Source organism: Ovis canadensis, chromosome 25 (genome assembly GCF_042477335.2).
Source record: "Ovis canadensis isolate MfBH-ARS-UI-01 breed Bighorn chromosome 25, ARS-UI_OviCan_v2, whole genome shotgun sequence".
NCBI lineage: Eukaryota > Metazoa > Chordata > Mammalia > Artiodactyla > Bovidae > Ovis > Ovis canadensis.
In genome coordinates, this window is record NC_091269.1 from 18,872,997 (window position 1) to 19,005,245 (window position 132,249).

Consider the following 132,249-nt stretch of genomic DNA (forward strand, 5'->3'; position numbering starts at 1 on the left):
TACAGCTCTGAGCGAGCTCAGGAGTCTACTTAAGAAAATTGAGCAACTCAGTGGGACAAAAACCTGAGAATAATCATACAGAGATGGGTGGGAAAAGAGCTTCATTGTGTCTGCAATCTCCCATCCCCTAGGCAGGCTCTGCTCAGCACCAAGAGAAACCTCCCAGACTAGGGAGAGTTGCCCGCCCCAGGAAAGGGCATGGGCGTGACCAGCTTCCCCAGCCTTTTGGGGCATCAAACAAAGGACCTGTTGAGTTTATCCCACTCAGAGACCGGCAAAGCTGAGACACAGAACAAGTGTCAGCCCTGCAGCTGTTAAAACCATGGGTCCTAGTGCCCTGGTCCACAGTCCCCTGCAGCTTTCAACAGTTACCACCCCATGGGAATTCCGATCCCCAACCATACGCTGCCTGCTCCCCGCCCTCCCCTGGCCCCACTGGAGCCCAGTATCTGGACTGGCAACCTACCCGGACCTCTGAAGCTCCGCAGGTGCAAGACGCCAGCCTAGGCCCCTGAGGCTGGCCCATACTGCCAGGTGTAAACTTGTGGTCAGCCCCTTCCAGCTGTGTGCCTGCACACGCCCAGGCTGATCCCCATCGCCAGCTTCCACTGCTGTGTACATGCCTGTGGGAAGACACTGCGGCTCTGGGAAAACACACCACCTGTCTGATGGGCCCACACCTGGCCCAGACCCTTGGTACCTGCTCCGTTCCCCACCACTCTGTGTGTGTCTACAACCAGCCCCTGCCATCACACATGCACCTGCAGTGGGCCTCCCCAGCCAGATGTGTGCGTGCCTCAAGCTCCAGGTCTCGATGCTTCCTGCCCTGATCAGCAGGCCTCCCCAGCCAGATGTGTGCGTGCCTCAAGCTCCAGGTCATCGTTGCGTCCTGCCCTGATCAGCAGGCCTCCCCAGCCAGATGTGTGCGTGCCTCAAGCTCCAGGTCTCGATGCTTCCTGCCCTGATCAGCAGGCCTCCCCAGCCAGATGTGTGCGTGCCTCAAGCTCCAGGTCTCGATGCTTCCTGCCCTGAATAGCTGGCCTCCCCAGCCAGATGTGTGCGTGCCTCAAGCTCCAGGTCTTCGTTGCTTCCTGCCCTGAATAGCTGGCCTCCCCAGCCAGATGTGTGCATGCCTCAAGCTCCAGGTCATTGTTGCTTCCGGGCCTGATCCCTAGATGCTGAACCTGGAGGTGCCACTGGGGAACCCACCAGCCCTTGCAGACACTGCAGACCCCCGACAGTGCTTGTCAGGAACTACACAGTGGATGCTGTGACCCTCAGTGACCTGAGTCAATGACAGTACCCCTCCCACCCAGACACGCACCTGCATGTGCCACCCTGTGCCACTGGGCCTGGGCCACGGCGTGTTCCAGCACATCCCCAACTGAAGGTGAAAGTCCTATACCAAAGGCAGCTCATGAAGTTCGGATGAGGTAGCTGCATACACACCTATATGCAAGACTTCAGGGATCACGGAATCGGGGACTCCTGAGACCACCAAAGGAACATGGTAAACTTCCAGCAACCCTCCCTAAAGAAGTGGAGATACATGAGTTGCCCAACAAAGAATTCAAAACAATTGTTCTAAAAATGCTCAGAGAGCTGCAGGAGAACATAGATAAAACAATTAACAAAATCATGAAAGCAAGAACGAAATGAGAAGTTTAATAGAAAAACATAAAGACGAACCAAATTTTGGAGCTGAAGAGCACAATGACTGAACTGAAGAAGTTAATACAGAGCTTCAACAACAGACCAGATCAAGCAGAAGAAAGAATCAGTGAGCTTGAAAACAGAGCATTTGAAATTATCCAGAGAAGGGGGTGGGGGAAGAATGAAGAGAAATGAAAAGCTTACAGGACTTCTGAGACACCATTAAGAAACAGTCTGCACATCAGTGGAGCCCCAGGAGAAGAGGGGGAGGAAGGGCAGGAAGCTTGTTTAAATAAATGATGACTGAGAACTTCCCAAACCTGGCTAGGCATTTGGACATCCAAGTTTCAGTCCAAAACACTCTTCTCCAAGACACATTTTTAACAAAACTGTCTAAAACCATAACTCCCAGAGCAGCCTCTTCATTTGTGACTGTTGGCTTCAGTGCAGTTATCCAGTTGTTTTACATTTTAGGTGAAGAGCCTTACTGTTGCAGGTTTTGTTGTTTGGATCAGTATTTCTTGGAAACGCTATCTGTACACTCTTAGTTGGCCTATTGTTACATGACAGTACAGCCTGTGGGCAAGCAGTTGTCCAGGATGCTGTGTTGTCTGTCTGCACTGACCAGTACATGAGGTTGTGAGGAGCAGCTGAGGATGTGATTGTCGATAAATGTCTGCTTTCAGGCCTAGACCTGCTCAGCTATCCAAGCCTTGCAGGATGGGTCATAATAAATGGTTGGGGTGAAACGTGTGAAATCGCTCAATTCTGTAAACACACACTCTGTTACAGTTGACAAGTCCTTGTGTTGAAGCAGAAGCTGTGGCTATAGAAACTAACTGCTGCCTTTTCAAAGCAGTAGTAGAGGAGTGGCAGATAACAGTTTCCCTACTCTGATTTTAAGATGAAATGATTTCACCTGAAGCTTTTAAATTTGTTTTTCTATTTAGGTGGTTTATGCCTGTTTTTAGCTGATTTTTCAAATGTTCATCCTACCTGAACGGTGAGAACTCTATTTTTGCACTTGGTGAAATTCAGTACCCAAGCGCTGCTTTGGTTGTTCACTGTATCTCTGATCAAGGTACAGGATTTCGTGCCCACTTTTCTTCCTTAAAACACACACACACACACACACACACACAGTTTATCAAGAAATTATGGAGAATTTTTAGTTTAACACTCATTTTTAATATTGTCATTTGAAATGTCTGTAACTGAGACCTAAAGGGGCATAGCATTTTTTTACAATTTAAAAGTGTTCTCAGATGTAACATCTGATTGAACCTTCAAAACAGCCCTTTGCAGTGGCACAGAACAGAAGTAGGCCCACTTCACAGCCCAGGTGCCTGAGATGTGGAGGCAGGGGCCACCACCCCCAGGAAGTGGACGGCAGGTCCAGGGGAAGCCCTGTGCTTCCACCATGCAGCACCATCAGACAGAACACTGGGTTTTCTGTTGACTGGAATCTTTTTTTTTCCCCTTCAAAATTGATGGCAATTTCAAACACACACGTTTATTGGAATTTCAAGAACTGTAAAGCATTCTTTTTTATATAATTAATTTTATTTGTTTTAATTGGAGGATAATTACAATATTGTGATGGTTTTTGCCATACATCAGCATGATACATCAGGTATACATGTGTCGCCCCCCATCCTGAACCCCTCTCACACATCCCTCCCCACCCTAACTGGTACAAGTATTTTCCATGTTTAAAATACCTTTAGTGCTAAACCGTTCGAGGTGGGAAACAAGTTGACTTCATCACTGTGAAGCCGTACTTTAAAAAAGAGAAAATTGCAAGTTTGATAACTTGTTTTATTGTCCTTGCCTTCAACACATTGAAAATATTATCAATTGAAAATGCATGACTGAAAATGCATGCCAGCTGGTTTTCAGAATGCTTGTCACAGTATTCTTGTGTTTTGTGGTGAAAGCTGTATCCGAGTTGCTGTGGGTCAGATGTTACTCTGTAAAGGTGAGACCCTGCCTGGGGGCCTGTGCTCTGGCCGTGGCCCTCCTGGCCTGGGGGGTGCCTCTGCCTCACACCCATTCCCACTACGTGTACTGTGTGTGGTTACCGTGGCAACACTCGTGCCATCTGCCAATAAAGTCCTGACCCCGGCTGGCCCTCATCTGTGCTGCTTCTCTTCTCTGCTTATCTAACTTGGTCCTTGAGCAAGAATAGAAGAAAAGTGTCTTTACGCACTTATTTTTACTTGATTTGTAACTATCTAATTATTCTACTCTGGCCTTCCTTTTCTAATTTCCGAGAGTAATGTTGGCTTTAAACACTGGTGGGTGGCTTCAGACTTTTACTCAATTCAGTTACATTTTGGGATCCATGTATCGGCCTCAACTTTAGGCCAAGTCTGCTGTCTGTCCTCAGGGATGTCCCAGTGGATGGTGTCTCACTCATTGTCAGAGCTGTTCTCATGGGGTGACCTCACACCAGCAGAGTGCTTCACTGGGTGTGGGTACAAGTCTAGCTCATAGAAAAGCATCATTGAAGGCACAGCCAGCAGTGTTGGGAGGGAACCATCCTCGAGGGACCAGGTGCAGTGCCCAGCACGGGGCCCCAGCAAGGTGGGCTGTTGAAGGGGGCTCTTGGCAGGAAGCAGGTATTTGGTCCCGACCCCTAAGGTTCCTCTCAAGGGGCAGAAGCATAGAGACAGAAGAATCTCCCTCTGCCCCCATTCTTGTGAAATCCTCAAAGATCTCAGGCCCCAGTCAACACCTAGGTTGTAAAACCAGTAAAGGATGGATTAACAGCGATGATAGTTGTCACAAGTACTTGTGTGCTTAGTTGCTCAATTGTGTCTGACTCTTGACAACCCCACAGACTGTACCCCACCAGGCTCCTCTGTCCATGGGGTTCTCCAGGCAAGAACATGAGTGGGTTGCCATTCTCTCTCCAGGGAATCTTCCTGACCCTGGGATTGAACCTGGGACCGCTGCACTGCAGGTGGATTCTGTACCATCTGAGCCACCAGGAATGCCTAGTTGTCACAAATAGTCACTGTTAACTAGTTCGATCCATCTCTCACAGTCAATATGGCCAATGTTTTGGCTTTAAATCGAAGCCACATTCACAGCAAGATCCTAGGCCACGGGCATAGTATCCCCTGCCCACAGGCCACCGGGCTCCCTGCACCAGTGCGGACGTGGGCAGAGGGCATCTGCTGGACCTTCCTGATGCTGAAGACACCCCTCACTTCCCTTTCTTCACTGTACCCCCTACAGGCAGCTCCTGATGGTGGGAGAGGAGTAGCACGTGAATGTGCCCCCTTCTGCTTGGGAGGCTGCACTGCCATCAGCTCCCTGGGCCAGGGCATCTGCCTGCGTGTGGATGTGGGGAAAGCCTGGGAGTGGCGTGGCCAAAGATGTGCTCACCTTTAAGGCCCATAAAGCTGAACTGCCCTCCAGACAGCTTATGCCAATTTACCCTCCCACTAACAGTGCGGGAGTGCTGTGCTGTGCTTAGTCGCTGTCGTGTCCAGCTCCTTGTGACCCCGTGGACTGCAGCCCACCAGACTCCTCTGTCCATGGGGATTCTGCAGGCAAGAATGCTCGAGTACGTTGCCATGTCCTCTGGGGGATCTTCCAACCTAGGGATCAAACCCAGATCTCCTGCATTGCAGACAAATTCTTTACCTTCTGAACCACCAGGGAAGCCCAGGAATACTGAAGTGGGTAGCCTATCCCTTCTCCAGGGTATCTTCCTGACCCAGGAATTGAACCAGGGTAGGCAGATTCTTTACCAGCAGAGTTACCAGGGAAGCCCAACAGTGCAGGAGACCCAAACTTAAATCCATGCTGTTTACCCAAAAAAGACACAGTTTTGTTTTGTTTTTTTCAATTAAGGTTTACATTTTGTCTTTATTAAATTTTAACCTTTGGCGGTCATGAAGAAGGTATTGTTTAACCTATAAACAGCAGTCACAGGCTAGGAATACTGCTGTCATGAAGTGGACACCGCAGCTGTTCCTGGGAAGTCAGTCCTGCTGTCGAGGAAGGTGGAGCAGAGTTTGTGTGTCCAGAAGGGAGCGCTTGAAAAACCAGCAGCCTCGCTTACCTAAGCAAGCCCTGGGTCTTCTGAAAAACATGATAAGCTGCTATTGTTAGTGTAATCAAGTTAAAATTTTATTCCTAGGAAAGGTCAGTGTGCTGCTGCTGCTGCTAAGTCACTTCAGTCGTGTCTGACTCTGTGCGACCCCATAGACGGCAGCCCACCAGGCTCCCCCGTCCCTGGGATTCTCCAGGCAAGAACACTGGAGTGGGGTGCCATTGAAGGTTAGTCTGTTTGGTGTAAATTCAGGACTTACACCTCACTGTCCAGCAATCTCCATGTTTGAATATGGTAAAGAATCTGCCTGCCAGTGCAGGAAAGGCGGGTTTGGTCCCTGGACCAGGGAGGTCCCCTGGAGAAGGAAATGGCAACCCCCTCCAGTATTCTTGCCTGGGAAATCCCATGGGCAGAGGAACCTGGTGGGCTACAGTCCCTGATGTTGCAAAAGAGCCGGACACAACTTAGAGACTATACAACAACAACAGATGTTCAAGGTATGCTCCCAACCAGTTCAGGCCCAGGAGAGGAGGCTGTGGTCCTTGGCCCTACAGGCCCCCAGCTGTGGATATGGGGGCCAGCCTGGCTTAACCATCACAAGCTTAGTTTTCACGGGGATACATATTTTCAAAGAGTGGGTATCTAGTTTTTGCTTTTTTCTGTTTTCTATAGGAATTTTTTTTGTTTGTTTGTTTTAATGCTAATGCATTCTTATGTGTCAAAAGTCAAAGCAGTGTGGAAAGTCACCCTGGGGCCTGCTTGCCTCCCCCTGGCTCGCTCCCTTCCCCTAACCTCATAGTAACCACTGGCTAGTGTGTGTATCCCTCCAGAGTTCCTTGACATGGATACAGATGTTATTACTGCTTCCTATCTTAAACAAAAAGCAACATGTTATACACATTGTCTTTTTCCATACACATTGTATCTTGGAGTGAGCTTTCTCCTTACTGAAGGCTGCAGAATGTTCCACTGTGTGGATATGCCATGTTTTCTGTAACCAGCTCCTTACTGATAAACAACTGGGTTGTTTCCAATTCTCTGGTTCTCATGAGGTACTTCCAAAATATATGATTAGTGACAGCATCATCAATTTCTATCTTCATTGACATTCATTAGAAAAGTAACATCATTCCTCCTAGTTCAGCCTCTTATGCAGCAGCAAGAAAAATTTACAAAATCAGATGGAAGGGGGAAAAGAAATCTAGCAAGAAATATGAAAGATTTTTTTCAATGAAAACTTTATTAAATAAATAAATAAAGACCCAACTTAAAAGGAGACATATTCTATTTGGGAATACAAAGACTCACTACTATTATAAAGATGTCAATCGCCTCAAAATTAATAAATTCAATACAGCTTAATGAAATTGCCAAGTGGAATGTTAAAATAGAAACTGACACGTTCATTCAGAAGTTCATATAGGAAAGAAAATAACCAAAGAAAGTAAAGAACAAGGTAGAGGTGGGGAGACTTGCCATCAGTTCAGTTCAGTCACTCAGTTGGGTCCAACTCTTTGCAACCCCATGAACTGCAGCACGCCAGGCCTCCTGTCCATCACCAACTCCCGGAGTCTACCCAAACCCATGTCCATTGAGTCGGTGATGCCATCCAACCATCTCAGCCTTTGTCGTCCCCTTCTCCTCCTGCCCTCAATCTTTCCCAGCATCAGGGTCTTTTCAACTGAGTCAGCTCTTCGCATCAGGTGGCCAAAGTATTGCAGTTGCAGCTTCAACATCAGTCCTTCCAGTGAACACCCAGGACTGATCTCCTTTAGGATGGACTGGTTGGATCTCCTTGCAGTCCAAGGGACTCTCAAGAGTCTTCTGCAACACCACAGTTGAAAAGCATCAATTCTTCTGCACTCAGCTTTCTTTACAGTCCAACTCTCACATCCATACATGACCACTGGAAAAACCATAACCTTGACTAGATGGACTTTTGTTGGCAAAGTAATATCTCTGCTTTTTAATTTGATATCTAGGTTGGTCATAACTTTCCTTCCAAGGAGTAAGCATCTTTTAATTTCATGGCTGCAATCACCATCTGCAGTGACTTTGGAGCCCAGAAAAATAAAGTCAGCCACTGTTTCCTCATCTATTCCCCATGAAGTGATGGGACCGGATGCCATGATCTTCGTCTTCTGAATGTTGAGCTTTAAGCCAACTTTTTCACGCTCCTCTTTCACTTTCATCAAGAGGCTCTTTAGTTCTTCTTCACTTTCTGCCATAAGGGTGGTGTCATCTGCATATCTGAGGTTATTGATATTTCTTCTGGCAGTCTTGATTCCAGCTTGTGTTTCTTCCAGCCCAGTGTTTCTCATAATGTACTCTGTATATAAGTTAAATAAGCAGGGTGACAACATACAGCCTTGACGTACTCCTTTTCCTATTTGGAACCAGTGTGTTGTTTCATGTCTAGTTCTAACTGTTGCTTCCTGACCTGCATACAGGTTTCTCAAGAGGCAGGTCGGGTAGTCTGGTATTCCCATCTCTTTCAGAATTTTCTAGTTTATTGTGGTCCACACAGTCAAAGGCTTTGGCATAGTCAATAAAGCAGAAATAGATGTTTTTCTGGAACTCTCTTGCTTTTTCATGATCCAGCAGATGTTGGCAATTTGATCTCTGGTTCCTCTGCCTTTTCTTTCTTTTTTTTTTCTTTTCTTTTCTTTTTTTTTTTCCTCTGCCTTTTCTAAAACCAGCTTGAACATCTGGAAGTTCACAGTTCATGTATTACTGAAGCCTGGCTTGGAGAAATTTAAGAATCTTGGGTAAGAGAAACCCAAGTAAGATGGTAGGCACTGAGAGAGAGCATCAGAGGGCAGACAGACTGAAACCACAATCACAGACAACTAGCCAATCTGATCACACGGACCACAGCCTTAACAATGAAACTAAGCCATGCTGTGTAGGGCCACCCAAGACGGACAGGTGATGGTGGAGAGGTCTGACACAATGTGGTCCACTGGAGAAGGGAATGGCAAACCACTTCAGTATTCTTGCCTTGAGAACCCCGTGAACAGTATAAAAAGGCAAAAAGATAGGACACTGAAAGATGAACTCCCCAGGTCGGTAGGTGCCCAATATGCTACTGGAGATCAGTGGAGAAATAACTCCAGGAAGAATGAAGGGATGGACCCAAAGCAAAACAACACCCAGTTGTGGATGGGACTGGTGATAGAAGCAAGGTTCAATGCTATAAGGAGCAGTACTGCATAGGAACCTGGAATGTTGGGTCCATGAATCAAGGTAAACTGGAAGTGGTCAAACAGGAGATGACAAGAGTAAACATCGACATTCTAGGAATCAGCGAACTAAGATGGACTGGAATGGGTGAATTTAACTCAGATGACCATTATATCTACTACTGTGGGCAGGAATCCCTTAGAAGAAATGGAGTAGCCATCACTGTCAACAAAGGAGTCTGAAATGCAGTACTTGGATGCAATCTCAAAAACAACAGAATGTTCTCTGTTTGTTTCCAAGGCAAACCATTCAATATCACAGTAATCCAAGTCTATACCCCAACCAGTAATGCTGAAGAAGCTGAAGTTGAACGCTTCTATGAAGACCTACAAGACCCTCTAGAACTAACACCAAAAAAAAGGTGTCCTTTTCATTATAGGAGACTGCAATGCAAAAGTAGGAAGTCAAGAAACACCTGGAGTAACAGGCAAATTTGGCCTTGGAATGCAGAATGAAGCAGGGCAAAGGCTAATAGAGATCTGCCAAGAGAAGGCACTGGTCAGAGCAAACACCCTCTTCCAACAACACAAGAGAAGACTCTACACATGGACATCACTAGATGGTTGACACTGAAATCAGACTGATTATATTCTTTGCAGCCAAAAATGGGGAAGCTCTATACAGTCAGCAAAAACAAGACTGGGAGCTGACTGTGGCTCAGATCATGAACTCCTTATTGCCAAATTCAGACTCAAATTGAAGAGACTGGAGAAAAACCACTAGACCATTCAGGTCTGACCTAAATCAAATCCCTTATGACTATACAGTGGAAGTTACAAATAGACTTAAGGGACTAGATCTGATAGGCAGAGTGCCTGATGAACTATGGACAGAGATTCGTGACAGTGTACAGGAGACAGGAATCAAGACCATCCCCAAGAAAAAGACTTGCCATACCAAATACTAAAATGCACTATAAAATTAAAACCTTTGAGTTCAGGTTTAGATCCATAGAGGAGCGGCATCTAGACCCTTTCCCTTGTATCTGTTGCAGTTTATGAAAATGTATGATGTGACATTTTAAATCAGTAAGGGCTTTTTCACTGTACGGTGTTAAGTCCTTTTTCTACCCATTTAATTCAATTTTTTCTAAAAAAAGGATCTCAAATTCATATTCACCAAAAATTAATTTAGTTGGATTAAAGGTCTAAAAGCAAAAGGTGAGTTGTCTTTTTTTTTTTTTTAAGGCACTGGAAGAACATACAGAATTTTTATTATGACCAAAGTGTGAATCTTTCTGTAGGTGACACTACATACCTCATCTGTAAAGAAAGTGTTTGAGGTTTGAGATTAGTATTTCCTATACAACAAACAGAAGCAGAGGAGATTAAGAAGAGGTGGCAAGAATACATAGAAGAACTGTATTTTAAAAATCTTAATGACCTGGATAACCACAATGGTGTGGTCACTTACCTAGAGTCAGCCATCTTGGAGTCTGAAATAAAGTGGGCCTTAGAAAGCATCACTAGGAACAAAGCTAGTGTAGATAGAATTCCAGCTGAGCTGTTTCAAATCCCAAAAGATGCTGCTGCTAAAGTGCTGCACTCATTATGCCAGCAAATCTGGAAAACACAGCAGTGGCCACAGGACTGGAAAAGGTCAGTTTTCATTCCAATCCCAAAGAAGGACAATGCCAAAGAATGCTCAAACTACCACACAGTTGTACTCATTTCACATACTAGCAAGGTAATGCTCAAAATCCTTCAAGCTAGGCTTCGACAACATGTATGTGAACCAAGAACTTCCAGATGTACAAGCTGAATTGAGAAAAGGCAGAGGAGCCAAAGATCAAATTGCCAACATCTGTTGGGTCACAGAAAAGGCAAGGGAATTCTAGAAAAACATCTACTTCTGTCTCATTGATGACGCTAAAGCCTTTGACTGCGTGGATCACAAGAAACTGGAAAATTCTTAAAGAGATGGAAATACTAGACCACCTGACCTGCCTCCTGAGAAACCTATATGCAGGTCAAGAAGTAACAGAACCGGACATGGAACAACAGACTGGTCCAAAATTGGGAAAGGAGTATGTTGAGGCTGTATATTGTCACCCTGCTTATTTAACTTACGTGCAGATTGCATCATGTGAAATGCTGGGCTGGATGAATCACAAGCTGGAATCAAGATTGCTAGAAGAAATATCAACAACCTCAGATATGCAGGTGATACCACCCTAATGGCAGAAAGCGAAGAGGAACTAAAGAGCTTCTTAAGGAAGGCAAAAGAGGAGAGTGAAAAAACCGGCTTAAAACTCAACATTCAAAAAACTAAGATCATGGTATCTGATCCTATCATTTCATGGCAAAAAGATGGGGAAAAAATGGAAACAGTGACATTTTTTTTCCTTGGGCTCCAAAATCACTGTGACTGCAGCCATGAAATTAAAAGATGCTTGCTCCTTGGAAGAGTAGCTATGACAAAGCTAAGCAGTCAGTTCACTTTGCTGACAAAGGTCTGAATAGTCAAATCTATGGTTTTTCCAATAATCATGTACTTACATGAGAGTTGGACCATAAAGAAGGCCAAGCCCCAAAGAACTGATGCTTTTGAATTGTGGTGCTGGAGAAGATTCTTGAGAGTCCTTTGGACAGCAAAGAGATCAAACCAGTCAATCATAAAGGAAATCAACCCTGAATATTCATTGGAAGTACTGATGCTATAGCTGCAATACTCTGGCTACCTGATGCAAAGAGCCAACTCATTGGAAAAGACCCTGATGCTGGGAAAGATTGAGGGCAAGAGGAAAGAGGAGCAACAGTTTTGGTTGCTCCAAAGATGGTTGGATGGTATCACCGACTCAATAGACATGAGTTTGGGCAAACTCAGGGAGATAGTGAAGAACAGGGAAGCCTAGTGTGCTGCAGTCCACGAGGTCAGAAAGAGCAGGATACCACTTAGTGACTGAAAAACAACAGTACAACAAAAGAAAGCATAAAGTTAGCACTGGGCTATGACGAAGTATCTGCGATGTGTTTACCAGAAGAGTGGTATCAGACTTACAGAGATCCTAGCTAGTTAAGCAGATAGAAACCCACTGAAAAATTAAAAGGCAGTGTGCTTTTCCCATTTGTCCCAAATAATTTTAAGCTTGGTAAAGCACATAAATATGCCATTCATCAAAATAATAGATGATTGATCAGCATGAAAAAGAAGCTAACCCTGGCTAATAGTGAAATTCAGATTCAGATAACCATATTTTATTCCTAATATTGCTAATGTATGGCTTGTTCTTTTTTGTCAAGCTTGCTAGAGGCTTATCAATTTTATTGATCTTTCAAAAAAACAGCTTTTGGCTTATTTTTGTCCTCAATTTCATTGATTTCTGCTCTTTTCTTTTTCCTTCATTCTTGAAGATGTGGTCTTGCTTTGCTTATTCTTTTCTAGTCTAAGATGGAAGCTTAGATTATTGCTGAGACTTTTCTTAACATAAGCTGTCAATGCTAATCAGTTCCTTCTAAGCACTGCTTTAACTGTGCCCAACATTTTTAAAAACTTCAAAATTACAACATTTCATTTTTCTCCGTTTAAAATATCTTCTGATTTCTCTTGAGACCATCTTTTTGGTGGATTATTTATGAGCAGGTTATTTAATTTCCAACTGATTTGAGATTTTCCCTTCTTTACGGATTTCTAGTTTAATTCCATCATAGTCAGAAACATGAGTTGTATGATTTTTAATGTAAGATTATTTTAATAACCAGGATATGGACTTGCCTTGATGATTGTTCCATGTGCAGTGAAAATTTTTTGTTCTTTTTTTCGGTAGTGTTCTGTAAATGTCAGTGAGTTGGTTAATGGTGTTGTCTAGCCCTTCTAATGTCTCTATTAATTTTTTGTCTACTAGTTCTATTCCTGATGGGAGTATTGAAGTCTTTAACTATAATTGTAAATTTGTCTAGTTCTCAGAGTCAGATGTGTTCCTTCATAATATTTTGCCTCAGGACAATTTGCTTTGTAGTTTTAAAAATTTTTAATAGAGTAATAATTTTTATTTTATTGTATAATCCATATTAAAGACAGTGATTTAAATGGCTCCTGTGATGTATGCAGTATTAGATATATCAAAGGCCCTGAGTCCCGGCTATAAAAACCTTAGAACTTGATGACTGGCATGTATTTTAACTATTTATTTTTCCCCTTTTACTAGAAGACCCGTTTATGAGACTGCACTAACAGGACAGAGGAGGATCGGTGACATCCGTCCGCCCGAGCCACTGTGTTCCCTGTCATCACGCTGCTTTCCCCATGCGTGCAGAGAAGGCCAGTTCATCTCGCATTCTGCCACTTTGTAGAGATGCTCTCTGCCATGCTTCCCACAAGAGTCTGCCAGACTTTAGGAACAGCCACACTCTCACTGTTGGCACAGATGCTCATCTCTTTGGAAGCTCTGTAGTTAGGGTCTGAGTGGAAGCCCGCTGCTGTGTCTCCTCCACTATGGAACTCTTCCGCCTCTGACCAACTCTGACCCCAGGTGAGAAGAGGCTTCCCACATATCAAGCAGTTTTTCAGCCTCAGCCGAGTGTCCTTCAGTTCAGCTCAATTCTGACTACATACTTGGAGAGAGTGGCAGGCCCCACGAGTTAAGGGCTCAGCCCCATGGGCCTGCCCCTGTCCCAGCTTCAGATGCCAATCACCGGTCCAGGCTGTCAGCTGTGCTTCTGAGCAACCACCCCAGACCCCTCCTTGGGTTCAGCTAATTTGCTAGAGCAGCTCACAGAAGTCAGAAAAACAAATTACTTACCTGATCACTGCCTTATTGTAGAGGATATAATTCAAGAACACCCAGATGGAAGACACGTAGGGGGCATGGGAGGGGAAAGGGTGCAGTTTCCCTGGTCTGTGGACACCATTCTCACATCTCCACCTGCTCACTGACCAGAAAACTCCATGAACCCTGGATTTGTGGGGTTTACAGAGGTTTCATCATATAGGGTGAGAGATTAAGTCATTGGCCATTGGTGACTGACTCAATCTCCAGCCCCTCTCTCCTCCCTGGAGGTCAGAGGTCGGGGGTAGGACTCAAAGTCCCAACCCTTTCTTCCCAATCGGTTTCCCTGGCAACCAGACAGTATTCTTAGGGCTGGCCAAAAGTCACTTCAAAACTGTGTGTTGAAAAGGGGGCTTATTACGACTGACAAGGCACTCCTTTCACTTTCTGGCTCTGGAGCTGTTTCTGGGGCCGAGACGAGTGACCACATTCTAGAGCTGCTGTTCTCCTTCCCCCACGCTCCCAGCTTCCCTTGGTATCACTTCTCTCCTGTCTGAGTACATCCTTTGGCTGTTTCTTTAAGGCAGGTCTCTGGCCATCAATTCTCTTAGTTTTCCTGCATCTGAGAATGTCTTTATTTCACCCTCATTCCTGAGGGATATTTCACTGCATATAGAATTCTAAGTTGGCAATTCTTTTCTTTCAGCACTTTAAGAAATGTGCCACTTACTTCTGGCCTCCATAGTTTCTGATTAAAAAAAATGCACGTGCAGATGAACTGTCCCCCTGTAGGTCACCTCTCACTTTTCCCTGGCTGCATTCAAGATGTCTGTTAGCTTCCAAAAGTTAAGGATGTGTCTGGGCTTGGATTTCTTGGGTTTATTCTGTTTCAGCTTCACTCAGCTCACCTGGAAGGATTTTAGCCATCATTTCTGCAGATGATTTTAAAGCACTACACTCTTCTTCTTCTCTTTCTCTGATTCCTATAACACAACCTGGAAACTTTTCTCCAGCCCTTTTCTGTTCTTCAGATTGGATGATCTGTGTTGATCTATTATCTTTATTTTGTCATCTTCAACCTGCTATTCCATCTATCCAGCAAGATTTTTTTAAATTTCAGTTGGAGTATTTTTCAGTTCTAATATTGTCAGTTTTCCTATTATCTATTTCTCTACTGTTAATTTCTGGCTTAATACTTATTTCAAGTATTCATTTGAACTTTTCAATAATAGCTTCCTTCAGGTCTATGATGGCAGCTACTGATGACAGCCATTTCCATGGTTTCATATGCTGAGTAATCTGGAGTGCCTCTCAGGTATTTTGAATATTACATGGTGAAACACAACCAAGTCCTGTGGAGAATGCTGGCATTTTTGCTTTATCGAGTAATCAATCTGTTTAGGCTCATGCCCCAAGTCCTGGCCTGCTGGTTCCAATGCCAGTTCAGCCTTCAAAGCTTTTGCAGTGCTCTTTGGACCTGCCTCACATGTACAGAATTTTGTGGTCAGCCTGAGACCTGAGGAGGGGTCTGCCAGGCAGCCCACTCTCAAAGGTGCTTGGCTGACTAATTGGGATCAGGGGGACAGTATGAACAAGGAGAGCAGGTGAGGGAAGGCTGGGGAGTTACAGAATGTGTATAGCATTATTCCATATTTGTGCAAAAAAACGAAACAGTGTATATGTACCTCCAAGTGCCTGGAGAAAAGGCCTGGTCTCCTCTAAGAAGGGATGCAGAATGTTGGTGAGGGGTGGTACTAGAAGGAACTCTCACTTTCGACTCCACACTTCACTTTGAGTTAGGGCTTCTCTAGTGGCTCAGTGGTAAAGAATCTGCCCACCAGTGTAACAGACTCGGGTTTGATCCCTCGGTCAGGAAGGTCCCTAGAGAAGGAAATGGAAACCCACGCCAGTATTCTTGCTTGGGAAATCACATGGACAGAGGAACCTGGTGGGCTACAGTGCATGGGTTCACAAAGAGTTGAATGCAACTAAACAGCAAATCTCTTTAAGTTTCTTTTGCCCATGCCCTATCCCTAATTTTCAAAGCAATAAGGTATGAGGGAAAGACTGGGGAAAATGTGGAGTTTAATTCAAAGTATATACACAGAAAGTATCTTTTCCTGGATGTAATATACCTTACTGAATATTTATCTAATGAAAAATACATTTAGGAGTCAATATAATCACTGAATTCTCTTCAACCATTAATGTACTAATCAGAATTACTGCCCACAAAACAGAAGCTTAGCCTGTAGTATTAATGAACTTTATTCACATTTTTCCAAGTAACTACAATATTAAATACAAGCTAAAAGCAACACACAGTTCTTAGGAAACACAGCCCCGAATGCCCACCGCCTGAGCCCTGTGACTGTAGGTGCCTGGCCTTAGTGCCTTCAGAATGGCAAAGTGAGTGCAGTGCTCAAAATAAACAGACAACAACAAGACAGGGGGACAGCTCTGAAACCAGTTCTGGTGATTATAAAGAAATCCAAAAAGAAGCCTCCAGTGTCTTCACTCAGGTGTCCTGACTTTCAAAATGGAGAGAATAAAGGAGCAGCTTTCTCCTCTCACACCAGCAGGCTGGGAGGAAACCTGGGCCTCAACCCTGGACATGGCTCCTCTCACAATTTGGTACTAAGCAAACACTTGGAGTGGACAGCTCCCTATTCAGCCTATTGTACAAAATCCATTTCAAATATTATACATGGTTACACTTTTAGGATCACTTTTTAAATCCTATTTAACTGATCACAAGACTATGGTAAGGACCCATGAGTCAGGCATTGGTAATTTGATCCCAAACCAACTACAGAATCAGACTGTATAAATATTAGCACCATTTTTTATCTAGTCCAGTAAAATGTAAAACTGCCCACTAAGCTATTTTTCACTGAAGTAGTCAACAAGACAGTTGTTTTCACTTTTAACATATGCTTGGCCCCTCTTCCTCCTTGCCAGTAATACATTTGAATACTTTGATGAGCAAGTACTAACATTTCTGCTGGTAAAGTTTATGTCCAGCACAGCCTCAGCACTCAAAAGCCACCTTTCTGTTGTGCACTTTAGCTGCGTCATGCAAACTCAGCCCGCTAAAATGCACAACAGAAAGGTGGCTTTTGAGTGCTGAGGCTGTGCTGGACATAAACTTTACCAGCAGAAATGTTAGTACTTGCTCATCAAAGTGTTCAAAGCTTTCAAATTACTAGTAATCTATGTCTGATGAATCAATGACAAGGCTTTTCATAAGAAGCACCACAAATGTGTGCTTACTACATTACAAGCAATTCAGATAAACTATACCCTCTTTTACTTTTAGTAGACTTTAAAAGAAATGTATATAGGTACTTGGGAATTTTCTGGCAGTGGGGGAGAACAAGCATTTTGACACCTCATAAATGGAGCAGTCTTTTAGGTTTTAAAAGGAAGAAAAAGGACAGATTCCTATTCTCATTCACCTCAGTCCAGAAGTATTCAGGTGTTACTTAATATTTTATTATTGCTTTTAGTAAACACAGAAAACATGTTACAACAAATTGTTTTAATTAAGAACTTAAAAACTAAAATTTTAAAAGGAGACTCTTATGCAGCAGTTATTTCAATCTATATTTTAAATATCACTGGATTCTCAGTTTCAAACTTTTCAAAGTGAAAGGCAATTTTAAATTACCTCACTGTTTCATAAGCTGTCTTAAGGAATAAGAACATGATCACAATGACATTAGTGAGAAGGAAAAAAGTAGGACATCAAGTTGTTACAACTTAAAAAATTTTGTAGGTTCAAAAGATCATCTTTACCCCTAAAGAGAAAGAAGAAAATGAAACCCTAACCAACTAATGGCTTGGACACAGGAAGGGGACTCCCAGTTACTTCCTATTGACTCATTCATTGTTCATGCACATTAAAAACACTTTAAAAAATCTTGTTCATTGGTCCTCTACTTAAAAGGGGGGAAATACTAGCCAATATCACCCTCCAGGTTCGTCCAGATCTGCATGTGGAGTTTGCAGTAGTAATTAAGCATATTAAATACAAGTCTGTGTTTTAAAGGACAGAGTCTGGCTTGCTCAGGGCCTTGAGGGGTCGGGTTTCTAAGGCAGTCCATCAGTGTAGACCTGAGCTACTCCCACAGCCTCTTCCTCAGACTGTAGGCTACAACGGGAACAGAACACTGGAGCTGGTGGTTGAAACCATACATGCAGGACGTGTTCTAAAGGAACAGTTTCCACTGCCACATTACCGCAGAAATTTCACCTTCAGGCTCCTGCAGCATTTAAGGGGTATAATAACAGCAAGATTCACCAGAATCCCTAGCAAGGGCATTCTGGACAACACATAGACCTTTCTTTTACTAAACATACATTGTAGTGACTAGGAGAGCTCTCTATATATTCACCTCAAAATAATGCAAATATTTTAAGTTTTTTTTAAAAGCTCATGATTCTTCAATAAGAATTTGCAAAGCTTAATATGATTGTGTAAGATGATACTGTGTGAAGATTTTACATGGAATGAAACATTTTTGTAGAAATCAACCATAATACTTCAAAGACCCAGAGTAAAAATATCAAGGAAATGCTCAAATGCACATCAAACACCAAATTTTCATTCACACATCTCTACATGGTAAGCTGGCAAAGAACTTTTCTCTCTCTTATCAGGAATTTAGCATTCATCCTTACTGTAGATTCCTGTCTCTACTAAATGGAAAAAATGCTTCTCAAAACCACTTTCTACCCCAAAAGCAAATGTGCTGGAGAGAAGGAAACACTTCATTGAAACGCTCACATCTATGCCCACACACACAGCAGCATGCCCTCACATTAGCTTCTACACAAAATCTACCAGCTAGGAACCTATGATGAATGTATTTCAACCAAAAGTCTGAACAATGTACATCATCAAGGCTTTGTTATTGGTACGTCCCATGGAGGAGAAAAGCAGGGGTGGTCCACATCTCTAATCGGTAGCTCAAAATCTGTCCCCCATCCCCAGTAAGCAAGACAATCTCAATTTACTAAGTGAAATTTCAGATTTTAAATTGTAAGTATCATTGCTAAACTCTTCTAGAAGAGGCAAAGTCCACAGTGGGTGACTGCCAAAAGGCCAGGCTGCAACAAGTGACTGGTACCCCATTAAGTGTCCTTGAAAAATCTTAATTAAAAAGTGAGTCTTTGACTCAAAAGAAACTTCAGTACTACTTCTAAACACTTCATTTACTGGAATGCACTTGAACTAAACTATTAATATGTGCCTAGATGACAATTTAAAGAGAAAAGATGACCCTCACCCAGCCCAGATAGTTCTTAAATATCACAGGCCACATGAAGTGGTACTCGAACTGAAACGCAGAAAACATTTAATTGTTTAGGAACTACCAATGTTCTACAATGCTTTCACTATACATGGAATCAAAGGTAGTGTTGAAACTCACTTTTATCTTGATGTTCAAAGCAAACTACACATAAGGAAAAGGAATCTTCTGTGGCAAGCTGGCGTGACCTTACCAGCTGTAGAATCTGAGAAGCTGTTCAGAACAGGAGAAAAACAGGCTTCACCTAAACTGAGCACAGATACTGAAGTTAAGCATCTGTCAGCCATTTAAAGGCATTTGGTGTCAGTATCTTAAAAGATTGAGATGCTTTAAAACAAAACCCTTATAAGAATATCAAAGATTTAGGGAATTCTCCTCATAAGTAACCAAGTTTCTATGGCTTCAGCTGCCACCCTACTGCTGAGGTAGGTGACCAGGATTCATCGAAAGAGACAATCTTTTGGAAATTCCCCAAGAAAAATCTTGCATAATCAGTTGGTTTCTTAAACCCGTGTCCAATTTCTTTTGATAGTTTTTGTCTTGTTCTTTTCTTTCATTTACACTTTTAAAAAGAGGTTGTCCAAGCAGCTGTTCCTTCCCTCAAGCTCTGGCAGAGTAGCATCTCATATACTCTGTCATCCAAGGGTTCTCCGAGGAGGCAGGCTTGACCCGCCTATTTTTCTCCACATCAGCAGAGTGAGCCCGCTGCCTCTGAGCTGCCAGCCTCCTCTTCTCCAGCTGCCTTCTGCTCTTGGCTCGCAATGCTGATTCATGGATCTAAGGGGAGTCAGAATGAATGAACAGTCACTCAAGTGGCTTTGGCACTAATTTTCCAGAATATTCACAATGAAGCTTCCTCCAGGTCACCTGCAGCAGGGCAGAGGCAAGTCAGTCTCGCCATATTCAGGACTTCTGTGAATAAAAGTTTCTCCAGAAGAGCCATTCCCCTGAGTTCTGTCTTACCCATTGTCAGCAATACAGAAACTAGGCAACAGAAAATGTCCACCAGACTAAATTTCAGTTTAAATGGTAAGCAACTAATCTACATGTGCCTTGAGAAACTGGCTCTGGAAAAGGATTGGAACTCCTTTGCATTAAGCAAGAATAAGGATTCCATTGAAGGAATTTATATATTTTATAGCAAAATACTAGCAAATTTCAAGATTTTACCACCTAAGATGTTTAATGAACCCCATTCAACTTAACTCCACAGGACTGCCAGAGGACAACTCTGTTATCTCAAATATCGCTCCGAACAACACTATCTGCTAGAGTTCAGAAGTCTGTTTGGTAAACTTGGACTGCGGTATTTAATGAGAATTCAAACAGCCTGCACCTCTGCTTCTCTTCACCCCCTCTTTGCTTTGGGCGGGTGGATGCTGTTAGCACTAACACAATCATTGCTGTATGACCCCACACATGAGGCGCCCTCTTCTGCCTTGTTCTCAGGTCTTTGCCTGGGGACATGCCAGGCCTGAGTCCAAGGAGAACTAAACCTTGGGGGAGGGATGAGCAGGGGACATGCACTCTAATTTAATCCAAAGAGAAAACAGGAGTCTAGATAGTTATGGAGAAACACAGGAGATGTGATCTGATAGACAGACAGCAACAAGGGGCTGAGGCGTGAGATGCCAGTTATCACGTCCAACAGAGCAGGAGCTTCTCAGGAGGCCAGAGGCAAATCCAGACCGGCAGCTGCCAGCCCTGGCTGTGCCCCTCGGCCATACCTCCTGGGCCCCAGGAACTTGAGAGCCCCATGTCCTGCCCCTTCTCCACCTGGCTCGGTGTCAGTAAAACCTTCCAGCTACCAGTTCAGTTCAGTTCAGTTACTCAGTCGTGTCTGACTCTTTGCGATCCCATGAATTGCGGCACGCCAGGCCTCCCTGTCCATCACCAACTCCCGGAGTTCACCCAAACTCACATCCATCGAGTCCGTGATGCCATCCAGCCATCTCATCCTCTGTCGTCCCTTTCTCCTCCTGCCCCCAATCCCTCCCAGAATCAAGGTCTTTTCCAATGAGTCAACTCTTCGCATGAGGTGGCCAAAGTACTGGAGTTTCAGCTTCAGCATCAGTCCTTCTAATGAACACCCAGGACTTGTCTCCTTTAGAATGGACTGGTTGGATCTCCTTGCAGTCCAAGGGACTCTCAAGAGTCTTCTCCAACACCATAGTTCAAAAGCATCAATTCTTCAGTGTCAGCTTTCTTCACAGTCCAACTCTCACATCCAGACATGACCACTGGGAAAACCATAGCCTTGACTAGACGGACCTTTGTTGGCAAAATAATGTCTCTGCTTTTCAATATGCTGTCTAGGTTGGTCATAACTTTCCTTCCAAGGAGTAAGCTTCTTTTAATTTCATGGCTGCAGTCACCATCTGCAGTGATTTTGGAGCCCCCCAAAATAAAGTCTGACACTGTTTCCCCATCTATTTCCCATGAAGTGATGGGACCGGATGCCATGATCTTCATTTTCTGAATGTTGAGCATTAAGCCAACTTTTTCACTCTCCTCTTTTACTTTCATCAAGAGGCTCTTTAGCTTCTCTTCACTTTCTGCCATAAGGGTGCTGTCATCTGCATACCTGGCTTGGTGTCAGTAAAACCTTCCAGCTACCAGCTAACTCCCAGCAAAACCCCAATCTCTAGGCAGCTAACATCCTGCATCCTGTTTGTGATCAGATGCCCAGTCCTGGGCTTTCCTTGGCCCATCTGAGACCTACCATGTCCTGAAACATCACAGCAACCACAGGTATGATAGCCAGTGACGGCCAGGCCAACCCCACCCTCCAGGGGAAAGCAGAAAAGCCCGTTCACTGGCACCTACCTCGTGCATGGGGGCAGAAGCACAGACGTTGTGAGTCTTCTGGCTTCCTGTATCCGTCTGTTTCTCTCCCCACCCGTAGAGGGCAAACGGGTGCCTGTGTTCTTTTATTCTCGCGGATGACCTCTGGGGACTCTTGGTTCTCCTGCCTCCTCGGGCAGCTAAGGCACCTGGTGGTGGCTGAGGGTCGGTGCTGCTGGCTGCTTTCTCAGGGCCTCTCACCCGGATCTGCCGTTCAGGCTTCTCTTCTACGTCTTTCACTGGCAGCGCTTTTTGAAAAAGGGGATAAGACAGGATGAATGCTTTAAATTCAGGTGTACATATAATTACACACAGTTTAAATATCTGGGATGGAAAATTCACAATGCCTAATTAAGTCAGTAACTGTTTTACTTACAGCTCGATTCTACACGTTTCACTTAAAATGGACAGACAGAAACAAGTTAGTCTGTCCCATTGTAAAATCAACAGTAAATACCAAGATTGAACCAAGCCTATTCAAAAGTAACAACCATCATTCACATTCTGAGATTATGAGTCTCAATTGAATACTAAAAGCTAAAAAGCTAGAAAACACCAGGGCCTAATAGCTTTCCCCATGATAAATCCAGTCATTTTACCATCTTGCTTCAGGGACAGACCTGGATTTGTGACAATCATTCACCAGCTGCAAAAGGTTAGTTTTTAAGTTACTCAACTAGAGCTTCAGGATTGTACTGCTTTGTCATGCTCCAAAACTATGGAAAATGCTCCTTTCAGCTCTCCCCAGCTCCTTATAAGAGCTGGCTGGTGACCTTAACACGAAAAGCCCTCCATCACAATAAGGAGTGTTTTCCATAGCTCCTCACCTCCATGTACAACTGGGTGCACCCAGGGGGAGGAGCCGGGAAGAGGGCTTTTATTCATGACAACATGAACCAGGGCCCCTGGCCTACACAGTCCTAAATCTGGCAGCAAGGCTGGTAAAACTCTGGTGGGGAATGGACTGCACATCTGAGGTGTACTCAGATATTCAGGACACACTCCAGAACATAGCTATTTCCCCTGATTACTCTTTATGACTATCCAATCATTATTTTTATAACCATTTGTATACTCCTATATGATCTGATTATCTTATGTGATCTTATACAGGTTGTATTCCTTGTGTAAAGCCCTAGTGAACCTATGTTTTATCTCTGTTCTTTGGAAGGAATGATGCTGAGGCTGAAACTTTGGCCACCTCATGCGAAGAGTTGACTCACTGGAAGACTCTGGTGCTGGGAGGGATTGGGGGCAGGAGGAGAAGGGGACGACAGAGGATGAGATGGCTGGATGGCATCACTGACTCAATGGACATGAGTCTGAGTGAACTCTGGGAGTTGGTGATGGACAGGGAGGCCTGGCGTGCTGCGATTCATGGGGTCGCAAGGAGTCAGACACGACTGAGCGACTGCACTGAACTGAAAGAGCTCCTTGTACATCCAGGGCACCACTTTACAGACCCCCCTTGCTCAAACCTGTAGAAAACCCCTTGCTCCCGAGGCTCCAGAATCTGGCTCTAGGTGGTGATTTTACAGGTTCCTATTCCCAAACCCCATCATTTTTAGGACATACTCATGTCCCTCACTCATAGTGAACACTTCCCTGATGACATCCATGTAATCCAGACACAGTGCACATGTGTGAACCCTGACACATCACCTGCATTTCTGTCTTCAGCAATGACCTTTATCTACCAAATCATTTCCTTTATTATTAAGCATTTTAAGGAGTAGACAGCACACGTCCAGCCCTGGGGTTCAGCCCTTCGCACGGCTCTGCACCATATCTATAAACCCAGCACTCAGGCTGTCTGGGGACACGTGAGATGCCAGTCTTCCACTGAATCCTGAGAACCCAAGTCCCCTCATCACTCACTCTTCTGAGTAATGTGTCCACACCTCATCCTCTTCCCTCCCCTGGATCTAGGTAGAAGGGAAAGAGCCCATCAGGACCTAGACAACGGGAAGTAGAAGGGGGTCCATGCCTGGCGCAGTTACGACACTGAGAGAGGGGGAAACAACTCATCTTCAGGGATTCATTTCCTTCTCTTCCTCTCCAGCCCCCATATGCCTAACTCAGACCTTCCAGGGAGCATGTCCACAGAAGATGATAATGATTTGGTTCACGGGACAAGCTGAAGCCAACCAAGGAGAGATTAGGAAAGAGAATTCCAGCAAGTGGGGAACTGGCTTCTACAAAGACATGAAGAGAAGAAAGAATAATTAAAAATGACAGGTACATAGAGAGTCTATGGATGAAGGCATGAGTGGGTAGCAGTGGGGAAATAGAGACCATCTATGCCAAACACAGGAGTTTTATTTTTTCCTAACAATGAAGAAGAATCACTGAAGGATTTTAGGCTGAAAAATGCTATGGTCCTATCTGCATTTCAGGAATGAGGCATCTAGCAACAAACTTGCACCCAAAGAGGTGGGGGCAGAAAAGATGGAGAGTCCAGGGTAGGGGGCAATGCTGGCAGGGGCCAAACAGGGAGAAAAGGAGAGAGTGCCCACCATACCTGGCTGGTGCTCAGACTCACCTGGGCACCTGTGAACTGGGAGGTGGTACCCTGGCCTCTCCAGAGAGCCACAAAGGGCTAGATGGGCAGCTGAGTGGGTGACAGACACAAAGCAAATGCTGGGAGGCAAAGAGGAATCTTGGGCCCCTACAGGGGTTGGGAGTGGATGGTCACACTATCCTCCAGCAGAAAGCCATCAAAGATGGGGAAAGGGTACTTGACGACTCAGGTATGAGACACCCCTGGGACCACCAAGCAGGCCACAGCAGGACCCTTAATCAGGGGCCCTAAAGAGAATGTGGAATTGGAGAGAGTCATAAGCAGGTGGGTGGGGGCTGAGCCTCAGATGCAGAGCAGATCCCCTAGAAGGAACAGAGTCAGCGGAAGGGGAGCAGAGGTTGGCCCCCTGGACACCAGCACCTACTGAGCCGGTAGAAGGGATGAGGAGAGCCAGAGAGGGAGCCAGGGAAAAGAACAGCTAGCAAAGTCTAGAAGCTTCCAGGAGAGAAGGTGGGGAAGGATGTTCAGAAAAGGACAGAGCAATCAACAGAGCCAAATTCTACAGAGAGGGCGGGAGAATGAGGACAAAACAAGACTGGGCATTCTAGGGCTTAAGAGTCACAAACTGCTATGTAAACACGAATAGCTACAAGGGCACACTGCACAGCACAGGGAATACAGCCAGCACTTTGTCTAACTCTGGATGGAAATTGTGGATCACTATGTTGTCCACCAGGGCTTCCCTGACAGCTCAGTTGGTAAAGCATCCGCCTGCAGTGCAAGAGACCCCGGTCCAATACCTGGGTTGGGAAGATCCACTGGAGAAGGGATAAGCTATCCACTCCAGTATACCTGGGCTTCCCTGGTGGCTCAGCTGGTAAAGCATCCGCCTGCAGTGCAAGAGACCCCGGTCCAATACCTGGGTTGGGAAGATCCACTGGAGAAGGGATAAGCTATCCACTCCAGTATACCTGGGCTTCCCTGGTGGCTCAGCTGGTAAAGAATCCACCTGCAATGCAGGAGATCTGGGTTTGATCCCTGGGTTGGGAAGATCCCCTGAAGAAGGGAAGGCTACCCACTCCAGTACTCTAGCCTGGAAAATTCCATGGGGTTGCAAAGAATTGGACATGCCTGAGCAACTTTGACTTTCATGCTGTATACCTGAAACATATAAATCAAATATACCTCAATAAAAAAACTGGATGGTTAAGTGCTATGTTAGGTGTGCTGCACCACAATTAAATAAAGTGAAGGAACATGAGATAAAATATTTATACAAGTTTTGTAAAAGACAGACTTGGGTCTGGACAGTCAGGCTGTCTCACATGACCGAGAGGAGCACAGGCGATAGGGAGAGCCAGGTCACAGCAGGCTGCAGATCAGGGGGACCCCAGTGATCTCCTCACCATGGATCACTGAACGTTCTGACATTAAAAACACCAGTGTCCACCAGTATCCAACACAAGAAACTAAAATCCTCTCTAGGGAGCCTGGGTCTCAGATTATTCCTACAGATAATTTTCTGAACACCAACAGTGAGTGTCCTGGGGATGATGACCAGTCACTCAGGAGACAAGACAGTAAGGAAGTCCAGCAGGAGCGAGAGACTTGTGGAAATGGGGTTATCACTGACAGATCATAAAACTAACATGTATTTAAAGAAGGAACACAAGCTCAAAAATACCTGTAGCAGGAAAAAAAGATGGAAAACACAGAAGAGAGAGAACTTATTACTATAAAATTAATACTTATAAAGCTCTTGAAACAGTGCCTGGTACAAGATAAGTGTATATATGTTTCAAAATCCTATTCAAAGTTTTAAATAAAGCCATTTCCAGGCAAATAAAAACAGTGTCATCACCAGTTATTGTGGAAGATTCTAATAGCACCTTTCTCAGTAACTGACAAAAATCAACTCAGCCTTGATTTAGGACTATGCTGTTCACTACAAAAGCCATGAAGCAGAGGTGACTTAAATTTAAGTTTATATTAATTAAAATTAGCTAGAAACAAATTTTCACTTCCTCAGTTATACCAGAGTTCAAGTGCTCAAACATGTGGCTCATGGTTAGCATGTTTCACGGTCCAGACAGAGAAACTGCCCATCATTACAAAGTTTGACTTGAACAGATTGATTTTTTTAAACTATTTGAACAAAATTAACACATTTGACCCAATGGGTACATACAGAATACTGCACTGAAAACCGCAGAATACACAATCTTATCAAGCACATGCGAACATTTACAAGAATTTACCCAGCCAAAGCTATAAAGAAAATCTTAATATAGTCACAAAACTGGAATCATACAGTATGTATTCTCTGACTCCTGTGCAATTAAGCTAGATCGTGCTCATGCTCAGCCACTTGAGTCATGTCCAACTCTTTGCAACCCTATGGACTATAAAGTCTGCCAGGCTCCTCTGTCCATGGGATTCTCCAGGCAAGAAGACAGGAGTGGGTTGCCATGCCCTCCTCCAGGGGATCTTCCCAACCCAGGAATCAAATTCCCATCTCCTGCTCACAGATGGATTCTTTACCGCTGAGCCGCCAGGGAAGCCCTAATTAAGCTAGATACAACAGCAAAAGTATCTTGTACAATCTCCAGCTAGAGGAGAATTCCCCGGCGGTCCAGTAGTCAGAACCCCATGCTTTCACCACTGAGGCTCAGAGTTCAGTCCCTGGTTAGAGAACTAAGATCCTGTGGGTCTCGTGGCATGGTCAGGAGATAAATAAAATCTCCAGTTATAAAATTAACATTTCTGTTTTTTTCTTAAATTGAACTACAATATGGTATTAGTTTTAGGTTACAGCAAAGTGATTCAGTTATATAGATATATTCTTTCAGGTCACTTTCTACTATAGGTTATTATCAGATATTCAATATAGTTCCTTGTGCTATACAGTAAATCCTTGTTGCTTATCTGTTTTATACATAGTAGTTTTTATCTGTTAATCTCATACTCCTAATATATCCCTTTGCTTAAAAACATTTCTAAATAATGCATGGGTCAAAAATAAATCATATGATTTCACAAAAATGTAAATGTTCTCCATGTCATTGAGCTATATACTTAAAAATTGTTAAAATGATTATTTGTGTTGTGTGTTTACCACAATTTTTAAAAATAAAAAAGTAATGGTGATAGCATAATCCCATTCTTATTAGAAATATTTCTAAATTTCTTTATTAAGTATGATGCAGCTAAAGCAGTAATCAGAAGTAAATCTAGAGCCTTAAATCAATATATCAAAAAGAAAAAAAGGCAAGGGAAGAAAAAAATAACCAATAATAAGCATCCATCTTAAAATGTTATAAAAAGGGCTTCCCCGGTGGCTCAGTGGTAAAGACTCCGCCTGGCAATGCAGGAGACATGGATTCAATCCCAGTCCAGGAACATCCCACACGCGGCGGAGGAACTAAGCCCATGCACCCCAACTGCTGAGCCTGTGCTCTCGAGTCTGGGAGCCCCGGCTGCAGAGCCCGCATGGGACAGCAGCCAAAGCCTTTGAGCCCTAGAGCTTGTGCCCCACAAAGAGAGAAGCCACTGCAACGAGGAGCCTGCCCACGGCAATGAAGAACAGCCCCACTGCCGCAGCTAGAGAAAAGCCCATGCAGCAAGCAAGAACCCACAGCCAAAAATAAAAATAAATTCAAAATAAAAAAGGATGTTAAAAAATTATAAAACTAAGCACTAAAAAATGAAACTAAGGGGAAAAATCGTGAACTAATAAACACATAATTAACAAAACCGACATGGAACAAAAATGAACAGAATTCACAAACCCCTAGCAAGACTAATACAGAAAGAGGGTAAAAAATAAAAATAAGTAAAAACAGAGCAAAGGAGGTCATCAGGTTAAATGTGCACTGGTGACACAAGATTATAGTCCCTTCCTCTCCAAAGCCACTAAAGGGAAGGAACAAAGGCCAAAGAGGGAAGGGACGACAAGCAAGCAGCCAGCGACACCAGACAAATTTTGGAAGGTGCAAGGTGATGAAGATGTAGAAATGACTCACGGGACTCAGCAGAATGATGCAAACTCCCTGCTGGAGAAGGGCCCACAGGACGCCGTGGAGCCATGCCGTAACTGGCGTTGAGGCACCAGACTTCCCAGAAGGCTAGGCCCAGTCAGTGCCCCAGGCCATGTGCTCCATGACAGCTTAACAAGGATGTGCCCCGGCTGGGAACCAGGGTCCATGCTGCCTGCCCTTGAACCTGGGCAGATTTCTGTGAGCAGAGAATGGGGTGAAAGAGATGCCACATGGCTCCTGGAAATAAGTCATGATGGGCAATACAGCAGCTGCCCAGCTCTCTCTCAGGAATGCTCACTGTTGGAGGCCGGCCTGCCAGTGATGAGAAGGGCCAGGCACATGAAGAAGTCACCTGCAAGTGTCCTAGCAGACAGCTGCAGTCAGCACACAGCAGAGATAGGGCACACCCTGTGCCTTGGCCAAATTCTAATTTACAGAAACCATGAGCTCACAGCTGAGAACGGGAACCTGAAGTACTAGTTTCCAGGTTAAGCCTGTTGTGCAGCAATGATACTCCCTCAACAGTCCTTGCTGTGGTCCTCAAGGCCCGTGGCTGCCGCCCACCCCACCCCATAGCCCAGGTCCCTAAAGGAGGAGGACCAGCAGGCAGAAGGCACAGGAGAAGTGAGGGGGGCAGGATGAAAACAGGATGGCATGGTAAAGAATGGGGTTCCTCCTCCTTTCCCCCAGCTCTGTTCCCGGGATGCTGACAGCCAGGCTCGGGCCCTCCCAGGCAGGAGGAAGGAGGAGCAGTGTCTGGTAAGCTGACACAGGAACAGGCGGGTGCTGATGTGGGCAGCCCCCAGAAAAGCAGCCGAGTCCCCCTACAATTTACAGTCACAAGCTCCTCCATGCACACAGCTCTCAAAAAGCCCTTCAAGCTTCCCTCTTAAATAAGCAGATAGGCTAAAAGCAAGCATTCGAGTACATCCTTTAATAAGAAAAAGACCAAAGTATAGAGAAAAAAACTAGGCTTGGACTATAAGAGAGCTCTCAAAGGATATTTATGGCTTGGCGAGGGTGGGTGGGTCGGTGGGGAGTGGAGGGGGAATTAGAGAAAGGGATGCTATTTTTTGTCAATTTTTAATAGAACATTTGGGACAAAAAAGCAATCTCTTTGAAATTAAAAACCAGAATGGTAGAATTTAAAATTTCAACAAAATTTAGAAGATAAAATTGAAGCATTCTCAAAACAAAACCAAAGTTCTAATTTTTCAAAAATAAATAAATAAAAATACTAGAGGTTTGCTCCAGGAGGTATACAAACCAGCTAAAAATAACTATCAAGAAAAAAATGAATAGAAATTTTAAAAAAAGTTTTTAAAATGTCTTTTGGCCTCTCTGAATGGCATGTGGGATCTTAATTCCCCGACCAGGGATCAAACTCATACTCCTTGCAATGGCAGCATTGAGTCATAACCACTGGACCACAAAGGAAGTCCTCAGAACAGAAATTATTTTAAACAGTGCCTGAAAATAGATGTTTCTAGATTTAAAAGGCTCACCAAGGGATTCCCCTGGCAGTCCAGTGGTTAACTCTGTGCTCCCAAGGCAGGGAGTATGGGCTCAATCCCTGGTCAGGAAACTATCCCACACTCCATGCCATGAGGTGTGGCCTAAAATAAGCTTCTTAAAAACCTAAATAAAAAGTCCCACCAAGTTATCAGCCCAATGAATGAAAAATGACACATAGTATTTTAGAATACCTAGGATAAAGGGACTGTCCTAAAACTTCAAAAGAGAAAAAGGTCACATACACAAAAGAAGTGTCAGATGACATGGTACTTCTCAACAATAAGACCAAAACCTAGGATTCAATATAATACCTTCAAATACTGAAATATCTAACCTAGGACGTCTCTGTCTTGCCCAAATGGCAATCCAGCCTTGGATAAAGGCATTTTTAGACTTCAAGGTGACAAAACCTTTACTTCCCTTTCAACATTTCCCAGGATTTACAGAAGATATGCTCCACCAAAAGGAAGGGAGATTGGAGGCTTCTAGAACAGGGATCAGATAAAGGAGGAAAGCAAAAAGAACACTTGGCAAACATGAAGAGAAGTTCCAGCATGACAGCAGTGTCAGACCTGGACAGCATAAAGTCTACATTAAAACAAGAGCGTCAAGGGCTCCCCAAAATTACTTCCCCAAGGAGGATAACGCAACAAGTAGAGCACCTAGCGTGCCTGGCATATAACAAGTTCTACAGTCCCCCAGACTATTTCTGGCTACGTTATAAGAGAAAAAAAGAAAAGCAAATATACAAGTAAAGCAACAATTACCTCTAGGGAAAACATAAATAACGAAGAAAATATAATCAAAATGTACTGTATGGATTATCTGCAAATAACACAGAGCCATGATCATCCAAATATAGAATAGTACTTAAATGAAATAGTCATATAGTTAATACTGTGGAACAAAAGAGGTGCTTGCGTATGTCTAGGTGGGAAAAAGGGAGGGTTTGAGGAATAGCCAAGCTAAGATCTTAAACTAAATCATCTCCCATTATGGGAAGTCAATATACAATTTTCAAAATAAAAAAGCCAGCATTAGTCTGAATGAGACAATCATTGGCCACAGCGCTGAAAAGAAAGGTAAAGAGTTACTCCAGGGAGCAAGGGGCATGGGTGGTGAATGGGCCAAGATTACTTTTTCATTTTAAGCATATTTTAAAAAATTATGCATATGCATAAGTGGTTTAAAACTAAAATTTAACTTAGAAATGTGAAGAAAATGAATTGGAGACATTCTGGACACTCTTGAAAGCGTGTTGGCTACAGAGAGAAGGCATTTCACAGTGAACAAGCATTCCCACACCTACACCCCACACACAGGCAACTTCCCAAAAGCTTTTTAGTACCATCTCTTAAATAAGAACAAGAAGCCAAGAATCATTAGACATTTGAGGAAAGCTGCTAACTTGAAATACAGGATTACAAATTAAATTAAAACACACACACATCCAGATAAAGGGAGGGGAAACCTGTGCCAAAGAAACATGCAAAAACTAAAAATTCCTAGTCCTCAGCAGGACAAGTGAGGATACTATACGTACAAATCAAGAACAGAATACTATTTTTTAAAGAGGATTAAAAGAAGGAGAGAAGGAAGGAAAACCCAGAAAACAATTCATCAGTTCTTAAGACAGATGGATTGGAAGCCAAAGTAGAAAATTAGAGGATATATTTGTAAGTCTAGCATCCAACTAAGGAGTTCAGAAAGAAAAGAGAAAAAAATAATAGTAATAAGAAAACAAGAAAACTTCCCAGGATTACAAGACAGGAGTTTGATTGCAAGGATTCGTGAAGCACATTAGAGGAAAACAGGCCTAGACAGAGGATAATTTTCAGAACACAGAGGACAAAGAGAAGACCCTAGAAACTTCCAGAGGAGGGAGTATGTTATCCACGAGGGATTTAGAGTGAGAACGACACGGGAGTATAGCAGCAACTGCAGAAGTCCCAGTACCAGACAGCACTGCCTCCAGATTTCTTAGAGACAAATACTTCCAACCTAGAATTTCATGCCTATTCACAAACTTACTGAATTGTGAGGGTAGAATCTTTTGACATGCAAGATCTCAGAAAATTAAGCCTCTCACACACCCTTTCTCAGGAAGGTACTAGAAGATAATCTCTGCCAGGAGAGGATAAACCAGGCAGGAAGATGATGTGAGAGGCACACAACAGAGGGTCCTACCAAGAGGGAAGGCAGGGAGTCCCTGGGGTGGCGGCCGAGAGCCCTCCCGAGACGAGACAAGGCAGCAGGCTGCCAGAGCAGCATGCAGGCCCGGTGGAAGTGGGTCAGAGGCCCCGGGAGGGATGTCTTACGATGGGGAGGGTGGCAGTGAACCTGATGTGTTGGTGGTATTGCAGCAGAAGAAAAGGGAATCACAGCAAACAATGCAGGGTAGCTCTAAGCAACCTCTTCAACAGGCCCTAACTGAATCTAACTAATTCTATGATGACTATACCAGAAGGGTGAGGACGGACCAGATGTATGGGTTAGGAGACCACTAAAAAGAATTAAGGGCTTCCCAGATAGCTCAGGGAGAAGGTATTGGCACCCCACTCCAGTACTCTTGCCTGGAAAATCCCATGCATAGAGCAGCCTGGTAGGCTGCAGTCCATGGGGTCGCAAAGAGTCGGACACGACTGAGCGACTTCACCTTCACTTTTCACTTTCACGCACTGGAGAAGGAAATGGCAACCTACTCCAGTGTTCTTGTCTGGAGAATCCCAGGGAGGGTGGAGCCTGGTGGGCTGCCGTCTATGGGGTTGCACAGAGTCAGACACAACTGAAGCGACTTAGCAGCAGCAGCAGGTAGCTCAGTGGTAAAGAATTCACCTGCCAATGCAGGAGACATGGGTTTGATCCCTGGGTCAGGAAGATCCCTTGGAGGAGGAAATGGTAACCCACCCCAGTATTCCTGCCTGGGAAATCCCATGGACTGAGAAGCTTGGCAGGTTGCAGTCCATGGGGTTGCAAACAGTCGGACATGACTGAGCAGTTGAGCGCACATACACAAAAAGCATTAAAGCCAATAATAGACGGTACTAAAAACTCAACAACAACAATCAACAAATCTTAATAAAAGCCATGTTACTTGGAAAAACAGAATTACACACCAAGGAAAAACCAGAGGACTGGGAAGTGGTCACCTAAGGAATAGGTAATTGGTGTGGGGGAGGAGGGCTGCTGTATCTCTGTACTAAGCCATATATAACCATATGATTCTATGTGTACATATGGCTTCAGTAAAGACAAGAACTAAAGGTCTATGTTTCATAGAAACTCAAAAGAGTGCTCATCATTCTGTCCACTTAAAAACAAGGACTTTCAATCCTGCCAGACATAGGGATGAACAAAAGTTGTGATAGGCATGAGCAAAGCAAAAGATCCTGGGATGGAGAGTCCTGAAAGCAGAAACATTTTTTCTTCCCAGCTTCCTAAACCAGAAATAATAAGAAATAACTACCTCAGCCAGCCCCTGGGAGGATCCGGTGTCTCTAAGGGAACAAAAATAATCATGAACTCTTACAAACACAAGCCCCATACTCCATACTACAATGCTATCTAAAAACTGCATTTATATACACCTGGAAATAACTGACAGCTCTTTCATAAGCAATGAAGGGGACGAACCAAGGAGAGAGAAAAGCTCATTCAGTCTGATAAAGTGCATCTCATAACTGAGCTAGTAACTCAGTGCCCCATACTCTCCCCATCTTCTGTTATTCAAACTTCTAGCAAAGGTCAGGAATGAGTGGGAATTCACAAGTAACATGTGAGGACGGAGGGGCAGCCCTGCCACATGATGAGCCGAGAACAGCTGGAAACAGTATAACAAGACTCAACTTCCTCTCCTCCTCAGCATCTCACAGACAAGCTAGGATGAGAGTCAAGAGACAAATCTGATCAGAGTACCACTTACAAGGCAATAAACAAAAATAGTCACCAATCATTGATTCTGAGCTTCTGCTTCTTCATCTATAAAATGGAGGTAAACGAGGTAAAAACAACGGTCCTCCCTCTTAGAATTGTTCTGAGTGTTGACTAAGAAAATATAGACTCTAAGATCGGAGACTGGATGCATGACAAGCTCTCAGGCCATTTTAGTTATTTGGCTCACTGGGATCTCTTTAAAACTGAGTGACGTCGGGTGGTGCCTGGCCCAGGTCAGAGTAGAATAGAACCCCACGGGGTTCCTCCAGGCTGTATCTGGGGCATTCATTCAATTGGGCCCTGAGCACCAGCGGCCACTCGGCCCGCCCCGCTCTCCGGGAGCCCGCCTCTGCGACCCTCCGGCAGGAGAGAAGGCGCAGGGCCCCGCCGGGAGCAGCAGATGCACCACCCCAAAGAGCCATTTTCCAGCTGCCGCTCCCCAAGCTCACAGCAGCAGCTGGAGGAGAGGAGGCGAGCAGCCGAGAGGACCCGGCATTTAGAAGGATTATCTCCCAGCAGCCGGCACTTATGCAACAGTCTGTGGAAACACATACAAAATATTCCCAAGGGAAAGCGCGGCCAGGTCAGGGAGTTAACACAGAAAACAACAGCCCCAGTCACAGGACAATGCGCTTAGCTCACAGAGGTTAGTTCCTAACCTCTGGCCGTCTAATGAAAGCTGGGCTCCTCTCATAAAACAAATGAGCGTTTAGAAATAAACAGATGGGAGTTTATTGGTCCAGAGGCCATCAAGGCTACCTGGTGAAAACCTGGACTTCGCCAGCGGCACGTCTACGGCGTTCACAGCTGGCTCAACCCAGAGACACACTTTACGGAAATACAGGGTGGGACGGCGGGTGCGGGGCCGCCGCCTTCCTTATTTTGTCAAGGGTGGCGTATTCTCCGCCTACCAAAAATAGATTAAATAAAATTAAGAAAGAGCTCGCCCTGAGCTCTCACTGCGAAAAACGGCTGCGCGGTTCAGGAGACGCAAGAGCAAATCCAGTCCCGCGAGCTGGCCCCTCGCAGCCCCCTCCCCGGCCCGGTACCTGGCAGCGCCGCGTCCTCTGCGTCCCCGGCGTCCCTGGTCTCCGCGTCCCCCGCGGCCTCCACGCCCCGCTCCTCCGGCCCTGCGCGCGCCTCGGGCTCCGCGGGCGGCGGCGGCGAGCCCGGGGCGCACTGGGGCGCGGGGGCCCCGGTGCCCGACGACGCCGAAGACGCCGAGTCGTCCGAGGCGCCGGCCTGGCCCCAGTCGTCCCAGAGCCAGGGCGCGTGCGCCTGCTCCAGCAGCCGGCGACCCAGGCGGTAGTGGCGCAGCGCGCGGTAGCACGGCCCGAACTCGTCCCAGCGCGGCTCCTGGTAGCGCTTCATGTACTCGCTCTTCACGCCGCTCCCCGGGGACATGGTGCCGCGCGTCGGCCCCGGGAGCCCGGCTTTCCGCGCCGCGCGGTCGCCTACAGAGCCCAAGACACGACACAGAGGCACGCCCCACCCCTCCGCCGGCCCAGCCCGCCGCGACGTTTAAACCCGGGGCCCCGCCCGGCCGCGGCGGGCTGGGGCGGCGCGTGGGGAGCGGGGGCGGGGCGTGGGAAGGTGGGGGCGGGGCGAGGGGCGAGGGGCGGGGCGTGGGGAGCGGGGGCGGGCGCGGGGAGGTGGGGGCGGGGCGTGGGGGTGGGGGCGGGGCGTGGGGCGAGGGGCGGGGGCAGGGCGCGGCCCGCCTGGGGAGGGGGCGGAGACCGGGAGGGCGGCCCGGGGGCGAGGGAGGGCCGAGCGGCCCGCGCTGCAGGGCGCGGGGGTCGCCCGGGAGGGCGGCTCGCGAGCGCAGAAGCCAGAGCCCGCGGGAGCCCGCGGATGGGAGGTGGAAGAGGGAGGCGTGGGCGCGGGGAGCGGCGCGGCCTCGGGGTCTTGGGCGCGGGGAGCGGGGCGGCCTCGGGGTCTCCGGAGCGGGACGTGTGGGCAAGCGGGGCAGCCCCGATTACCTCCTTCTTGTACCTCCAGCCCCGCGGCTCCGGCGGGTCCTCGGCGCGAGTGGCGCAGCAGCCCGGATCCGCCCGCTCTCCCAGCGCTTTCCTGCCGAGCAAGATGTCGCTCCTGCAGCAACCGGTAGGGGAAGGCGCCGCCTCAGCCCCGGGAGCAGTCGTCTCCCGCGCGCGCTCCCGGTCCCCGGCCCCCACCCCTCTCGGTGGGGGCGGCGACTTCGGCGCCTGGCGTGTGATGCGGGCGACTCGGCTGGCCCAGGACCCTAGCCAGGTCCCCGCCCGCCCGAGGCGCCCACGAGCCTGGTTGTGGGAGGCGCTGCCCCGGGCCCCCGCCGCATCAGGAGGCGTCAGGGAACGGAGCCGCCCACCCAGCGACGTTGTGTGTTCTCTTCCCGCCGCTTGCAAGGGTCGCGCTTCCCAGAAACAACCCCACGTGCGCGCGTTGGCTCTTGCTTCCTTTCCTCTGTTCACAACACCTGTTACTCTGGCTTTAACTCCTTTCAGTGCTTTGGTGTAACTCCTTTCTTGTCTACACCCCCGAACATTTTTTGAGTAAGTGAGTGAGTGAAGTCGCTCAGTCGAGTCCGACTCTTTGCGGCCCCATGGACTGTAGCCTATCAGGCTCCTCCGTCCATGGGATTTTCCAGGCAAGAGTGCTGGAGTGGATTGCCATTTCCTTCGCCAGGGAATCTTCCCGACCCAGGAATCGAACCCGGGTGTCCCGCATTGCAGGCAAACGCTTTACCGTCTGAGCCACCGGGGAACATTTTTTTTTGAAGCTGTTGATGAAAACTGCCAACCCACCCTCCCAGAGACCCAGGTTCACAGAAAACCTTGGCGGACTTGGTTGCTTTATGCTAAGTATACAATGTTGCGCTGATTGTTACAGTTTCCAGAGCGGTCCCGAGCAGATTCTTCCCCTTTATGAAAAGGAGCCTGGATACATTAGTAACTCAGATTTGAAAGAAAAGAAGTTCAGTTCAGTCGCTCAGTCGCGTCCGACTGTTTGCGACCCCATGAATCACAGGCCTGCCTGTCCATCACCAACTCCCGGAGTTCACTCAGACTCATGTCCATCGAGTCGGTGATGCCATCCAGCCACCTCATCCTCAGTTGTCCCCTTCTCCTCCTGCCCCCAATCCTTCCTAGCATCAGGGTCTTCTCCAGTGAGTCAACTCTTCGCATGAGATGGCCAAAGTGTTAGAGTTTCAGCTTCAGCATCAGTCCTTCCAATGAACACCCAGGACTGATCTCCTATAGGATGGACTGGTTGGATCTCCTTGCAGTCCAAGGGACTCTCAAGAGTCTAATTCTTCGGCACTCAGTTTTCTTCGCAGTCCAGCTCTCGCATCCATACATGACTACTGGAAAAACCATAGCCTTGACTAGACGGACCTTTGTTGGCAAAGTAATATCTCTGCTTTTCAATATGCTATCTAGGTCGGTCATAGCTTTCCTTCCAAGGAGTAAGCGTCTTTTAATTTCATGGTTCACCATCTGCAATGATTTTGGAGCCCCAGAAAATAAAGTCTGACACTGTTTCCACTGTTTCCCCATCTATCTGCCGTGAAGTGATGGGACCAGACTCCATGATCTTAGTTTTCTGAATGTTGAGATTTAAGCCAACTTTTTCACTCTCCTCTTTCACTTTCATCAAGAGGCTTTTTAGTTCCTCTTCACTTTCTGCCATAAGGGTGGTGTCATCTGCATATCTGAGGTTATTGATATTTCTCCCAGCAATCTTGATTCCAGCTTGTGCTTCTTCCAGTCCAGCGTTTCTCATGATGTACTCTGTATATAAGTTAAATAAGCAGGGTGACAATATACAGCCTTGACATACTCCTTTTCCTATTTGGAACCAGTCTGTTGTTCCATGTCCATTTCTAACTGTTGCTTCCTGATCTGCATACAGATTTCTCAAGAGGCAGGTTAGGTGGTCTGGTATTCCCACCTCTTTCAGAATTTTCCACAGTTTATTGTGATACACACAGTCGAAAGCTTTGGCATAGTCAATAAAGCAGAAATAGATGTTTTTCTGGAACTCTCTTGCTTTTTTCATGATCCAGCAGATATTGGCAATTTGATCTCTGGTTCCTCTGCCTTTTCGAAAACTAGCTTGAACATCTGGAAGTTCACAGTTAACGTATTGCTGAAGCCTGGCTTGGAGAATTTTGACATGACTTTACTAGCATGTGAGATGAGTACAACTGTGCGGTAGTTTGAGCATTCTTTGGTATTGCCTTTCTTTGGGATTGGAATGAAAACTGACCTTTTCCAGTCCTGTGGCCACTGCTGAGTTCCAAATTTGCTGGCATATTGAGTGCAGCACTTTCACAGCATCATCTTTCAGGATTTGAAATAGCTCTACTGGAATTCCATCACCTCCACAAGCTTTGTTCGTAGTGATGCTTTCTAAGGCCCACTTGATTTCACATTCCAGGATGTCTGGCTCTAGGTGAGTGATCACACCATCATGATTATCTGGGTGGTGAAGCTCTTTTTTGTACAGTTCTTCTGTGTCTTCTTGCCACCTCTTCTTAATATCTTCTGCTTCTGTTAGGTCCATACCATTTCTGTCCTTTATTGAGCCCATCTTTGCATGAAATCTTCCCTTGGTATCTCTAATTTTCTTGAAGAGATCTCTAGTCTTTCCCATTCTGTTGTTTTCCTCGATTTCTTTGCATTGATCGCTGGGAAGGCTTTCTTATCTCTCCTCGCAAAGAAGTTGGGGGAAGTCAAAACATTAGCAGTTAAAAAGCAGGCCTAGGTTCTGGCTTCCATACTGGATTTCCACCAACTTGCGTCTGTTTTCCCTCCTGCCTCCATGTCCTGTGCCACCCTGCATCATAACCAAAAGATCCATAGGTAGATGCTGCCCAAGCAGGATGAGTCAACCTGTTCTGAGAACTTGAAGGTAGTTGTCCAGAAGTCATTAACACTAATTGTTAATGGCAGTTTTCTGGAAAAACGCTTGTGACCTCCGCTGTTGACACCCGCATGGTGGCCCTGATTTCTCCCCTCAACTTTACCTTATATAGGTTGAAATATCCCAGGAACCTGCTAATGCATTTCTCTTTAAACTGGTTTCCCGTGGCTGCAAACAAAAGAACCTTAATAAATATATTAGTAATGTGGGGGGAATGACGATGTGCAGTTACATAAAAAATTCAGAACACAATCTGTTTTGGTTAGCTTTGGTTGCATAATTAAGTACCGTAAAACTTGTGGTTTAAAACAAAGATGTATTACTTCTCACAGTTCTATGGGTTAGCTAGGCCATTCCGAAGCTGGTTTCACTCTGCTGGTTTAGACTCAAACAGTTGCATTCAGCGGGAGGGAGAACTGGTCTGGAAGGTTCAACATGGCTTTACTCACATGCCTGACACTGGAGCCGGCTGTGGGCTGGGCTGTCTTGATATCCTCCCTGTATTCTTGTCCCCCAGGAGGTTAGCCTAGCTTCTTCACCGGGCCCTTTCTTCTAAGAAGTTAATAGCGGAAGTTGGAAGGCCTCTGAAGGTCTTATACATCTCTCTGCTGCAAGCTAATGCTCAAATAAGTCCCAAGGCTAGCCCACATTCAGAGAGCAAGAAACGCTACCTCTCCCTGAGAGGAGTAGAGGCAAACTTACACTGCAGAGGGGTGTGCATACTGGATGGAGGAATTTGTGGCGGTATTTTACAGTCACACAACCACACACACACAGTATATGAGATATGACACCATTTTCTGTATAACCAAAGAATAGGGTTAGGAATGATTTTTTTGTTTTACGTTTCTCTATTGTGCAGATAGGTGCATGCCATTCATTCTATTTTTTAATGTATTATTATTCAGGGCTTACCACTTGGAAGTGACAAAAACCTGATTCAACTAGCTTAAACAAAAAAGGGTATTGATTGGCTCTTGCAAACCTAGACCCAGGAATCCAGTGAATATCATTGGGACTCTGCTTCTCTCTCTTGGTCTCTGAGCTTTCCTCTGGGGGCTAGCCTTTTCTCCCACTACAATGGACTTCCTCTTCACAGCTGGAGAAAGTGCAGCTTATACTCCAAGCTTATGTTGTCTTAGCTGAGGACCACCAGCAACAGACAACTTCTTAGTATTCCAGTTATAGGGAAAGATTCTGGCTGTCATCAGGGGTAGGAGGTGACATGATTGGCCAGGAATGGGTCATGTTTCCAACCCTGTGAATGGGGATAGGGTGGGAGGCTGAAATTGACAGCCCCAGGAGACCCACGGGGAACAAGGAAGGACTGGCTCCCCAGAGGAAGGAGCAGTAGGCAGACAAAACAACATATGTTCATCCATATATTCGTCTTTGTGTTTAAAAAAAAAAAAAAAAAAGCAGGATGAGAAAGATCTAATTTGACAGCATGTGTGGGGAGAACCTTCTGGGTTCTAGTTGACCTAGGTGCAACTGTTAAGACGTTGAATACAATCATAAGCAGTAGCCACAAAATTGTATTTCTTTATCAGGGCAGTAAACCTTTCCTGCAGAGAATCCTCTGTTCCTAGAGCACTGAAGGACTGCCTGTGTAGAAGACAGTGTTGTTTTGTTTTATAAATAGAACAGGACCAACAAGCAGAGAATATAAGCTACAACTGTGGCAAATACGGACCTGCAACTGGTTTCTGAAGCAAGAGGGAGACTTTAGGGCTGGCCTGTGGAGCTCCCAGAACAAACAGTAGAAAAGAGACACCAAAGGGATATCAGAGACTGGACAGCAGGGTCCCCATAAGGGTCCCCATAAGGCAGCCCTGGGTGGATCCCTCTACAAGAGAGAGCGGGCGCTGATAGAAAGGAAGGTCAATGCTAGACTCCTGAAAGATCACAGAAAGATAATCGAGATTTGCTACCCGAATGCACAGGTTCCATGTCTGAAAACCTGCTAGTGACTTCATCTGGCGGCCTCACAGAGTGGCAAGCCCCGCAGGCTGGCCTCCTTCAGGGAAGCTGGGCTGGACTTCCTGGCTCCCTGCTTCCAGAGTCCTGCATCCTGAGGCCCCAGGCACTGCCACTCCCTCCCCTCAGAGTGCCATCCCGTCTGTCAATGTCTGTGTCCTTCTGAGCTAAGAGAGACCATCTTCCAAGAGCGCCCCCGATTCACCCTTCCTTCTCCCAGGTGTTCTTTCCAGGAATGCGCCTCCTGCCTTTCCTGACCCCTCCCACCTGGTGCTCCATACCCTCCTCCAGGGGATCTTCCCAATCTAGGGACAGAACCCATCTCTTATGTCTCCTGCATCAGCAGGCAGATTCTTTACCGTAAGTGCCACTTGGGAGACCCGTGGACACTACAGATGCTGGATATTCTCCATAGCAGCCTTTGCAGCTAGAATGGAGGCCTGTGACCTGAAAGGGAAAGTCTCTCAGTCGTGTCCGACTCTTTGTGGCCTCATGGACTGTACAGCCATGGGATTCTCCAGGCCAGACTACTGTAGTGGGTAGCCTTTCCCTTCTTCAGGGGCTCTTCCCAACCCAGGGAGCGAACCCAGGTCTCCTGCACTGCAGGTGGGTTCTTTACCAGCTGAGCCACAGGGGAAGCCCAAGAATACTGGAGAGGTAGCCTATCCCTTCTCCAGCAGATCTTCTTAACCCAGGAATTGAACCCAGGTCTCATGCGTTGCAGGTGGATTCTTTACCAACTGAGCTGTAAACTCTGCTAATCAGATATTCCTGCCCCCAGGCTTGTAATCAGGGTCTGATGGTGCTGAGAAGGAAGGACCAAGAAGGTTTCTCTTTGGCTGAAATGCCAGTTTCAGAGCCAAGTTCCTGGAGCAGCAGTGGCCCCAGCACTTGGAGAAATGCCTTTGTCCAGAGCCAATGGGGTCAGGGATGCAAGCTCCATTGGTCTCCACTGGTGTTCTTCCTCTCAGAGCCCCAAACCTGTTCCAGAGATTCTGGAAGCCACCCAAGCAGTGTTTAAATATTGATATATGTCTTTTCTCCTAAAATTAGCAGTGTTGATTTCTCTGAGCGAGCACCCTGATGCACTGGACTGTCCTAATTCCTTCCTCCTTGCTGACTGGTATCTGGTTTCTTTGGCAGCTTCCTATTCCTCCTCCTCTGTTTGTTTTCTTAAATGTATCTACTGATTTATTTATAGGTGTGCTGAGCTTTGTTGCGGCGCTGGCTTCTCTCTAGCTGCAGAGAGTGGGGCTTCTCTCTAGTTGTGGCACGCAGGCTTCTCATTGTGGTGGCCTCTGTTGTTGCAGAGCATGGGCTCTAGGGCACACAAGCTTCAGCAGATGTGACTCCCCAGCTCCTGAGCACAGGCTCAATAGTTGTGGTACGTGGGTATGGCACGTGGGATCTTCCCAGACCAGGGATCAAACTTGCGTCTCGCATTTGGCAGGCAGATTCTTTACCATTGAGCCACCAGAGAAGCCCTCCTCTTCCTCCTCTTTTTTAAATTAAGTATTCCTCATTCTTTCTCCACCTCTCCCCACCTACCATCTCTGCACAAGGGACCGCTTGTGCAGAGCAGTGATCACTATGTATACTGTGGCATCAATACCTCTGTGACCCCCAGCCCCCGAGCCAGACCACTGTGCAGCTCACTGGACATTCCCCCTTGGTGCACAGCTTGCCAGAAGCTCATATTCAGTGTTCATATTTCCCATCTTACTCTCCCCACCAATCCCTTTGTCTCTGTTCCCCATTTCATTAATGGCATTTCCATTCTCCCAGTCATAGAGTCAAAATGTCAGGGTCATTCTAGAGCCTGGGTGCCCACATGCTAGGCTAGGGTGATCTTGTCCATCAGACAGTGTCTCTTGAGTTCATCCCGCCTTATCACATTGGTCAGGGATGGGAAGTGCAACTCACAAGCATCAAGCACCCTTCATGGCCTCGCAGAGAACAAGGACCCGATCTAAACGAAGGGTCTGCTGCAACAGTGGGCCCGGCTGTGTTACTGCGCCCTCAGCCCCACCCCGTGATGACTGCCGAGGGAAGCCACTCCTATGGCCTGGGATGCGATGGGGCCGTCAGAGCCACAAGCTGGTCCCGGCTGCTAAATGTGGGCAGAGAAAAATCACATTTTTAAAAAATCATCAAATTCAGCTCAGTACTGTTTAACTGCCCTTTTTCTCTTCTTGTCTACAATGCAGGTAGTCAGGGACTACAATATAGAAAAATATATATGAACAGTTCCTTTTTTGTGGATAAGATCTGGGTGAAACATTTGTTTCACTGGATCAGTCCTGGTGGTCATAACCTTATGTCTGAACGTCGTACCAGCAACAGAAAAAGTCAAGAATATGCATTGAAAACAACAAAACATTTAGCTTGAGTTCCTGCCAAGAAGCCTGGGGAAATACCCCCAAGTTGATAGCCGGGAGCCTGTTCTTGAGAAGAGGATTCCCAAACCGCAAACCTCAACCTGTGTGCAAAACCGGCTGTCTATGCAGCAGTGAGGTTGCCCAGACTCCTCCTTATCTCTGGGGCTTCTGGAGTTGTTCACTTCCCGAGAAGAGGAAAAGAGAGGTTCTGTGCCAGGACCCACTGACTGCAGACCCTGACCTGGGCCACCAGTTGAGCTGTGGCCTGATAGGCTACTCAGCCCTGGGACGGCTCTCAGGTGAAGACGCATCTCAGTCTGATCAGGCCACTATAACAAAGCATCACACACTGGGCAGCCTATCAACAACAGACCTTTATTTCTGACAGCCCTGGTCAAGCTGCCAGAATGGACAAGTTCTGGGGAGAATCTAGTTCGTCCCTCACAGACTGTGTCCTCATATGGTGAGAAAAGGGGTGAGGGAGCTCTCCAGTATCTCTTATAATAGCAGAATCCCATTCATGGGGGCTCCACCCTCAGGATTGAATGGTCCTCCAAAGACCTTACTCACTTCTTAGAATCATCACCTTGGGGGGGAGAGGTAGGTTTCAACATATGAACTAGTGGGACAAGGACATTCCACCCATAGCAACCCTCCTCCTCTACTGTTCCCCCTACCCCTTGCTGCCTCTTATCTTTTAGGGCCTTTCTGGAACAGTCCCCCATATCTCCCCTCAACCCTCCCCCTCTCTACCCTTCCACTTCCAGCTGTGCCTGTCTCCCATTCCTTGCTGTTCCCACTCTTGGTTCCATCTAACAGAGAAGCAAAAATATCCCCAATTACCTTGACTACTTGATAATAAGCCATCAAATCCAGAAAAACTGTGTGATTACCATGGCAATTTGTCAGAACATGGAATTCTATGTGCAGCTCTTCTGACAGCATTGGGAACGCCTGTTTTGAGAGTGAGCCCAGACTCAAATTCCAACTGTCTTGCTCTGTGTGGGGGGATGCTGAGCCCAGGGCCACCTAACTGTGTAAATTTCTGAAGACATTCTTGGCCAAACTGCCTGTATTGCATCAGCCCATCACTATGCATGTAAGGATATCTGTCTTTCTCTGAGGCTTCAGAATTTTCATGAGAGGATGACATTCTTAGTTCAGCAGCACAGACTCCCTACATTTCAAGTTTTCTCCCCGGATAACAGAGTCTCTAACTCTGCCAGACTGGGGAGCAAGAAAATATCTGTCCTGGAGGATTCCCTAATGAATATGCACTGTCTCCATGGCTCCAGGATTCCAAAGTCTATTTTCTTCCCTTGCATTCTAGCCAATTTAGTAGAAAACCATGTACTTCAAGAGCACTGCTCTGGCCCCTCACAGAACTGCTTTTACTGAATTGCATCTGGACAGGAAACAGCCAGACAGAACTGTTGGATCTGGAAAGGGAGGTGACCTGGTCCTCACTTTGTGCATAATCCTCTGTGACAACCCATGGCAGAAATTCATCTCAGTCTTATATTGACAAGCTAACTAGTTTTTTACATCTTGAACACTGGAAATTCTGATTGTTTTTTTTTTTTTTTTTGCTTTGCTTTCCTTCAGCTGCTATAAAGTATAGAGCCAAATTCATGGTGCACTTTTGGGCATTAACATACCAGGGCTGTATTCTTTTCCTTGCTCTAAATTCCTCTCTTACAGATTGATCTTCTTGTAGCACATGTATTTCAGAAGCTGACTTAAACTCTTTTTTGAAAATTATTATTCTCCAAAATTCATGTAAAATGTGAACTTTTTAATTCAATGAGATTTTCAGGAAATATGTAATATAAAGCTACACAGATGTCATATTGGTATATAAGATACATGCTGCTGCTGCTAAGTCACGTCAGTCGTGTCCAACTCTGTGCAACCCCCACAGACAGCAGCCCACCAGGCTCCTCCGTCCCTGGGATTCTCCAGGCAAGAATACTGGAGTGGGTTGCCAGTGCCTTCTCCAATGCATGAAAGTGAAGTCACTAAGTCGTGTATTACCCTTCGAGACCCCATGGACTGTAGCCTACCAGGCTCTTCCGTCTATAGGATTCTCCAGGCAAGAGTACTAGAGTGGGTTGCCATTGCCTTCTCTGATAAGATACATAAGAGATATTAAATACTTTAATTGGAAATCGGTATCTAAATACACTTGAATCCTGAATATAATTGTATATGTGTGTGTGTGTATATATATATCCACTTATACACATATATCAGTTCAATTCAGTCGCTCAGTCATGTCTGACTCTTTGCGACCCCATGAATTGCAGCACGCCAGGCCTCCCTGTCCATCACCAACTCCTGGAGTTCACTCAGATTCACGTCCATCGAGTCAGTGATGCCATCCAGCCATTTCATCCTCTGTCGTCCCCTTCTCCTCCTGCCCCCAATCCCTCCCAGCATCAAAGTCTTTTCCAATGAGTCAACTCTTCGCATGAGGTGGCCAAAGTACTGGAGCTTCAGCTTTAGCATCATTTCTTCCAAAGAAATCCCAGGGTTGATCTCCTTCAGAATGGACTGGTTGGATCTCCTTGAAGTCCAGGGGACTCTCAAGAGTCTTCTCCAACACCACAGTTCAAAAGCATCAGTTCTTCGGCGCTCAGCCTCCTTCACAGTCCAACTCTCACATCCATACATGACCACAGGAAAAACCATAGCCTTGACTAGATGGACCTTAGTTGGCAAGTAATGTCTCTGCTTTTGAATATGCTATCGATGTTGATCATAACTTTTCTTCCAAGGAGTAAGTGTCTTTTAATTTCATGGCTGCAATCACCATCTGCAGTGATTTTGGAGCTCGAAAAAATAAAGTCTGACACTGTTTCCACTGTTTCCCCATCTATTTGCCATGAAGTGATGGGACTGGATGCCATGATCTCCGTTTTCTGAATGTTGAGCTTTAAGCCAACTTTTTCACTCTCCTCTTTCACTTTCATCAAGAGGCTTTTTAGTTCCTCTTCACTTTCTGCCAAAGGGTGGTGTCATCTGCATATCTGAGGTTATTGATATTTCTCCCAGCAATCTTGATTCCAGCTTGTGTTTCTTCCAGTCCAGCGTTTCTCATGATGTACTCTACATATAAGTTAAATAAGCAGAGTGACAGTATACAGCCTTGACATACTCCTTTTCCTATTTGGAACCAGTCTGTTGTTCCATGTCCAGCTCTAACTGTTGCTTCCTGACCTGCATACAGATTTCTCAAGAGGCAGGTCAGGTGGTCTGGTATTCCTATCTCTCTCAAAATTTTCCACGATTTATTGTGATCCACACAGTCAAAGGCTTTGGCATAGTCAATAAAGCAGAAATAGATGTTTTTCTGGAACTCTCTTGCTTTTTCCATGATCCAGTGGATGTTGGCAATATGATCTCTTGTTCCTCTGCCTTTTCTGAAACCAGCTTGAACATCAGGAAGTTCGCGGTTCACACATTGCTGAAGCCTGGCTTGGAGAATTTTGAGCATTACTTTACTAGCATGTGAGATGAGTGCAATTGTGTGGTAGTTTGAGCATTCTTTGGCATTGCCTTTCTTTGGGATTGGAATGAAAACTGACCTTTTCCAGTCCTGTGGCCACTGCTGAGTTTTCCAAATTTGCTGGCCTATTGAGTGCAGCACTTTCACAGCATCATCTTTCAGGATTTGAAAGAGCTTAACTGGAATGCCATCACTTCCAGTAGCTTTGTTCGTAATGATGCTTTCTAAGGCCCACTTGACTTCACATTCCAGGATGACTGGCTCTAGATGAGTGATCACACCATCGTGATTATCCGGGTTGTGAAGATCTTTTTTGTACAGTTCTTCTGTGTATTCTTGCCACCTCTTCTTCATATCTTCTGCTTCTGTTAGGTCCAGACCATTCCTGTCCTTTATCGAGCCCATCTTTGCATGAAATGTTCCCTTGATATCTCTAATTTTCTTGAAGAGATCTCTAGTCTTTCCCTTTCTGTTCTTTCCCTCTATTTCTTTGCATTGATCACTGAAGAAGGCTTTCTTATCTCTTGCTATTCTTTGGAATTCTGCATTCAGATGTTTATATATGAATCGCTTTGCTGTACACTTAAAACTAACACTACATTGTGTTAGGTTGGTACAAAAGTAATTGCAGTTTTGGCCCCATGAATTTTAAATCATTATAACTAGGCTCAAACACATTTTTATTAACCAAAATAGGAACCATTAACATCAGCACGTCTTGCCTATGAGAAGTAAGTTTGTTTATCCCTGTAGCATAAAAATCCACGCTTTAAGATTTAACAAACTCTTGGAAAGCATTTTCTGCCTCCTGCTGGTTGTGGAAGCATTTTCTCTGTGCACCCATGGGTGCTCCAGGCAGAAAGATCGACCGGCCACGAACTGAGCTGAAGAAGAAGCTGTTTAAATGACAGCAGATTTAGAACCAGGATCAGTGACTGAAGCACGGGGTGGTCAGGCTGTGAAGGCTGTTTATGCGGTGCCGCCTCAAGAGCTGGGCATCCAGTGCCAGCACAACTCTGGGAAGAAGCGCAGAAAACTGCAGCAGATCAGGCTTGCCCAGAAGGAGAAAGCAGCCATGGCAATGGACTAGTGAAACACAGCCCAAATTACAAAGGAAGACCAAAGCCCCCCAGAATGGAGGCATGGAGGACTTTGAAGATAAGAGCTGACTCTGAATCTCACCCTCCTACCAGAGTCTTAGCTGGAGCCAGGAGGACTCGCTGGTTGTTTTTAAAGACTGGGGAAAGCATTGCTCCTTTTCACTCTCCCCTTATTTCTCTTCCCTGATGGCCTACTGCCCTGTCCTAAAGGGATGCAGTGAGAGGAAGAGTGTAGAAAAGAAAGTTTGAAGAGGGAGTTCTAAGCAGTCAACTGCATTTTTAATAAACCCCTAGCAATCTCACTGAGATGTGTGTGATTAAATGTAGGAATGGGGATGGGCCAGGAAAAGGGATGGTGAGCATGGAAACAACAATTGGGAAACAGGACCCACAGCGCTTACTTGAGCAAAGGTGACAAGAAGTTAACCTCCCTGATGGCCCTGTCTCCCCAACGAGTGATACTACAACTTTCTATTTCTGACAAAAATAAAGGTTATTATAGATATGGCAGAGGAGGACAGGGTTTTGATACCAGCCCTGCCACTTCCCCTGTGTGACTAAAGTGGACAAGTGACTGTGATTGTCTTTGCTATCTTTGCTGGATTATATTTTTAATAAAATGAACATTCTTTATCACTAAAAAAAAAAAGTTGTCAAGATGCTTGAAGAAATGGTAGTCAGTCAGTTGGCAAACGGTCAGGTGAATATGGCTATGGGGCAAAACTTCGTAACCAATTCATTCAACTTTTGAAGGATTGGTTGTGCGACATGTGGTCAGACAGTGTCATGGAGAAGAACTGGGCCTATTCTGTTGACTAATGCTGGCTGCAAGCTTTGCAGCTTTCAGTGTGTCTCACCAATCTGCTGAGCATGCTTCTCAGATGTAATGGTTTTGCCAGAATTCAGAAGGCTATAGTGGATCAGACGGGCAGCAGCCCGCCAAACAGTGACCACGACCTCTTTTTGCTGCAATTTTGGCTGTAGAAAGTGCTTTGGAGCTTCTTCTCAGTCTGACCACTGAGCCAGTTGTTGTATAAATTCCACTTTTTGTCCCATGTCACAAATTGATCAAAAAATGGTTTGTTGTCCCATAGAATAAGAGAAGACAGCACATCCAAACGATGATTTCTTTTATCAGTCAGCTCAAGTTTTTTCACCTTTTTTTCAAATGCCAAATATCCATAGAATGGCCAACGTTGAGTTCTTGGGCACCTTCTTGTGTAGTTGTAAGAAGACCAGCTTCGATGACTGCTCTCCATTGGTCAGGGTCCATTCTTGCTGGCCAGTCGCTGTGCTCCTCATCTTTAAGGCTCTCGTCTCCTTTGCGAAACTTCCCGAACCACCCGTGCAGTGTGCATTCACTAGCAGTTCCTGGGCCAAATGCTTTGTTGATGTTGCAAGTTGTCTCCATTGTTTCATGACCCATTTTGAACTTGAATTTTCTTTTTGTCTAGCATCATTTCTATAGTCTGAAATAAATATAAAATAAACAGCAAATAATATATCAATAGCAAAAACTAAAGTGAGGAATGCACATTAAAACGATGCAAAAATCTTAAATGTGTATATATATGTGTATGTATGTATTATTGTTGTTTAGTTGCTAAGTTCTGTCTGATTCTTTTGCAACCCTGTGGACTGTAGCCCAACAGGCTTCTCTGTCCATGAGATTTCCAGGCAAGAATACTGGAGTGAGTTGCCATTTCCTTCTCAAGAGTATCTTTCCGATTCAGGGATTGAACCCACATCTCCTGCATTGACAGGTGGATTCTTTACCACTGAGCCACTAAGGAAGCCCTATATATGTGTGTATATGTGTATTTGTGTGTGTTTGTGTGTATTTGTGTGTGTGTGTGTGTGTGTGTGTGTGTGTATGCTCAGTTGCTCAGTCATGTCCAATTCTTTGTGACCCAATGGTATATAACCCACAAAGCTCCTCTGTTCATGGGATTTTCCAGGCAAGGAAACTGGAGTGGGTTGCCATTTTCTTCTCCAAGGGATCTTCCTGACCCAGAAATCAAACCTGCACTCCTGTGTCTCCTGCATTGGCGGGCAGATTCTTGACCACTGAGCCACTTGGGAAGTCCCGTGTGTGTGTGTGTGTGTGTGTGTGTGTGTGTGTTTCTGTATAATTTTTGAATTGTGGATGAGTATAACAAACCACGAGTAGAAGGTAAAAATTAAACACTTTGGTAAATGATGTCAGATTTGTGATCTCTGAAGAAAAAGATTTAGCTTTGGGATGACCAGGGACCAGGCTTGATCACTCAAGAGCTTTTGCTTAAAGCTCAACATTCAGAAAACTAAGATCATGGCATCCAGTCCCATCACTTCATGGCAAATAGATGGAGAAACACTGGAAATAGTGTTAGACTTTATTTTGGGGGGCTCCAAAATCAATGCAGATGGTGATTGTAGCCATGAAATTAAAAGACACTTACTCCTTGGAAGGAAAGTTATGACCAACCTAGACAGCATATTGAAAAGCAGAGACATTACCTTGCCAACAAAGGTCCATCTAGTCAAGGCTACGGTTTTTCCAGTAGTCATGTATGGATGTGAGAGTTGGACTATAAAGAAAGCTAAAGAATTGATGCTATTGAACTGTGGTGTTGGAGAAGACTCTTGAGAGTCTCTTGGACTACAAGGAGGTCCAACCAGTCCATCCTAAAGGAGATCAGTCCTGGGTGTTCATTGGAAAGACTGATGTTGAAGCTGAAACTCCAATACTTTGGCCACCTGATGTGAAGAACTGACTCATTTGAAAAGACCCTGATGCTGGGAAAGATTGAAGGTGGGAGGAGAAGGGGACGACAGAGGGTGAGATGGTTGGATGGCATCACCAACCCAATGGGCATGAGTTTGAGTCAACTCTGGGAGTTGGTGATGGACAGGGAGGCCTGGCGTGCTGCAGTCCATGGGGTCACAAAGAGTCGGAGACGACTCTGCAACTGAACTGAACTGAACCAGACGTATACTTTCGGATGACAGGATTAGTCAGAAGTTTCTTAAGAAGGAGAAACATGTCCTTGAGCAGGATACATTGTTATATAATCATTGGTACAGAGTTTAAGGAAGAAAACATCCTTGAGCAAGATGAGCTGTTTTGCTGTGTAATCATTAGCTCTGGTTTATCCTTTTCACCTCTCTGAGAACCCCAGACCCCTTTCTCATCCTTGGGGGTCCCGGACTTCTTATCAACCTAAGAACTGACTCTCATTCCCCCCTTTTTCTTTGAGGAGAATTATGTTGCACAGGAAAAGGGGTGGTGTTTTCATTCCATAACTGCTTCCTGCTGGGATGGGGCACTGTCCCTAAATTGTTGAGGCAGCACATTCCCCTAACCCTCACACTGAGTCTCTGATCCAGGGCCCCCAGGTAATAGTTGGAGAGGCTGTGGCACTCACAGGAGCTTGGACAACCACTTTAACTGAAAAGCTTTCGGATGATTAGAAACAAACCCAGTTACACAATTACAGAGGCAGGGAGCAAACAATAAAAACAGAAAAATTAGAATTATTATTAAGATAGTTATCTACCATGGGGAGCTAGTTAATGTTTCCCAAAATGAGGTGACTGAGGCTTCAGGAGTATCGATAGCCTGAATCATCTTGTTCATGTGCTTAGTGAAGTGAGTAACATTAGTGCTCATATCTGGTATATATGTACAACATTGGGTATGAATAATGGCACAAGTTCCTCCTTGTGAAGCCATTAGAATATCTAAGGCCAATCTGTTTTGTAAAACCACCTATCTAATTTGTATTTGTTCAGCATTAAGGGCTGAAATTGATTTTTTGAGAATCTTGTAAACTGTGTTGAGTAAAGTTAGTCAGAGCATCAACTCATAGCATAATATCAGTAGTTCCCAGAGGGAATGAATATTGCAGCCAGATAATCATACCAGTGAAATATAGACCTTGTCCAGTGAGCTTTAAGGTATGGCAGATTAGCAGGCTTCTCTGGAAACTCTGAAACCATGAAGTCATGAATAAAATCGAGACCTAGGGTGCATCTCCCTGTCCAGCCAGGGGGAGGCCACGCCCATAGGTAAGAGCCACACATCCAGTGGGTCCCGTCAGGAGCAAGCCAGCGTGACTGAGGGATCTGGTCCTAATCAGTGCCTGGCCAGGCAAAAGGAGGACTTGAACTGGGCTTGGAACACATAGGAATGGTTACACTGCTTGTTTCTTGGGGCAAAAATCCCAATTGTTTCTAGTCGTTATAATTGTCAGCTAACTTCTGGGGATGGCTCTTTTGGTTCCCAGCATATGGAGGTGTTAGATAGTAGGTATCTCTTTTCAGGAGTTAGCCATATGATCTCATTCCATATTTGATAAACATCAGGGAGAAAACCACCCGTTCTAGACCCATTTACCTATTTATGTGCAGTAAAATAGTCATTAAATCAAGATAATGTATGCTGCTGCTGCTGCTGCTGCTGCTGCTGCTGCTGCTGCTGCTGCTGCTGCTGCTGCTAAGTCGCTTCAGTTGTGTCCAACTCTGTGCAATCCCATAGATGGCAGCCCACCAAGCTTCCCCGTCCCTGGGATTCTCCAGGCAAGAACACTGGAGTGGGTTGCCATTTCCTTCTCCAATGCATGAAAGTGAAAAGTAAAGTGAAGTAGCTCAGTCGTGTCCAGCTCTTAGTGACCCCATGGACTGTAGCCCACCACACTCCTCCGCCCATGGGATTTTCCAGGCAAGAGTACTGGAGTGCGTTGCCATTGCCTTCTTCAAAGATCATGTATAATCCAAGTTAAAAGTCAGACAATAAAGTATAAGGATTAGGCACCGTGGGGTGTAAAGAAATCACAGCCTCATTTATTATTCATAAATCTTGAACTAGTCTCCATTTATCATTTGACTTTTCTTACACTCAAAATGTTACATGGACTGTTATAGGGAATTAATAGTCTTTGTTCCTTTAAATTTTCAATGATGGGTTTTAACCCTTCCTTAACCTCAGGTTTCAGTGGATACTGCTTTTGATATGGAAATAGATGAGGGTCTTTGAGCTTGACAAGGATAGGAACAGTATTTTGTGCTCGACCCACAGTTTTTCCATCAGTCCACACTTTAGGATTTACATTTTGTTCAAATAATGGGAGAGAAAAAGCAGGCTCCATATTCATGAAACCAGAAGCCTGGACGTTGCTCAGTATATCCCTCCCCAGAAGGCATGAGGGAGACTCCAACATGATCAGAAACTCATGAGCAACAGCGTAGAGTCCCAGTTGCAGCTTAAAGGATGACTGGAATAATAGCATTTGGCTCATCCAGACAGTCCCGATAGTGGATCAGGAAGCATGCAGGCCAGGGCCTTCAGTGAGCACAGAGAAAGTTGCCCCAGAGTCCAAAAGAAAATCAATTGACTGCCACCACCCCCCCCACAGTTATTAACACCCGGGGTCCTTGGGTGTTATTAGGGCAGGGGTTCATATGGGGACCTCCAGGCACCTTCAGTCCTGATTGTCCTGAGAGTCCAAGCCCTGAGGCCTACGCCTCTCGGGAAGTCTCTCCTCCAGCGTGGTCCTTTCCAGACCGGATAGGGAGCTGGAGCAGCTTAGATGCCTGAGGGCAGCCTCACTTGAGATGCCCCTCCTTTCCATAGTAATAACAAGCCTGTCCCTTTTCGCCTGGGTTCTTCTGGGCATTTTTCAGGCTGTTTTAGAATGGATCTGAAAGCCATTGTTAGAGCTTCAGTCTTTCCTGGGCTCTTTCTGCCTTTTCTCCTCCTCATCCTCCCTACCATAGTAAACTGTCTGCAGCAGTTTATCTAAAGACTGATTTGGTCCGAATGCCTATTTTAGTACTTTACGGTGGATATCCTGAGCCGACTGAATGAGAAATCTCTTTTAAGATCATTCCTCCCTCTGTACGTTTGGGATCAATGTCAGTAAACTTGCAGAGAGCCTCCCATAGTCTATGTTAGGAGTTTCCTTTTCTCCCAGTTCTATGTCAGCCAACTTAGCATAGTTTAAAGTCTTAGCATGTGCTCGCTTGAGTCCTTCAAGAATACATATGACAAAGAAGGCTCTGATCCCATCTTCGTTTAGCCATGTTATAGTCCCAGTCTAGCTCTGCTATGGGAAATGCTCAGCTCCCAGTCGGGAGGAGGGCTATTTTGTGTTCTCTTTTCCCACTTGTCTCACGTTCAAGCCATCTCCAAAAGTAGTAGCTTCCCCGAAAACTTGAGTTCTTGAATCAGGAGTCAGTGTCTGTCCCAAGACATATGTTACATCTCTCCAAGTAAAGTCATAAAGTAAAGTTAGTCCCATAAAGGCTTCTATGTATTTTTTAGATCCTAGACCACAGTTGGGACTGTTTGAATTTCTACTGAGTCTGAGGCAACCCCTCCTGGAAGGATGCCCCAGTTCTCAGTCTGTTCAATTGGAAGCCCCAGATATAGGGGCAAAGTAAGAGGATAGGAGGTGGGTGACAGATTCACACCCAAATCTGCACAAGTCTGACATGTCTCACAGAGAGAAAAAGAGCAACACATATGGCACTTCTACCAATTTCCCTTGTTTTCTACAGAACCAGTCTAATTGTAAAACAATATTATAATCAAGATACGCTTCAACCGGCCAGCGTTCCCCTTCTTCCAAAGGATACTGTGGCTATTCAGTATCAGAGAAGAAGATCAGGCATGTCTTTTTTAAACTCTGGGGATCAAACTTGTCCCAGTTTTTATAAAAATACTTTTTAAAGGAGTAGTTCTTGGAACTGCTAGCTCCCATCTGTAAGACAGAAAAAAGCAGCATCCACAGCCCTGGCTTTTTTTCACTAGAGGTGTCCCTCCCTGCTTTAGATGGGGGTGGAGACAGAGTTTCCAGCGAAGCTTTTCTTTCCTCGTCTGACTTGGTCTGTCCCTTGCTGACACAGACACCTTACTCTTTCCCATCAGCCCGCTCATTCTACCACTGAGGCAGGACAGAGACGCACCAGAGGTAGACCTGATGGCATCCCAAATTGATTTCCTCACAGGCCCCATCTCTCAACACAGTCATATTGAGGGCTGGGGCTTCAACAAATGCATTTGGAGGGGCACCATTCAGCCCATGGGATATACCTTGACAGTGACGTCCAAGTAGATTCAACTTTCAGCACATCACTGCCCCAAAAAAGTGCACCCCCGAGGCCAGGTAAGCCCAGGAACATATTTTGTTCATTCCTGGAGTGAATCCCAAGTAGTAATAGGAATCGTTTTTTGACTCTCTGCTTCTCTGCCCTCTATCCCTGCCCCATGGTTTTGGTTCTGTTTGAGGTCTTTAGACAAGCTTGCTTTTGGCTCTGATTTGGACGTGGCTAATATTGTATTCCTTGTAGCAATGATTAGGAGTCTGGCTTTATGGTCTAACCATGTAGGGGGCAGAGAAGGCAATGGCAACCCACTCCAGTACTCTTGCCTGGAAAATCCCATAGACAGAGGGGCCTGGTGGGCTGCAGTCCATGGGGTCGCGAAAGTCAGACACAACTAAGTGACTTCACTTTCGCTTTTCACTTTCCTGCATTGGAGAAGGAAATGGCAACCCACTCCAGGTCTTCCCTGGAGAGTCCCAGGGCCGGGGGAGCCTGGTGGGCTGCCGTCTATGGGGTCGCGCAGAGTCGGACGTGACTGAAGCAACGCAGCAGCATATAGGAGGATACTGATAATTTTTCTCTACCACATGAAATACAGTGGAGACTTGGGTTAACAGTCTTGTTTGTCTATTTAGGAACTCAAGTCAATTACATAAATATTTCATGCACACCATGAAGGAGGTCAGTTCTCTGAGCTATGAACTTGCTCTTCTCTAAACTATTAATACAGACTCTGGAAGTTGGATTACAACAGGGAATGACAGTCTTAGGATGTTGGTAGAAAAGATTTTACCAGAAATGTCTAACAATCGATACCTCAAGAAATAAATTTATAGCTTTAGACTTACAAGTTGAAGCTGCTTGGACAGCTCTCAGTTTGAGATCAAGTCAAAATTTCCAAAACTCTTATTAGTGGTTCCCAATCAGTAAGGATGTGGCATTTGCCAATGTCTGCGGACAATCCTGGTTGTCACAAAGGGGAAAAAGTGCTAGTGGCAGATAGTGAGAAGAGGACAGAGATGCTACTAAACACCCTACAAGGCACAAGACAGTGCCCACAACAATTAATCATCTGTCCCAAAATACAGTAGGGCCAAGGTTGGGAAACCCTGCTCTAGTGATATGTATCTTGCTTAATTATTGATTAGACATTTTTTAATTGTGTAAGGAAATATTGATGTTAACTTATAAAAATGCGAATGATTTTTTTATCCTGGTAAATATTCATAACCCAAAATTTACCATTTTAAGTGTATAATTCAGTGACATTAGTACATTCACACTGCTATGCAACCATCACCACTACTCACCTCCAGAACATCTTTATCTTCCCAAACTCAAACTCCATTTACCTTAAACAGTAATTCATCTCTCCTTCCTCCCCCAGACTCTGGCAACAAGCATTCTGCTGTTTGTCTCTATGAATTTTGACTATTCTAAGTACCTCATGTAAGTGGCTCTATAGGGTATTTATCCTTCTGTGACTGACATACCAATTAGCATAATGTCTTCAAAGTTCATCAGTTTCGTAGCATTAGAATTTCCTTCCTTTTGAAAGCTTAATAATGCCCCATGCTTTGTATACCACGTTTTGTTCATCCGTTGACCTATCAATAGACATGTGGGTTGTTATCATCTTTTGGCTGTTGTGAATAATGCTGCTGTGAACATGAGTGTTCAGGTCCCTGCTTCCAGTTCTTTTGAGTATATACCTATAATTGGAATTTCTTCATCATATGGTGATTCTGTGTTTAATTTTCTACACAGCAGCTTCACCATTTTACAGTCCAAACAGTAATACACAAGGATTCCAGTTTCTCCACATCTTTGCCAATACTTCTAATGGGTGTGAAGTGATATCACATAGGGGTTTGATTAGTATTTCCCTACCAGTCAGTGAAAAGTTATGACCAACCTAGATAGCATATTTAAAAGCAGAGACATTACTTTGCCGACTAAGGTCTGTCTAGTCAAGGCTATGGTTTTCCAGTAGTCATGTATGGATGTGAGAGTTGGACTGTGAAGAAAGCTGAGCACCGAAGAATTGATGCTTTTGAACTGTGGTGTTGGGGAAGACTCTTGAGAGTCCCTTGGACTGCAAGGAGGTCCAACCAGTCCATTCTGAAGGAGATCAGCCCTGGGATTTCTTTGGAAGGAATGATGCTAGAGCTGAAACTCCAGTACTTTGGCCACCTCATGTGAAGAGTTGACTAATTGGAAGAGACTCTGATGCTGGGAGGGATTGAGGGCAGGAGGAGAAGGGGACAACCGAGGATGAGATGGCTGGATGGCATCACTGACTCGATGGATGTGAGTCTGAGTGAACTCCAGGAGTTGGTGATGGACAGGGAGGCCTGGCGTGCTGCGATTCATGGGGTTGCAAAGAGTCAGACACGACTGAGCAACTGAACTGACTGACTGACTGACCAGTCAGTGATGTGGAGCATCTTTTCATGTGCTTATTGGCCTTTGTACATCTTCTTTGGATAAATATCTATTTAAGTATTTTGCCCATTTTTAAATCAGGTTGTTTCAATTGTTGTTGTTAAGTTGCAGGAATTCTTTATAATTCTGAATATTAACCCCTTATCAGATCTATGGTTTGCGTGTATTTTCTCCCAATCTATGGGTTGCCTTTTCCCTCTGTTGATAGTGTACTTTGAAATGTATAAAACTAAATTTTGATTAAGCGCAATTTGTGTATGTTTTCTTTTATTGCTGTGCTTTCTGTGGCATAGCAAATAAATTGTTGCCAAAACTAATGTTATGAAGCTTTTTCCAGTTTTCTTCTGAGAGTGTTATAGTTTTAGCTCTTACAATTAAGTCTGTGATCCATTTTGAGTAGATTTTTTTTTTTTTGTATATGTTGTAAGATAAGAGTACAACTTCACTCTTTTGCATAAGGATATTCAGTTTTCTCAGCACAATTTGTTGAGGAGTCCGTCTTTTCTTTATTGAATGGTCTTGGCATCCTTGTGCAAAGGTTTATTTATGTGAAAAGATTTGTTTGAGAGCTCTCTATTCTATTTCATTTCTATATGTGTATGTCTGTTTGCCAGTATCTCACTTTTTTTTTTTAATTACTGTAGCTTTGTAATAAGTTTTGAAATCTGGAATTATGAGTCCTCAACTTTGTATTCGTTGGCTATTCAGGGTACCTTGAATTTTAAGATAAGTTTTTCTATTTTTGAAAAAAAAATCATTGGGATTTTGATAAGGATTTCACTGAAGCTGCAGATCACTTTGAATAGTATTGCTTCCCAGGTGTAGTGGTAAAGAAACCACCTGCGATGTGGGAGACTGGGGTTCAATCCCTGGGCTGGGAAGATCTCCTGGAGTAAAAACTGGCAACCCACTCTAGCATTCTTGCCCAGAAAATTCCATGGACAGAGGAGACTGGCAGGCTACAGTCCATGGGGTTGCAAAGATTTGGACACAATCGAGCATGCACACATTGGATAGTACTGGCATTTTACAACATAAAATCTTTTCAATTTGTGAACAAATAATGTCTTCCCATTTTTTAGTGTATTCTTTAATTTCTTTTAAGCAATGTTTCACAGTTTTCAGGGTACAAGACTTTTGCCTCCTTGATTCTTTATTCCTAAGTATTTTATTTTTTCTGATGCTATTGTAAGTAGAATTGTTTTCTTAATTTCCTCTTTGGATTGTCATTGTTTTTGTATAGAAATGCAACTGATTTTTGTACAATGATTTTGTGTCCTGCAACTTTGCTGAATTCATTTATTAATTCTGACAAGTTTTATGTATAATCTTTTGGGTTTTCTGCATATATGATCATGCCATCTGTAAACAGAGATAATTTTATTTCTTCAAGAAATTGCAAAAGATGAGCATCCTTTTCTTGTTCCTGGTCTTAACAAAAACACGTTTCAATCTTTCACCTTTGGATATGAAAGTTTTCTTATGTGGCCTTTATTATGTTGAGGAAATTTCTTTCCATTCCTAGTTTACTGACTCTTTTTTATCATAAAATGGTGTTATACACAAAAATAAACTCAAAATGGATTAAAGATCTAAATGTAAGACCAGAAACTATAAAACTTCTAGAGGAAAACATAGGCAAAACACTCTCCAACATAAATCACAGCAGGATCCTCTATGACCCACCTCCCAGAATATTGGAAATAAAAGCCAAAATAAACAAATTGGACCTAATTAAAATTACAAGCTTTTGCACAACAAAGGAAACTATAAGCAAGCTGAAAAGACAGCCTTCAGAATGGGAGGAAATAAAATACCAAACAAAGCAACTGACAAAGAATTAATCTCAAAAATATGCAAGCAACTCCTGCAGCTCAATTCCAGAAAAATAAACGACCCAATCAAAAAGTGGGCCAAAGAACTAAGCAGACATTTCTCCAAAGCAGACATACAGATGGCTAACAAACACATGAAAAGATGCTCAACATCACTCATTATTAGAGAAATGCAAATCAAACCCACAATGAGATACCATTTCACACCAGTCAGAATGGCTGCGATCCAAAAATCTACAAGCAATAAATGCTGGAGAGGGTGTGGAGAAAAGGGAACCCTCTTACACTGCTGGTGGGAATGCAAACTAGTACAGCCACTATGGAGAACAGTGTGGAGATTCCTTAAAAAACTGGAAATAGAACTGCCTTATGATCCAGCAATCCCACCGCTGGACATACACACCAAGGAAACCAGAATTGAAAGAGACACGTGTACCCCAATGTTCATCGCAGCACTGTTTATGATAGCCAGGACATGGAAGCAACCTAGATGTCCATCAGCACACGAATGGATAAGAAAGCTGTGGTACATATACACAATGGAATATTACTTAGCCATTAAAAAGAATACATTTGAATCCATTCTAATGAGGTGGATGAAAGTGGAGCCTATGATACAGAGTGAAGTTAGCCAGAAAGAAAAACACCAATACAGTATATTAATGCATGTATATGGAATTTAGAAAGATGGTAACAATAACCCTGTATGCGAGACAGCAAAAGAGACACATATGTATAGAACAGTCTTTTGGACTCTGTGAGAGAGGGCGAGGGTGGGGTGGTTTGAGAGAATGGCATTGAAACATGTATATTATCATATATGAAATGAATCACCAGTCCAGGTTCGATGCATGATACAGGGTGCTCGGGGCTGATGCACTGGAATGACCCTGAGGGATGGGATGGGGAGGGAGGTGGGAGGGGGGTTCAGGATGGGGAACACATGTACACCCGTGGTGGATTCATGTCAATGTATGGCAAAACCAATATAATATTGTAAAATAAAAAATAAAAAGGTGTTGAATTTTGTAAAAAAAAAAAAAAAAGAAAAGAAAACACAACTCTGAATCAGTTATGATAATCATCACGTGATTTTTTTCTTTCATTCTATTAATATTTGTTACATTAATTGATTTCCATATGTTGAACCATCATTGCATTCTGAGAGTAAATCCCACCTGGTCCCAGTGTATAATCCTCTTACTATGCCGCTAATTCAGTTTGCTAATTGAGGATTTTTACATCATATTCAAAAGTAAAGGTGTGTGGTTTTCTTTTCTTGTAATATTTTTATCTGGCTTTGGTATCAGAGACATGCTGGTTTCACAGAACAAGCTAGGAAGTGTTTCCTCCTCTTCAGTAGTTCGACGCATGATACTGGATGCTTGGGGCTGGTGCACTGGGACGACCCAGAGGGATGGTATAGGGAGGGAAGAGGGAGGGGGGTTCAGAATGGGGAATACGTGTATACCTGTGGCGGGTTCATGTTGATGTATGGCAAAACCAATACAATATTGTAAAGTAGTTAACCTCCAATTAAGATAACTAAATCTATATTTTAAAAAAGTTTTTAAGAAGAATTTGAGAAAGATTGGTAGAAATCCCAAGAGAAGCAATCTGATCCAGGGCTTTTCTGTGTTGGGAAATTTTAAATTAATGATATAATCTCCTTACTAGTTACAGGTCTATTTAGATATTCTATTTCTTCGTGATTCAATCTTGGTAGGTTGTGTGTTTCTAGGAATTTGTAAATCTCATCTAGGCTATTCATTTTGTTGGCCTGCAATTGTTCCTATTACTTTCTTATAGTCCGCCTTATTATATTCCTATAAAATAAGTAATAATGGCTCCAGTTTCATTTCTGTCTATAGTAATTTGACTTTTCTTCTCTTCCCTTTTTTTCCTAATCAATTTTGCTAAAGACTTCTAAATTTCGTTAATCTTTTTCAAGAACCAAGTTTTGGTTTCACTGATTTTTTTCCATTGTTTTTCTATTCTCTATCTCATTTGTCTCCACTCTAACCTTTTTCCTTCCTTTTGCTAGCTGACGGTTTAATATTGTCTTCTTTTTCTCAATTGTAAAGTGAGGTTGTTGAATTGAAGTCCTTCTTTTTAAATGTGTTTACAACTGCAGATTTCCCTTTTAGCACTGTTTCTGCCACCTCACTTAAGTTTTGACCTAACATAATTATGTTTTGTTTTCATTTTCATTTGTTGCAAGATATTTTCTAATTTAGCTTATAATTTTTTCTTTGACTTACTGGCTGTTTGAGGGCATTGCTTAATTTCCATATATTTGTATATTTTCCAGTTTTCATTTTGTTATTGACTTCTAGTTTTATTCCATTGTAATCAGAAAAGATATTTTATATGTGGTTTAACAGAAATAAGTATAAAATAATTTTACTAATATCACTCACAAATTATTGTTATCCAAAGAACTTTGTCCTATAGATATGCAAATGATTTATAGCTTATAGAAAATAAAACTCCAACAGTTATTATTCCTCTATGGAACATTAACCAATTTGTATGGGATTCTGTAATCTTCTTCCAGCATTCTTTCTGTGCCTATAAATACTTCTGTATCTCCCATAACCCTTTGAACTAACTCTCTCGGCTTTCTTGTTCCTTTAGTCATGAGTTTAATAAATCTTTGGCATGTGTTTAATCTAATAAATAAATAAATAATAGAAAATTGGGATATAATTAGATAAAATTAAAATGTTTATCAAAGACAGGTATAACTTGTTCATATTTGGTGAAGAAGAAAATCTGTAGAAAGAAATGGGCTAAAAGAGGGGTAAATGAGACCTCTTGCACAGGCAGAGGTCTTACCCTTAGGAGCCAGAGTGTTGTCCATTTTCTGAGCCTGGAGAGAAGACAAAAGTGGTATGTGAAAGGGAACTGAGTGACAGTGACAAGTCAACTGTAGATTCCGGGGCTGCTGATATTGTTCAGCACCTCATCATGCTTCTTTTCAGAACCCAGGGAATTGACAACCATGCCCAAAATGACAATACCGGTCAGAAGCCAGACTAAGCCTCCCCCCAGCCCTGTGCAGCCTGTGCTGCTGGCGCGTGTAACATGTAACACACCCGGACCTTCAGCCAGTAGAGAAGACACGGCTAAGACATGGTAAGGTACAATATGTCAACATTAACACTGGATTCTCTAAGCACAGTAGCCGGTATTCAAAATGCATTTACTGTGGGTGATGTAGTTCACTCTGTTTTGTCTCAAATAGAAAACAAATTTTGTTTTTAAAGAAGACTGTTATTTCCAAGTGTATCTAAAAGAAAACATTTCTGCATGTATAGTAAGAATTTTAACATTCACCAAAAGGAGGGTTGACCTTAGCCCCCATCCCATGGTGGGTAATTTCCAAGCCCTTGAAATGCCATACCTGGTGAGTGTCTTTGTTGACCTGGGGTTTTGGACTGCACCAGAATATCTAACAATGTGTTGATGTGGGGGCTTCTGAGTCATGCAGTATCAGCTCAACCTCCAGAAGGTCTGGAGACTGAGGTCAACCACATGGACAGCTGACCATGGAGCCCCAATAAAGGCTTTGGATACCAAGACTTGAGTGAGTGTCCCTGATCAGCAATATTCCCCTCATGCCGCCTCACATCATTGCTAAGAGGAGTTCGCACCATTCTTGTCTCTGTGGGGGAGGAAGCTGAAAGGCTTGAGTTGGAAGCCCACCACTCTCCAAGGCGCTGCCCATACACTTCTCTAGTTATCTGCTTTCAGGCTACGTCCTTTGCTGTTATAAACTGTAACTATGCGTATGTCAGCTTTCAATGAGTTCTACCGGTCCTTCTGGAGAATAATTAGGGTAAATAACTCTAACAGAAAATTAGAATATAACTAGGTCAAATAAAAATGCTTTTTAAAGACAGAGGTAAATTGTTCATATTTGGAGAAGGGGAAAATCTGCAGAAAGAAATAGGCTAAAAGTGGGTAAAAGAGACCTCAGGCACAGGCAGCAGTCTTAACCTTGAGAGCCAGAGTGTTGCCCATTTTGTGAGCCGGAAGAGAAGGAGAAAATGGTACCTGAAAGGGAGTTGAGGTCACCTAAGGATGGACTTTGGGGAGCCTCACATTTGCAATTGGTGTCAAAAGGAAGGTGGTTTTGTGGGCTGTGCTCCCCAACTTCTCATTTTGTTGTTTAGTCGCTAAGTCATATCCGACTCTTTTGTGACCCCCATGAACTATAGTCAGCCAGGCTTCTCTGTCTATGGTATTTCCCAGGCAAGAATACTATTGTGGGTTGCCATTTCCTTCTCCAGAGATTCTTACCCACCTAGGGATCAAGCATGCATCTCTGCACGTCTCCTGCATTGGCAGGCAGATTCTTGACCACTGAATCATCAGTTCAGTCGCTCAGTCGTGTCTGACTCTTTGCGACCCCATGAATCGCAGCACACCAGGCCTCTCTGTCCATCACCAACTCCCGGAGTTCACTCAGACTCACGTCCATCGAGTCAGTGATGCCATCCAGCATCTCATCCTCAGTCGTCCCCTTCTCCTCCTGCCCCCAATCCCTCCCAGCATCAGAGTCTTTTCCAGTGAGTCAGTTCTTCACATAATGTAGCCTAAGTACTGCAGTTTCAGCTTTAGCATCAGTCCTTCCAAAGAACACCCAAGACTAATCTCCTTTAGAATGGACTGGTTGGACCTCCTTGCAGGCCATGGGACTCTCAACAGTCTTCTCCAACACCACAGTTCAAAAACACCAATTCTTTGGCGCTCAGCTTTTTTCACAGTCCAACTCTCACATCCATACATGACTACTGGAAAAACCATAGCCTTGACTAGATGGACCCTTGTTGGCAAAGTAATGTCTCTGCTTTTGAATATGCTATCTAGGTTGATCATAACTTTCCTTCCAGGGAGTAAGTGTCTTTTAATTTCATGGCTGCAATCACCATCTGCAGTGATTTTGGAGCCCCCCAAAATAAAGTCTGACACTGTTTCCACTGTTTCCCCATCTATTTCCCATGAAGTGATGGGACCAGATGCCATGATCTTAGTTTTCTGAATGTTCAGGGAAGCCCAATTTGTCACTACTGGAGATTAAACATAAGGACACAGGTCATCAAGAAATCCTGATGATAAAGTATACAAAGTAGAGGAAAAGTATCAGAAGAGCCTTCTGATCAAGATTGCAATGTTAAATTAGACTCCCTGTTGGTGAAGTTGGGGCAGTGGGGATGGGATTAGGTATAGCAAGTTTTCATTCACGGGTCCCCTAAAATTCAGAAGCTGTTTAGATATTGGTTACTCCACATCCCATTAGTCTTAAAAACTAAGAGCGCATTTTAGGGAATATACTATGCACAGGCCTGTACTATAATTAACAGGGCCTCTTTGAAAAATAAAAATGACTTTCTCATTACCCCCAGATGAAGGGCTGGGAGCAGTAAAAAGTACATCCTGGAAAGACATCTTGAAAACAAGATGTTGAAATACTGATGTGACTGATGGAAAACCACTAGTGATGTTCCAGAGCCTTGAGGGAGTTGCTGAGAAAGGGCATCACTAGCCGAAGGGCTAAACAAAGTCATGAAAGGCCTGAAGGTTTGACATTGAGGACTGTGGATTGTATATCTTTATCCCCAATCTGAGATTGTAAAGAATAGATATCTCTAGAGCACAAATATGGAAGTAGAAGTTAGCAATAAAAGGCATGTGAGGATTAGGATCTGGGCTTTTGCCTGCGAATGTCATCAGCCCCCTAATCCCCACTTTATTTCCAAGTCTTATTTTTCCTTATTTTTCTGCGGCACCACTCCCTCACGTTTGTTCATTGTTGGGCTGGTCCTGACACACATTTATAAGATTCTAGTGAAGATTTATAAGGTACTAGTGAGTGTTCCACAAGGTCACACCCTTACTAACAGAGCTGCAGAATTAAATCCTTCATTTGGCTCATTCACATGTGCCGGAGTCCTGCCCTAGTGGATCCAGGGAAATTCGAAGGAGAGACAGCGTAGGCGAGGAAAAACTTATTTATTTAATTAGAAATATAAAGAGAGAGTAAGAAGAAATAGTGTAGTAGGAAAATTTAGTGGAGAAAAGAGGTTGAATAACTTGGTTTATGTGGAAAACCAATAAAGTTCCAAGACAAGGAACTTGCACCATCTATGTTAGGCCACTGGCGTCCTCTTAAATAGCAGGGGGTGGCCCGCCTTGGGCTCCCTCTTTTGTGGATCTTATAAGCCAGGGCAAGTAAGTAGACATGGCGAGCCTCCACACCCCAGATGGGAATTCAGCCAGAAAATAAAGACATGGGGGAAACCAGCCCAGTGACTGGCCCATCCCCTGTTGTCCAGAAAGGCCTTTTATACCTTTTTTTGTACATAGACATCAATGGATAATACAAAATTATGCAGCATCAGCAGCCCTGACTCTTATTGAGACCAGGCTTTCTCTCTGCATACCTAGTTGTATACCCAAGTCGTAGGTGATTTACATCATCTTTTGGCCAGAAGGCCAATTAACATTTTACGGCCCTTTTCTGATAAGGGTCTGTCAACCAGAAGACTTATTTGTGTTGTTCTTCCCAAAGTCTGGTGCCACTCTCAGAAAGCACTAAATAAAGTTACATTCTTACATAGCAAGGACACAGCAATTTATAACAATGAAAGAAGTACAGTGATTATAACAAAGAGAAAAGTAATTAACTCAAAAGTCTAGTGTTGCTAACATAAAAACTACTATATTCCTATTTCTATATCCCAATTACATTGATTAATATCCTTCAGGTGCCTAAAAGATAAAGAATATGGAGGCCTGGCAGCAGTCATTGAGTCAACAGTGAAAACCCATCACCAATATGATTTTTAGCTCTTTAGAAAAGGCTCTATATCTTTAAGATGCTTCAAGTTTTGTGCCTCTTGCAGTTGGGGGGCTGAAAACAATTCACAAGTTGTAAACAGTCTGGGGGAACCTTTCAGGCAAGTTAGAGAGCCATCAAAGGGGGTTCAGACCGAGACATTCTTTTTATATGCAATAAGGCAGGCAGACTCTGGTTTTTGGGGGTAGGTGTTCAGGAAAACTCAGGGGGAACCCCTGAAGTTAGATCATGCCTTTGCATTTTGTCTGGCTTCCTTCCTCATGACCATTGACATGGGCGGGATTCCTCACGTTGGCTCCCGGCACACATGGAAGAAGAGACTTCTGCGGTGTCCAATGGTTAAGACTCTGCACTTCCACTGCAGGGGCCATGGATTTGATTCCTGGTCAGAGAAGTTCTACATGCTCCAAGGTGCAGCCAAAAAATAAATCAACTTCCCTTTATTCCCACATGGAAAAAGATATATTCTGTGAGAGCCACCTGTTATAAACCACAAAGATGACTCTGAAGAAAACTGTTGTCTATGATTCACAATAAAGATGTTTCAAAATATAATTTACATGTACAATATGTTAAAATAGCAACAAAAGCACAGCACAAGATCCTGAGACCAATGGCAAGCCCTCACTGTGATGTTGGAATGTACTATGTAATACTCATCAGTTCTGCTGTGTGACACCTCTCTCTGCAATGGACAGCCTGCCGGAAAGTCTCCTCTTGCTCTTTCCTTTTCTTGTACAGACCCTTTGCCTCCTTAAAGTGGAAAGATGCATACAGAATATAGTGTAGACAGACAACGATGACTCGTGAATGCTTCATGACTCATTTATTGGAGACCTGGGACTCAGATTTCACCTCAGGATGAAGAACTTTCTGACAAATTAAAATGGGCCAGAAGTGTGATTGACTGCTCTAACAAGTAGACTATGGAAGACCCTTTCTGGGACTCAAGCACTAGTGAAAGTGAAGTGAAATCGCTCAGTCATGTCCGACTCTTTGCAACCCCATGAACTGTAGCCTGTCAAGCTCTTCTGTCCGTGGGATTTTCCAGCAAGAATATTGGAGTGGGTTGCCATTTCCTTCTCTGGGGGTCTTCCCAATCCAGGGATTGAACCCGGGTCTCCTGCACTGCAGGAGCACTAGTGGAGAATAAATTATATCAGCAGAGTCACTTAGCCATTAGGAGCAAAGGCTCCTCAGTCAGACAGACCTGGACTGAGAACCCAGCTTCCCCACCTATCTCCACTGTGCCCTAGGGGAGCCACCTGCCTATGTAACCTCAGCTTTTGAACCTGAAAAATGGGAATGGTAGCAACACCTCTGTCATAGAGTTGTTGGAACATTGCAGCAAGATGTACACTGGGGGATTCACAAGACTTCTAAAACTGTTTACCTCAGACTGGAACTTGAACCCATGTGCCGGAATTCGAACTGAGCCAAGACCCATAACCTTCCAACTGAGATCACAGACCTGGTTTCAGTTCCAAATGAAGCTCAGCTTCTTGATGTCTCATCACAGAAATAATTCAGTGAGAGACAAAGTGATAGCTAAGAAGTGGATTTATTCAGAGAGAAACACACTCCACTGACAGAGTATGGGCCATCTCAGAAGGTGAGTGCAGCCTTGAAATGTGGTATGGTTAGCTTTGATGGACTGGGTAATTCCACAGGCTAACTAGTGGGAGGATTATTTCAACTATTTTGGGGAAGGGGTGGGGATTTCCAGGGGTTGGGCCACCACCCAGTTTTTGGTTTTTGATGATCAACCTTGGAACTGTCATGGTGCCTCTGGCTGTGTCATTTAGCTTGCTGATATATTATAATGAGTGTATACTGAGGATCAAGGTCTAGTTAAGTTGACTTGTCTAGCATCTTGGACCCATTTGGTTTGAATCAGTTTATATTGTGCCCTCGGGCTATGTCATTCTTTCAAAGGTTGTGCCCTGCTCCCTTCCCTTCTGTTTCACTTTCATAAATGTTAGGAAATTTCTCTGATTTTGTGCCTTTTGAAAAGAGCAGAAGCATTTCAGTATAGACCATCTGACAAAGGGCACTTCAACAAGTGATTCAGATGAGACCAAGATCACAGTCCTCACTCTCTGGAAAAGCAGAGAAGTCTGAGCAAGTTTTTGCTGCCTTTCATCTCATTTGGATAAGATAATAGTCTCCATAAACACTTCCTACTTAGTGTATTAAAATAGAGCAAGAAACCACCAGCTTCTCCAGTAGACAAACACAAACATTTCAGGATCTACTACTCAGCCAGAATGAAATAATGCTTTTTGCAGTAACATGAATGGACCTCAAGATTATCACAGTATTACTGAGTACAAGCTCAGTCTGCTCACTGCAAAACAGGTCAATGAATCCATGAGGCTGAGGTGTTTAGGCAAGGAGTGCAACTTTATTTGAAAAGCCAGATGACTGAGAAGATGGCAGACTAATGTTTCAAAGTAACCATCTTGTCAAGGCCAGCCTGGATGCCAGGTTCTTTTATAAAACAAGAGAGAGAAGCTGTGAGGAACTAAAGTCAAAAGAGAATACAGAGGGAGAGGTAGCGAGGAAGTAAAGAGGGTCTTCAGTCTTGCAAAATATCTCTGGGAAGGGCCAACATTTGAAAAGGGATGTGTTAAATCTCTTCTTTTCTGTAGCCATTCACAGGTAGGCAGGGTCAGATTATCTATGAGCTGAACAAAGGCACGTTAACAGTCCTGGTAGAGGGAGAGAGCCCCTTGAGGCAGGCCATTATATGATCATAATAACAACAGCAATGAAAAGCAAGCCAAAGAAATGGTTCCAAAATGGAGTCAGAGTTGGTTCTTCTCTGCAACAACACTAAATGAAATAAATAAGATGGAGAAAGGCAAATACTATATTGTTTCAGGAAGGGGGGCCCCTTTCAGGGCCTGAGAATGGACTCTTGTCTAACACTCAGAAATGAATTGTCTGAGGAGACACACATGCTGACAAAGCAAGAGATTTTATTGGGAAGAGGCACCTGGGTAGAGAGCAGTAGGGTAAGAGAACCCAAGAGACTGCTTTGCCATGTGGCTCACAGTCTTGGGTTTTATGATGATGGGATTAGTTTCCGGGTTGTCTTTGGCCAGTCATTCTGACTCAGTCCTTCCTGGTAGCACACGCATTGTTTTGTTCAGCCAAGGTGGATGCCAACAAGAAGGACTCTAGGAGGTGGTTGGACATGTGGTGTCTTCCTTTGACCTTTCCCAAATTCTTCTGGGAAAGAAGTGTCTTAGTGGTGGCTTATTAGTTCTGTGTTTCTTACCAAATCCTCCTGTCTTAAAATAACTCCCACAAATGGTTATGATGGTGCCTGGTCAGGGTGGGCGATTTCAGTCAGTGTGCTTCCCCTAACAATATATTGTTAGGTAGTTAGAATAGGAAAAAGGAGTCCAAAATGGTGGTGACTAAAAGATAAAGAGAAAAGCCTGAAAAAATGGAACAAAAGAAAATCTGTGGGTGAAGTGAGAACTTTAGGTGAAACAAACATGCCCCTTCTTGGCTAGCCCAATGTGCATAGGGAAGGCTCAAGGGGGGAAGGAGACAAATAAAAGGAGGAAGCCAAGATTGAGGCCTCCCCTTTGGGCATGGCCTGCACTCATGCCTTGAGGGTATACTATCCTTTGTTCGCCAAAAAAAAACTCTGAGCTGTAACACTGGTCTGCTACTTCAAATCTTTGCTGCAGCGAGAGAGAACAGAGGAAATTATACACTCCCCTGACATATGGGTGCCGTGTCTCAGATGTAACCTGGCTGAAACAACCTTAGCTCGGCCCCAGCAAGGCGGAAACCAAGCAGAGAAAGAGCCCAACTGGTGAAAGCTCACGTGGTGGAAACTGAATGCAAAGAAAACCTAGAACAGCAGAAGTGACATGAAGCCCTGTGTGCTGGAAATCAGGACAACAAAAACAAACTTGGTAGAAAGCTCACGCAACTCAGTCTCAGATTCCAGAAGACCTCCAGTTAAGGTAGGAGGTCCTCGCCCCTGTGGCTGGAAGGACATATGGCTAACAAAATCTTAATCCCTTTACAGTCTCTCATTTCTTGTTTCCTTGAACCCCCTGTGAACAAGTGAGTTGCAGTGGGTGCAACTGAGGGACTCTGGCAGGGGTTACTCCCCAGTGTGCCCCAAAGGCTCCACTATCTGCTGCACCTTAGTAGCTGTTGCCCAAGTGGGTGAGGGTTCTTCTGTCCTTAACCTCCTCTGTGCCATGGATCAGGCCAATGAAAATGAAATTGCGGGCACAGATCAGGCATTTAGCTGTTTCTCCAGCAAGTTAGAAAGGGGTTCCTCAACATGTTCTTCCCACTGCTTTTTCCTCTACCCTTCAGCTCCTCTCCCCATCTATGCCACTGTTTACAAAGTATTGGCCAGGTCATCATCTTTCCATTTCTAAAAGTTGTTCTTGAAATCATTTACCTGAGATTGGGACTCAAACTCACATGGCAGAGACTCTTGCTATGTTTAGTCACTCAGTCATGTCCAACTGAGACATGAGCCTGGCCAAAACCCATGGTGCCTCGTTTCAGGACCTAATGAAGCTCAGGTTCTTCATGTCTCATTGCAAAAAGAATTTAGTGAGACACAGCAATAGATAAGAGGTGGATTTGTTCAGATTCAGAGAGAAGCACAGTCCACAGAGTATGTACATCACAGAGGGTGTATGCAGCGGCCATGAAATGTGGTGTGGTTAGTTTTTGTGAGCTGGCGGACTTGCTAATGAGTGGGAGGACCATTCCAACAATTGAGGAACCATCCACTCCTTGGTCTTTTGACAGTTCCATGGAACTGTCATGGCACCGCTGGGTGTGTCATTTAGCTTGCAAATTGAGGATCAAGGTTTAGTTGAATTTGACTTGTCTGCGGTCATCTACAAACTTGGACTTACCAAGAACATTACCAATTACTGATCAACAAAGGCATTTGCCATCTGCCTGTACGGAGATTGAACCTCATGCTGCTACAGCTTCAACAACCCCTGTGGGAGTTCAGGGTGGAGTGAGGCACTCTGTGCTCCAGGGAATCTGGTGGGACAGGTCTTTAGATAGTTGGAAGTTTTTAGGAACGGATTTTATGATCTCAATCCTTGCATCTCCTCATATCTAAAGAAGCACTAAATCCCTTCATGGCGACATCAGATCCTCATGACTAACAGAAACCCATTTGTAAAATGAGTGCTTCATGATATTGAACTCCCCTTCACCAAAACCTTATATATTGACCTTCCCCCCTTCTTCAGCAATCAATGCAAAGAAATAGAGGTAAAGAACAGAATGGGAAAGACTACAGACCTCTTCAAGAAAATTAGAGGTACCAAGGGAACATTACATGCAAAGATGGGCTAGATAAAGGACAGAAATGGTGTGGACCTAACAGAAGCAGAAGATATGAAGAAGAGATGGCAAGAATACATGGAAGAACTGTACAAAAAAGATCTTCACGACCCAGATAATCATGATGAGGTGATCACTAATCTAGAGCCAGACATCTTGGAATGTGAAGTCAAGTGGGCCTTAGAAAGCATCACTATGAACAAAGCTAGTGGAGGTGATGGAATTCCAGTTGAGCTGTTTCAAATCCTGAAAGATGATGCTGTGAAAGTGCTGCACTCAATATGCCAGCAAGTTTGGAAAACTCAGCAGTGGCCACAGGACTGGAAAAGGTCAGTTTTCATTCCAATTCCAAAGAAAGGCAAAGCCAAAGAATGCTCAAACTACCACACAATTGCACTCATCTCACATGCTAGTAAAGTATGCTCAAAATTCTCCAAGCCAGGCTTCAGCAATATGTGAACCGCGAACTCCCTGATGTTCAAGCTGGTTTTAGAAAAGGCAGAGGAACCAGAGATCAAATTGCCAACATCCACTGGATCATGGAAAAAGCAAGAGAGTTCCAGAAAAACATCTATTTCTGCTTTATTGACTATGCCAAAGCCTTTGACTGTGTGGATCACAATAAATCGTGGAAAATTCTGAAAGAGATGGGAATACCAGACCACCTAAGCTGCCTCTTGAGAAATCTGTATGCAGGTCAGGAAGCAACAGTTAGAACTGGATATGGAACAACAGACTGGTTCCAAATAGGAAAAGGAGTACGCCAAGGCTATATATTTTCACCCTGCTTGTTTTAACTTGTATGCAGAGTACATCATGAGAAACGGTGGACTGGAAGAAATGCAAGCTGAATCAAGATTGCCGGGAGAAATCTCAATAACCTCAGATATGCAGATGACACCACCCTTATGGCAGAAAGTGAAGAGGAGCTAAAAAGCCTCTTGATAAAAGTGAAAGAGGAGAGCGAAAAAGTTGGCTTAAAGCTCAACATTCAGAAAATGAAGATCATGGCATCTGGTCCCATCACTTCATGGGAAATAGATGGGGAAACAGTGGAAACAGTGTCAGACTTTATTTTTAGGGGGCTCCAAAATTACTGCAAATGGTGACTGCAGCCATGAAATTAAAAGACACTTACTCCTTGGAAGAAAAGTTATGACCAACCTAGATAGTATATTAAAAAACAGAGACATTACTTTGCCAACTAAGGTCCGTCTAGTCAAGGCTATGGTTTTTCCTGTGGTCATGTATGGATGTGAGAGTTGGACTGTGAAGAAGGCTGAGCGCTGAAGAATTGATGCTTTTGAACTGTGGTGTTGGAGAAGACTGTTGAGAGTCCCTTGGACTGCAAGGAGATCCAACCAGTCCATTCTGAAGGAGATCAACCCTGGGATTTCTTTGGAAGGAATGATGCTAAAGCTGAAGCTCCAGTACTTTGGCCACCTCATGCGAAGAGCTGACTCATTGGAAAAGACTCTGATGCTGGGAGGGATTGGGGGCAGGAGGAGAAGGGGACGACCGAGGATGAGATGGCTGGATGGCATCACGGACTTGATGGACGTGAGTCTGAGTGAACTCCGGGAGATGGTGATGAACAGGGAGGCCTGGTGTGCTGCGATTCATGGGGTCGCAAAGAGTTGGACACGACTGAGTGACTGAAATGAACTGAACTGAACTGAACTTCCCCCACTGCCACTTAGGAGCAGTTTCTCAGAGCTATCTGAGATGCTGCCTCCCAGGACACAGTCTTCATTTTGCCCCAAATAAAACTTAACTCACAACTCTCAAGTTATACATCTTTTTTAGTCAATACTGCCATCTTGGATGGAGAAGGCAATGGCATCCCACTCCAGTACTCTTGCCTAGAAAATCCCATGGATGGAGGAGCCTAGAAGGCTGCAGTCCATGGGGTCGCTGAGGGTCAGACACAACTGAGTGACTTCACTTTCACTTTTCTCTTTCATGCTTTGGAAAAGGAAATGGCAACCCACTCCAGTGTTCTTGCCTGGAGAATGCCAGGGACAGGGGAGCCTGGTGGGCTGCTGTCTATGGGGTCACACAGAGTTGGACACGACTGAAACGACTTAGCAGCAGCAGCAGCAGCCATCTTGGACCCATTTGATTTAACTGATTTATGTTATGCCCTTGTGCTATGTCATTCTATGTCAAAAGTTGTGTCCTGCCCCCTTCCCTCCTGTTTCAAGCTCTTTTCCTGAGCCCCATCCGGGCCCACAATGTTGCCTCTACAATATTCTGGAGGGACAGCAAGAAAATAGTTGGCCCTTCATAAGGAAATACTGTATAATGTCCAAACCCTCTAGAGATTCAGGCCTTCATCTTCCCTGTTTCCTACAACATGTGTGTCAACAGCATCTTTCAGCGAACCTGCGAGGGCGGGTCATAGGCCCACAATGCCTGCTAGAAGTCCATCTGTTGGTGGCATTGCTTCAAGGGCAGCTGGGCTTCCAAGGATAATGTTTGCCACTTTGGGAGTTAGCTCTGTAGGCCATTTGGTCCAAAACCCTTACCACCCTTCTCCTAAAGCTACAAACATATCCCCTAGGTCAAATCCCCACTCGGCTTTTATTGAACATCTGGTCTGTTGTCTCTTATCATTTTGTGCTTAAGCCACTTACTAACTCCTACAGCCATGACACTGGCCCTCTGTAGGCAACATCACTCCACCCAGCCTATTACTAAAATACTCTTAATGCCCCTAACAGAGCCAGACAACCCACTCCTTTGTCATTATTCCTGTTATTGCCTAAAGTGGGTCTATGACAATGAAACGTTTACCATTGGAAACACTCTAAACTGTTCTTATGGAGGACTAAGGGAAGAAATCAGTGACTTACATTCTCTCAGACCAATAAGAGGGTGAACCTTATGGCTATTTTGCCAGATTCCCAGTCTCAGGGCGCAGGCTTTGAATGCTTTACATCATGGTATCTATTCTCATCCACTGTGGACAAATTGGCAATGAGTTAAGATTACAACCCCTTAATCCTACCCAGCACTAGTCACGCTGGAGACCTTGGGGACACCTAGCTCCAGCCTGGGGATCCCAGGATGTCAGCCTGCCCTGATCTGTTGAGGGATCTGGTCCCTGGGAGGTTGTCATGCCTCAACCTGCCCAGGGATCTGCCAGTCCAGGGGCCCAGGAGGTCAACCTGCCTTGGACTGAATCCCCAGGATCTGGTCCCTGGGAGGTTGTCATGCCTCAACCTGCCTAGGGATCTGCATCCTGACCCGGGGATGCCAAGCTCTTGGGTTGCAACAGTACTGTGTAGGATAAACTTCAGAAAGACTCACCCCTAAGGAAGTCCATCCACGGAAATAGAAGGAGGCCATTAGTTGTGGACCTGTGCCTGGTCTCAGCAATAATTCAGGAGCCCAACAAGAACCCCACTGCCCTTCTGGAAAGGCTAAAAGAGGCCCTCCAAAAGTTTACCAATCAGGACTTAGACTCTTAGGAGGGATGGGTGATTTTAATGGACAGATTCCTGTCCCGATGTGCATCAGACATCAGGAAAAAGCTACAAAAAAAGCTACAGCAGCAGCAGGATCCTGCTGCCTCCTTAGATGAGATGGTCCAGGAAGCCACCAATATCTTTTATATCAGAACAGGAAAGGGAGGCCAAGGCTTAGGAAAGGGAAAAAAGGAAAGAGACAAGGCATGCCCAGATGCTGGCCACCCTCCAGGGAAGCCCTACGGCAAACCCCGAGTCCTTGAAGGACAAGGCAGAAGGCAAATGCCTAATCTATAGACAGGCAAGACGTTGGGCCAAAGAGTGTCCAAACTGTGACAAGTCTCCTAAAATGGCTTGCTACAAGTGCCATCAGTTGGGACATTGGGTGGCACTCAGCCCTAAGGACACAAGAAACTCAAGGTCAAGTGCCATGCCTTCCCTCAAGATGGTTCAACAGGACTGAAGTGCTTGGCTCCAGCCAGCCCATCTGTCACAGATAACCATCACTGGCTGGAACCAACGGTGAAACTGGATGTGACGATAAGTCCGAGAAGTTCTCGGTTGACACAGGGGCTACCTACTCTGTCCTGACCTCCTGTTCCAGAGCCTTTTCCCCTCAGTCCTGTACCATTTTGGATGCTAGAGGAAAAACAATTACAAAAAGATTCACTTGAGCACTTCTTTGTTGCTGGGATGGACAAATATTTTCCCACCAGATTCTAGTGGTCCCTGAGTGTCCTACTCCCTTATTAGGAAGAGATCTTTCCCTGTCTTTAAAATCTTGCAGCTATTTCAGTCCTGATAGAAGATATTTTAAAACTTCCTCTTAGGGGTAAACTATTTTCACTAGCCACCAAATGAAACAACTCCTAAATGGGAGAGACCATTCATGGATGTCTGATCAAAGGATCCTCAGATATCAAGTATTGTTGATGGAAAATCCAGGCCTCACTATATCCCCTTGTGAGGTTATTAACCCAGCTACCCTCCTGCCTACCCCAAGGACTCTCTCCCCTTTCACTCTTGCCTAGAAATGGACCACTGGACAAAACTCTGAGAGAGATTGTCAGAAGATCCTCTGGCCAATCCTGAGGAAATCTGGTACACTGATAGAAGCAACTTTGTCTTAGATGGAAAAAGAGCCAGATATGCAGTAGTTTCCAATTTTGAGACCATAGAGGCTAAACCTTTGCCACCAGTTACTTCAGTCCAATTGGCTGAGCTCATAGCCCTGACTCGAGCTTTAGAGCTGGAAAAAGGAAAAAGTAGCTATTTACACTGACTCCAAGTATGCCTTTCTGATGCTACATGCATGTGCTGCTATTTGGAAAGAAAGAGGCCACTTGACCACCCAAGGGTCTCCAATCAAATATGGTGATCAAATCCTTACACTCTTGGAAGCAGTCCATCTGCCCGCTGAGGTTTCAGTCTCCCGCTGTAAAGGACACCAAAAAGGGAGCAGGGAAGTGGCACAAGGGAACCAAGCAGCTGATCAGGCAGCTAAGAGAGCAGCGTTACAGAACAGTGATCTAATAGGGGTGGCCACCTTAGTTCCACAGACTAATTTGCCAGAAACTCCTTCATATACTGAAGGTGAGACTCTTAAAGCTAGGAGTGAGGGCTTTCAGGAAGATCATATGGGGTGTTTCTCAAAAGAGGGACTCCTTTTTCTGCCTGGGAACCTCCAATGGAAGTTGGTTAACTCCCTACATGCCACGACTCATTTAGGGGAGAAGGCCTTCCAAAGACTACTAGAAAGGTCCTTCAGAAGAACAGGCCTCCATAGACTATAAAGCAAGTGGTCTCCTCTTGTCCCATTTGCCAATTAAACCCCCAAGGTGCTCGAAGACCCCAGCGGGCCCAGCCCATCCGATGGCATGGGACCAGGAGAAGACTGGCAGATGGACTTCACCCAGATGCCAGTTTCTCAAGGGCATCAGTACCTACTAGTCATGATAGACACATTCACAGGATGGACTGAAGGCTTTCCCACCCAGACAGAAGGCTGAGGAGGTGATTTAAAAAAAAAAAAAACTGTTCCATGAAATCATTCCGAGATTTGGTCTGCCCCAGGCCATCGTTTACTTCTAAGGTCACCCAAGAGTCTCTAAAGCATTGGGCATTACTTATTACCTCCATTGTGCCTGGAGGCCTCAGTCTCCAGGAAACCTAGAAAGAGCCAACCAATTCTTAAAATCAGCAATAAAAAAGATAACCCAGGAGACCTCCCTGGGATGGAAGGAGGCTTTACCAATAGCTCTCTTCTGCACCCATATTGCCCTTAAGGAACAGGTTGGTCTCAGTCCTTATGAGATGCTATATGGGAGACCTTTTGTTTATGTCAATAACCTCTTCTTAGATCCAGAGGCTCAGACCCTCTAGTCTTATACCATGGCCATTGGGCAATTCCACATGTGGGGTGTCAACCAGGACCCAAAGATTCTAAAGAGCCACCACTTTATGGTCCAGGGACTCAAGTCCTATTAAAGTCTGGAAAGATGGGTCCCCAAAGGCTCAACTCCAGCCCACACAGAAGGGCCCCTACCCTGTAATACTTTCTACCCCCACAGCAGTCAAGGTACCAACACAACTCCTGGATTCACTACTCACAAGTCAAGCTGTGGAAGAAAACAGAAGAGGACACTCAGTATACCTTTGAGCCCCTGGGAGATCTCAGATACCTATTCAGACTACAAATGAGTGCCATTCCAATGAATGTCCCCAGAATTAAGTTTCTGGGGATAAGATTTCTCAGGATAGCTCTGTCTCTTGAGGGGGGATCGTTCGGTTCGGTTCAGTTCAGTTGCTCAGTCGTGTCCGACTCTTTGCAACCCCATGAATTGCAGCACGCCAGGCCTCCCTGTCCATCACCAACTCCTGGAGTTCACTCAAACTCATGTCCATCGAATCAGTGATGCCATCCAGCCATCTCATCCTCTATCGTCCCCTTCCCCTCCTGCCCCCAATCCCTCCCAGCATCAGAGTCTTTTCCAATGAGTCAACTCTTCGCATGAGGTGGCCAAAATACTGGAGTTTCAGCTTTAGCATCATTCCTTCCAAAGAAATCCCAGGGCTGATCTCCTTCAGAATGGACTGGTTGGATCTCCTTGCAGTCCAAGGGACTCTCAAGAGTCTTCTCCAATACCGCAGTTCAAAAGCACCAATTCTTCGGCGCTCAGCCTTCTTCACAGTCCAACTCTCACATCCATACATGACCACAGCAAAAACCATAGCCTTGACTAGACAGATCTTTTTTGGCAAAGGAATGTCTCTGCTTTTGAATATGCTATCTAGGTTGGTCATAACTTTTCTTCCAAGGAGTAAGCGTCTTTTAATTTCATTAGATAGTTAGAATAGGAAAAAGGAGTCCAAAATAGTGATGGCTAAAAGACAAAGATAGAGAAACAAAAGATACTCCAACTGTTCTTGTCATTTGGGAAATTATGTGGGTTTTAGGAGTTCTATGCCTGGAACCAAAGACAGAGACTATGTGTGTGTGTGTGTGTGTGTGTGTGTGTGTGTGTGTGTGTATACATACAAATATCTATGTGTACATATATACATATATATGTATACGTACATATATATATGTATATTCTATAATTTCACAGGAATGGAGGAGACACACCAACTCTTAATATCCATGGCCATTGAAGTGACATACATCATTTTTAGATTTGGTCACATGAACTCAACCAGTTGCAGAGGAAAATGTAGGGAAGCTGGTGGGGGTCTATCGACCATGTGTGTGCCAAGATCAACCACCTGGACCTGCAAACACGACCCCTCTTCCCCCTCCACCTGGAGCCACTCCTCTGTTGTCCTGAGCGAGCTCTGAGTTGTCCCTAACTCAATGCAGGCCTTCATTCTTCCAGCCCTGCACTGCCTCTCAAAGAGACCCTGAGCGTTTCTCCTTCTGGCCTGCCAGGACCTGCCTTGCGGGGTCAGGGCTGTCTCCTCTCAGGGAGGGCACAGCTTCTCCAGGCAGGCAGGGCAGGTTTGTGCATGTGTTTTGACCACATAGCACTGTGGTTTATTTAACTTTCCAATTATTTTTCACATGAATTGCCAAGATGTTTCTCCCACACTTTAAATTTGTTTTGTTTTGTTTTTAATTTTTATTAGAATGTAGTTGATTTATAATGTTGTGTTAGTTTCTGATGTATAGCAAAGTGAATCAGTTATATATATATACATATATCTCCTTTTTTCATATTTAAAATTTTAAATCTGAAGTCTATATTCTTCGTTGGTATTTTATTCATTGATCTGATCTAATTCATACTTTATATTTCATGTTTTATGAAATTGCAGAAATGCTCCTTGGGCTTCCTCTGAGGCATTAGCTGAGCAGCACTACCTAAACAAGTTGGGGTGTGAGGTTGGCATGACCTACCAGCTCTGAACTAGTGCAGACCTGCAGCCATCACTGTGTCTGTTTCGTGATGGTCACAGATCACTCAACAATCAATCCCAGGAGTGTTCTGGGGAGCAATGCCAGGCAGACATACAGTTTCTTAGGATCTATTATAATTTCCTTTAGAAATGCTTTTCTTACCTTTTTGTTTGATTTCTACCATTCTCAATGATTCTTCAAAATCACCAAAGAAAAGGGGGTTCCAAATGACATTGAGGAGCATCTTCAGAAGGCTCAGCTGTAGACTCTCTGGGCCTGGGGTCTGGGTGGTTTAAGCATCATGCTCTGCCCTGGGTTGTGCTGTTGCCTAGAAAGGACAAGGCAGAGGATGGTGAGGCAGAGGGAAACCTGATTTCCATTAAAATATGCGAGAACTGCTCCAAGGGCATAAACAGAAAACGGAGTACTGGAGCCTTCCCAACACCACTGCCTTTGACAGGTACAGAGTTTTCCAATCTACCAGCTGGGGTCCTCAGGGACTGAATTTCCCTTGGAGCCCTGGTTCCCTCAAAGGCTCAGATGGCGTCCCCGGGCAGCAAGCCACTTGGAATTAGAAAGTAAATGACATCATGGCCAGATTCAGACTGAGGTATCTGTTCCGACCTCCCCAAACTTCATGCTCTGTATGACCCACTTGCCAAGGCAGGCATCATCGTGTGTCACATTTATAAATAGCTCCAAACACCTAGGGGCTTGGGGCCCCTGGACACAAAAGGGATGTCTGTCTTTCTTCAGCAGTTGCTTTGCATGAAATAAAATCAGTGAACCAAGCTGATACAGAATCGAGGATTTTCAGATCAATTCCTTTTTGAAGTTAGATTTGGGGTTTTAGGACAACAATGGTCAGCACCTGACCAGAAGTTTTCTTGGAGGTTAGGGAACTAAGTTTGGGAGATGTGTTAAGAACTGAAATACTGAAAAGAAGACAGCTTCCAAAGAAGCTAATGGCTTGATTTCTTCCTGCCTTCCTTCCTTCCTGTCTTTCTTTCTGTCTTTCTGTCTGTCTTTCTTCATGTCTTTCTTTCTGTCCTTCTTTCTTTTTGAGAAGCTGGAACCAGAATCTCTGCTTTCTGATCTGATGCTCCTTTCAGTCTGATCCTCTTCGGGCATTGTGGCCAGGAGGGCGACTCTGTACCATCTCACTGATGGTGGCTGAAGGTCCCGATCTGGCTTCTCAGATCCTAAAACAAAGAAACAAAGGTGGACTTGACTGCGGAGTTCATTTGAAGAGTGGCCAGCAGAATTGATTGATTCTAACTGCCAAAATCCTTGCCCCTTGGTATTCTACACAAACTCAGGCAACTTGTAAAGTGCCCAGGACTGTGGTCTGGAACAGAAGCACTTCACCCGTGGAAGACTGAAGGGCCTCAAAGATGTTGAGTGTCCACTGAGTGGCTGCATGGCTGGCTTGTGTGCCCAGCAGAGGCTGCTTGCAGTCCAACCCACAGAGCATGGCAGTTCTGGGTCAGCATCGCAGTTTATCATTGACCACAGCCTCACAGGTGTGAACCAGAGTCGGGAGGGGCACTGAGGTCCAACTGCAGAGGGCAACAGATCTGGTTCTAGCCTGTCCCTTAGTCTTGTGGGAAGTGAGGGCACACCTGGGCCCAGTCAGGGTGGGGAGAGGCCCCCAGGGAGGATGTGGTGACCCAGCCAAGGAGCGATGCAGGAGCCAGGTGGATCCAGCTCCCAAAGAACAGGATCCATCCAGTGAGGATCTTCAAGGCCACCCCTCACAGGAGCCGGAAGAAGAGTCTTGATTTCTAGATGAGCATCTGAAATTGCTTTCCTACTAGCAGGTCAGACAACTGGGTTCACTGGGCAGGTAGAGACCAGCAAAACTGCATGGGAGAAAGCAAGCAGCATGGCCTTCCTCTCTCAGGCCCCCCGTCCCCCGACTCCTCTGCTTCCACTACAGTTAACGTGTGATGGCCATCCACTTAATGAACTTGGTTCCCAAACCCGCACCATGGGTCCACAAAAATACCTCCCCTGGGGTCTGCCCCTTATAATCCAAGGTCCCCATAGGGTTCTGATTTCCACTCAGAGCTCAGAAACCTGGCTCTGCAGACCTCAGCAAACCTACTGCCTCCCCACCGCCCCTTCCAGCCTCCACATGGATTGAAGAAGTAGGAACAGTAGCCCCCAGCCTAGAAGGCGGAGTTCCCAGATATAAGTGTGAGGACCCGCCTTGGAGCAAGAAATCGAGGCCATGAGGGAGCGCAATGTCTCTTGTGAATAGTATCCCACATCTGAGTACCCACGCCTAGGCTGGCTCTGAGGTCAGCTCCACAGTCCCTGCTGCCCAGGCAATGCCCAAGAAGACTCAGGAATCCATCCTGGACTAGACGCCCCAGGACTCTGCACTGGAACAAGAGCTCCTCCAGGGCAGGTGCAGTTCTGATGATTCTAGTACTGAGTCCAGGGTGTAGGAGTGGGAGAGGTGCTTTTCCCTTCACCACCAACAAGCAGGGCTCTGACCCCAGCTGGGGGTCCTACGAGTCAACTCAGTTCTGACACTCTTCACCCGAAGAGAGCATCAGGTCCCACAGGCTGAAGGCTCATCCCCACAAGACCACCCCCACTTCAGATGCCAGTCACAGGTCCAAGCTGTCACCTGTGCTTCTGACCAAATGCCTATTATTTGGAGGTTCCTAGAACCCCATCCTGGGGCTTGATTAATTTGCTAGAGCAGCTCACAGAAGTCAGAGAAACATTTTACTTCCTAGATTCCTGGGTTTTTGTTGTTGCTCAGTTGGCAAGTTGTATCTGACTCTTTGCGGCCCTATGGACTGCAGCACATGAGGCTTCCCTTCCCTTCCCTTCCACCATCTCCTAGCTTTTCTCAAGTTCAGTCCATTGCACCAGCGATGCAATCCAACCATCTCATCCTCTGTTGCCCTCTTCTCCAGCCTGCAGTTTTTCCCAGTATCAGGGTCTTTTCCACTGAGTTGGCTAAGTATTGGAGCTTAGATTCAGCATCAGTCCTTCCAATGAATATTCATGGTTAAATGGAGGAGATGCAGATGGCAAGTGAGGCATGGGGAAGGACATGGAGCTTCTCTGCCCTCCAGGAGGGCACCACTCTCACCAGATCACTAACTGTTCCCCCACCTGGAAGCTCTTCAGACTCTGTCTTTTTGAGTTTTACGGAGGTTTCACTCCATAGACTCTATTGGTCAAGCCATGGGCCACTGGTGACTGAGTCAGTCTCCAGCCTCTTTCTTTCCAGGAAGTCAGAGTGTGGGGCTGGTTGGTTCCCCTGGCAACCAGCCCCCATCTGCAGGCTCTTCCAAAGGCCTCCTCACTGACAGCCCAGAAGTGGTGGAAAGGAGCTTTCTATGAGTAACAGGACACCCATTTCACCTTGTGGATCAGAGGACAAGAGCCCAAGCGGAACAAAAGATGCTTCTGTGGCTCTTACTGCGCAGGAAATCCCAAGGGTTTGGGGAGCTGTGAGTCAGAAACAGGGACAAAGACCAAATGAGTATTTCTCATTATGAATCACAGGGTCAAGGTGTCCTTTCCTCAAAGCAGCACATATTTACTAAGCACAGAGGTGGCCTTTCACTTTGGGGACCACCCCAGTCGCCTTGTTCCCTATCGAGGCTGCAGGAGGGATTCTAGTGACACTTTCAGAAAGTCATAGGTTTTGGTAAAATTTGCCGTGAGATATTTTAACCACAACTTTCCCAGTGCGCTTCCTTTCGTATGTGATGGGGATGGCTGCTGGTAATTTGGGGCCTGGCTGGTGGGATCTTGAGACATGGATACTTAAGTTAGAGTTGGGGGTGGGGGCTTATGTACTTGATTGCCCCCATCATCGCCATTCATCCCATGGCTTGCTCTGACCCTGCCCTCTTACCCTGCCCTCTGCTGACCAGCCAGGGTTCCAAGGCCGCCGTGTAGCCCCAGGGCTGCACTGTGACCCTTGCAAGCCTCACTGAGCCCAGGCCTGAGAGATGTGGAGCCACAGCCTCGAAACATGTGGCGGTGGGATTTCCCTGGTGGTCCAGAGACTAAGACCTGTGCTCCCAATGCAGGGGCTCCAGGTTCAATCCCTGGTCAGGGAATCAGACCCCCACATGCTGCAACTAAGAGTTCACATGCCGCAACTCAAGGTCCCTCGTGCTGCAACTAAGACCCAGTACAGCCAAATAAAAGTGGTCTGTGTGAATGTGTTAGAGATGAGTCAGTCAGCTAGTTAATATGATTATACTATTTTCCTGTATCTTACATACTTGTGGCCTTTGTAGGCTTTTAAACTAAGAATTTGCTGTTTTCTCATGCTAAATAATTTATTTTGAACCAATTTTTCAAAGACTTTTGAATTCTTTTTCTTAAAGAGCCTCTTCCAAATCATGCAAGCTTCAGGCCCATGTACCCTGTGCTGACCGTGAACTTAGTGGCTGGCATTCTTCCAGGCTCTAGGGGTATGAGAAAAACAGACAAGCCTCCTGCCCCATAGGTTTGCCAGCACCCAGCACATGCCTAATAAATACTGTCTAAACCCAACTGCACCCTAGAAAGAGTCTGCCCCTTAGCGGGGCCGAGGGCTGACCCCAACCACACTCAGTGTCACTGGGACAGGTTTTCAGAACTGCTCCTATCCCTTGAGAGTTACACATCCAGGCTGGCTGAGCTGCTCCACCTCTGCAGGGCATACAGTCTGGGAAACCCTTCTCCTGAGGCATGAGCTGGTGGCTGGTGGCCGGTGGCCTGCCCTCCCCATTGTCCTGTCCCATGACCTGAGACATTTCATCACAGGTGACTTTTTATGTTTCTTGGTTTCATCTTGTTTTTTCAAACACTCAACTTCTACATTCAAGGCCCACCATTTAATATGGCAGTGTCCTTGAGAATATATCTGCTGCCTTATTCCCTTAAGAGAAATTCATGAGAGCAAAATCACAGAATAAGAAATTGTCATGGCTTTTGGTTTTACTTTCCCAAGTTGCTTTCTTAAAAGTCTCCACTTTACAAGCCCTCAGCTGGGCTGGGGAGAGGGTACCTCACCACTCAGTACTGAATTGGGTATTTGTTTGCGTCTTAAATGTGCCAAATTTGATATATGGAAAGTGGCAACTCTTTGCTTAAATGGTCATGACTTTGATCACTAATAGAATTAAATGTTTTTCTTGTGTATTTTTTATTTTATTTTCATTTGTAGTCTTTGTGCTTCTATATATTATCTGAAACTATTGTTTACCCATGTCCTTTGCCTTTCTGTTGATTTTTTATTAATGTCAATTCTCTATTTTCTTAGGTAAGACTGTATGAACCATTTCTCTAATTGTGGTGAGTATTTTCCCTACTGATTGTTAGAAAATGAATCTGATGGCTGGGTTCCATCAGGTCCACTGCCTCCATGGCAGACAGATGGCTGACTCTAGATCCGTTCAGAGTACCAACTGGGGCGTGAAGGGTAGTGGAGGACCTGACCTACAATGAGATGAGCACTGAAGTCTGCAAGGATTTGTCTGCTAGCACAGCACAGAGCTGGCATGTCCAAGGCCTCCCTCTCCAGGTGGGCAGCCACACAAGGCCTGCCTGTGCCTCCTCCAGAACCCACTCCTAAAGGGTCCTTTGCATAAGGCCTTAGCGGAGCTCCTGCTGGCAGTGGTGGGAGCCAACCCCCTAGGCAGGACATAGGAAGCCTTTCCTGCTCTGGCCCCTGCCTGCCTTTCCATCCTCACCTCCTCGAGCCCATGCTGTCCTCAGCCTCAGCATCAGCATTGCTGGCTGCTTCTAGTTCCTTAAGTGGGAAAGACTCCTGCTCAGCCTCCAGGGCTCAGTGCAGGCCTCCTGGCTTCAGGAAGCTTCCCTCCTGCTGCACCACCCTCATTGCACTCACGACAGGGGTTCTAACTGTCTGTCTGTCTCTGCACTTCACCGTGCACACCCCGACGCCAGGTGCTGCCTCCCCCTCTGCATTGCCCGCCGCACCTGGCAGGCACCCTGTGTATTCAAGTGGGCAGAAGTGGGCGGGGAGGCAGCTCGGGGTCTCTGTGGATCTGGCACTGTGGAATTGCTCTTTAAAAGTGCAAGTACTTTCACACACAAGGGGCACCATCACTGCTATAGGAGATGGTGGTGACTTTAGGGTCATTATTAAAATGAAAGTAGAAATCATCCTCAGGTCCACCCTGGGCAGGCAGACAGTTTTTGTGGAAGATAAAACCATTGGTTAAGGGTGACATTTCTCACTTGACATGAGAGATGAATACATGAAGCAAGGGTGGTGTAATTACACTCTAATTTCACTCTTTTTCTAGAGTTTCAGCAGCCACTAGATGTAAGTGCCAAGGGGACCACACCATCTGCTCATGTGATCAGATCCCTACATGGTTTGTCACCTGCAATTTTCAACTGTGGGATCCAGTTCTGGGGGCTGGAGCAGGGCCAGGTCTGCTGTGCTAGAAGCCCTGTGGGACGGTGCATCTTCTAGGAGGGGCTGTGACCTCCATGGAGGGTGCTGGTGCTGCCCCAAGGCAGCATCCTTGGTTAGCAACCAGAGCCCTGCCGGCCAGCTCTGCCCACTTCACCAGCCTCATGCCCTCAGTGAAGGCTTGGGGGATTCCCCTCAGCCTTCCAGGGATGCTCCATGGAACAAAGTCAGGGGAAGAGTCCTTCCCCACCATCTCCCCACCAATGCTTTCCTAGGTGATTTTTCTTTTAGGTGGCATTTCCCTAGAAGTCTTTATGCCAAGACTTGAACTGCTGCTTATTGAAGCCATCCTACAAAGATGATCTCCTGTTTCCAGGAGTCAGAGGGCCAAAGCTGGAGGCCCAGAAGAGAAGGCCATGCACATAGCAGCAGCGCAAATCCGCGGGCCACCGTGACCCCGGCTCTGTCCCAGGGTTTGTGAGTCTTTCTGCTCCTGGAGCAGCTGTTTACCAACATCTGTCTGCAGTAGCATCATTTGGAACTTTATTAATCTGTTGCTGCCAGGTATCCTCCTAGATTTGGGCTGCTTGGGGCCTAGCCACCTGTGCCCCACCCCCCACTGAGGGGACTCTGATGCTGATCTCTTGAGGACCTGTTGGCTAGAGAGAATGAACTGGAATCTAGAGGGTCAGTACTGAAACTGTGGTCCACTGACCAGCAGCACTGCCTTACCTGGGGTGTGTTAAAAAATGCCATCTCGGACCACCTAGGTCTACTGAATCAGGATCTTCATCTAAACAGGAACACTGGGCAATACTATGCACCAAAAGAATTTAAGACACACCAACCCAACCATGGGGGAGGCAGAATTGAGATAAAGGCAAAGGAGCCCTATAAGTTTCAAAAAGAAACCCAAGTCACCCTGGGGAATGTTGGAGGTATTTGGAGGCACAAAGTGTTTGCTCCCAGGTTGTGAACTCTCAGTCTAGGAGACAGGCAAAAGCGGTGCCTGTGTCATCTGACCCACAGGAATGAGCCAGCAGTGGTGTTCCCTCCAAAGTGCTGGATACTCATTGTCAAGCACAAACACGCAGCCCAAGGCCTGTGGCTATGAAAGGGGTGGCATTCTCAAGTGGCATGCAAAGGAAAATGCAGGCTGATTGCGCTTTTCATTCCAAACTCACTTGCTTATTTGGGATAGAATACAGGCATCCGATGTCAACCCTTATATCATAAGGTCTATGCTTGTTTGGCTGAGACCCATCCCTAGCCCCATGATCAAGCTTGGGGCCCATTCGAGTATGAGACTCCAATGTCTGTGACCCCATCCCCCCCACCACCACCGCCAGCCTCTGCCTCTGGGTCCTCCATGAATGCAGGCTATGCGTGCCTGCTCCCTGGCAAAACTGAGCCTCTGCACCAGATGTTCACTTACCCAGAGCTTTTGGTGAGTTTATTTTTTTAAGATTGGGGATAATTCAGAGAGCTTATTTTTCTCACTGGCCCTTTTCCATCCATCTCTTCCTAGCCATCCCCATTCCACCACCAAACAATACAAGTACTGTTGGATCAACTTGGGAATCACCTTCTGTGGCTTCATTCTACCTGTGGGATTTCATTCTGTGGACACTTGCTTCCAAATAAATACCTGTGCTTCCCTAGGAGAACTTTTGATAAATAATATCTCCTCCACCTGTGCAATGGGATGCCCAGTTCTTGTTAAGGCTGAAGGTGAGATAAGATGACCTGAAATAGATCCTCACTCATTTCTCAGACTAAAACGAAGATTCACCGACCAAGTCTCATTCCTCCTTGCCACCTCCTTAAAAATTAGTTTCCTGAGAGGGAATCAATGCTGGAAGGAGAAAAAGTGAGAGTTCAGGATTCAATGGGACCCCAACTGAGGCTGTTCTGTGACCCTGAGGATAGATCTCAAGGTAGCCAAATGGACCTCTGGCCATAGGGCCTTCCTGGACTCAGGATATTGTAACCTGGGGCCATTTTTGTGTTACTCACAGTAACATCCAAAATGCCCGAGACTGGGACCTTTCTGTTGAGAAGGCAGGTCGAGGTATGCTGCTCACCCTCCTTCACCTATGCCCTGGAAGAGTAAAACCACATGGTGCCTGGGAAGGGAGGCCACCCTCCCCCACCACAGCCTTCCTGGTGCAGGCCTGCAGCCAAGGGTGATCAAGAGTGTGGAAGGCAAGGCTAGGGGACCAGGAATTCTCAGGCTGGGTTTTCCTTTCTCTTTAAAATAATATGGTGTGTTCTTTCTCTGCAGGGAGACTCTGGGAGCAATTTTTTGCAAATGAATTCAAGGAAAATAGCTTGAAGCAGTTAGACCTTCTACTTAGGATATCTTGCAAGGAAATAGGCCACCCACAGTCTGAGCCAATAATAACCCTCCATTTTCTTTCCTGAATAAGGACAGAGCCCCCAGGTGAGGCGATGCTATCATAACTTCCAGGAAGCATCTTTATTTCTTGAATATTTGCTTTTTCTTTTCCAAGTAGATTTTCTGTGGGGAATTCTGAAATGCAGGAGACACACACAGAGAACAAAAAAGCAGGTGAAGAAAAGGAGATTCTGCATCTCAGGCAGCACTTTCTCTGCCTCCTTGTGGAGCAAAACAGATCCAGTCCTTCCCCCAATATTTAAGCCCCATTGCATACCCCTGCCCCAAAGGATTAAAGGACAGTTCAGAGTATTGACAGCCCTGAGTGACCCCTACACTGTGCCAAGCAGTTGGGACCTTGTCAGATGAATCCAGATCACAGAAACATCTGACAATCAGTTTCCGGAATGTGGGGTGGGAGGAGGGTTCATCTTGCGTCCGCTGGAGTGAAAGTGTTAGTTGCCCAGTTGTGTCTGACTCTTTGCAACCCCATAGACTGTACCCACAAGGCTCCTCTGTCTGTTAATTCTCCAGGCAAGAATGCTGGAGCAGGTTGCCATTTCCTTCTCCAGGGGATCTTCTCGACCCAGGGATTGGACCGCAGTCTCCTGCTTTGGCAGGGGGCTTCTTTACCATCTGAGCCACCAGGGAAGCCTGTTGGGTTGAGATGCTGCCTTGGTCTTTTCCATCCCTCTCTACCCCACTCCCCCATCTGTAACTCTGGTTTGTTCATGCACAGGACAGAGAACTCTGACCGCTCCCATATTGCACTCTGAGAAAGCTGAGGCCCGCACGGGCCCAAGGAGAGGACTCACTTTTCCGCATGCCCTGGCACATGAGGACCCAGAAGCCACAGGAAAGGTGCCTGAGGAAGCGGCAGGCTGGGCGGGGGCCCCCATGGAACTGGATCGAAGGCTGGAGGCTGCGTGACCAGAACCTACTCAAGGGAGCCTCTCTGAGTTAGCCTCCGGGTATGCCAGGGAGAGGCTAATCCCCAGCCCTCCTGGCTTAACTTCAGCCCAAGTGAGAAGGACGTGAGTAATTTTCTCTCTGTACACCCACTCAATCACTTACCACCAGATTGTTTACTCTTAGTGCAACAAATTATACTCAGCCCGCCTACTCAGGACACACTGACCTGGCTGGTGCGGAGAAGTTCTGCCCCCTGCCCCTGCACCGCAAGATGGGTATACAGACAGGTAGGCAAGTGTTGAAGGGGGGTGGATGGCATGGGTGGCATGGGTGGCTGGAGGAGGAGAGGAGAGGTGGAAGGAGATGGGTAATGAGGAGCAAGTTTTGCCTCCAGCAGGGCTCAGAGATATGCATCTGCAGAATTGGAACAAGCCACCTGGGGATTAAAGAGCAGGATGAAGCATCAATTATAACCTCCCTTGGCGCTGCCTCAGGACATGTGACACAGGTCTGGGATTGTCCTTTATGCTGGCCTCTGCAGGATACTAGTGCTCCCACTGGTGGCGGGAGGCAGGGGGCCTGGAGAGGACCACAAACCCCAGGCATTCTCCAGCACCAGTCAGCCCCTCCTCCTACGTATAATGAGCAGGGTGGATTCAGTAGCTTCTGAAACCATTCTAGTTTTAAGATTTTGTGCTTCTGGATCTGAGCGATTTAATACTGATTGATGATTCACACTCAAATCCTAAAGGCAGTTGTAGTCTAGGATGCCCCATTAAGTGTCAGGTAAGTAAAACAATTATTTACCCTCAAAGTTCAGCATTAAGCAACACTGCTAGTGGAAAATACTTTCAATACCTTTATTGTCTCTGCAAAGCCAAATTGGATGGGAAAGAAAAGAAGAATGGCTGCTTCATCAGAGGGAGAGCAGCATGATGGGGTGAAGCCCTGCCTAGGAGGCCCTGCCCACAGCTGTCTTGCCAGTGCCTGGCATGTGCTAAATGCTCCATCAATGTTTGTTGAATTAAATTGACTTGAATGAAACACCCCTACATATTTTGTTAGTGCTTATTAGAAATTGCTAGTTATCTCTTTAAATCATTCCCTTTTCTTACATGTTTATAGATTTCCCACTTTTTTGAGCACATGACTACTCAGATTAAAAACTGCTTTTCTTAGTCATCCTTAAAACAATACATATTGATCAAGATTTGCCAATGACATGTAAATGGCAGTATCCACCTGGCAGCCTCCAGGAACTTTCCAAAGAAGACAGTTAGGCATATCCTTTGTTTTCCTCCTTCCCACTAGCTAAGTATGTGTGTGATGGACCTGGGCAGCCATGTTGGGCCAGAAAGTGATTATGTGAAATGAGACCACGTAGAGCGAGAGAAGGGTTCTGGGTGCCTGAGGACCTTGTGGAGTTGTGGAGCCACACCTCCAGTTCTACCCTGTCTACTCCCACAGTTTCATAGGAAAGAGAAATACTTTTCTATCTTGTTTAAGTCACTGATATTTTGTCTGTTACTCCAAAGTGTTGCACAATGTCTTTGATGCCTAGAAATCCTCAGTAGTGTTTACTGAATGAATAAATGGGACAGCAATAGTGTTCATTATGGAAAATTAATTAAAATGAGAAAACACAGGCAAACTATTTTCCTATAAGGACAAAAGAGAAACTCTGAGACTCGTTTGAGTCTTTCCTATCGCTAATAATCAATAACTGGTATTAGTTGGAGTGAAATAGCTATTTTACTAAACACCAAAATATCTTACAGTGACTTCCCTAGTATCTGTGAGCTCAACCATGAAAAATAACATAATTTTTCCATGAAAATGCTCTCTTGTCTTGAGCCCCTATTTTCTCTCAATAGTGAAAATAAATTCTCATTTCCAGACAAGCTCTGTCTGTGATGATGGAGCCTTCTGGGGAAGAGTCAAGGCTCTGGGGACCCAGAGAAGTGCTGCAGGTGGGGACAAGAGGTGCTGGCCAAAGCCCGTTTCTGCCCATGTGGCCTATAAGTGGGGTCCTCATTCTCACACCTGGCACGCCCCCACAGCCCTGCCATGGTCCTGGATGCCACATCCTTGGCTCTCTAAATGTCTATCCCCACCACCACCACCAGAATCATGATTCTTCCCCAGGCCCCCTGCTCTCTAAATGACTATCCACACCACACCAGAACCATGATCCTTCTACAGAACCCGTGATCTCTGAGTATCTATTCCCACTACAGAAGAACCGTGATCCTTCCCCAGGTACCCGGCTCTCTAAGTGTCTCTCCCTACCCCCATCAGAACGATGATTCTACCCCAGGTCCCTGCTCTCTGAGTGTCTATCCGCACCTCCACCTGAACGGTGATCCCTCCAGGTCCCCTGCTCTCTATGTATCTATCCCCACCTCCACCAGAACCATGATTCTTCCTAGGTACCCTGCTCTCTAAGTGTCTTTCCCCGCTATCAGCAGAACCATGATTCTTTCCCAGGTCCCCAGCTCTCGAATCGTCTATTCCTACCCCCACCAAAACCAAGATCCTTCCCAGGTCCCCTGCTCTTTGAGTATCTATCTCCACCCTCACCAAAACCATGTTCCTTCCCCTAGGTCCCCGGCTCTTAGTATCTATTCCCACCCCCCACCAGAACCATGATCTTTCCCCTGGTCCCCTGCTCTCTAAGTCTCTATCCCCATGCCTACCAGAACCATGATCCTTCCTCAGGTTCCCTGCTGTCTAAGTGTCTATCCCCACCCCCCACAAGAATTATGATCCTTCCCCAGGTCCCCGGCTATCTATATGTCTATCCCCACCCCCACCAGAACCATGATCCTTCCCCAGGTCCCCTGCTCTGAGTATCTTTCCCCACCCCCACCAGAACCATGATCCTTCCCCTGGTCCCCGGCTATCTATATGTCTATCCCCACCCCCCACAAGAATTATGATCCTTCCCCAGGTCCCCGGCTATCTATATGTCTATCCCCACCCCCACCAGAACCATGATCCTTCCCCAGGTCCCCTGCTCTGAGTATCTTTCCCCACCTCCACCATAACCATGATCCTTCCCCTGGTCCCCGGCTCTCTAAGTTTCTATCCCCACCCCTACCAGACCATGATCCTTCCCCAGGTCCCCGGCTCTGAGTATCTTTCCCCACCCCCACCATAACCATGATCCTTCCCCTGGTCCCTGGCTCTCTCAGCACCTCTTGGACCTCCTGGGGTCTCAGCGCCTTTCCCTGATCCACCCTGAACTCCATAACCTTGGCTACACAAAGACCCTGATTAGATGCTGTTCTGAGCCCTGGTTCATGCTGGTTCCTTCTTAGGGCACAGATCCCAGCGCTCGGTGGCCCCACCAACGTATATAGGTGTCATTATGACTCATTTGGCCTGTGTGTGCCTGACGCAGAGTTCCTTTCTAGAGACTCGCAGCTTCAGTGGCCTTTCCCGCTACACTGTGTGCTCACTCACTCAGTCACGTCCGGGCTCTTCACAACCCCACAGATAAAAGCCCGCCTGTCCCCTCTGTCCATGGGATTATCCCAGCAACAATACTGGAATTGGTTGCCGTTTGCTCTTCCAGGGGATCTTCTCCACCCAGGCATCATACCTGCGTTTCCTGTATTGGCAGGTAGATTCTTTACCATCAAGCCACCTAGAAAGCCCCCGCTTGCTACACTACCATCTAATTGGAATGACTCTCTGCCCTGTAGCCCAGAAAATAAGCCTTCCTCCTCTCATTCTGTGGTGGAGAGATTGGGCTAAAAGGTATTCTTTCGGTTGTCATTTCTAAATAAAGTCATCCACTCAGCTCTCCACTGTGATCCTTCTGGTCCCCTCATCCCACCTAAAGGCTAGACTCTTGTCATTTGAAATCCTTAGCTTTCAAGACACTCCCTCTGCTATGAGTTTTACAAGCCTATTTTATTTAGAGTCAAGGCTAAGAGTTTGACTCCATCTTCTTTCTCTGGACTTGACCTCTAATGTTAGAAAGTAAGGTCATGGGATAGAAGGAAATACCAAGAATAATAATGATCAGTTAGTATTTCAAATGTTTTCTTGCTACTTATGATAAGATCTACTAAGGCTTGGAAGGTACTCAATGGTGAAGCAAAAGACCCCCAAAGAATCACAAAGAAATCAGGTTCTCCCAGAGCTATGAATTCTGTGGATCTGCCCCAACCTGACCTTTAGTTTCTAAGCCTCTTTCAGTCAGTATTTTATCACTTGCTGCTGAGAGCATCCTAACTGATACCAAGGCATTCAGTTGTGGATTTGCCTTTGAGCCTTTGCTTACACCATGATAAAACATCCTCTTTAAGAGGACTCACAGGAGATAATTACCTCTGGCCTCAATTTTATGAATAATTGTGCTTTTGATCAACTGTCTCTTTTTTTTCTTCTTGGACGCCACAAATCACTGTTGTAAGACTGTGCCAGAGATTTGTTTTAGTCAGGTCTGGTAAGACACACAGACATGGAAACATCTGTCATGAAGAATTTTGCACTCTCACAGGTCCCTGGAAATGAGATTCAGGGCCATACAGGGAAGCCCCATGGTCAGCCAGGAGACTGAGGGAGTGGGGAAAATTCAGCCAAGAGCCTTTATGATGGTTTCCACAAGAAAGGTAAGGAGAGGGAGAGTAAGCTGATTTAATACTGGCTAATTCGATTTTGAATAACTGACTTTGAATAATCTCAGTGAGTTTGGGGACATAGGTGTCTGCTACCTGACTCTGGGTGATCAGGGCAGAGGGATCTTGGCCCAGAGTATGAAAGCCCCTTAGCCAAGTAGGGTTTGGTATTGGCTGGTTTGCATTTGAAAAGTGCCTGAAGGCCAGTTGTTTACTATCTCTGCTCAGTCATGTCCAACTCTCTGCAACTCCATGGACTGTAGCCTGCCAGGCTCCTCAGTTCATGGAATTTTTCAGGCAAGAATATTGGAATGTGTTGCCATTTCCTTCTTCAGGGTATCTTCCTGACCCAGTAATCAAGCACACATCTCTTGCATCGGCAGGTGGATTTTTTACCACTGTGCACTTGGGAAGCCCAGCCTGTCTCTAACTGTTTACCGTCTCTGGTCCCGGGATGGAAATGGTCTTCACAAGGTCATCAAGGCCCCAAGACATCAAAGCACCAGAATAAAAAGACATGATTAATACATATATATACTGACTCATCCTCCTCTTTGTGTAAAATGTTACTAAGCTCAGAATTAAATTTATGGTTCATTTATACCCACCTGTCTAATTAATCTTACTCCTATATTTATCTTAGACGTCCACCTTCCATGGTCCTGTTGCTTTGCTTATTTGTTTTTCTCTTTTATAATCTTGTATAAACTATCATAAATCTTTTCTGGAACCCAAAAGTGTACAAACAAGCATTTCAGTCTCTTGTAAGGACTTTCATACAAATTACTATATGAATGCAAAGTGAAAGTCACTCAGTCGTGTCCAGCTCTGCAACCCAGGCCAGAATATTGGAGTGGTTAGCTGTTCCATTCTCCAAGGGATCTTCCCAACCGAGGGATCAAAGCCAGGGATCTCCCACATTGCGGGCAGATTCTCAACCAGCTGAGCCACAAGGGAAGCCAAAGAATGCTGGGGTGGGTAGCCTATCCCTTCTCCAGGAGATCTTCCCAAGCCAGGAATGGAACTAGAGTCTCCTGCATTCCAGGCAGATTCTTTACCAACTGAACTACCAGGGAAGCCCAATGAGAATGGAAGCATACAGCAATTTTATAAGGAATCTGAACTCTACAGAACACTGCCCTGCAGCTGGACCATGACCATATCCTCCTAGTGTACAGGCCATGATATGTATTCTCTATACATTTTATAAAAATACTCTTGCCTGTGAATTTAGCAGAAAGCTTGGTGTAAGGAGGGTTTCCTTGCTTGAAGGGCTCTCTGAAGAAATGGGAATGACAGTGTTCCTTTCCTCTGGATAAATTTCCCTGTAATAAGCAAGTGGAGGCCTTTGGATTCATCTGCTGCTGCTGCTGCTGCTGTCGCTTCAGTCGTGTCCAACTCTGTGCAACCCTATAGACAGCAGCCCACCAGGCTCCCCCATCCCTGGGATTCTCCAGGTAAGAACACTGGAGTGGGTTGCCATTTCCTTCTCCAATGCATGAAAGTGAAAAGTGAAAGGGAAGTCGCTCAGTCGTGTCCAACTCTTAGTGACTCCATGGACTGCAGCCCACCAGGCTCCTCCGTCCATGGGATTTTCCAGGCAAGAGTACTGGAGTGGGGTGCCATCGCCCTCTCTGTTGGATCCATCTAGTTACACTTAAATCTGCCTCAGAAATAAGAACATTCTTTTCAACAGCAAACTTGTTTGGAGCACATGACTTGGAGGCCTTAAAAAGATTCAGTCATGATGACTGGCAGGTGTTGGAAGCTTTCTTGCCTGTTATCACCTGCGCGTGAACAACAGGCTCTTTAAGGGTGGTCTGACCTATCTCACACCTGAGAAAACAGGCTGGAGGCTTTAGCCTCCTGCACTTAGGACCAGGATCACAACCCAGGCATCTATGCCTTTAACCACTAGGTAGCTGCCTGGGTACCAGGGACAGCCAGAACAATTTCAGGTGAAAGTGACAGAAACCCAGATGAAGCTAACTGAAGCCCAACAAAGATGGGAAGGAAGTAGATTCTCATTACTGATACCACACAGGCCCCCACTGTGGGGGCTCCTGGGCACAAGGCCTTTGTATCCCTCGTTTCTTTAATTATAGGAAACAATGTTCATTCAGCCTCCATGACCTTCCCTGAGTTACAAGAGGCAGATTCAAACTGTTGTTAATCAGGGAAAGGAGGGGATGGGAGAGCAAGGAGAAACAAATGATCTAGAGCTGCCGGGAGCCAGCATGAGGAATCCCACCCGTGACAAGGTCATGTGGCAGAGCTCTGATGGCAAGGCTAATCAGACCTCAGGTTTTCCCCCTGGTAGTTCCTGAGCATGTACCCCAAAAAACAAGAATCTGCCTGCTTTTCCACTCTTCTGATATTCTCTGGAAAAAGTCAAATCAGGGCTTTAGTCTTCTGCATTTGAAAGGGATGTTTCAGTTAAACCCCTCTGATAACACTCTAGCTTGCCTAACAGGTTCCCCCGACCTCTTACAGCTTGTAAATTGCTTGCAGCCCCCCAACCACGAGAGGCACAAAGCTTGAAAACATCTTAAAGATACAGAGCCTTTTCTAAAGAGCCAAAAATCATATTGGTGACAGGATTTCACTGTTGACTCAATGATTGCTGCCAGGCCTCCATATTCTTTATCTTTTAGGCACCTGGGAGGATGTTAATCAATGTAAATGGGATATGGAAAAAGATATATAATAGTTTTGATGTTAGCAACACTAGACTTTTGAGTTAATTACTTTTCTCTTTGTTATATATCACTGCACTCCTCTTGTGTCCTTGCTATGTAAGAATGTAACTTTATTTAGTGCTTTTTGAGAGTGGCACCAGACTTTGGGAAGATCAACACAAATAAGTCTTCTGGTTGACACCCTTATCAGAAAAAAGGCTGTAAAATGTTAATTGGCCCTTTTGGCTGGAAGATGATGTAAATCACCTAAGACTTGTATGCAGAGAGAAAAGCCTGGTTTTGATAAGAGTCTGGGCTCCTAATGCTGCATAACTTTGTATTACCCATTAATCTCTATGTATAATCAAAAGTATAAAAGGCCTTTCTAGACAATAGAGGCCAGGCCAGTCATTGGAAAGACTGGTTTCCCCCGTGTCTCCTCTTTACTCTAATTTCAGGCTGAATTCCCATCTGGGGCGTGGAGGCTCACCATGTATACTCACTTGTCCTGGCTTCTAAGATCCTTCTAAAGAGCCTAAGGCGGGGCACTCTCCAATATTCAAACGGATGCCAGTGGCCTAATGTAGATGGTGCAAGCTCCTTGTCTGGAACTTTATTGGCTTTCCATGTAAACCAAGTTATTCAGCCTCTTTTCTCCACTTAATTTTCCTACTACACTATTTCTTCCTAATCTAATCTTATATTAATAAATAAGTTTTTTCCTCACCTACTCCATCTCCCCTTCGAATCACCCTGGATCCACCGGGGCTGGACCCCGGCATAGAGCAGCTTTGCAGCACAGCCCTATTTCCCCATCAACAGGTACATACAACAAAATCTTTGAGCTGTTTTGCAGCTACCTGAAACCCTCCAGGTGGGAGAAGTTAACAATCAGTGATGGTATGCTGCCCACAAGCATGTAGACCCCAGAGAAGTTAGACCTGAAGGTTGCTGATGCTGACTCCTACTTATCTTACCACCAACCCATCAGAAGAATGTCAACAAGCTGATCATGACTTCTTTGAACCGTTACTATGAAACTTGTCACTATCTTCCCCGGGTTGGGACACTTGGTTTGAGGGCTGAGCTCACTGTGTCTCCCTTTGCCTGGCAAAGCAAGAAAGCTCTCCTTTTCTACTTCCCCAAAACTCTGTCTCCGAGATTTGATTTGAACCAGTAAACAGAGAAACTGATCTTTTGGCATCATGACTCAAGTAATGGGAAGGGGTACAGGTATGGGCTGGGTCTTCAGACCCAAACCCAGTGCTTCCAGCCTGTCTCTCTGTCTCCCTACTCCTTCTCTGGGTGTGTGGGACCCTAGCCACATCGGACTCCCACCCAGATCTGGGACACCCAGATCCCACGGAAGCAGCCCCATCTCTGCCCTCTGCAAACCAGCCTGAGTGAGGGCTCTCGTGGACCATTTGATCACGGGTTCATCCAGGACTGAGTGCTATTTCTGGCTCATCCTGGGTCATGTGCCTGGTCCTGGTTTGTGGGGATGGGGGAGTAGAACAACGTGATTGATAGTGCTGGGCAGCATCGAGAGCCAGTCCCCAGGAAGACAGAAGGGTGTGGACAGATGCCTACCACAAAGCGTCCAGGCAGCTCAGCATCCTGTGCCTGCGCAGCAGTGCCTTCTCCCTGGAGGCCTGCACAGCAGTTCTCTTGCCCCAGGGAAGCCTCCATGCTGGGAATGTCAGCACTCAGATCCTCTCACTAAGTCTGAGCAGCAGGGATGGGGCAGGCATTCTGCTAGCAGCCACCTGCCATGGTGAGAAAGCTTCCCTTACAATGTGATGCAGGCGTGATTCAGGCAGCTGCCACAGGTCGCTTAGAACCATGAGTTTTGACATTGAACCAGAAACACATTGAGAGTACAGCTCTCTAGCTCTCCATCAGAGCTGAGAGGCTGCCTGCACAGCTTCCTCTAGGGAGGGCAGCCTCCGGGGTCCAGGAGGGCTGATGGAAAGCAGGCACACAGTTACAGCACAAGCCTGGATTTGCAGTGCAGAGGTGGTTTCAGTTACATATGGCTGCTCCAGGGATCAGGCCATGTATCTCTATTTCCTTCCAAATACATGGATGCCGACAAATGGCCCTAGGTGATGGAGACTTGGTTTGAAAGTCATCAAAGTCCTCCAGGACCACAGCAATATCTTCTCACCCACCTGCTTACTCCTTGGAAGAAAAGTTATGACCAACCTAGATAGCATATTCAAAAGCAGAGACATTACTTTGCCAACAAAGGTCTGTCTAGTCAAGGCTATGGTTTTTCCAGTGGTCATGTATGGATATGAGAGTTGGACTGTGAAGAAGGCTGAGCACTGAAGAATTAATGCTTTTGAACTGTGGTGTTGGAGAAGACTCTTGAGAGTCCCTTGGACTGCAAGGAGATCCAACCAGTCCATTCTGAAGGAGATCAGCCCTGGGATTTCTTTGGAGGGAATGATGCTAAAGCTGAAACTCCAATACTTTGGCCACCTCATGCAAAGAGTTGACTCATTGGAAAGACTCTGATGCTGGGAGGGATTGGGGGCAGGAGGAGAAGGGGACAACAGAGGATGAGATGCCTGGATGGCATCACTGACTCAATGGATGTGAGTCTGAGTGAACTCTGGGAGATGGTGATGGACAGGGAGGCCTGGCGTGCTGTGATTCATGGGGTCACAAATAGTCGGACACGACTGAGCGACTGAACTGAACTGAACTGACCTGCAATCCCAGGGCTAGGTGCTCCTGTAAAGAAATGAAGCTTAGCACAGTCTATTGCATGGAATACACATGGGCCAAGTGAGGTAGATCTGTGATCAGGCTTCCAGTGACGCTGGTTCTGTCCCTTGAACTCTGATGCTGGTTTCACATGGAAAGAGGGTGCCAGCCCTGGGGTGGAGCTGTGGTAGAGCTGACACTGGGGCTCTGGTCCCCGTAGATGTTCCACATGGCTCTAGAAAGAGAGACATGTATGGCTTTTCAAAACTATGAGATCAAATTCATTGATTCTATCTGTCAAGGCTAGGTTCAGAGGCAAAAAGTATTTTGAAATGAAAAAAAAATTATTTGCAAAAAACGCGAGGGAATCATACATCAATAAAACCGATAAAAAAAATCCAACAATATCTAACCCCCATAAGATCATCATTTTACATCTATCTGTTCATGGTGGGAAAAGATCAGCTCCTTACATCCTGATGTTGTGTACAGCCTCAGACATTAACCCAAAGCCAGGATGATGTGGCTCCTGCTGAGAGTCCTGGATTATAGGAATTGCTCAAGATTTTGTTCTTTGTAGAAACCAAAACTAGACAGAGTGGCTGTGTTATTTTTATTTTGTATGAGGTGCTTTTTCTCCCTACTTGTGGGAAATCAGCTACACAGTGATAACAGGGCTGAATCAAGTGCTGATTTCCTCATGATGAAACTTATTTACATTTTGATCCATTTCTCCTTATTACAGTATCATCCAAACCCTTCAAAGATGTAATCGAAATCAGTATCACTCCTAAGAGTGATCAGGAAGTTCCTAGCGTGGTGAGGAAAAGTGGCTTCAACAAACACAACAAGTGTCATTTCACATTGAAGAAGTTAGACAAAGTAGGGCCCAAGTTGCTTTGTTCTATTTCTTTCTGGTTTTTTTTTTTTTCTTCTTATTTCCTGAACACACTCTGAGACACATGGATCGTTACATCTGTTGATCTTGATGAAGCAGAATATCCTGAAATGTCATTCTTCTCGGCACTTCCTCTCTATTCTGTGACTCTTTCATTGTTCAAGAGGCTGCTGTTTGATGCATCAAGAAAGGCTGAGTGTCTTTGGCTTTGATTGCTAACTTTGGTTTTGTGTTGATATTTTTTAGTATAATTTTTAAAATTCTTTAAATTAATTTTTGTTGGAGTATAGTTGATTTACAACGCTGTGTTAGTTTCTGCAGCACAGCAAAGTGAATCAGCTGTGCATACACATGTATCCACTCTTTTCCTGCAGAGGTCATTAAAGAGCACTGAGTAGAGTTCTCGGTGCTATCCCGTAGGTCCTCATTAGTTACCTATTTTATATATAATAGTGTGTATACATGAATCTGAGTCTCCCAGTTTTATCCCTCACCTTCTTTCCCCTTTGGTAACCCCTTTGGTTTTTTTCTGCATCTGCGACTCTATTTCTGTTTTGTAAGTCAGTCCACCTGTACCATTGTTTTAGATTCCACATATAAGCAGTATCATATGATATGTCTTTCTCTGTCTGACTAACTTCAGTCAGTATGATAATCTCTAGGTCCATCCATGTTGCTGCAAATGGCATTATTTCATTCTTTTTATGGCTGAGTAATATTCCATTGTATATATGTACATCTTCCTTACCCATTCCTCTTCAATGGACATTTAGATTGCTTCCATGTCTTGACTATTGTAAACAGTCCTGCAGTAAACATTAGTGTGGAAATAGTGACAGATTCTATTTTCTTGGGCTCCAAAATCACTGCCGACAGTGACTGCAGCCATGAAATTAAAAGATGCTTGCTCCTTGAAAGGAAAGCATTGACAAACCTAGACAGTATATTAATAAGCAGAGATATCACTGTGCTGACAAAGCTATGGTTTTTCAGTAGTCATGTACAGATGTGACAGTTGGACCATAAAGAAGGCTGAGCACAAAAGAATTGATGCTTTCAAATTGTGGTGCTGGGAAAGACTCTTGAAAGCACCTTGGACTGCAAGAAGATTGAACTAGTCAATCTTAAAGGAGATCAGTCCTGAATATTCACCGGAAGGACTGATGCTGAAGCTGAAGCTCCAATACTTTGGACACCTGATGCGAAGAGCCGACTCACTGAAAAAGACCCTGATGCTGGGAGAGATTGAAGACAGAAGGAGAAGGGGGCGACGGAGGATGAAATGGTTGGATAGAATCGCTGACGCAAAGGACATGAGTTTGAAAAAACTTGGCAGATGGTGAAGAGGGATGCTGGCGTGCTGCAGTCCACGCAGTCGCAGAGGCAGACATGACTTAGTAACTGAACAACAACAACGGCAAACACTGGGGAGCATGTACTGTGTCAAAGTACAGTTTTCTCTGGATAGATACCCAACAGTGGGATTGCTCTATGAGGCTCTATGATATGATATGACATGTGATGACATATGATATGTCTATGATATGACAGCTCTATGAGGTTAGGTTTTAGGGAACCTCCATGCTGTTCTCCACAGTAGCTGTACCAATTTACGCTTCCACAGAGTAGGAGGATTTCCTTTTCTCCACAGCCTCTCCAGCATTTATTGTTTTTGTTTTATTTGTTTATGGTCTTTTTAGATGAGGTCAGTACTGAGGCCCAGAGAAATTCTGGTTCTTGCCCAGAACTTTCTGCAAGTCAGGAGGCCCCTGTCCCTAGCTCTAAGTTGCCAGCATCATTCTCCCTGTCACCCCATGACTATCTGCTGTTCCCCTACCTCACCCAGAAGCAAGGGTGTCACAGAGCTGCCCAGCCCACCGGAACTCTCCACCCTGTTCAGCCACACTCCAGAGGAAGCAATTTTATCAGTGCTAGTGACAAAGAGCTTTTCTCACCAGTGTTAAATTCAAAACCAGACTAGCCTATATGTGTGATCCACACTGATAATGCGTAAATACCTACAAGTCTCAAAATGAGGAGCGCAAAAAAAAAAAAAAAAAGACCACAATATATAAACTGTCTCAGAAGCTGGAGTGAAAAGTCCTTTCAGGAAACTGGATGTGTTTTTCAACAGGCCCATCACAAAAGGTCAAGTCTGGCCCAGTGAGCATATGCCACACACATGCCACAAAAACAAACTTCAACTCACTAGTGAACAAAGAAAAGCAAATGAAGTCAACAACCAAGGCCTTTATTCCCCATCAAATTTCTAACGGAAAAAGTGATGCTACCAGTGTCAGGGGGGTCCCCCAGTCCCCTTCTGTCCACACACACACATCTCCCTTCTCCCTCCCTCCCATTTATTTATTCCTTTTTTTTTTTTTTTTTTTTTTTTGCAGCTGGGAGTTGGAAACTACATATCTCATTTTCTTCTGGTTGCAGAAGTCGCTTACTTGGCTCCCCAGCCAAGGGGCCTTCGTCCATGTCTAGGGAAAAGCCAGCTACACATTAGGCCATTGTGGAGGGCTGGGTGGTCAGCAGCTAATTCTGTTGGGATTAGCGCAGCATCACTTCTCAGCAGAGACCTGGTCTAGAAAACAAGTCAGCTGGAGACAACATATCCTTTTAGCTGAAGTACAAGCTTTTCTCTCTTGATGCTTTCAAAGCAAAAACTGCCCCCAAAAGTGGGGAGAGGCGTTGATAAGAAAATATGACATGGGCTCCAGGTGTGCCTGCCTCCTTCAGCCTGCAGTTTCCCCTCCAGGCACCACTTTAGCATGAAGTCATGGGTGGGAACATTTGTCAGAACATTTGGGAGATTTGACAGTATGGGAAGACAGTCTCCATTTCAGGACTGCCAGCCACTAAGACCAGTGTGTCCCACTTAGGGGAAAAAAAAATCACACGCATATACAATTAAGGCCTTAGTAAAGGAGTTCTTAAAATTTCAGTTTGCCAAAGCAAACATAATTTCATTCACTTATTGATTCACTATTGGGTTTCTACTAAGTGCTAAACACTAGGAATACACAGGTAAAAACAACAGACGTGGCCCCTTCCCAGAGCCAGCATCTAGCGGAGGAATCAATGGGAAATACCACGGATGCTGTATGACTGAATCTCTCTGCTGTACGCCCGATACTAACACAACGTCATAAGTCAACTATACTTCAACATAAAATGAAAATTAAAAAAGAAGGAAAGAAAATACATTAGATGTTTTTGGCCTAGGAAGGCTTCTGTGTAACAACGTCTCCTATTTTCTGTATTCTCAGACTTTAACATGTGATGAATACCTAGTTGCTGTTGTTGAATCGCTCAGTCATGTCCATCTCTTTGCAACCCCATGGACTGCAGCACGCCAGGCTTCCCCGTCCTTCACCATCTCCCAGAGCCTGCTTAAACTCATGCCCATTGAGTCGGTGATGTTATCTAACCATCTCATGCTCTGCCAACCCTTCTCCTTTTGCCTTTCCTCTTTCCCAGCAAACACTGGAGGGGCTGCCAGTCCCCAGGGAGAGTTAACTTACCCCAGGAGCAAACTTTTAAAATGCAAAGCAGCCAACCCAGAGCCCACCCTACTGACCAGCTCCTCTATGTGAGTCCAATCAGGATCCCCACCCCTGCTCAAATGGCTCCTGGACCACAGGACTAGGGACCCCCACACCCAGCGTCCCCTGAATGGTCCAAACCAGCATGCGTGGAGGCTGCTGACCCAGCCTTACCCTCTCCTTCCCATACAAGCCATAAATAAAGCCTGTGCCCACATCTCCCCTTGTTCCCCTACCTCCTGACCAAACGGTCTTCCCCTTGTGGCCTTGCAATGCTCGGCACCTCCTGTTTCTAGGGAACTTTGGTATAAAAATATTTCTTCTTTGTGGCAGTCATTTCCAGGTTTGAGTGGCTTTCCTGATAAAAGAAAGCACATCAGGGTGGGGTGGGGGGCTTCTGCAGGGTGGAGGTTTAGCTGCTCCCTGAACCAGAAGGAGTTATTATATCAGAGGTGGGGGAAGGGGAGACATTGCAAGCATAGACCTTAAGGCAGGATGAGACTGGCTTTCTGAGGGCCTGGAGGAGACTTTAGGGGCCAGAACCTGGGGAGCAGGGCAGGGGCCCCGTTCACAGGATGCGTCCTCTATGAGTACTTTCTGTTCTGAGACCTGGGAGCCTGTGGGGCCCACGGCTCCTTCTCAGGATCCTTGACATGAGGGGCTGTGGTACAAACGCAGACAGAATGTCCTCATAGGGTTCGAGGGACCCTAGTCTGAACAGGACGTGGCCTGAGCTCACGTCACAAACAACTGAAGAAAACACTCTGTGAACTGCCATAAAAAGGGTTTAAGAGGATATTTGATCAGTTAGCATAGTGTTTAATAAACAAGGCAGAAAGAATCCTTCAAATACTAAAGGCTAAAGCCCATTTTCCATGTGATTTCTCATAAAATCCTTCCTCAGTGCATTGCCTGGTGCATCTTCATTAGGATTTGACAACTGGGTCCCGTCTGAGGACTGAGCTGTGGTGTGATGTCTCCAGTGGGAGCAACAGAACCCTCTTGAGAATCAGCTCAGCTACTGGTGAGAAGGAGCCATGCCCGCCTCCCTCCCCGAACCGTGCTTCCGAAGCAGTGAGGGAGCAGGCCCAGGAGTGCAGTGCGGGGCTATTGACATGTCTGAGGCCCCAGGCACTGTCTGGGGCATCTTTTTCTTTTTTAGCTTTTTATAGATCTATAATACACATCCAGCAAAATGTCAGATGGTGAGTATGCATCTCAATGAACTTTCACATTCTGAATTCACTTGTATATTCCACACCCTGATTAACAAACAGCATCACCAGCAATCCCGAATCCCCTCAGAGACTCACTTTGGTCACTGTACGCTCTGCAGGCAATCACTATCCTGAGTGTTCTTACTGAGATAAAATCGATATGAGGTCAAATTAACCATTCAGTGTCACTTAATAACAGTTCAGTGTCACTTAATCCATTCACAATGCTGTGCAATCATGCCCACCTCTGTTTAGTTCCAAAACACTATCACCCCAAAATAAAGCCCCTCACCCAGGAAGCAGTTCCTCGTCTGAAACCTACCTCACCTCAGCTCCTGGAAACCACCTCTCCTCTTTTTGGTCCTAGATTTACCTATTCTGCATGTTTCATACAAAAGGAGTCATACAGCATGTGACCCTTCATGTTTGGCTTCTTTCACTTAGCGTAAGGTTTTCAAGACTCATCCACTTTATAGCGTGTATCAGGGCTTCATCCTTTGTATCGCTGACCTATATGAATGGGCTACATTTCCTTATGCATTCATCTCTTGATGAGTTATTATCTCTTTTGGTCTATTATGAATAATATTGCTCCAAACATTCATATACAACTGTTTGTTTTAGTACCTGTTTTCAAATCTTTTGCATATATATCAAGGAGTGGAATTTCTGAGCCATAAGGCAATCCTATGTTTAACTTTTTGAGGAACTGCAGAACTGTCTTCCAGAGTGACTGCACCATTTGACATTCCCACCAGCAATGCATGAGAATTGCAGCTTCTCCATATCCTTGCCAGTATATTTTGTATTTTTTTGCATATCTGAGTGGGAACAAAGTGGCCTCTCATTGCACTCTGATCCATGTTTCCACAATGACATTGACCATCATGTGCTTATTACCCATTTGTTTATTTTTTCTTCTGTAGAAAAGTCTATTTAAATCCTTTGCCTATTTTTAATGAGGTTACTCATTTTCCCATTGAATTTGGGAATTATTTTTCTTTTCTGGACACAAGTTTCCTATCAAATATATGATTTGCAAATATTGTCTTCCATTCTGTAGGTGGTCTTTTCACTTTCTTGATAGCATCCTATGAAAAACAAAGGTTTTTAATTTTGAAGCTCTGATTTCTCCTTCATATTTGAATGAGATCCTTGCTGTGTACAGTAATCTGGGCTGTAGGTTATTTTCTTTCATCACTTTAAGTATGTCTTGCCATTCCCTCCTGGCCTGAAGAGTTTCTATTGAAAGATCAGCTGTTATCCTTATGGGAATCCCCTTGTGTATTATTTGTTGTTTTTCCCTTGCTGCTTTTAATATTTGTTCTTTGTATTTGATCTTTGTTAATTTGATTAATATGTGTCTTGGGCTATTTCGCCTTGGGTTTATCCTGTTTGGGACTCTCTGGGTTTCTCAGACTTGAGTGATTATTTCCTTCGCCATTTTAGGGAAGTTTTCAACTATTACCTCCTCAAGTATTTTCTCATGGTCTTTCTTTTTGTCTTCTTCTTCTGGGACTCCTATGATTCAAATGTTGGGGTGTTTAACATTGTCCCAGAGGTCTCTGAGATTGTCCTCATTTCTTTTAATTCATTTTTCTTTTTTCTTCTCTATTTCATTTATTTCTACCATTCTATCTTCTACCTCACTTATCCTATCTTCTGTCTCCGTTATTCTACTGTTGGTTCTCTCCAGGGTGTTTTTGATCTCATTTATTGCATTATTCATTATATATTGACTCTTTTTATTTCTTCTAGGTTCTTGTTAAACCTTTCTTGCATCTTTTTGATCCTTGTCTCCAGGCTATTTATCTGTAACTCCATTTTGTTTTCAAGATTTTGGATCATTTTCATTATCATTATTCAGAATTCTTTTTCAGATAGACTTCCTATCTCCTCCTCTTTTGTTTGGTTTGGTGGGCATTTATCCTGTTCCTTTACCTTCTGGGTATTCCTCTGTCTCTTCATCTTGTTCATATTGCTGTGTTTGGTGTGGCCTATCTGTATTCTGGCAGTTTGTGGAGTTCTCTTTATTGTGGAATTTCCTCCCTGTGGGTGGGGTTGGATGGGTGGCTTGTCAAGGTTTCCTGGTTAGGGAAGCTTGTGTTCTGGTGGGTGGAGCTGGATTTCTTCTCTCTGGAGTGCAATGAAGTGTCCAGTAATGAGTTATGAGATGTCAATGGGTTTGAAGTGACTTTGGGTAGCCTGTATATTGAAGCTCAGGGCTATGTTCCTGTCTTGCTGGAGAATTTGTGTGGTATGTCTTGCTCTGGAACTTGTTGGCCCTTGTTTGGTGCTTGGTTTCAGTGTAGGTATGGAGGCATTTGATGAGCTCCTATCGATTAATGTCCCCTGGAGTCAGGAGTTCTCTAGTGTTCTCAGGATTTGGACTTAAGCCTCCTGCCTCTGGTTTTCAGTCTTATTCTTACTGTAGCCTCAAGACTTCTCCATCTGTCACTTCCAAGGCGGTTCCCTCTGTTTTAGCTTCTTCTGTTTGCCAGTCTCTTCAGTGTCTAATTTCCCCCCTGACACAAGAGGGCGGTGGTGGACACTCTTTTAGGCTCACTTGTTCAGTCGTGCTGTAGGGATGGAGGAACACTGCAAACAAATAACACTGGAGTCTGCGGGGAGTGCTCACAGTGTCTCAGCCACTGCCACACTGGGTTTGCCCCCATTCAGGGTGTGTGTGCTTTCCCAGTCTACCTCAAGCTCTAGGTTGCTCTGCCGGAAACTGTCTGAGGCCAGCTCTGGGTTGTATGCATTTCCCAGGTCTAAGCCGCTCAGGTTCAGGTACTCAGGTCCTCCACTAAGGCGCACACTTGGTTGGGCCTGCGTTTTGTGCCCTTCCCAGGTCCGAGTAGCTCAGGTGACCAGGTGTTTGGTGAGCACTATCGCTGCGACTTATCACCTCCCCCGTCCCTGCCGCTGGGTTTTCTGGGTGTACAACTGGCACACCTTCTCAGGCGGATGTCGACCGTCCAGAATCCCAAAAAGTCTCGGTTAGCAACGAAACCTGTTTGCAGTTTGGTAGATGATGCCTCTCTGGGGCTGCAATTGCCCCCTTCCAGCTCTGGCTGCCCTTGCCTGCCTGTCTCTGGCAGGGGATGGGCAGGTCCACAGCTAGCTAGCTCTAGTCAGTCCTTTGTTCTGTGAGTGGGTCTGGCAGTGCCTTAGGTTACGGCTTTTCGCCTTTTCATGGGATAGCTATCCCACAGTCTGCTTTACATTAGTTCCCTCGGATTGTCCTCAGGGCATTCAGGCCTGCTCCTTACTCTAAGGAATGCAGCCCATGGCTCCCTGCCCTGTGCCCACTTGCTAGTGGGTTTTAGTTATTTATTTTTCCTCCCAGTTATGTAGAAGATATTAAGAAGAGGTGGCTAGAGTACACAGAAGAACTGTACAAAAAATATCTTCACAACCAAGATAATCATGATCGTGTGATCACTCACCTAGAGCCAGACATCCTGGAATGTGAAGTCAAGGGGGCCTTGGGAAGTATCACTATGAACAAAGCTAGTGGAGGTAATGGAATTCCAGTTGAGCTATTTCAAATTCTGAAAGGTGATACTGTGAAAGTGCTGCACTCAATATGCCAGCAAATTTGGAAAACTCAGCAATGGCCACAGGACTGGAAAAGGTCAGTTTTCATTCCAACCCCCCCAAAAGGCAATGTCAAAGAATGCTCAAACTACTGCACTCATCTCACATGCTAGTAAAGTCATGCTCAAAATTCTCCAAGCCAGGCTTCAGCAGTTATGTGAGCCGTGAACTTCCAGATGTTCAAGCTAGATTGAGAAAAGGCAGAGGAACCAGAGATCAAATTGCCAACATCTGCTGAATAATCAAAAAAGCCATAGAGTTCCAGAAAAACGTCTATTTCTGCTTTATTGACTATGCCAAAGCCTTTGACTGCGTGGATCACAATAAACTGTGGAAAATTCTGAAAGAGATGGGAATATCAGACCACCTGACCTGCCTCTTGAGAAACCTATATGCAGGTGAGGAAGCAACAGTTAGAACTGGACATGGAACAACAGACTGGTTCCAAATAGGAAGAGGAGTACATCAAGGCTGTATATTGTCACCCTGCTTATTGAACTTATATGCAGAGTACATCATGAGAAATGCTGGGCTGGAAGAAGCACAAGTTGGAATCAAGATTGCCAGGAGAAATATCAGTAACCTCAGATATGCAGATGACACCACCCTTATGGCAGAAAGTGAAGAGGAACTAAAAAGCCTCTTGATGAAAGTGAAAGAGGAGAGTGAAAAAGTTCACTTAAAGCTCAATATTCAGAAAACTAAGCTCATGCCATCTGTTCCCAACACTTCCTGGGAAATAGATGGGGAAACAGTGGAAAGAGTGGCAGACTTTATTTTGGGGGCTCCAAAATCACTGCAGATGGTGACTGCAGCCATGAAAGTAAAAGACGCTTGTTCCTTGGAAGGAAAGTTATGACCAACCTAGATAGCATATCAAAAAGCATAGACATTACTTTGCCAACAAAGGTCCATCTAGTCAAGTCTATGGTTTTTCCAGTGGTCATGTATGGATGTGAGAGTTGGACTATAAAGAAAGCTGAGTGCTGAAGAATTGATGCTTTTGAACTGTGGTGTTGGAGAAGACTCTTGAGAGTCCCTTGGACTGCAAGGAGATCCAACCAGTCCATCCTAAAGGAGACCAGTCCTGGGTGTCCATTGGAAGGACTGATGCTAAAGCTGAAATTCCAGTACGATGGCCACCTCATGAGAAGAGTTGACTCATTGGAAAAGACTCTGATGCTGGGAGGGATTGAGGGCATGAGGAGAAGGGGACGACAGAGGATGAGATGGTTAGATGGCATCACCAACTCAATGGACATGAGTTTGGGTGAACTCCGGGAGTTGGTGATGGACAGGGAGGCCCGGCGTGCTGCAATTCATGGGGTCTCAAAGAGCAACACTGAGCAACTGAACTGAACTGAACTGATGTTGCCCTCTGAGATTCCGAGGCTCGCCACAGATTTACCAGTGACAGTGTTTCTTGGTGTTTGGAAACTTCTCTTTTTTTTTAAGCCTCCCTTCCCAGGATGGATCTCCATCCCTACCTCTTTTGTCTCTCTTTTTATCTTTTATATTTTTTCCTACCTACTTTCAAAGACAATGGGCTGCTTTTCTGGGTGCCCGATGCCCTCTGCCAGCATTCAAAAGTTGTTCTGTGGAATTTACTCAGCGTTCAAATGTTCTTTTGATGAATTTGTGAGGGAGAAAGTGGTCTCCCCATCCTATTCCTCTGCCATCTTAGGACTGCCCCCTGATCTTTCAATAGAAACTCTTCAGGCCAGGAGGGAATGGCAGGACATACTTAAAGTGATGAAAGAAAATAACCTTCAGCCCAGATTTCTGTATCCAGCAAGGATCTCATTCAAATATGAAGGAGAAATCAAAAGCTTTACAGACAAGAAAAAGCTGAGAGAATGAAGCACCACCAAACTGATTCTCCAACAAATGCTAAAGGATCTTCTCTAGACAGGAAACACAGAAAGGGTGTATAAACTCGAACCCAAAACAATAAAGTAAATGTCAACGGGATCACACTTATCAATAATTACCTTAAATGTAAATGGGTTGAATGCCCCAACCAAAAGACAAAGACTGGCTGAATGGATACAAAAACAAGAGCCCTATATATGTTGTCTACAAGAGACCCATCTTGAAACAAGGGACACATACACACTGAAAGCGAAGGGTTGGAAAAAGATATTACATGCAAATAGAGACCAAAAGAAAACAGGAGTAGCAATACTCATATCAGACAAAATAGACTTTGAAACAAAGGCTGTGAAAAGAGACAAAGAAGGACACTACATAATGATCAAAGGATCAATCCAAGAAGAAGATATAACAATCATAAATATAAATGCACCCAACATAGGAGCACCACAATATGTAAGAGAAAAGCTAACAAGCATGAAAGGGGAAATTAACAATAACGCAATAATAGTGGGAGACTTTAATACCCCACTCACACCTATGGACAGATCAACTAAACAGAAAATTAACAAGGAAACACAAACTTTAAATGATATAATAGACCAATTAGACCTATTTGATATCTATAGGACATTTCACCCCAAAACATTTTTCTCAAGGGCACATGGAACCTACTCCAGGACAGACCACATCTTGGGCCATAAATCTAGCCTTGGTAAATTCAAAAACATTGAAATTATTCCAACCATCTTTTCTGACCACAATGCAGTAAGATTAGATGTCCATTACAGGAGAAAACCTATTAAAAATTCCAACATATAGAGGTTGAACAACACGCTGCTGAATAACCAACAAACCATAGAAGAAAATTAAAAAAGAAATCAAAATATGCATAGAAATGAATGAAAATGAAAACACAACAACCCAAAACTTATGGGACACTGTAAAAGCAGTGTTAAGGGGAAGATTCATAGCAATACAGGCTTACCTCAAGAAACAAGAAAAAAGTCAAATAAATACCCTAACTCTACACCTAAAGCAACTTGAAAAGGAAGAATCCAGGGTTAGTAGAAGGAAAGAAATCTTAAAATAGGGCAGAAATAAATGCAAAAGAAACATAAAAGACCATAGCAAAACTCAACAAAACCAAAAGCTGGTTCTTTGAGAAGATAAATAAATTGACAAACCATTAGCCAGACTCACCAAAAAACAAAGGGAGAAAAATCAAATCAATAAAATTAGAAATGAAAATGGAGAGATCACAACAGACAACACAGAAATACAAAGGATCATAAGAGGCTATTATCAACAACTATATGGGAAAAAATGGACAACTTGGAAGAAATGGACAAATTCTTAGAAAAGTACAACTTTGCAAAATTGAACCAGGAAGAAATAGAAAATCTTAACAGACTCATCACAAGCATGGAAATTGAAACTGTAATCAGAAACCTTTCAACAAACAAAAGCCCAGGACCAGACGGCTTCACAGCTGAATTCTACCAAAAATTTAGAGAAGAGCTAACACCTATTCTACTGAAACTCTTCCAGAAAACTGCAGAGGAAGGTAAACTTCCAAACTCATTTTATGAGGCCACCATCACTCTAATACCAAAACCTGACAAAGATGCCACAAAAAAAGAAAACTACAGGCCAATATCACTGATGAACATAGATGCAAAAATCCTTAACAAAATCCTAGCAATCAGAACCCAACAACACATTAAAAAGATCATACATCATGACCAAGTGGGCTTTATCCCAGGGATGCAAGGATTCTTCAATATCCGCAAATCAATCAATGTGATACACTGCATTAACAAACTGAAAAATAAAAACAATGTGATTATCTCAATAGAGGCAGAGAAAGCTTTTGACAAAATTCAACATCCATTTATGATAAAAGTCCTCCAGAAAGCAGGAATAGAAGGAACACACCTCAACATAATAAAAGCTATATATGACAAACCCTCAGCAAACATTATCCTCAATGGTGAAAAATTGAAAGAATTTCCCCTAAAGTCTGGAACAAGACAAGGGTGCCCACTCTCACCACTACTACTCAACATAGTTTTGGAAGTTTTGGCCACAGCAATCAGAGCAGAAAAAGAAATAAAAGGAATCCAAATTGGAAAAGAAGTAAAACTCTCACTGTTTGCAGATGGCATGATCCTCTACATAGAAAACCCTAAAGACTCCACCAGAAAATTACTAGAGCAAATCAGTAAAGTTGCAGGATATAAAACCAACACACAGAAATCCCTTGCATTCCTGTACACTACCAATGAGAAAACAGAAATAAATTAAGGAAACAATTCCATTCACCATTGCAACGAAAGAAAATACTTAGGAATATATCTACCTAAAGAAACAAAAGACCTATATATAGAAAACTATAAAACACTGGTGAAAGATATCAAAGAGGACACAAATAGATGGAGAAATATACTGTATTCATTGATCAGAAGAATCAATATAGTGAAAATGAGTATACTACCCAAAGCAATCTATATATTCAATGAAATCCCGATCAAGCTACCAGCGGTATTTTTCACAGAGCTAGAACAAATAATTTCACAATTTGTATGGAAATACAAAAAACCTTGAATAGCCAAAGCAATCTTGAGAAAGAAGAATGGAACTGGAGGAATCAACCTGCCTGACTTCAGGCTCTACTACAAAGCCACAGGCATCAAGACAGTATGGTACTGGCACAAAGACAGAAATATAGATCAATGGAACAAAATAGAAAGCCCAGAGATAAATCCACACACCTATGGACACCTTATTTTTGACAAAGGAGGCAAGAATATACAGTGGATTAAAGACAATCTCTTTAACAAGTGGTGCTGGGAAAACTGGTCAACCACTTGTAAAAGAATGAAACGAAAACACTTTCTAACACCATACACAAAAATAAACTCAAATTGATTAAAGATCTAAACGTGAAACCAGAAACTATAAAACTCCTAGAGGAGAACATAGGCAACACACTCTCTGAAATAAATCACAGCAGGATCCTCTATGACTCACCTCCCAGAATATTGGAAATAAAAGCAAAAATAAACAAATGGGACCTTTTTTAAAATTAAAAGCTTCTGCACAACAAAGGAAACTATAAGCAAGGGGAAAAGACAGCCCTCAGAATGGGAGAAAATAATAGCAAATGAAGCAATGGATAAAGGATTAATCTCAAAAATATACAAGAACTCCTGCAGCTCAATACCAGAAAAATAAATGACCCAATCAAAAAAATGGGCCAAAGAAATAAATAGACATTGATCCAAAGCAGACATACAGATGCTCAACATCACTCATTATCAGAGAAATGCAAATCAAAACCACAATGAGGTACCATTTCACGCCAGTCAGAATGGCTGCTATCCAAAAGTCTACAAGCAATAAATGCTGGAGAGGGTGTGGAGAAAAGGGAACCCTCTTACACTGTTGGTGGGAATGCAAACGAGTACAGCCACTATAGAGAACAGTATGGAGATTTTCAAAAAACTGAAAATAGAACTGCCATACAACCCAGCAATCCCACTGCTGGGCATACACACCGAGGAAACCAGAAATGAAAGAGACATGTGTCCCCAGTGTTCATTGCAACACTGTTTATAATAGCCAGGACATGGAAGCAACCTAGATGTCCATCAGCAGATGAATGGATAAGAAAGCTGTGGTACATATACACAATGGAATATTACTCAGCCATTAAAAAGAATACATTTGAATCAGTTCTAATGAAGTGGATGACACTGGAGCCTATTATACAGAGTGAAGTAAGCCAGAAAGGAAAACATCAATACAGTATAATTCCCTGGTGGCTCAGATGGTAAAGCATATGCCTGCAATGTGGGAGACCCAGGTTCAATTCCTGGGTTGGGAAGATCCCCTGGAGAAGGAAATGGCAATCCACTCCAGCACTCTTGCCTGGAAAATCCCACGGACAGAGGAGCCTGATAGGCTACCTTCCATGGGGTTGCAAACAGTCGGACACGACTGAGCAACTTCACTTTCAGTTCAACGCATATATATGGAATTTAGAAAGAAGGTAACGATAACCCTGTATGCGGGATAGCAAAAGAGACACAGATGTATAGAACAGTCTTTTGGACTCTGTGGGAGAGGGTGAGGGTGGGGTGATATGGGAGAATGGCATTGAAATATGTAAAATATCATATGTGAAATGAATCACCAGTCCAGGTTTGATGCATGATACAGGGTGCTCCGGGCTGGTGCACTGGGATGACCCAGAGGGATGGGATGTGGAGGGAGGTGGGAGGGGGCTTCAGGATGGGGAACACATGTACACTCATGGAGGATTCAAGTCAATGTATGGCAAAACCAATACAATATCGTAAAGTAAAATAAATAAATTAAATAATTATAAATAAATAAATAAATAAAAATAAAACGACGTGCAAAACTCAATAGCAAACAAAACGGGCAATGCAGTTTGAAAGATGGGCAGAGGATCTGAATAGACATGTTTCCAAAGAAGACATATAAGTACATTAAAAGGCCAACAGGTACTTGAAAAGATGCTCAACATCACTAATCACCAGTAAAATGCAATTAAAGCCACAATGAGATATCACCTCACACCTGTTGGAATGTTTATTATTTAAAAGACAAGAAAGAGATCCCTTGTGCACTGTTGACGGGAATATAAATTTTTGCAGCTACTGTAGTATGGAGTTTCCTCAAAAAATTAAAAATAGAATTGCCATATGATCCAGAAACTCCTATTCTAGGCATTTGTCCAAAAGGAAACAGAAACAGTAACTCAATAAGATATATGGACCCCCATGTGCCTTGCAACATTATTTACAGTGGGTAGCATGAAAGCCACCTAAGAGTCCATCAATGGATAAACAGAACGTGAATATTATGAAATTATGGAACACTATTCAGCCATAAGAAAGAAGTCAGTCTTGCCATTTACGACAACATAGATGATCTTTTGAGGGCATCGTGCTAAATAAAATAAGTCAGACAGAGAAACAGAAATACTGTGTGACCTCACTTAAATGCGGAATGTAAAAAATAAAATACAGAACAAAATCGAACTCATAGATACAGAGTACAGATTAGTGGTAGCCAGAGGCAGGGGTGTGAGGGGTAAAAGGTGAAATGGATGAAGGCAGTCAAACAGTACAAACTTCTAGTTGTAAAATAAATAAGTCCTGGTGATGTAATGTACAGATGGTCATTATAGTTAATAATGCTCTATTGTATGTTGTAGATCTTAAAAGGTCTTGTTACAGGAAAAAAAAGTAAATATATGTAAGTCTATGTCCATTACATCTCAGTTAAAGAAAAAAGAAGACACAGAACTTGGAAAAAAGTTTTCACTTTGATGAAGTCCAATTTACCTATTTCTTTTGTGGCTTGTGCCTTTGGTGCCATATCTGAGAATCTATCACCTATTCCATGGACACAAAGATCTATTGCCATGTTTCTTTCAAGATTTTTATGATTTTAGCCTTTGCATTTCGATTCATGTCTGATTTTCTGTTAATTTTGTGTTGGTGTAAGGTAGGGGTCCCTCTTGCATGCAGTAGTCTTGCAATTTTGTTGAAAATTAATGAAGCATCCTTCAGCCAAAAAGGATTCAAGACACAAGGTAATCCAGATTGAGTCATAGGCTCCAGGGTGAAGCAAGTGAGGCATCTGACAACCACCTGGCTTTCGACCAGAAACCTGCCTCACCACCGCATTAGACAAGGAGCCCAGTTCAGTCCCTGCCATCTCTCTCAGAGATGAAGAAGCAGCTCTCAGTTGTGAACTGAGAATAGGTTTAAGATGCTATATGATGTGCAGGGCTGCTGTCTGAGCGCCATCATGAATGGCAGGGCATGGGGCATGGGCTATGCTGGTTTCCTCATGGCTTGTCTGTGACATGCCCAGGGTCCTCCATCTGTGGAAGGTTCTGCCTGCAGGGAGCACTCCCCAAAGGGATGTACTCCTCGTTAAGTGTGAAATCAGCTAGAGTGCACAGAGAGTAGTGGGTTTGTTGTTTCAAGGCTTCCTCAAATCTCGTGGGAAATTCAGTCCATCTATTTCTGGAGAGGTAAGAGCATATGACACCCACATCCTCACATACACGTGCACACAGAAATGTCACCATTCTGCGTGCCCGGCTCCAGCGAGCCATTCTCCCTTGAGACACTTTGTTATTGAGAAGGGAAAAGCAATGTGTGGAAATAAGTCCTCAGGCAGCAGAGGCTCTGCCTGCGGGGTATTGTTGTCATCCTGATATTCAGGAAATGAAGAGGCTCTGAATAGCAAAGGCAGATAATTACTACCTTCAAAAGGAGAACAGAAAGCAAGTCTGCTTCCATCTGAGTAAAGTAGATGCACATTATCAATGTGCTTCTGATGTGGAGGTGGTAGGAGCTCAGTGTCAATCCCTAACACAGACCCCAAAGAAATCAGTCCGCTTCACAACACCATCTCCATCACTTCTGTACAACCTGTGGTCCAGGCTGAGAAGGAGGTCAGCCCTAGGAAGGGTCATTTTTCATAAAGCACCTGTGTTAGTTTCCTATCACTGCTGTAACAAATGCCGTTTGGCATTTCTGGAGGCCAGAAGTCTGAGAAGGCTGTCAGCAGGGCTGCGCTCCCCCTGGCAGGAGCGGCCGTTCCCCTAGAGGCTGCCTGCCTTCCTTGGGTCCTGGTCCCCTGCTGGAATTGCCTCACCCCCATTTTCACTCGTCTGACTCTGAATCCCCGCCTCCCTCCCATAAGCACTCCTGTGACTACACTGGGCCCAGTCAGACAATCCAGGATAACTTTCCCTTCTCAAGGCCCTTTCCCTAGTCACAACTGTGGTCTCCTTGGACATATACAGTACCAGGATCACAGGTCCTGGGGATTCGCACATCTTTGGGGGCAATTTGTCCTCAGTATCACCCTACTGTAGGCTTTTCTGCTTCCAAGGGAACAGGTCCCATTTGCCTGGCCTGCCGCTATTTGAGGCAAAAGCAGAAGGGCCCAGCACAGGGCATGTGCTCCTCCCTTCACGCCTCTCTGAAGATTCCCTGGGAGCTTGCAATGAGAGTGGCAGGCAGGGACTCGGTCTCCAGGAGGTGGGCCCATGGAGATGTCCCTGGCCAGCACCCCTACTAACACGGTGGTTTCCTGCGCCTCTTTCCTTCAGAAACAGTGGGCTCTTTGGGCAGGAAGGATGTCTCTTCTCCCTCTGCCATCTCCCCACCTGGTCACAGTGCCAGGTACACAGTGGATGCCCAATAAGTGTCTGCCACCTTGCCTTGCCTGCGTCTGATTCACATCCTGTTTCCCTCCCTGGGAGCTCTGTTCCCTCTGGGATCAGCACTGATGCAGCCCCAGCCGGGAGTGCCTTCCGCCAGCCCCACCTGCAGCAGGTCTGAAGCAGAGGGAGTTATAATCCATTTTACAACAGTCGTGTTGCTTGCTCTCCCTTCAGTCTTGGTGCTCCCAAGATCTCTGTGTCCCGCGTAAACTTCAGATGGGCCCTCTGTCCCGACTTACAGAGGGGACCTCAGGCCCAGGCAGTGCAGCCCTTCTGTGCCCATGCAGAGGAGGGGGCTGGCAGCAGACTGGCCATGTGGCTGGTGACTGGGCATTGCCAATGTCCCAAGAGGTGAAGGCACAGGTCCGCCACAATGGCAGAGACAGACAGGAATGTGCTGGGCGAGAGCCTGGACTAGGCTTCTCCTACAGAAGTGAAGACCACACTTTTTAGGATCCTGGGGTCAAGATAGCACCTTGTGGGCCCCTCCCTGTAGCCTCTAATGACCTAGCATCCTGAGCTTTATGGAAACTTCATCATAAGTTGTCTGTCTATGTGTTAAGTCGCTTCAGTCATGGCCGACTCTTTCTGACCCTGTGGACTATAGCCCGCCAGGCTCCTCAGTCCATGGGATTCTCCAGGCAAGAACACTGGAGCAGGCTGCCATTTCTGATGGGTCATCAACTCCACTTTCAGCTCTTCTCAATGGGGGATGGGGCTGACAATTCCAGGATTCTCATCCTGCCTGGATCTTGCTGGTGACCCGCCCTTACCCAGGACCCAAAGTCACCTCACTAGAACAGAAGACACTCCTATCACTCAGGAAATCACAAGGATCTTAGAAGCTCTGTGCCAGGAACCTATGGCAGGGACCAAAAATACATGTATTTCCTACTATCTTATCCAACCTGAAAGAGTTTCTATTGCCAAATTCAGAAGGATTTGAACAACAGAATAAAAAATATAGTATTAGATTACAACCCAAAGTACAAAATAACTATATATACATGCACATATATATATATATATAACCCATACTAATGAAAATCATGATTGAATAAGTATATAAATGGGTGAGAAGGGGCCGCTTCTCTTTACAAAGGGTTTCTTACAGTATATAGATACAGTGCCCACTCCAAGGGGCTGGTGCTTCACCCCTCTCCTTTACGCCTGGGAGCCAAGGAATATTGTGGGGACATTTGGAACAGTCCCCGGGGTGGAGAACGCTGTCGGGCAGCCCTCAGCCATGTGCTATGCTTTTTCCAAAACCCATAACCCAAGCCTAATCGTGAGGAAAACACCGGCATAACCCAAATTGAAGCACCTTCTACCAAATACTTGACCACTACTCCTGTTGAGGTCACAAGAAACAAGAAAAGACTGAGGAACTGTAAACAGACCAGAGGAAATGAATGTGACAACCCTGTGCGACGCACTGGCCGTCCTGGAGCAAAATGAGGGCAGCAAACGCAGAACAGGAGAAACCCAAAGAAAGCCCGGAGTGGGTGACAGCGTCGCACTAAGGCTGGTTGCCAAGACTGACAAATGTTCCAGGAAACAGAAGCGTAACCAGGGGGAGGAGGGAGACATGATGCATGGGAGTCTATGTCCTCCCAGGGAAACTTCCCTTCAGAGCTAAACTGTTTCCAAAATAGAAGTTCCTTTTTGAAAAATCTCTAATTGATAAATCCCTAATACATTCAGCAACCATGTCTGTTGCACTTACCCGCTCCAGGATGCTTTTCTCCGGGCGGCCCAAATACCACCTCTCCCTCTGACACGTGGTGACATGGTGGCCCATGCTGGCAGGCAGAGGACAGAGGACACACAAAGGCCCCTGGCCCCGGTGCTGCGAGCAGGGAGCGGGGAAGATCTCCTCCCTAAGGGCGGAGGGTCCACCAGGACTGCCATAGTCGAGAGGGCCTCAGGAGCCCACTCAGTCCTGAGCTTGGAGTCGAAGAGCAGGCAGGATTTCAGGGCTGGGCTGAGAGGCCCCGGGGAGTGACCGCGGTGCCCCTTGTTTACAGACCCTGAAGATAAGACTACTCAGGGGCTCAGTCAGGAGGGACTGTCCGCAGGAGCAAGGGGCAGAGCCCACATATGTGTCCAGGCCTCCCTGGGGCCAGTGGCCACATCTGCGGTGGAGGGTCCTTGGGGGAGGTGGGGCCTCCGGGGCCATGAGAGCCCAGGGGAGACTGGCCCCTGAGCTGCCTGCTGTGGGGGAGGTGCCCTCTGAAGAAAGACTGCAGTTCTCACCCTGAGCCAACCCCTGGGAAGGGGTCTCACCACGGGCTCAGGCAAGGGATGGGCGTGAGGCGCCCACCCTGAGGGGTGGCTCCTCCTGCAGCTCCCGCCTCAAGCACCGCCTCCCCGGACCAGCTTCTCAGCTACGCTCAAACCCAGGTGAGGAGAGAAGATGAGGATCAGATCTCCTGGAGAATTCCAAGAGCCAAGCAAACTGGACTGAGTCAACATCAGAAGGTGACAAAACCTGGGATGTAACTGGGAGCTGCCATTCTGTTATGGCTGCTTTTAAAACTTTTGTTCATGAATCTGATAAAATCTAGATCTCTAGTAGTTTTAAGTCCAAGCCTCCTGGACACTGCAGTTCTTTTCACCCTTTGCTTAAACAATTCACTCTCCACAGCTCACTAAGCTGAAGAAGCCTGGGAATAGACCTTGAAACAAATGTTAATGAAGTTCTTTGCCTGTAAACAAAAGATTAATGATAATAATGATAATCAAATCAAACTAAACTTGCCCACTGGCTCTGAGCCCCCAAGGCAGCGGGCAGTGAGCTTTCCTTGTTGAAAGCAAAGAGTGAGGGGCCTGTCTCTCCATCCCCTTGATGGCAAAGCTGCTCAGCTTCTCCCCTCTCATAGTCATTGTGGAATAGTGTCCAGGCATCCGTCCCTTCTCAGGACTCAGCAGCCAGGCCAGGCCTGGGCACGGGGGTGCCTCTGTGCCCACCAGAGCAGTGTGGTCCCAATTTCCGAAACTAACTCTCCTTGTAGAGTCACGGCATCAATTGCCCCAGTATTATCAGGGAAAGAAAACAGTGAAGCCTCCATCAGCCATGAACTAGTTTATAGAACAGAAACCGGCCCCTGGGAGGCAGTGGGTGCAGGCGGGGATGGCTGAGCATCGGGAGCTCAGAGACAGGTGGCAGAACAGCAAGAAAAGGTGTTGATAGCTCCTGAGGCCCCTTCTCAATCTGCCAGCAGGAGCTGGTCTGCCTGTCCTCTCAAGTGGGCTGGAGGACCCCCGACAAAGTCCAAGTTCCACGACACGTTCCCTCCACAGACAGGCTGGGCCCCACCCTCCGAGGATCGCCCAGGACTGCAGGAGTCCTGAGACCTAATAATACACACAAATCAGAACACGGGCTGCGGGCCCTGGCCATGCAAGGACAGAGAGAAAGCTGACGCCCAGCCCGGCCCGCTGGCCTTGCCCTAAAGCAGCAGGGCGCCCAGCCTTGGAAGCAGGCCCCCGGCTGTGCCAGCAGCCCCTATATCGAGAGAATGAGCCCGCCGAGGGGAATGGCAGGCATGCGGCCCAGCTGTCGCTGAGGCGGCCCAGAAAGCCAGCTTCCCCCACACCCTCCTTCCTGTCCCCAGTCTGTGGCCCAGACTGAACGGTAATGAACCTGTGAAATGGCAAAGCAGGAGCACAGAGCGCAGAGAGGCCGCTTAGAAGAGGGAAAAACAGCAAATCCATTAAAGGAGGTGGTAGCTTTGTCCTCAAAGCTAACTCTGACTGAGGGGATGCAGGAGGGTCGTGCCCCTTTAGTCTTTCCACGTAAGGACCCTGACTGTTTCCAGGGCTGCCCCAGACTTGCCCACCATCCTCACCACCACATTCCCCCATGCATCCTAGGAGAAATAACCAGCTTCTATACACAACAGCAGCCTGAGACTGTATCATCACCTCTTGGCCTTGACTTTCCAATCTGCAAAATGGGAAAACTTCTAGCTTTCCTCTGGGGCTGGCAGCTCCTTGACACAGGGGCAGGGGGCAGGGAAGACCTCCCAACCCCAGGTCACCATGGGAAGAGACCCAGCGCTGGGCCAGTGGAGCCCCAGAGCCAGCCCCCTAGGAGGAGTGGCAGGGCCCCCACTCCCGAGGAGCGCCTGAGATTAACGAGACGGTGGCCAGGCACCTGAAGCCAAGGACAGCCTTGAAGGAGCTTAAGACCCGACTGCCTCTCCCTGGCGGCCATGCCTTGCCCACTGACTGGGGCCATGGGCAGAACAAGCTTTCCAGACACCCAACAGGAAGGGGAGGGCACACAGTGCCCAAGGAGAAAGGGAAAAAAAACTGGCCACTTGTCGCTGCCCCTCTGCTTCCTTCTAGGGTCAGGTGGAGTGTGTGAAGGGGAGGACAGCTGCCGGCCCTGGAGTCCCCAAAAGGTGAGGCTGTGCCAGTGGCCAGGTGCCTGCTCTGCCGCCGTGACCTTTAGGGCTCTGCGCTGCTCCGGGTCAGGGTCGGCCTGGCTAGCTCCAGCCTCAGGGCACAGGCAGGCCCAAGGCCTGGGCCACCAGGTTCACACTTGGAACATCAGAGGGGAGACCCGAGACTCATGGCTGTTCACCAGGCCTGGAAGCTGGGGGGCTGGTGAGGCCGGTGCCCAGCCCACAGAGCAAGCGAGACGGAGCATTGTTCCCAGCCTACCCCTTCACTGCCAATGAGAGTCAACCCTGATTCCGTCTTCCAAGGGTCTCTAGACCCAAGGCTAGCAATATTCATCCTGTGATTTGATGCAAACACCTAACTTCAGGAGCCAGGAACCAGCAGCAGCCTCTGATTGGATGCACCAAATAAACAAGAGATTGAAAGTACAGGACCTCAGAGAAGCTATGACCTCTAAGAGATGATCTTGTTCTACCTGAGTGCAGGCTGAGCCCCTGCTGCTGTTGCTGCTAAGTCGCTTCAGTTGTGTCCGACTCTGTGCAATCCCATAGACGGCAGCCCACCAGGCTCCCCCGTCCCTGGGATTCTCCAGGCGAGAACACTGGAGTGGGTTGCCATTTCCTTCTCCAAAGCATGAAAGTGAAAAGTGAAAGGGAAGTCGCTCAGTCGTGTCCGACTCTTAGCGACTCCATGGACTGCAGCCCACCAGGCTCCTCCATCCATGGGATTTTCCCGGCAAGAGTACTGGAGTGGGGTGCCATTGCCTTTTCCGAGGCTGAGCCCCAGAGGGGCCCAAAGGGACATGGCAGAGCACCTTTAGCCCTTGACCCCTGCCAGTGACCTCAGAAAGGCTCCTGTACCCGTCACAGAGCTAGGCTAGTGCGCAGAGCTCTTCTCAAGACACAGCAAAGAGGAAGAACTAGTGATTTGCTGAGATCCTCCCACCCTGCTGGGCTGGGCTCGCTGCTCCCTCGCAGAGACCAGAAGGGGGCTCACAGACGCCATGGGTTTGAAGGAGGTGGCACTGCCCAGAGGAGGGAGGCTCCTCGGGCATCTGACTGCCGACCCCAGGCTCCTGCCCGAGTTTCTGAGGGTTTCTTAGGGTCTGTTATCCACCGCTGTTCACTGAGGCCGTCACGCCGCCGGGCGGCACAATTTCCACCCAGCCCCCTGTGCAGCTGCCACCGTGCTGGATTCGTTCGCTGCCGAACCCAGGCTGGTGTCCGGGGTGACTCTGTTCTGTCCCCACAGCTCTGATGGCCTGGCAGGGTCACCGCAGACCAGGGAAAAGATGAAGATCTCGCAAGAGAGAGGGATGGCTTCATAATTCCCCTCCACCACTGGGAGGCTGATTCAACCCACTAGATACGAACAGGCACTGATATAAAAATAGAGGCAGGTGGTGGGGGTTGATTCCTTGCGGCCGGCGGGCAGGGCGGACAGCTGCCGTCCCTCCCCTCCCCCTCCTTCCCTCCTCCACCCCGCCCCCCAGGCCCCTCTGAACAAACCCTGGATAAAGCAATGCTATTTGAGGCAGGTTTCTGCGAGGCTCATTTATCATTTAAGATTTCCTTGCTTCAGTGCCTAGCGATGGGAGGAAAACAGCACAAACCCTCATTCTGTGGTTTTTCTGAATTTTCTATAGAGAACGTTCCAGAATGGAAGGAGAAAAAGTGCGAGGGGGCAGCCCATAGCACACTCCCGCCTCAGGACTCAGACTGTATACCCCCTTCTCAAGGTCCAGGCTGCAACCCCATCCTGGGACCCAGCGTGTACCCCGTCTCAAGGCCTTGGCTGCACCTCCCCTCAGGGTCTAGGCTGCATCCCCTCAAGGCCAGGACCCCTCCTGCCTGGGACCACCAATCTACCTGGCTCCCACACGAGCCACAGCTCACACACTCCAGGAGCCATTGCTTCAGTGGGCATCCACGGGTAAGTCAGAGGCCCAAGAGGCATCCTGGAACCCCTTCTGCCCTAGCAATGCAGCTTCCCCTTCTCTCTCTGCTTGAAACAGTTTCATGGTTTTCCATCATTCTTAGAATAAAGAGAAAATCTACACTCAGAGGTGGTGGATCGTCAAGCTGTGTCTACTTCCTCTGTATCCTTGCTGCCCACTGCTCTTCCCCACCCCTACCCCAGCCACAGCCACCTCTCTGCTGGTGGAGAAGCTCCAGCCTCCCCAGTTCACCTGCCGCCTCCTCCTCACCTTCAAAGTGCCTCACAGACCCAGAGAGATGATATGGGGAGGGTGATGGGAGGCGGGTTCAGGGTTGGGAAGTCATGTACACCTGCGGTGGATTCATGTCAATGTATGGCAAAACCAATACAGTATTGTAAAGTAAAAAAATAAAATTAAAAACAAAACAAAACAAAAAAAACAAAGTGCCTCACAGATGCTTGCTCAGGAACCCATCCCCCTTGGCGTCTACATGGTCACATGCCATGCCTCTTGTAGCCTGTGCCACACGGACAGACTCATATCCATTTGTATCATAGTCTGATGAATTCTGACCTGGGAATCAACCCTGAATATTCATTGGAAGGACTGATGCTGAAGCTGAAACTCCAATACTTTGGCCCCCTGATGCGAAGAGCCAACTCACTAGAAAAGACCCTGATGCTGGGAAAGATTGAAAGCAAGAGGAGAAGGGGGCGACACAGGCTGAAATGGTTGAATAGCATCACCAACTCTATGGACATGAGTTTGAGCAAGCTCCAGAAGATATTAAAGGACAGGGAAGCCTGGTGTGCTGCAGTCCTTGGGGTAGAAAAGAGTCAGACATGACTGAGCGACTGAACAACTGATAAATTTGGTCTCCTACACGGGCTCCCTGAAGCTAAGGCCAAGACTGTCCAGTTGGCCTCCTTGTCTCCCAGCACAGTGCTTGCACATAGGAGAAGCTCAGCAAATGTTTGCTGAGTAAACCAGCAAATTGATTGATAGCTGCAGGGTGTGCCAGAGGGGAGTGACAGAGTTCTGGGTGCTTTTGGAAAATGAGCTAAAGAATAATCAAGACTTGATGTTAGATGTCTTGGCTCCCCCAGCTGAGGGACCAACGGCCCCACGCCTTTGTCCTTGGATAACCAGGAAGACAAGTGGAGAAAAAGGACACTTCCCTGGCTGTGAACGAACCGTGACCCTGTGCTCTCCTGTGGCCGGAAACAAATCTGTTTGCCTCACAGTGCCTGGATTGCCCTTTGGAAAAAACATGACCACCCAGTGCAGGGCTGGGACTAGGAGGCAGCCAGGGAGGTGCTGGGGAGGGGGCACAGAGACTCGAGCAGGTTCGGCTGTGAGGGCACCTCCAGCCCTGCTGGAGCACTGTGTGTCCTCCCTTGGAAGCAAGATATGCCCTATAATTTCAGGGCTGCTAGATCCCCAGCTTTCAAATTCCTGGCCTCCACAGCCAGGGCAGCGCCAGTGCGGGTCAGTTCAGTCGCTCAGTCGTGTCCGACTCTTTGTGACCCCATGAATCACAGCACGCCAGGCCTCCCTGTCCATCACCAACTCCCGGAGTTCACTCAGATTCACGTCCATCGAGTCAGTGATGCCATCCAGCCATCTCATCCTCTGTCATCTCCTTCTCCTCCTGCCCCCAATCCCTCCCAGCATCAGAGTCTGTTCCAATGAGTCAACTCTTCGCATGAGGTGCCCAAAGTACTGGAGCTTCAGCTTTAGCATCATTCCTTCCAAAGAAATCCCAGGGCTGATCTCCTTCAGAATGGACTGGTTGGATCTCCTTGCAGTCCAAGGGACTCTCAAGAGTCTTCTCCAACACCACAGTTCAAAAGCATCAATTCTTCAATGCTCAGCTTTCTTCACAGTCCAACTCTCCCATACATGACCACAGGAAAAACCATAGCCTTGACTAGACAGACCTTTTTTTGGCAAAGTAATGTCTCTGCTTTTCAATATGCTATCAGGGCAGTGTAGGAAGAAATAAATAGTTTCTCTGGGAGGAGGCAAGTTCTGGGCGCCCCTGGTGATCCCAGCATGTGGGCTGCCTGGGGTCTGGCTTTCCACCTGCCTGCCCTGCACCCAAACTAGAGGCCAAAAACAAAGCTTAGAGGAAAACCTAGACTCCAGAGAACCTTTCAGAGCTGGGAAGCATCTAAGGCATCCTTTTAAAGCATTTACTGGAGAAGTTCAAGTGCAATGTAGTTACCCCACACAGTACCTTTCAGTGACTCAATAGAAGAGACACTCAATAAATATGTGTGGTTGAATGGAGATGAGGGAGCAGAATTGTGGGTGCTCTGGCTTCAGAAGGGCAAAGTGCAAACGGAGACTTTTCAGAACTTCACAGAGAACTTGGAGGTGAAGAAACTCTTTAGAGCACTGGAGTCTCATCTTCTTGGTTCATCCCCTTCTCCTTCATCCTGAGGGCTTCAGAACAGCCTTCCCTTCCTGTCCCAGGGGTCCCAGGCAGGAGGAGTTGGAAGGGAGCAGGATTGCAGGCTATCAGAGGAATGGGGACCACCTTGAGCAGAGCTCCCCATTGCTGTTACCCATGGAAACCAAAGTCATCCACTGAGCCGGGGCTGGAACTCAGAGATGCTTTTCCCAGTGCTATCTGCCCAGCTCACTCAGGAGCTGAGACTGAAGAAATGGAAGAAACAGGTTTAGTCCCTTTAGCAGAGGCTGCCTTGGGATCATGCTGGACACAGCCATCCTCTGACTCCTGGCCCAGCCCAAAGTCCTAAGCTCCTCTGTCGGGCTCAGTTTCTCTGCTTCCCATCACTCCTTTGGGTGCAAATGCATCTGTCCAAACCTATATCTGCTGCTGGGAATACCATTCAGGGCTGTGAGTATGGAAGGGCCTTTTCTCTATTAACTTTTTTCATTTTTCACTTAAGTATGTTTAATATTAACATAGCACATATATTTTGGAAAAAAGTTAAAAAAAATAATGAAGTATAAAAAGCAGAAAAAAATCACCTGTCATCCCCTCTACAGAAAGCATCATGGTGATTTATCACTTTGAGCGAGTTGCTTTGATCCTTTGCCCTTTATTTTCCCCTGGCCCAGTGGGTCCCTGCTGACACATGGCACATTAGTGCTGGGGTTCAGGGCTCCAGGCAGCTCTGCCTCCCAGTTGGTGCCCTGTCATCCTTGGCAGTTTTCAGACCCAGTGCATTTTTAGGCCAGGGGAAAAATAAATAACAGCTTTAAAAATAAGGCAACAGAATTTGGGGCAAAATTTCTTAAGCCTATGTGTGAGATTTGAGCTGTATTTCAGGGGTGGCCAAAGCCAGGCTTGCGCAGTGAGAGATGTTAAGTTCTATTTTTAGGGAATATTACAGGCTGAGTTCTTGGAACAACACTCCTGTGGAAAGCAACTAAAAAGTCAGATCAAGTATTTTAAACATCTTACAGGCACTGAAGAGTTGACAAGGAAGCAAAAAATTAGTCCAGAATCTGACAGGAGCCAGCAAGGCCAGTGATTCTAGAAAGAGCTCTTGCCCCAAGAATGTTTGCTTATCTCATTTACTTTGCACTTGAGGGCTAAAAGTTTGCCAAAACTTGGTACCTCCCTCATGAAGCTGGGACCCTGAAGCCTACACCATGGGTAAGCGTAATGGAGTAAGCCAGGAGTAAGCCCTGCCCGTATGGAACTCAAGGACCTGAAAAGCCAGTGGCCTTAGTGCTGAGTGCGTGCTAGTGGCATGGGGGCAGATTCCTGGGGAACTGTAAAATCAGGCTGAGCTGTCTCATATATTTGCAGCCCATGTCACCTACAGGGGCCAAGAGACCTATGGATTTAGTTTCACATCATCTCAGATTAGTAGTATCCTAGGAGCAGAGACATTACTTTGCCAACTAAGGTCTGTCTAGTCAAGGCTATGGTTTTTCCAGTGGTCATGTATGGATGTGAGAGTTGGACTGTGAAGAAAGCTGAGCGCTGAAGAATTGATGCTTTTGAACTGTGATGTTGGAGAAGACTCTTGAGAGTCCCTTGGACTGCAAGGAGATCCAACCAGTCCATTCTGAAGGAGATCAGCCCTGGGATTTCTTTGGAAGGAATGATGCTAAAGCTGAAACTCCAATACTTTGGCCACCTCATGCGAAGAGTTGACTCATTGGAAAAGACTCTGATGCTGGGAGGGATTGGGGGCAGGAGGAGAAGGAGACGACAGAGGATGAGATGGCTGGATGGCATCACTGACTCGATGGACATGAGTCTGAGTGAACTCTGGGAGTTGGTGATGGACAGGGAGGCCTGGCGTGCTGCGATTCATGGGGTCGCAAAGAGTCGGACACAACTGAGCGACTGAACTGAACTGAACTGAGGAGATCCCTGGCAGAAGCAAATACGATCCTTTCCGAAGACAATCATCTTTGTTCTGGGTTTCTTCAAAGACACTGAACAGAGCACTGTCAAGTACACACAGAAAAGGGTAGCATGAGTAAGAAGCAAAACAGTAAGTAGCAGACCGACTCCAAGACTTCAGCCTCTGGGACTGGCAGATTCACACACTTGCTCTGTTAGAGAAGTAAGAAGAGAGGTAACAGATACCCACAGGAAGCAGGAAACTGTAAAAATATGGCTCAGTTAATTTGAAAAGTAGTAAAATAATTTTTAACATTTTCTAAAAGTTCTATGGCTGATTCATGATGACATATTGGCAGAAGCCAACACAATTTTATAAAGCAAGTGTCATTTAATTAAAAATATACAAATTTTAAAAAATTTTTCTAAAAGTTAAAAATTCAATACCAGAAATTTAAAACTGAACAAAAGGATTTAACAATAGATTAAGTAAGTGAGAAGAAGATGGAAAGATCAATAAGAGGAAATTATCCTATGTAACTCAGATGTAATTCAGATATACACCCTAAAAAGAAAAATACAAAACAAAATTAATGTAGAAAGTATCAGAATTTCTGACATTCTATTTTTTTGCTTGCAATTGTTCCTTTTGGTTAAAATGTACATAAAATGAAACGGACGGATCTTAATCATACAGTCACTGTATTTGACTTTGGTAATCCCAACCTGTATCAAGATATAAAACATTTCCATTATTCCAAAAAATCTCCTCATGCCACTTTTCAATTTCCATGCCACTCCCAGAGGCAACCATTGCTCTGATATTTTGCTACACCATAGACTAGCTTTACCTTTTCTAGAATATTATATAAATGGAATATCACAGTACATATTTGATGTGCAGTTGCTAAGTTATGTTCAACAGTACACATGTTTCTGTGTAAATTTCTTTTTCACTGAGGACGTTTTAGAAACCCATTCATGTTATGTGCATCTGTAGTCTGCTCCTCTTTATTGCTAAATAATATTCCATTATACAGCCGTACATGATTGTTTATCCATATGTCTACTGATGGACACCTGGTCTATTTCCAGATTTTATTGCTATGAATCAAGTTGCTAATAGTATTCTTGTGTAAGTCCTTTTGTGACTATATTTTCAATCGTACTGGGTAAATTCTTAGGAATAGCACTATCAGGTATAGAGCAGGTGTATGTTTAGTACTCTTGCCTGGCAAATCCCATGGATGGAGGAGCCTGGTGGGCTGCAGTCCATGGGGTCGCTGAGGGTTGGACACGACTGAGCGACTTCCCTTTCACTTTTCACTTTCATGCATTGGAGAAGGAAATGGCACCCCACTCCAGTGTTCTTGCCTGGAGAATCCCGGGACGGGGGAGCCTGGTGGGCTGCCATCTACGGGGTCACAGAGTCGGACACAACTGAAGCGACTCAGCAGCAGAAGCAGCAGGATGTTTAGTTTTATAGGAAATTACCAAATGTTCCCCCAAGTGGCTGTACCAGTTTGCAATTCCTAGAGTATGAATTCCAGTTGCTCCACATACTTGACAAAATTTTAGTGCCAATCTTTTTCATTTTAGCCACAATGATGAGTATAGAGTAGTATCTGATTGTTCTTTTATTTTGCATCTATCCGATGACTAAAAACATTGAGCACTTTTTCATATGCTTATCATTTTTTCCAACTGTGGTAAAAACATATAACATTAAATTTAGCGTTTTAAATATCTGTAAGTGTACATCTCTGCACATTATATACATTCACATTGTTGTATAACCATCACCACCATCCACCCACAGGAACTTTTCATCTCCCCAAGCTGAAATTCTGTTCCTATTAAATGATAATTCTCCATTCCCCTCTCCCCAGTCCCTGACAGTCACCATTCTACATTCTATGAGTCTGACTCCTCTAGGGACATCCTATAAGCAGAATAGTACAGTATTTGTTCTTTCATGACTGGCTTACTTCTCTTAACATAATGTCTTCAGGCTCATCCATGCTGTAGGGTCAGAACCTCTTTCCCTTTTAAGAGTAAACAATATCCCATTGCACATATACACCGCATTTTGTTCACCTAGTCTTCTGTTAACAGACACGGGCCACTTCTACCTTTTGCCTATTGGGAATAATGCTGCAATGAATACGGGTGTGTAAATCACTCTGACTCCCTGGCTTTTATTTCTTTGTATATATTCAGAAGTAGAATTGCCATGTCTGATGGTAATTCTAACATTAATTTTTTTAGAAATTGCTATAACATTTTCCATAGTGGCCATACGATTTTACATTGTCATTAGCAATGCATGAGGATTCTAATTTCCCCATATTCTTGCCAGCACTTGTTATTTTGTTCTATCTGTTACAATAGTCATTGTAATGAGCATGATTATATGCTTATTTTATCATCCATTTATATGTTCTTTTGTGAAGTGTCTATTAAAAATATTTTGCCCGTTTTATTGCATTTTAGTCTTTGTTATTGAATTTTAGATTTTTATATAGCCTGGACACCAATCCTTAGTCAGATATATGTTTTGCTAGTGAGTGGTTTGAATGTTCATTTTCTTAGTGGTGTTATTTGATGAATAACTATTTTAATTTTGATGAAGCCCAGCCTGTCAATTCTTCAGAGTGAGAGGAGAGAAAAAATGGAATTGAGGCAATATTTGAAGAAACACAGGCTAATAACTTCCCAAACCTGTTGAAAGACAGGAATCCACATATTCAAAAGCTCAGGATAAGTAAAAAGAAACCTACCTTTAGATACAACATAGAGAAACTGCAGAATATCAAAGACAAGGAGAAAAGAAATTAAGCTGGACTGTGAGGCAAGGGAAATGCAGATTCCCTCAAAGAAGGTCCAGACTGACTGCTGACTTTTCACCAAAACGATGGCACTTGGAGGGCAGAGAAATGTCATCTTCATTACAACAAAGACACAACCATTATCCTGAAATTCTATGTTAGGAAAAAAGTGTCTTTTAAAAACCAGGGTGAAATAAGAACATAAGTAAACAAGCAAACAAAAACTGAAATATTTTGCAACCAACACTTTATCATGAAAGGAAATTCCAAAGACTGTGTTTCAGTCATAAGGGAAATAATCTCCCTTGGGAGGGACCCATAGGAAGAAGAAATGAGTAGAAAAAATTATTGATATACAAGGGAACCTCAACTTTATAAAACAATTACAGTCTTTGAGAAGGTTAAAACCATGACTGATGTATGATAAATAATCATACACAGGGGTTTATAAACATAGAATAAAATATGCGACAAGTCAGAAGGAAAGCAAATAGATGAATTAGCAGCCCTCAAAGGGTCCCAGTGTGGCTTCCCTGGTAGTTCAGCTGGTAAAGAATCCACCTTCAATCAAGGAGACTCTGGTTCGATTCCTAAGTTAGGAAAATCCCCTGGAAAAGGGATAGGCTACCCACTCCAGTATTCTTGGGCTTCCCTGGTGGCTCAGCTGGTAAAGAATCTGCCTGCAATACGGGACACCTTGGTTCAATTCCTGGGTTGGGAAGATCTGCTGGAGAAGGGAATGGCTACTCACTCCAGAATTCTGTCCTAGAAAATTCCATGGACTATTCCATGGGGTTGCAAACAGTCAGACATGACTGAGCAACTTTCTCACCCTCACAAAGAGGGTAAAGATATTGATTAATTTTTAGATTTTTAACAGGGTGGGCTCATGTAAAATGATAGCTTTAATCCTAAATATGCCAGTAATCACATTAAAGATAAATGAACAAAGTGTCTCAATTAAAAGACAAAATTGCAGGCTAGAAAAACTATTCAACCTTATGCTATTTATAAGAAATATATATAAAATATAAGGATAATAAAATAAAATATGAGGGTACATCAAAATTGAAAATGAATAGTTTAAAGAAAGAAAATAATAGAGTCAGGAGTTACAAAAGTCTTTGCTCTGCTACTTTTACTAATCTATAAACTTAATTTATAAACTGCTTATAAATTTGGGCAAGTCACTGAGTCTTGAGACCTTACTGTTACCATTTACAAAAGCAGAATAATAATCCCTGTCCTAGCTACCTAAAAGATAAAATGAGCTAATGTGTTTGAAAGTTCTCCATGCAGCACCAGATACAATATTAACATAAGTGACGCATACACCAATGAAATGAAATGGTAATGGTAACCTCGTCTATAGTGTTGCCCCTATTGTGGGCCAGACTGTGTCATCACCACCCCAAATTCATATGCTGAAGTCC

The 132,249-nt window shown here is 45.3% G+C and overlaps 1 protein-coding gene, 2 long non-coding RNA genes and 1 pseudogene across 10 annotated transcripts; 3 read left to right on the forward strand and 1 right to left on the reverse strand.

The window, feature by feature from the left end:
* Positions 1-5,492: 5,492 nt before the first annotated feature.
* On the reverse strand, positions 5,493-36,148 carry CCSAP (centriole, cilia and spindle associated protein). 6 transcript variants are annotated; one of them, XM_069572596.1, is made up of 4 exons: positions 35,815-36,083; positions 34,885-35,289; positions 21,812-22,077; positions 5,493-5,748 (listed from the first exon to the last, which is right to left on the reverse strand). In XM_069572596.1, exons 2-4 carry the CDS (start codon positions 35,237-35,239, stop codon positions 5,725-5,727), a joined length of 645 nt encoding a protein of 214 aa, XP_069428697.1. In that variant the 5' UTR covers positions 35,240-35,289; positions 35,815-36,083; the 3' UTR covers positions 5,493-5,724. The 6 variants fall into 6 exon arrangements, with proteins under 6 accessions (XP_069428697.1, XP_069428698.1, XP_069428696.1 ...); XM_069572597.1 differs by having other exon boundaries at positions 35,828-35,958; XM_069572593.1 differs by lacking the exon at positions 5,493-5,748 and adding an exon at positions 15,923-19,762 and having other exon boundaries at positions 35,828-36,148.
* Positions 35,582-85,520, forward strand: LOC138430408 (uncharacterized). Of its 2 annotated transcripts, XR_011253152.1 has the most exons (4): positions 35,582-35,693; positions 35,834-35,938; positions 84,440-84,471; positions 85,449-85,520. It is a non-coding gene; the product is annotated as an uncharacterized lncRNA (long non-coding RNA). The 2 variants fall into 2 exon arrangements; XR_011253153.1 differs by lacking the exons at positions 84,440-84,471; positions 85,449-85,520 and adding an exon at positions 62,054-62,207.
* LOC138430404 (uncharacterized protein C11orf98-like) lies at positions 47,363-47,854 on the forward strand (annotated as a pseudogene).
* A 1,569-nt stretch (positions 85,521-87,089) lies between the features above and the next one.
* On the forward strand, positions 87,090-94,032 carry LOC138430406 (uncharacterized). 2 transcript variants are annotated; one of them, XR_011253147.1, is made up of 4 exons: positions 87,090-87,292; positions 87,846-88,004; positions 88,699-88,993; positions 93,835-94,032. It is a non-coding gene; the product is annotated as an uncharacterized lncRNA (long non-coding RNA). The 2 variants fall into 2 exon arrangements; XR_011253146.1 differs by lacking the exons at positions 87,090-87,292; positions 87,846-88,004; positions 88,699-88,993 and adding exons at positions 89,055-89,158; positions 89,266-89,379.
* Positions 94,033-132,249: the final 38,217 nt, after the last annotated feature.

Coding starts and splice junctions, on each gene's coding strand:
- CCSAP (XM_069572593.1), bottom strand. CDS start 35,239: ATGTCCCCGGGGAGCGGCGTGAAGAGCGAGTACATGAAGCGCTACCAG. Junction 22,078..34,884: donor AGAGGACGCGGCGCTGCCAG/GTACCGGGCCGG, acceptor TTTTTCAAAAAG/CGCTGCCAGTGAAAGACGTA. Junction 19,763..21,811: donor CTTCTGCCCCCATGCACGAG/GTAGGTGCCAGT, acceptor GACTCCCCTTAG/ATCCATGAATCAGCATTGCG.